This window comes from Prosopis cineraria, unplaced genomic scaffold (genome assembly GCF_029017545.1).
Source record: "Prosopis cineraria cultivar Desert tree isolate PC_DT_omini unplaced genomic scaffold, ASM2901754v1 PC1, whole genome shotgun sequence".
NCBI lineage: Eukaryota > Viridiplantae > Streptophyta > Magnoliopsida > Fabales > Fabaceae > Prosopis > Prosopis cineraria.
Window position 1 is genome coordinate 48,268,077 of NW_026555332.1, and position 143,282 is coordinate 48,411,358.

General features: G+C 34.2%; 14 protein-coding genes, 1 non-coding gene and 3 pseudogenes across 22 annotated transcripts in view; 9 read left to right on the top strand and 9 right to left on the bottom strand.

Annotated features, from left to right (window-relative positions):
- LOC129318807 (CAAX prenyl protease 2) overlaps positions 1–2,241 on the bottom strand; it is a 5,771-nt gene extending 3,530 nt beyond the window's left edge. Inside the window, exons 1-4 of one of the 4 annotated variants that reach the window (XR_008595319.1) lie at positions 1,763–2,240; positions 1,214–1,273; positions 775–987; positions 160–271 (exon numbers count right to left, since the gene is read on the bottom strand). Coding sequence is in view for 3 of the 4 variants with exons in the window: in XM_054963784.1 (XP_054819759.1) it covers positions 160–271; positions 775–987; positions 1,214–1,273; positions 1,763–1,969 (592 nt within the window). In the remaining variant the exon portion in view is untranslated. Of the gene's footprint in view, positions 1–159; positions 272–774; positions 988–1,213; positions 1,274–1,762 lie in introns of all 4 variants that reach the window. The other 3 variants (XM_054963784.1, XM_054963778.1, XM_054963770.1) reach the window with 3 other exon arrangements.
- A 7,820-nt stretch (positions 2,242–10,061) lies between these two features.
- Positions 10,062–11,178, top strand: LOC129318829 (uncharacterized). Its single transcript, XM_054963798.1, has one exon. The coding sequence runs from the start codon at positions 10,260–10,262 to the stop codon at positions 11,010–11,012; it is 753 nt and encodes a 250-aa protein (XP_054819773.1). The 5' UTR covers positions 10,062–10,259; the 3' UTR covers positions 11,013–11,178.
- Positions 11,179–25,798: 14,620 nt separating this feature from the next.
- Positions 25,799–27,875, bottom strand: LOC129286501 (CEN-like protein 2). Of its 2 annotated transcripts, XM_054922464.1 has the most exons (5): positions 27,603–27,875; positions 27,373–27,434; positions 26,899–26,939; positions 26,548–26,794; positions 25,799–26,170 (listed from the first exon to the last, which is right to left on the bottom strand). In XM_054922464.1, the coding sequence occupies exons 1-4, from the start codon at positions 27,804–27,806 to the stop codon at positions 26,577–26,579; spliced, it is 525 nt and encodes a 174-aa protein (XP_054778439.1). In that variant the 5' UTR covers positions 27,807–27,875; the 3' UTR covers positions 25,799–26,170; positions 26,548–26,576. The 2 variants fall into 2 exon arrangements, with proteins under 2 accessions (XP_054778439.1, XP_054778435.1); XM_054922460.1 differs by lacking the exon at positions 25,799–26,170 and having other exon boundaries at positions 26,297–26,794.
- Positions 27,876–40,104: 12,229 nt separating this feature from the next.
- LOC129302160 (autophagy-related protein 9-like) lies at positions 40,105–46,979 on the top strand (annotated as a pseudogene).
- Positions 46,980–48,102: 1,123 nt separating this feature from the next.
- Positions 48,103–51,688, top strand: LOC129307791 (uncharacterized). Of its 2 annotated transcripts, XM_054948812.1 has the most exons (6): positions 48,103–48,293; positions 48,393–48,446; positions 49,233–49,495; positions 49,588–49,799; positions 49,984–50,248; positions 51,143–51,688. In XM_054948812.1, exons 3-6 carry the CDS (start codon positions 49,235–49,237, stop codon positions 51,434–51,436), a joined length of 1,032 nt encoding a protein of 343 aa, XP_054804787.1. In that variant the 5' UTR covers positions 48,103–48,293; positions 48,393–48,446; positions 49,233–49,234; the 3' UTR covers positions 51,437–51,688. The 2 variants fall into 2 exon arrangements, with proteins under 2 accessions (XP_054804787.1, XP_054804708.1); XM_054948733.1 differs by having other exon boundaries at positions 48,103–48,446.
- Positions 51,689–52,466: 778 nt separating this feature from the next.
- Positions 52,467–55,088, top strand: LOC129294469 (protein ABSCISIC ACID-INSENSITIVE 5). The gene is made up of 5 exons (XM_054932873.1): positions 52,467–52,887; positions 53,502–54,340; positions 54,416–54,487; positions 54,575–54,604; positions 54,708–55,088. The coding sequence occupies exons 2-5, from the start codon at positions 53,522–53,524 to the stop codon at positions 54,813–54,815; spliced, it is 1,029 nt and encodes a 342-aa protein (XP_054788848.1). The 5' UTR covers positions 52,467–52,887; positions 53,502–53,521; the 3' UTR covers positions 54,816–55,088.
- Positions 55,089–66,223: 11,135 nt separating this feature from the next.
- LOC129321985 (cytochrome b-c1 complex subunit 9, mitochondrial) lies at positions 66,224–68,721 on the top strand. Its single transcript, XM_054968015.1, has 3 exons — positions 66,224–66,451; positions 67,072–67,119; positions 68,425–68,721. The coding sequence occupies exons 1-3, from the start codon at positions 66,332–66,334 to the stop codon at positions 68,473–68,475; spliced, it is 219 nt and encodes a 72-aa protein (XP_054823990.1). The 5' UTR covers positions 66,224–66,331; the 3' UTR covers positions 68,476–68,721.
- A 553-nt stretch (positions 68,722–69,274) lies between these two features.
- Positions 69,275–71,359, bottom strand: LOC129321976 (pentatricopeptide repeat-containing protein At2g36240). Its single transcript, XM_054968006.1, has one exon. It carries the CDS (start codon positions 71,290–71,292, stop codon positions 69,856–69,858), a length of 1,437 nt encoding a protein of 478 aa, XP_054823981.1. The 5' UTR covers positions 71,293–71,359; the 3' UTR covers positions 69,275–69,855.
- A 1,737-nt stretch (positions 71,360–73,096) lies between these two features.
- Positions 73,097–73,751, bottom strand: LOC129293727 (uncharacterized). The gene has a single exon (XM_054931822.1). It carries the CDS (start codon positions 73,701–73,703, stop codon positions 73,233–73,235), a length of 471 nt encoding a protein of 156 aa, XP_054787797.1. The 5' UTR covers positions 73,704–73,751; the 3' UTR covers positions 73,097–73,232.
- A 7,674-nt stretch (positions 73,752–81,425) lies between these two features.
- Positions 81,426–82,873, bottom strand: LOC129306692 (uncharacterized). The gene is made up of 2 exons (XM_054947402.1): positions 82,555–82,873; positions 81,426–82,516 (listed from the first exon to the last, which is right to left on the bottom strand). The coding sequence occupies exons 1-2, from the start codon at positions 82,847–82,849 to the stop codon at positions 81,771–81,773; spliced, it is 1,041 nt and encodes a 346-aa protein (XP_054803377.1). The 5' UTR covers positions 82,850–82,873; the 3' UTR covers positions 81,426–81,770.
- A 7,766-nt stretch (positions 82,874–90,639) lies between these two features.
- On the top strand, positions 90,640–95,873 carry LOC129309007 (uncharacterized). 3 transcript variants are annotated; one of them, XR_008592753.1, is made up of 4 exons: positions 90,640–91,207; positions 93,290–93,363; positions 94,147–94,741; positions 95,362–95,873. XR_008592753.1 is itself a non-coding variant. In XM_054950358.1 (4 exons), the coding sequence occupies exons 1-4, from the start codon at positions 90,917–90,919 to the stop codon at positions 95,612–95,614; spliced, it is 522 nt and encodes a 173-aa protein (XP_054806333.1). In that variant the 5' UTR covers positions 90,640–90,916; the 3' UTR covers positions 95,615–95,873. The 3 variants fall into 3 exon arrangements, 2 of the variants coding, with proteins under 2 accessions (XP_054806333.1, XP_054806339.1); XM_054950358.1 differs by lacking the exon at positions 94,147–94,741 and having other exon boundaries at positions 95,362–95,421; positions 95,518–95,873; XM_054950364.1 differs by having other exon boundaries at positions 94,147–95,873.
- Positions 95,874–95,981: 108 nt separating this feature from the next.
- LOC129309028 (replication protein A 14 kDa subunit B-like) lies at positions 95,982–98,604 on the bottom strand. Its single transcript, XM_054950376.1, has 3 exons — positions 98,446–98,604; positions 97,140–97,398; positions 95,982–96,320 (listed from the first exon to the last, which is right to left on the bottom strand). The coding sequence occupies exons 2-3, from the start codon at positions 97,393–97,395 to the stop codon at positions 96,256–96,258; spliced, it is 321 nt and encodes a 106-aa protein (XP_054806351.1). The 5' UTR covers positions 97,396–97,398; positions 98,446–98,604; the 3' UTR covers positions 95,982–96,255.
- An 8,280-nt stretch (positions 98,605–106,884) lies between these two features.
- LOC129291575 (ABC transporter B family member 29, chloroplastic) lies at positions 106,885–111,256 on the top strand. The gene is made up of 10 exons (XM_054929031.1): positions 106,885–107,642; positions 108,046–108,132; positions 108,243–108,350; positions 108,508–108,774; positions 109,137–109,220; positions 109,412–109,628; positions 109,801–109,886; positions 110,104–110,291; positions 110,439–110,568; positions 110,812–111,256. The coding sequence occupies exons 1-10, from the start codon at positions 107,019–107,021 to the stop codon at positions 110,956–110,958; spliced, it is 1,938 nt and encodes a 645-aa protein (XP_054785006.1). The 5' UTR covers positions 106,885–107,018; the 3' UTR covers positions 110,959–111,256.
- A 10,516-nt stretch (positions 111,257–121,772) lies between these two features.
- Positions 121,773–122,834, top strand: LOC129293516 (putative pentatricopeptide repeat-containing protein At3g11460, mitochondrial; annotated as a pseudogene).
- A 1,415-nt stretch (positions 122,835–124,249) lies between these two features.
- LOC129302486 (rho GTPase-activating protein 5-like) lies at positions 124,250–128,539 on the bottom strand (annotated as a pseudogene).
- A 1,747-nt stretch (positions 128,540–130,286) lies between these two features.
- Positions 130,287–130,358, bottom strand: TRNAP-CGG (transfer RNA proline (anticodon CGG)). The gene has a single exon. It is a non-coding gene; the product is annotated as a tRNA-Pro (tRNA).
- Positions 130,359–133,058: 2,700 nt separating this feature from the next.
- On the top strand, positions 133,059–134,325 carry LOC129302581 (auxin-responsive protein SAUR21-like). Its single transcript, XM_054941530.1, has 2 exons — positions 133,059–133,901; positions 133,995–134,325. The coding sequence occupies exon 1, from the start codon at positions 133,266–133,268 to the stop codon at positions 133,647–133,649; it is 384 nt and encodes a 127-aa protein (XP_054797505.1). The 5' UTR covers positions 133,059–133,265; the 3' UTR covers positions 133,650–133,901; positions 133,995–134,325.
- A 337-nt stretch (positions 134,326–134,662) lies between these two features.
- Positions 134,663–139,281, bottom strand: LOC129307716 (uncharacterized). The gene is made up of 3 exons (XM_054948620.1): positions 138,220–139,281; positions 136,272–136,440; positions 134,663–135,376 (listed from the first exon to the last, which is right to left on the bottom strand). Exons 1-3 carry the CDS (start codon positions 139,264–139,266, stop codon positions 134,916–134,918), a joined length of 1,677 nt encoding a protein of 558 aa, XP_054804595.1. The 5' UTR covers positions 139,267–139,281; the 3' UTR covers positions 134,663–134,915.
- Positions 139,282–143,282: the final 4,001 nt, after the last annotated feature.

A 143,282-nucleotide genomic window follows, 5' to 3' on the forward strand; every position in this document is an offset into this window, starting at 1 on the left:
AAGATAACATTAATGGGTGCTTAATCCCTTCTTTTGATAACATTTCAACAACTGAATGCCAAAAGGCTACTAATTATGTGTCATACAGAAAATGCTGCTTCATAAAGTGTCCCAAATAAAAGATACATCTTTTCATGTAGAAATGCATTATTCACTTACCCAAGCTGAAGAATACAGGGCAAAGAAGTATAACACTGTATATTTTGAGTCCTCCACAAAGAAGTAATGGTATCATACATGCTCTAAACACCAACTCCTCAGTAAGGGGTGCCTGTTCAACAAATTGTAACTAAGTAATCTCATATTGCATGTATATATGTAAACTCTTTAAATATATGTAAACTCGTCAATATTCTAAAGTTTATAGAGTTCCATCCCTATAAAAATGACAGCATAGTCCCTAGAAACCAACAAAGAAGGTAAAATCAGAAGAGGACATAAATAGTACACTTGCTGCTAAATAATCGATGGGGGATAGTGTGCGCCAAAATTTGCCAGCTGAATCCTAATAAAAATTTTCATTATCTTTCTCGTAAAGGACTTGTCAATCCAGGCAGTTGTTTCACAAATATGTGTATAGCTTAAGGTATATTAGAACTCGCTACATGTTAACAAGTATAAGCTTGGTACAACAAATAGATCAAGCAATAACTGCACTTGGACAAAAGAAGGTAACCGAGATGAGCAAGTTACACTTTTCTGGTTAATGCGATTAAGTTAAGTGGGATGTAAATGACAGAAGGTCAACATGAATCAACATGTAAAGATACTAACCACAATACAAGTTCGCCATACTAAAACATTGGATAAAATGGTAGGAAAACAGCCAAGAAACCTCAGTAGGACATTTCTGCACAAATCAAATGAAAGACTTCCACTGGAACTGCTGTATTGCCTCCAAGAATCAATCAATAAGAGAAGCTTGAGGAATATTGATCCAGCATACATTAGAGAGGTCAGAAAAAGAGGGATGGTCACTGCTTGCCACTGTTTCATACAGAAAAGTGCATTTCAGCAAGCAAATTTAGGAATGGGCGAGTGACCCTGTTTTCCCATCTGCATAGCACACAAGAGTTTAACTTGGAATTACCATGCAGGAAAGTTCACATTCTTTCCTTTCTATATTTCCAAAAGAAAAAAAAAATGCCGTTACATGCAGGAATTCATTAAACCAGGAACAGTTTTAGTTTGAATATACGAAAACGAAACTCACACTATGATCCGCTCTTATACCATAAACAGGAAATAAATATGCTGCTGCCCTGGTTCGTACCTGCAGCATGGTAAAACAAAGGCTGAAAAAAGATTAATATAATTGCACGAGCGGTGCGAAACTAAAAATTGTAGAGTAACTTCAGAGGTTATAAATACACAGTGCGACTCTAAAATCTCAATCAGCTAATTTTACATGACAAATCGATTTTCTTAGATTTTCCAATGATTTGTCATCTACTTCTCGTTACACAAATGAATTACTATAATGTTATCACAACCCTATCCTCCGAGTCCAAAGAAACAACTAAATTATTTATTCTTATCATAATAAGTCGAAGTAATCCGATGTAAAATTTGTCTAAATAATAATAGTTCAGCGCATCAAAAGCTGGGGGGGGGGATATAATCACAGCCCAGGTCCAACCCCCTCTTTCTTAAAACATTGCTAGAAAACAGAGATCAAGATTAAAGAATACTACCCCGCAGGGTGAACAGGATGATCAGGCAGGAAGGTAGTAGAAAAAGAACAAGAAAAGCGCACACTTACAGGAAGGATTAGTGCAGAGACGAAAAGCGACAGGATCGAAGAAATGATGGCACAAATGAAGCGTCGGACCATGTAATTGTTGAAAGAAGGAGGGGGAGGCAACCGAAGGACCAGAGTGGGAGCGTAGAGAATGGCAACGTATAGAAGGGCCATAGCAATGCAAGCTATCATTGCAACTGGCTTCGAAAGGCCGCCTTCTTCCTCCATCGCTAAGAATCCACGAACCCTAGAGAAGGAGGGCGAGAAAGAGATAAAGATCGCGTCTTGACTCTTGTGTGTCGAGTATTGAATACAGCTGAGCTATTGCACTATTTCTTTTCCGGTGGAGCGCCACTTTGCGACTTCGCTCCCCAATATGTTGCAGGCTTGCAGCATAGAAGACAGTCCATTCGAGTTTCGGCTTCCACGGCACCCCCGGAGAAATAAAATTTCAACCTTTCCCTTTGTATTGCAGGGCGAAAAATAAGGCCTTTGTATTGGTAACATTTATATGATCCAGCATTTATGAAAACAGGCAGCTGGTCTTGTGTATAGCAGTAAGTCTGAGAAAAATGACGTAGCTTCTCGTTCGATATTCTAGTACGTATCGATAGATGATTGAGACAATGGCAAAGGATTGATGGTTAATGGTTACTAACTTATAGTAACTAGTACCAACACCGATAAAAATATAAGTTACTAAATTAAATTCGTAATTTCTTTCTCTACAAAATAAATCACTAAATTCAGTCATCTAATTTATAAACATGAGCAATAATTTAAAATTAAAATATGAATGTAAAATCATCACTAATCACTAGTGGTGGTGGTAATTAAATTGTACTCCCTCTATTAAAAAATATAAAACATCATTTTTTAAGGAGTTATATGTTTAAAAATGTAAGAAATTTTTAATTTTTTTGAAGTATAATCATTTTTTTAGTGTCTCTATTAATAATAATTTTATATTTATTGTAAGATATTTAATAGGAATAAATATGAAAAGATAAAGTTAATTTAAAAGCAAGTAACTACTTTATTAAAGTGAGATTCTGTTAAAAATATCTTATATTTTTTAATAGAGAGTTTTTAATTTATCATTTTTAACGTTATTAATTTTATGCAAAAAAATCATACTTATATTGACATCAATATCAAGAAATAATCACAAAAGTTACGCATATGGAGATATATATATTAAATTATGTCCTGTCAAAGACATGATACGGTATTTGGTTTTTAAGAATGAAGAGACGTTTTAATGAATTGATCCATTTCTCACCTTCACCAGGGGTAAAAAGCACCAATTTTATTTTTTAAAAAAAAACAGAGTATCGTGAATATTGTATGATTCACATTAACATTATCAAAACTCACCCCTCAATCACAACAAACAAATATAATTAGAAGCTCCTAAGCTCACATTATAGCTATAAAAGATAAAACTAATATTCTTTTAGAAATAATTGTCAAATATTTAGAATCCTATAAAAATCCTTTAAGTTAATAATTTAAGTTTAAACTTAATGATTTATAAAAGTATTAGAAACATGGAAAAGTTTTGAAAAGTAAAATACTTCAAAATAAGGTCAAAAATGTCATTTTTGAATATTTTGGTCTATGCGCCGCAACTCGTGATCCATACACCGTGGCATGTGGTACAGAAAGGTAAGTTTTCTTGTTGTATCGTGCGCCGCGACTTGCGTGAAATGCGCCGTGGTGCACGTGTCCATGATAGCTTTTTTGAACGAACTTTAAACACGCGTCATTTTCACATTTGATGTCCGATTAGAGTGATTCAAGTGCCCACACGAAGCTTATTCAATAAGCTAACTAATGGTACAAGTTTCGTTACGATCCAACACCTTATGAGAATTTTAAACATTCGAATGTAAAAAGTCAGTTTTTAAAATAATTTTTAAGCATCCAAATATCCAAAACTCATAACTTATACCATTAACCCATTGTGAGATTTGAACCAAATCCAATAGATCAAAATAATCTTGATTGAACATTCAAACACACAAAAACATATCAAATATAAAATTTGACCATTCAATGGCCATTTCACCTAATGTGGCTAAAATACAAAATCAACACTACATGGACTATTTGGTGTTTATTGCCACATAATACACTACATATACATTATCACCACATAGATAAAACATTTCTTGCACTTGTATTAGTATTTTAGCCCATCACCATAAAATTTATCACATATTCACATCATATATAATATTAGGCTAAAATACAAAATAACAAAGTATAAAACAAGTGCAACCAATTAAAATAATATGCATTCCTAGTTGGCAACGTATAATATCATCCATATAAGTTTATGTACACCACTCAAACTAAAATCAAGCATTACTATTCGTGATGTAGCAAATCTAAAAAATTGCCACATATTCACATCATATACAATATTGGGCTAAAATACAAAATAACATAATATAAAACAAGTGCAATCAAATCAAAATGATATACATTCCTGGTTGGCAACATATAGTATCATCCTTATAAGTTTATGTACACCACTCAAACCAAAATCGGGCATTTATATTTGTGATGTAGCAAATCTGCTAATCCTTACTTGATTCCTTCCCTTACTCAGTCTCAGCGATAGAACCTGTAAAATAATAATTACGGAATGAGATAAAAATCTCAGTAACTAAAATAATCTACATTATTGATTAACATGTCAAGTTATAAGCAAGCCTTAAAATAAATAAAATAAACACACCATATAAACTTACTACAAATTACATGCATGATCTCTAACCATCCAGTCCTCCAATACTCTTGACCGAACCGGTAGGCTATTTTATAGAATCAAACCACATGTATGATCTTCAAACCCACCGGTAGGACTACCTAGCCAAGGTGTCCTAACCTCCTTCTGGATTACTGATTTTCCCTATTATAAGTAATTGAGGTGTTATTGCTCTAACACCGCATCCTACAAATGTTAAGGAGTATATTCTCCAACTTCACACCCTTTTGGGTATTAAGGAGAGTAAGTCTCCAACACCACACCCATTTTTGGGCACTAAGAAGAGCGACTACTGCACTTGGCATCCCGAGGTGCCAGTAGTGCCATATGGATTTAGTCTTCCCCACTCTACTAGGGTGACCTTCCACCCTCTAACATGCCACATTTCACTACATATCTCCACTTGACCGTGCATAAACAACTTTCTAAACAAATATAACAAATCTTACCATTTACTTCAAAAATATAGAATTTCACAAACCAACACTCCACTTATTTTCTAAAATAGTTAACCTTTACGAAATTTATACATATATACACAACAAATCATAGAAAAGTAATTTGAGAATAACTTATATAAGGTAAGAAACAATGTAAATTATCTAATTATTTCAACCCTTTTGTTACTAAAAGGGTTACCCGTGGTACTAAATCTCTTCTTGTGTCAAGGTAAATCTTCCCACATCACAATTTACATCAACAAGTACTATATGTAAATTTTCAATTAACACAAGCACTATTAGCTACCAATAACTCTCAATTCTCCCACTTCTCACTTATATTCTCAACAAATAGGCTTGCTAAAATTACAATTTGTTCACACAATCTCTTCAAACCTCCCTTTAAGTCTATCACATCATAACAGTTAATATCTCAAATTATCACACTTCAAAATCCCATGATCAAGTTAAGGCTTAATCCAACTTTTACCAAACAACAAAGTAACTTCATGTTATCACATATCTAAGATCAATAAACTTAAATCAAACCTTTAGAGTCAATAGAAACCTTCAAAATATAGACTTATGGCTTAATTATTCAGAGCAAATTCTTCCACTTTCAAATCCTATGGAAAATGAGATGAAAAAGTAGAAGATAAGGGTAGGAAACTTACTCAAGAGTTTGAAAGCTCAATTTAACTTCAAAATCCTTCTAAAATGATGTCCTAGCAGTGCCCAAAGCTCACCCCTTTGTGTTCTAGGTTTCCCACCATAAAAACCGTCATTTTCTGATAATTTTCAAAAATTTAAGTTGCCTGCTGTGCTGTGCGCCGCGGCTCACGACGCAGTGAGCAAAATGTTGATTTTGCTCCCCCCGGTGCCATTCGACTTGATCCAACTTCCATCTTAACTCAATTTAGAGCCATATATGATCTAAAAATTCAATTAGCAACCCAAAAATATATTTAAATTAATTAATCATATTTTTAACTAATCTATCCCTTAATTAGTCATTTTTTCATATTTGAAGTTTTCGAATGTTATAGATATAGGGGTGTTCACGAGATGGGACGAGTCCCGTCTTCCGTTTTAAAAAAAATCATAATTGAATTTTAGTTTAGTGTTTTGTCCCATTTCGAAAGTCATCCATCCCATTAGGAATTGAGACGAGATCAGAACAAGATCAAGACATCCTATCCTATCATCCTGATAAATCAGACAATGTTGGAGAAAAATTTAGATAATAACATTTATTAAAATTTTAAATCATATACTTTATTAAGTTTAAAATTAAAATAATATAAGTACATAAATCACAAGACTTTAAAGTCAATTATTAAATTATATCAATCACAACTATATATTATGATAGTAATTACAAGTAATTTTTAGGCTATAAGAATATCAATAATAGGCAAGCCAAGCACAATATCAAATCATTATTTTTTTACTTTAGTTGAGGTGTGCTAAGCTATTACTTGTCTGAAAATAAAATAGAAAATACGCTATAAATAAAAGTTATTAAATAGATAAATATATGAATAAATTGTATTAATATAATTAACATGTTATAAAAAAATATCACTCTATTTACTCTATGTCATTAAAATCATTAATATAAAAAACTTTAGTTTGATATGAGAATTGCAAGTAATGAAATTATAATTGATATAATTACTATAAATATAAATTAAATTAATATATTTAATGTATATTTTTAAAATAAAAATAATATATATAATATTCAGGACAGGACATTCCTATGATAATCCCGTGTCCCATCTCGTCCTGAACCCTTTTCTTGTCACGTTCTATAAAGTCTGATTCGGATTGTTTTTGGGCTGAGATGATACCGAGCAAACAGGATGAGTACAAGCTGAACACCTCTATGTGGACGCAAGGATTTGCAAGCATAGTTGTCAAACTCTCGAGTTAACTTTTCGAATTCAACATTTTTATGTTTTTAACTTATAAAATTGTGTCAACTCACTCATAAACTCAGACTAAATATAAACTCGATTAAACTCACGAGTTTACTATTTTTATGTTTGTAACTTATAAAATTATGGCAATTGATTCATAAGCTCGGACTTAAAGTCGAGAATAAGAATCAGGTCTAAAAGGCCGTGCTTAAAAGCCCTGTTTAAATAAGGATTCGGGCTTTAAAAATAAATTTTTTTAAAGTAATCAAACTTGAGGATTTGGCCCTGATAAGCCCTGTAAAAAAAGGCTTAGGAGGCCCTTCAAACTCTGTTATATTATTATTATTATTTTTTTTTTGGTGAAACATGTGTTTGAAACCAATGACCTACTCACCCGACTCTACACGCATTATATTATTATTAATTTTAATTTATTCTAAAATTAATTTAATATAATTTAATAAATATTAGTGTATAGTATACAATTTTTGATATTTTTATATTTATTATATTTGTGTATTTATAAAAAATGAACTATTTTTTAACCAAGATTTAAATTTTATTACTAGACTTCTAAACGTGTATTATTTAATTTTTAAAAAATTATAAGAATTTTAATTTTTCTAATTTCATAATTTTTTATTTAATTTATAATGTTTAATTTTATTTTATTTTTTATTTTTTGAAAAAGAGCTTGCAGGCCCAACTTTAAATCCTTTACATAAGGACTGAACTTGAGAAATAGGATTCAAAATGAAGAACTGAGTTTTAGGGCTCAGGCCCTTATGGGCTAAAGTCCATAAGGGTCGGACCCGCCCATATTTTCAGTTCTACCTGAATTATATGCAAGCTTAGTTAAACTTGTTGAGCTCATTATTTTTTTTAGTTGAGCAAGTTAAGTACTTCCTCTATTTAAAAATGTAATGCATTTTTAACCGAATCTTGCTTCTAATAAAGTATTATCTAATTTTTAACTAATTCTATCTTTTCATATCTACCGCTCTTAAACAACTTACAATAAATATAAAGTCATTATCAATAGGGGCACTTTTAAAAAAAAGGTAATGATTACATCTTAAAAGATTAAAAATGTCTTACATTTTTGAATATCTAACTTTTCAAAAAATACCTTATATTTTTTAACAGAGGGAGTATATATTATAAAAAATTTGATTCATAAAAGTTATAGGATTTTCTTTGAAGAAAAAAAACTTAAAATACAAAAACTAATATGAATAAAAATGAAAACAAAAAATACCAAGAATAATTTCCCTGTTTTAAATTTTATAGGTTTTATATATGATAAATTATCAACATAAATGAGTTTAATTCTAATAATTTATATTTTAAATATATTTCAATTACATTATGATTATATTTTAATAGTTATTTATTAATGAAGGTAAACTCTTACGAGTTTATGATCTGAGTTAATGATATAAGTTTATACTTCCAACATGAATTTATTTAAACTTATGAATTTAACAACTTTGTAAAGGAAAGATGATTTAGTGTTGAAATAAATAAATGTAATAATAAGTTACCTTATTTTTTTTCTGTGTATTTGTGTATATTTAAAAGTAAAGAGATTTTTCTCTACTTCTTTCGTTCTTTTTACTCCAATTTTCTCCCTCGTCCAAACAAACAGTTAGAATGTTACACACACACACACATTCTCCTTGTTGTACGGTGTGTATAATTTTTGTAAAATACATTATATTTATATTATACTGTCTAATTTATTTTAGGTACAAATATTATATCTAATTTTTAGTATCAGTATTATATGGATTACATGTGAATTATGTGATTTATTATATTATATATATACATTCAATATCATAATTAAAAGTTTAAACCATGGCTTCATCTAAAAGTTAAAAAAGGATTGAGGTGAAAAAACACTCATCAAATGTTATGTCACATCCAACAGTTTAAAGTGAGAAAAATGATAAAAATATTCATAACTTCATCAAATTCGGTGTAAAAATAATTAAACCATTAATTTTGTTTTAATTCTATTAGTTTTATGTGTTAAATACTAATCGTGCTTGCTATGTGTTAGTCTTTGTTAACGTGAACTTAAAAAAAATAAAAATACTCGCGAAATTGTTAATCGAAAGCATTTAGTAGTTTAAAGTGAGGAAAAAGATAAAAATATTCATAACATTGTTAAAGTTAGTGTAAGAGTGATTAATCTATTAAATCCTTTAAATGTTAATCATTCAGCTGACACATAAATAAAAGCTGACCATTTTTTTTGCTGACAGACAAAAATATCCTCAGGTAAAATTTTATGGAGGTTGATCGGTTATCATGTGAATATTATGTGAGAAAATGTCATTTTGATCAAACATTAAGTTAAATTGCTTGTTTATTTATAGTAATGGTAAAAATCATTTAAAAACTTTGAACTTATTGTAAATGAAATTACTTAGAATTGTGACAATGTTCTTAAGGCAGGCGGAATAGGAAGTGTGCTTAATCTCAACATTCGATAGTGTACAACTTATTTCATTTGAGAAATTTGAATTCATCGTAAATGAAATTGCTTAAAGGTGAAACAATATTCTCAAGGCAGGCACCGTATGAGGTGTGCTTAATCTCAATATTCAATTGTGTACAGCTTATTTCATTGCATTGAATCTCAAGTTTTGTGGATAAGAAAAATGAGTGAAAAGGGTGGGATATATGTCAACGGCAAAAATGAGATTTGGAGGGACACATTATCAATCAACCTTTGTAGAAATTAATATGGGAATATTTTTTGTTTGCGTTAATGAAAAAATAGTTAACTTTTGCTCAGGTATGAGTTAAATGGTCAACATTTAAAGAATTTGATAAATTAATCATTTTTGTATCAACTTCAACAATGTTATGGGTATTATTATTCCTTTTCTCACTCTAAATATTTGGATGCTTTTGGTTGGTAACTTCGTAAGTATTTTACTTTTTTTTTTAGTCTATGTCAATAAAAATTGACACATGACAAACACATTTAACATTTAATATTAAAAATTAATGACATTTGAGTAAAATTAACAATTTAATTATTTTTCCACTAACTTTAATAATATTATAAATACTTTCGCCTTTTTTTTTTCCGGGCTATTGAATACCTCTACCGATCGCCCGATGGGTATTTGATTAACGCTGGAAAAAAAAAAAAAAAAACCAGAGGCTCAGTCTGAGCAATAAGGTAAAGTACCAAGCATCGAAAACTCACCTCACCCGGTCGCCCCTCACTTGCAAAATTTATTTCTTCTCCCGTCGATCTCGGTTCCTTCTTTATCCAAGAAACCGAAATATAGGCGTTGAGATTATCAAAACCCTAATATTACTCGAAGTCCAGGTATATTTTCTCCCATTCATCAGATCTCATGGCGAAAGATTTCACGGTGCCGCCAGTGGTTTTTCCATCCGGTGGCAACCCCACCACCGGTGGAGCAAACATGCCGCCGAGGCGGGTCCCTACGGCACCGTTTCAACCGCCTCGACCATCCAATTCCAGCATTCCCTTCATGTCCTTTGACATGGGGTCTGCAGCCGCAACTGCCCCCTCCGGAACAATTTATGGAGGCCCCGTCGGTGGTGGTAGCTCTGCGAACTTTGACGATGAGGAGCCTCTGCTTGATGAGCTTGGGATCCACCCGGATCAAATCTGGAAGAAAGTCAGATCGATACTCAATCCATACCGGGTAAATTACGTCGTGCACAAGGACTCTGATCTGTCAGGGCCAATTCTTCTCTACATGTCCTTCTGCCTTTTCCAGTTACTTGCTGGAAAAATTCAATTCGGTGTAATCCTGGGTTGGATTGTGGTATCGTCTATCTTCTTATATGTGGTATTCAACATGTTGGCGGGCCGAACTGGTAATCTAGATCTGCATACTTGCACGAGTGTGGTGGGGTACTGTATGTTGCCTGTAGTAATGCTATCGGCCCTGACTCTTTTTTTGCCGCAAGGTGGGATCGTAAGATTTGTGATTGCTGCGGTGTTTGTGCTGTGGTCAACAAGGTCTTCCACGGGTCTTATAGTTTCGCTTGCTGATGGTGGGGATGAACATCGCGGGTTGATAGCATATGCTTGTTTCTTGATCTACACCCTATTTTCATTGCTTGTCATATTCTAGTTGTGATTCGCACTGAAATTTTGAATGGCAGTGCATAATTTAGTGGACAGTTTTCTAGCTTTTTGGTAATTTTAATTAATGTAGTCTCATACCATAATATGATGGAAATTTGAGATGTAGAAAATGGAAATATTTCTGTAATTGATTTTTTTTTTATCGTGCTTCACTTTTATTGCAGTATTGTTTTGTGAAATTGTGCATATTATATTGGATTCTGTTTTTGTTGAAATTACATCTCTGATGCTTTGCAGCACATCTTCCGGTTGAGCGAATTCAACATTGTGGTTTTATGTCTGTGCAATGGCTTTTTAGAATAATAGGTGTTCCCAAAACATGAAGATTACATTGAATCTCCATCACTTGAGAGGCTGTCAACTTGATTGAATAAGCAATTGGCGTCCTTAAAAAGTATACTATCATTTTAGACTACTTAATCCCTCGTCGTCAGAAATACTATATATGCTAATAAGGTGACTTGAACTGGGGACAGCACGCCAACCTTGATTTTGTGCACGATATTTGAGAGCTATAACTTCAACTTGTGGAACTATGGAAGAGAAAAGAAGTCAAGAAGTGTGAAATAGTATGGGTCATATTCATTTTTGTCTGTATTTCACAGAATATTCATGCTTATGTCAAAGAGCATTCCATCAAATTCTAAAAGCTGTTGAACGTGATTGTGGTTACTATCTCTACTTAGAGGGAAAAGATAATGTCAGTCTTCAACAACATGATTGTTCATTCCGGCCATTGCTCCCGTCACCTGATTTTTTGGGTTTGGTGAATAAAACGCCATTACTCATGGTGCAGAACTTCCTATCTTTGGACAAGATATGGAAATGGAAATAGAAAATTTGTAGTAAAGTTTTCTCGAACTACCACATTTTTTATCTGTTGACTGTAATTTCTTTTTCATACCCATGCTTAGCCCCCTTCCCCCAAACACCCTCCCCCCCCCCCCAAAAAAAAAAAAAAGAAGCCTAGAACTGGTTTAATTTTAACGTTGTGCTTTACGCTTTTACATTTGAACATATACTGTTGCTCTGTAGCTGCACTTGCAAGAAAGTTTGATTTGCTAAAACGATTATTCTTGTTGACTGCCATATAGCCTGGACTGCTTTCCCCTCACATGGATGATCGTTTAGCTCTATTTTGTTTGTTAATTGGAGCAAGTATAAATTTTAATTTTGTCGGGAAACAGAGAGAAGAGGAGAAGAAAATGGTGTGGATGAAAATTGACTAGGAACATTGACATGTTTCACGCATGCATGGTTCGCATATATTTATTCCTCTGTTATCTTTTCCTCATTTGTTGCCTGAGCAACGTATTATTAAATATTGATCCATACTCTTTATTATTGTTAGGTTACACCTCTGTTATACTATAAGATAGTCTGTGCGATCTTGTATGCTAATAATTTACTATAGCTACACTTTATTAATGTTTCTGGAAGAACTGTGTTTTGTCTTTTTGAATCATTTGTTTTGACGGTTTTGAGGATCATGAAGGAAGCATTAGGGATTTCTTGCGTTTCCTTATCCCTATTGCTCCCCAATAGTCGGGTCAGTGGCCAAGACAATAGTGGCTGATGACAATCTGAAGGCATTTGATCTTCGGATGCTCTTTCTATTTGGACCTCTTCAAGTAAGGACACTGTTCAAGGGTTTCCGTTAGATTTAACTTGTGCCTTCTCTGTGGAATTATAAGTCTTGTAATTACTATTTTACTTATTTTTTGAGTTATGGCAACCTTCAGGCACAGTTCATTATTTGCAGGTTTGCTTGTTGATTATGCGGCCAAACACCTAAGCATACTATATATATTATTTATTATTTGAAGATATCATACTGTACTTTTTTTTTGTGTGAATGCAAAGTCTTGACTCATGCGATTGACTTTATGGTTTTGTATATTCGCAGCTTGTTCTATCTGTTGAGGTAGGTAGTCCGACTGACTTCATGTTATGATTTTGGTGAATGTGAATCACCTGCTTCCTATTGACCATCCCCACTTCTCAATTTAGAAATGTATTATTCCTTGGGTTATTGAATGTATTTTTTTTTTTTTTGGGTTGCCCACTTGGTTCACTGGAGCAACTATATTCGGATCCGACTTAGGTTGCGCACCTGGCTTTGGTGGGTGAGTCTCCTAATGTGAATTTTGTACATATGCAAGTTTGAACTTGAGACCTTGCCTAAACAGAACCTAGTTGCTTACCACTCGGACCAACTCTTATCGGTGACTGTTATAATATTATCATTTGTGGGCTTTCTTTCACGAATGCGGTCTAGTGATCATAGAAGCTGGGCTACTTTTACAGGCATAAGCAGAGCTTTACGGGAAGAAATTCTAGAACAGGCTCTGCTTTCTTGAGAATGATTTTTGACGAATGCAAGCAGTCCATTGTTTTTTCAAGAAAGAAATTTGCTGACGTGACTAATTCAAATGAGTGGTGTCCAAAATAGGTGGTAATTAGGTGGTGCACCTTGAAAGTAGCTGCTCAAGTGGTTCTTAGACATTTAAAAATCGTGTCATTACAGATAAAAAGGGCGAATGGGAGCTACACATTGAATTTGGTGGAGAGCAAAGAGGAGTTGCTGCGTTGAAAACCATCCCCACTTACTGTAGATTTGTTGGAGAGCGTTCTACTTACCACCATCCCCATGAACATATATAGACACACACACACACACGGGGCTCTTCCTGTTAATTGTATAGGACAAACAATGACTACATCAGTTGAAGATTCTGCTGTGCGCAAGAAGGCCATCCAAGAGATCGGCATGGAAGAGGACGAGGATCTATTTGAGATTGACCTGGAGGCAGTGAACGCCATTCCACCACCTCATTATTGGGAAAGTTACTATACTTCCACTGGCAACGCACTTCTTGCCAATTGTTTGCTGCCCATTTCTGATATCTCTGTGGCTGTTCCTGCTTGCAGTTCAGTGTGTGTAGCAGCGACAACTGAAGTTCTCGGACATGTTACAGAGCCCGTGTCACTGGGGGAATATCTTAGGTTGCCATTCTTGGGACCTCTTGAACTTGATCACAAAATGCAAGCACAACCACCCTTTGTGATTGAGCATCATTGATCTTGATTTGTCACTGTGTCATGTTATGCCACTCGGCAAACCCTGACAAAATCTCCATCTCTTTCTTTCTCTGATTTTGTTGTATTATTGTCGTCAAAACTTCTCTGTTCTGTTGGGCACGGGAATTGGGTCACCAAACACTGTAAGAGTTTAGGTAAATTCCTCGATCAAATACATACATATACAGCACAGGTTACCATGACGCTTAGTTTAAATTTTGTTGTTCATTTCCCTTCCTCGGTTTGGAAATTCTAGTTTTAATTGAAATAAATCAAATAATGAGCGAGATGCGTTGTCGTGAAGACAATTCTAGAACTCCCAACTTCCAAGACGATATATATAGAACTTTCATATCCGATTGGGCACCTTAAACTCTATGAAAGCTTGCGAGAAACCTTTCCCACCAAGCAGATAAAGGTGAGAATATGAGTTAATTCGATTCATATGGGTTAAGTGAAATATGGGTTGAAAAAATTTTAACTCAACCCTTAAGGGTTAACGGGCTAAATGGGCCAATCTGTTAGTCCATTTTTTTTAATTTTTTAAATTTTTTTCATTATTGTTTAAAAAATACATCTAAATAATAAGTTTAATTTGATATTTTTTCATAATTCATTCTAAATATATTAAAATATTATTTTATAATGTTTGTACAAAATATATAAATTGATACAACTAAATAAATTATACTTGATGTGATTTAAATTCACAAAATTTTTTCCTTTTCTCCTTTTTTTAAATTTTTTTTAACATTAATACACATTAAACGGGCTAACCCTAACCCATTAGGGTTAACCCATATAGTTTATGGGTTATATGGCTTAGACAAAATAAAAACTTATTTTTATTTGGGTCAATTTTTTTCAATCCAACCTGACTCTTATGACTAGTGATTCAAGCTAACTTATATAATTCAACTCATACTTTTGACTCTAGCAGGTCCCACGGAACATATGATACATATGTGTGATATTCATTCTATGTAGATGATCGTAATTCAAATTCAACGATGATCAATTCGCTTCGCATTTAAGACAACCAAGCCAAACCAAGCCGGTCAGGTCAATGGCATTAACGACAATTTGATTTTTAAAAAAAATTAAATTTTGTTACAACGTTAGAGCTGCGCGGAAGAATTTTTATTTTGAGGCCAATAACACAGAAGAAAATTAATTTACCATCTTGTGAATATTGTATTTTTCTTTTGAAAAATGGGTCCTAAAAATTTGGCAAAATTTATAATTAGATATTAGAAATTTTCATTATATTTATTTGTTCAAAAGGCTTAAATTTTATTTTATTTTATTTTTTAAATTCAATCACATTGATCAAGTTTAAAACTGCAAACGCAAGATGAAAATTTTCATTCAATTTTTATTAGGTGGGAAATCTACTATATTTAATACTTCCTCTAAACTACTCTTTTCATCCCAAATTATAAGATACTTTTAGGAGAGATTTGTTATCTCAAAAAATAAGACATTTTGAGAAGATTAATGTTTCATTAAATAGGTTTATTTCAATATTATCATTTCTCTCTCTATTTAATACTAATTAAGTATATATTTAAGATTATTAAATGAAGGATATTTTCAAAAGTTTATATTTTTATTTTTTTAAAAAATAATGTTGTTAAGTATATTTAATGAGGTTTATTATATTAGTATGTAAATTTTTATCTAAAAGTGTATTATAATTTGAGATGGAGGAAGTATAATATAAGTCCTTCTATATAACTTTGCTTGGTTTTTAAATTATATGGCAATGGGCATGAGTTATATATATGTATATATATTTCAATTACACCGTTATTTTATTGAGTAATTAATAAAATATTTTGAATAAATTAAATGTTATATTTATTATTATCTCAATTTTTAAATACAGGAGAATTTTAACCAACTCATGTAGTTTAAAAAAAAATAATTTATCTTGATAATTATGTTTGAAATTGAGATGTTTGGACTACAATGCTCATGTAATCAATGCTTCCTTTTCACCTCTAATTTAAAGATACTATCTATTTATGAGAGAGAATTTAAGAAAAATGTCATTAATGCTTCTTAAAATCTATAGTTTTGTTTATAACAAAATAATAAAGAAATACTACATTCAAAGACATAATTGAAAATATGTGAAAATAAAATAAAAATCAAAATTTAACTATTTTTTGAAGAAGCGTGCTCCCTCCATTTCTATTTGTAAAAAAAAAAAATAGTGTCATACACTTTAAAAAAAGAATTAAACTACAATACCCTTCATTGATTGTGTTAATCAGGTCTTTATTAATTATTTCTTATGATTATGAATGATAAAATTATGAGGGATATTTTAAAAAATTTGCAATAAATGCTTATTGAAAAATATAATTTTGCTTACATAAAAAAAACAAATTAAAAGTAATGGTTTTTCTTATAAATAAAATGAAAGGGAGTAAATTGGTTAAGAATGATTTACATTATGCTCTCGAAAAGTGTAAGTAAAAAGATTCTTTATGTCCAAAAAAAAAAACTCATGGGCTTGACAATTTGAGACAAAATTATGCATACCAATAAAACACAATAATAACATTTTACAAACTTATTTTTGTTGGAATATTATTTATGAATTAGCATTAATTAATAAGCTCAATAAATTGGTCCTTATGATCTTGTGTGGACCGTGATAGGTGGACCACACAAGTGAGCCTAATGGGCAGAGGCCCAACCCACAACCCAGTAGCTGTCAGTTATTTTCTATATTTTAACTGACTGAGTCAGAGATAATAAATAATATAATTATTTAATTATTTAATAAGGCAGTTACCGATTTGATCTATATAAGACGATTAATCGGTAACCGCAAACACACGACTCATTTTTTCTTCTACTTCCATTATCTCTGAACTCTCTGAAAGCTCTGGGGACCTGTGGGTTGTGTACCTGCCTATACTCGATGTAATCGAGATCTCTCTAGCACCCATGGATTCTTCAGGTACGCATACATTACTTTACTTGTCTATATGAATTAAGATATTCAGATTCAACACGTGGCATCAGAGCCTTGGTAACAAATTTTAAATTTATATATCTCAATTTAATATGCTTAAAGAGATGATGATAAACTGAATAGAAATTCTTTGATTTATTTATCATATTCATGTATATTTAGTTCTCATTTACCGTTCTTATTGAATATGATAATGATGATTTTGGATATGTGAATTTTAGTTTAAATCTGTTATATTTATGATGAAACCATTAGCATGATCCTAAAATCCTTTGGCCATACGAATTTATTTTTTTTCCTTTTTTTAATGAATCTCTTTCGTTCTTCCTCTTCTACCTGACTTTACCATCTCAAGTTGGCATCATTTGACCATGGATTCTTAAGTTTTTGCTCATCAAAAATCGTCCTTGTGAGCCGCTACAAAACACGACGCAGTAGTTCTTCCCTTGTTCTACTTCAGCGTGGTTGCTGGTATTGCCTCCACTGTTCAGGTTCACGGCGCTGCTGCAACATCTCTCTCCCATGATTTTGTTCTTCGCAGCGTGGGGACTGCAGATTCACTAGAGATGGCTGCCGACAGAGAGAGCTCCAGGATCGTCGGACATCATGGTCAGCTGCTGTTTCTAGTTTGCCGGCGCCGTGGGTCTGTTCTTGGTCGCTGACTCGCTGCACAGGCCGCAACTTTTGCGGCAGCTGGAAGGGGAGAAGAAACCGAGTCAGACGAAGTGGATCCTGGGTCCTAGGGATCCGGTTCGTCTGACAGGAGCCCATAATTTAGCTTGGGCCCAAAATAAAAAAAGGAGAAAGGGTGGAGGCAGAACCGGATCAGAAACCGAATCCCTGGAGGTAGAACCGGGTCAGAAACCGGATCCTAGGGATCTGGTTTCATGAAGATTTGGGCCTAACTTTTCATTTGGGCCCAGACCAGATTTAAAAAAAAAGATTTCTGTTAATTACGCTTTGACCTCAGGGTAGAATTACCTCATTCGGCCCAAAATTTATGGGATTTCCTCCGTGACCCCAATGAATTTCTTAAAATTATATTTTGGTCCCCTTAACTTCCAGAATTGTAATATTGACCCAAATCTCTTCCAAAATTACCCATTTACCCCTGGACGCCTTTTAAAATTTCACTTAAGTCCCAAAATTTGTTGCTTAATTCCCAAAAGACCCTAAGGACTTTGATAATTTAGTTTTGTCCTAAGGTCATAAAAATTTGTGATTTTGTGAATTATTGATGATGATTAGGATCTTGTAGCATGGATAATGGACATACCCCATAGGTGTGACATTATTAATGTGATTTAAATGGTTGGCTTTAAGATAGGCTAATAGCACTCCTTTAATGTGTTAGATATTTGTTGTACCCTATAGGTATGGAAATGTTTAATACATTATTTTGCACGGACTTTTGTATGAGCTAAATTTTTATGGTATATGAGCCTTCTTGGTGCATGATTATAGTTGCATAATTGATAACCGCTTGTTGGAAATTCTATTTTATAATTATATTGTGCACGCATAATTAATATTTCCTATTTTTTGTTTTACGATTTTAGTTTCTGCTTTTACGTAACTATCCTTTGTGAAGGCTCTCAATGGGACTAATTATGATGACTGGAAAGAGTCCTTGACTATATATCTGACTATTTTTGAGAAAGATTTAGCTCTGAGAGAACCTAAACCTGTGGATCTCTCTTTTGAGTCCAGTGCTTCTGAAATGGCCTTCCATAAATAATGGAGTGAGTCCAACCGGATCTGTCTAGCGATCATCAAGTACATAATTAAAAAGGGGATTAGGGACAATATTCCTGAAAAGGATACTGCAGTGGAGTATTTGAAAGCTATTGGTAACAAATAAAGAAGCTTGACAAGACTCAAAAGAACTACTATTTGTCACTTTTTGACAACACTCGATATGACGGAGTTTCTGGTGTTAGGGAGTACATTCTGAAGCTTGCTCATTATTATAACAAGCTTAAGTCATATGGGATCGATTTGGGTGAAAGTACCTTGGTTTACCGTGTTCTTCAATCATTGCCATCAGAGTAAGCATTCTTGAGGACTTCATACAACTCACAAGAAGCTAAATGGTCTGTTGACCAAATGATATCGATAGTCACTCAAGAAGAGGAAGCTATAAAGAAGAATTTCTCTCACTCAATAAACTATGTTTCTCATGGCTCAAGCAACAAATCTGGAGGGTCATATAAGAAAAAGGGGAAGAAGCATGATGCCCCAAAGCCTAATAATCCAACCTTTAAGAAGGATGGTGATAAGAGTAGAAGTCGAGGAAGAAACCCTTTAAGGGGTTATGCAATTATTGCAAGAAACCGGGTCACATTAAAGCTAATTGCTTTAAATTGAAGAATAAACAAGAAAGTGAAGGTACAACTCTTCAAACTGCCCCTCTAGCTCTAGTTTGTTTTGAATCTAACACCATTGAAACTTCCTTTGACTCATGGTGGCTGGATTCTGGTGCCACTGTACATGTTGTGAATTCTCTACAGGGGCTAAGAAACTAGAAAGTTCCAAGTGAGGCACAGAGGTCAGTCTTTGGCATAGCAGGGAGCAAGGCATCAGTTGAATACATTGGAACTGTTTCTTTGTATTTAAATTCTGGTCATGTTTTGCATTTGAACAATGTTGTTTATGTACCTTCTGCGAAGAGGAATTTAATTTCAACTTCTGCATTAGATATTTGTGGCTATTTATTCTCCCAAGGAAATGGGAAAATTGACATTTGTTTTGATTCCATTAATGTTGGTGTTGCTTCCTTGATATATGGTTTATATCGATTGAATGATTGGTCACTTGAACTTCCTAATCTTCATGTCAATACTGGTATTGGGCATAAACGTCAAAGGCCTAATGATAAATGTCAAAGGCCCAATAATAAATGTCAAAGGCCCAATGATAATTCCTCTATGTTATGGCATCGTCGTTTGGGTCATATCTCTAGAGAGAGATTGGAGCGCATGATCAAGCAAGGTGTCTTACGAGACCTTGATTTCTCAGATTTTGAGACTTGTGTTGACTGTATAAAGAGAAAATTCCCTGCTAGAGTTAAAACCAAAGGGACAAAGAAGTCTGAAAACACTTTAGACTTAATCCATACTGATATCTGTGGACCTATCACGCCTCCGGCTATAGGTGGTTTCAGATATTTTATCACCTTCACGGATGATTACTCTCGTCATGGATGGATTGAACTCTTGCGTGAAAAGGGCGAGTCCCTTAATGCATTCAAGACTTTTAAAGTGTGTGAGATCTGATAGAGGAGGAGAATTTTATGGGAGATATACTGAGACTGGCAGGAACCCTGGGCCATTTGTTTTGTACCTTCAAGAACACGGCATTGAAGCTCAGTATACTATGCCTGATACCCTGCAGCAAAATGGGGTTGCAGAAAGGTGAAATTGTACTCTCATGAATGTGGTTAGGAGCATGATCAGTCACTCCTCACTACCGAAATTCTTGGGGGGTGATGCACTTAAAACTACTGTTTATATTTTGAATCAAGTTCCTAGCAAGTCAGTTCCAAAGACTCCATATGAGTTGTATTTTGGAAGGATTCCTACGCTGAAGCATATGCGAGTTTGAGGTTGTAAAACACAGGTAAAACCTTACAATCCACAACAGATGAAGCTTAATGCTAAAACTGTTGATGGTTTCTTTATTGGCTATTGCATCGGATCTCGTGGGTACAGATTCTATTGTCCAAATCACACTACTAGGGTAATTGAATCTGACCGAGCTTACTTCTTTGAAGATGCCTTAGACAGTGAGAGCTCTGTGCCTAGGCATATTACCTTGCATGACGAAAGTAGCATTTTGCCTATGCCTATCTTGATAACTCCTCATGTTGACAGAAATAATGCCATGGATCAGAATGAAGCTCAAGATGAACCACCTTTAGAGGGTGATAGGGACATGGTTGTTGAACCGAGACGGTCCCAAAGGGTTCGCAGGTCTGCTATTCCAGATGATTACATGGTATATTTGCAGGAATTTGATTCAGATGCTATTGATAGTTTAGACCCAATGTGTTACCAGGAGGCTATTTCTAGCTTGCATTCTTCTGAATAGTTGGAGGCTATGAGTGAAGAAATTGCCTCTATGTACCGCAATTAAGTATGGGAGCTTGTAGAGCTACCAAACGGGTTTAAACCAGTGGGTTGCAAGTGGGTCTTTAAAACAAAACGAGGAGCTAGAGGTGAAATTGATAGATATAAAGCCAGACTTGTAGCTAAAAGCTACAACCAGAAAGAAGGTATTGATTACACAGAAACCTTCTCTCCGGTATCCACCAAAGATGCTTTTAGAGTGGTAATGGCTTTAGTTGCATAGCTTGATCTTGATCTTCACCAGATGGATGTCAAGACTGCGTTCTTGAATGGCGATTTGTATGAAGAAGTCTACATGACACAACCTGATGGTTTTGTTGAATTCGGTAAAGAACATCTAGTGTGCAGATTAAAGAGATCCATCTATAGGCTAAAACAGGCCTCTAAGCAGCGATATCTGAAATTTGATGAAGTTATCACCTCTCTCGGTTTTGTTGAGAATGTCTCAGATCAGTGCATCTATCAGAAGTTTGATGGGAAACAATTTTTCCATTCTTGTTCTCTATGTTGATGATATCTTATTAGCTAGCAATTCAATAAATTTCTTAATGAGATAAAGCACCTATTGTCTTACCATTTTGACATGAAGGATATGGGTAAAGCCTCCTTTGTTCTTGGGATACAAATTCATCGTGATAGATCTTGTGGTATTCTTGGTTTATCACAGGCCACTTATATTGAGCGGGTACTTAAGAAATTTCAAATGGATTCATGTTCTCCTTCACCTGCTCCTGTACAAAAAGGTGAGCTGTTGTCAAAGTTACAGTGTCCCAAGGATGATAAGAAGAGGGCTGAAATGAGAAACATACCATACGCTTCCGCTGTCGGCAACCTTATGTATGTTCAAGTGTGTACTCGACCAGATATAGCCTTTGCCATTGGAGTGCTGGGTCGATACTTAAATGATCCAGGTCCGGATTATTGGAAGGCTGCTAAGAAAGTTATGAGGTATCTTCAAGGTACAAAGGATCATATGTTAACTTACAGAAGGTCAAATTCCCTTGAGGTTGTTGGGTATTCTGATTATGACATTAAGGGATCAGAAGATCTTGAGATTGTTGGTTTTCAGATTCAGATTTTGCCTCTTGTCTGGATGATCGTAAATTCACGACTGTCTATATTTTCATGTTGTCTGGAGGAGCTGTCTCTTGAAAGAGTGTGAAACAGACACTTACGACAGTTTCATCTATGGAAGCTGAGTATGTTGCTTGCTTTAAGACTACACGTCACGCTATATGGTTAAGGAAGTTGATATCTGGCATACACCTAGTTGAGTCAATATCACGTCCTCTAACCATTTATTGTGATAACAAATCTGCAGTATACTATGCTAATAATCACAGAAATTCCAATCGTACAAAGCATTTTGATATCAAACTTATGTTTATGAAAGAGAAAATTACTGAGTCTCAAACCCGTGTGGTACACATTCCTGGCACGCAGATGCTTACAGATCCATTGACTAAGGGCTTATCTGTAGAAGTTTTTCAAAATCATGTAACTTGCATGGGTATTGTGAATTCCTTTGATGCCCTAGTTTGGTGGGAGTTTGAGAACCTTTTATGTTGCAATTTCTCTTTAGGCTTTGTTTTCTTCTGTGAGTTATGTTCAGTTCAGTTAGATGCGTCTATATCATTTGTATCCCTATAGGATTCAATGATTCTGTTGTGGTACGTTATGCATGTCACTTGTTTCCCCATAGGAATCAGTGATTTATATTGTTATCTTACTGAGCTATATTTGAAATAAAATTTCATGTTTTACTCAGATTATGAGATATCATATCACTTGTTTCCCCATAGGATTCAGTGATTTTGTGGAGTTTCATTTTCTGAATTTGTTTGTGACTTGTTTATACAACTTGCTTAATTAATGCAATCCAAGTGGGAGATTGTTGGAATATTATTTATGAATTAGCATTAATTAATAAGCCCAATAAATTGGTCCTTATGATCTTGTGTGGACCGTGATAGGTGGACCACACAAGTGAGCCTAATGGACAGAGGCCCAACCCACAATCCAGTAGCCGTCGGTTATTTTCTATCTCTTAACTGACTGAGTCAGAGATAATAAATAATATAATTATTTAATTATTTAATAAGGCAGTTACCGATCTGATCTATATAAGATGATTAGTCAGTAACCGCAAACACACGACTCATTTTTTCTTCTACTTCCATTATCTCTGAACTCTCTGAAAGCTCTGGGGACTTGTGGGTTGTGTACCTGCCTATACTCGAGGTAATTGAGATCTCTCTAGCACTCATAGATTCTTCAGGTACGCATACATTACTTTACTTGTCTATATGAATTGAGACATTTAGATTCAACAATTTTTTCATAACAAAACTATAAAATTTTAAAGATAACCTTACACACTTAATCATTACTCCTACAGTCCTATCGGTCTTATTTATAGGATAAAAAGAGAATATTTTTGCTCCTATTTACAAGTTACCTAGTTAAATTAAAATTTTTTCTTTTACTCCTCATTGAATGTTGGAGAGAGAAAATATATTGTTAAATTTTAATATAGAGTTAATAAATTTTAAAATTTTTCTTGATTCCGATAAAATATACTATAAGTTACTTATAAATAGGGTTGGAGGAGTAACCTTCATTAAATTCTCTCTTCGGTTGAAGGGTAATATTAGAAAAGTATAATTAATAAAACATTTCCCCCCTTATATTGTCTTATATTTTAGAATAAAAAAATTCTCTAAAGTTATTTTGTAATTTCAGAATGAGTGAGTACTTCATCAATTTTCAAAATGATTGTTGTTTTTTAGTTTTTTTTTCCCATTGTCTTGCTTTAAAACAAGCTTGTATAGTTGTTTGATGATTCTCATGCTTGGTTTATACAGTCCCTTTGAACTAATACCTCCCTCTTAATTTATAAGACATTTTTTATTGGGGTTTTCAACTTATATCCCTCTCGATTAGCTCAATTCTATTCCTATCATATCAGGGTAGGTCTCAATCCAACTTGAAAACAATCAAGATGGAATTTTGTAAGTCAAAACAGGAAAAGAATTTGAGACGGGATATGAGAGTATACTCGAGATCCCATCTCGAATATTATATATGTATATATTATTTTTTATTTTAAAAGTATCTATTATTTTTTTATTAAATCTATCAAATACCCTATTTGTTAGACCAAATACTTATGCTTTCTAGAAAATGTTTTATATTATAGTTGGCGGAGGAAGTATATGTGTGTATTAAACTGCACTCTCACTCAATATATACGTACAATAATACACCTCCTTCACTCTAAACTCCTCCTACACCATAGGTTAAATGACAGCATGCTGTCCATGTGAAGTTTGATATTTTCTGTTAATTGCTGATATCTTAATTTATATGCAAAGCTTCAACGCAAAAGAATTGAAGGGAGGCAGTATTTAGTATTTATCGTCTCTTTTCCCGAACGTATTCTCCTTATCACCAATAACATTATGAAGATTAATTAATATTGACATAGAATATTAAACTTAAAATAAATTGTATATTGTCCTCATATTGTAAACAGTGACCTTTTCCCCTCCAATTCTGCATTAACCCCAGAGGCCAGATATCAAACCTGATACATTGGCACTGTGGGAAATTTGAATAAAAAAAATTAAAGAATAAAAATAGCGTAACTACCCATATTGTTTCAAATTATCAATATTAATATATATACCATTGTGTACATAATTTATATATAGAAAATCACACTGTTCATAAGTTATCAACCTATGAATAGCATGGGTTATTTATCAGACTTCATATAATATATACTAGGCCTACAGCTAGTTTTATAGGATATATTATTGATTTTTTTATATTTTAATATTATATAAAAATCTATATTCTTTTCCTGCATGGAAAAAAATCTATATCCTCTATCACCACAACAAGATAATTTTTTTTTGATAGAATTAGTGATGGAAATTTTTTCGTTGTGAAGTCATCACAAAATCATATATGGAAATTTTGCGAATTCGCCCCAAAAACTTTGCACCGGTTCTCTTGCCTGTGATAGGATGGTTGATTGCAAAATTTGTCATCAAGTCGATTTGTAATGGATTTTTCTTGATTCCTGCAGTAGATTTTCATGGTAAAATTCACTCATTCTTTAGTGTTAAATTTATGTAAATATAATTTGGTCATTTTAGTTTTAGCTAGCTTAAGTTTTTTTTTGCTCTTATTATTTATTTAGTTTTAATTTATTCCCTTGATATTATCATAAATTAGGTGATCTTGGACATTTTACAAGACATGGGAAATTGGGAGTGCATAACATGGCATACAATTGTTTGAATAATACAGCATGTTGTAAACTTCATATTTATTTTTGTGATAATAACAATCATTTTATCTTTCTTTTGCTTCAGTCTATTTATTAATTTGAAAAAAGAAAAAGTAACACTTGTGGTACATGAGAAAAGGGAAAGACAAAAAAGCTTTTGGCAGAAGAATAAGACATTTGGCCAAGAGAATAAGACAGAATCGAACCTCCAAAAAAAAAAAATTATGTATTTCATAGGGCTTTACTCATATCAATAGATGACAAATGAAATATATATATATATATATATATTTGGAATCATACTGTATCTCTACTTCGTAGCTCATGATGCATTGGTGGAGTACACTTCTTGGTTGTGAGAAGTTAAAGAGACATCATCTGTCTATACATACGTACGCTAATTAATTGGTGGTCAAGGATTGCATGACCAATATCATTATTACAGTTCTGCAACAACTACATACGTGTCGATTTCAGAAAGATATAACGTCAATCTTGAAAACCCTTGGTCAATGGTTATTCAGACGCACCATTCCTTCTGGTCCAACTTACTGAAGGTAGAGCGGACGACAAAAGAGCAACTTAATCGAGCATATACCTGATACCAATCTCACGTTTGAAAAAGAGCAGAGACCATGGATATAAAGTACCTGCGCAGGAGCGCTTGCTAGCCGGTTATAAAGTAATATATAATTTTTATGTCTGAACAATAGAATTCATATATTGGAGATAATAAATAACACACACATATATGAATGAGAACAGAACCCTAATGGTGAAAAACTAAAGTAAACCACGCTTCTTATTTCTGAGATCCCCTGATATACCCCCAAGGTAATATGCATACATGAATACAGTACAAGTATCTGATGGAAAGTGAAGCATGGATATATAGCAGAGTACAACAATAAATGATAGTCTCTGCCACGTTTCACAATCTCATATGCTGAAACTACCATATATCCCACCACCACCCAGCATCACAGGAGAATACATAATCACTTTATTCCATACATTAATTGATTACCAGCTATAATTAGTTGATTGATTAATTCATCAGCGTCTTCTGGCAGCGGTTTCTCGTTGCGCATTGAAGTAGACGGCGGCGACTGGAAGGCCAAGCTCATTTTCTGCAGCGAAATTGCGGGTGTTGAAGTGATCTCTGGAGGAAGGTGGAGTTACACACTGCCTGCGTTTCTGCTTGAATAACACAAACACGAACCTGTGGATCCCTATATTAGGCTTCGGAATCTCATAGCTCACCAATTCTTTGCCTGTAAGGTGCATATCAACACCAAAAGTATTACTCTCTTGATTTCTCCGAGTGATTAGTCGTTTTATCAGATGAATTTATAATTTATAATTATCAGCTACGTACCAAATGTGGCATCTGTTGTGCCTGGGATGTCAGTTACCAGCCTGAAAAAAACACCCAATTTCCACAAAATTTGACTGTTAGCTAGATCTCAATAATTGATTTGCTCTGTACCTTGTCAAAACATGTTTTCTTCGCTGTCTGCCCCGCTCTCTCAGATCGTTTTAACTTGATTTTTCAAGTCATGCACGGTTAGAAACATGAAGTTTTTGAGGTCAGATTTAATTACGTTTGGAGGTTAATGATACTGTGTGATGGAAAGTGCATACACACATACATAATCAAGAATTCTCGGACACAATTATGTATTCGAATATATTTATCATTTTGTGTCATCTATCACTATCTAGCTGGGCAGTCTGGCTTTAAAAGTGTCACCTAACGTAGTCAGAATTTAGATATTAAATAAAACAAGTTGTTTTTATTATCAAAAAGAAAAAAAAAATAAAACAAGTTAGTTTTGATGCATTTAAGTACCACTGCAAGTGTTCCCTGAGATAAGGGTCACTAGGGCCAGGAACATCTGGGTCTGTCATAACCTGCATAAAGAGCATTCTAATATATAAGAGGCGATTAAGGAAGATAATGGAAAGAGTTTTTAAAAAATGAACCAGCTATGGAAGGATTTTCCTTTTGCTGTTTTTGAGTTCTAAACATTGAAAAGAAGAATAAGATGGTGGGAAGAGGAAGAAAAGGTTTCGAAATACCAGAGTGAAGAAGGACCTCATATCAGCTCCAGCAATCTCAACCCTAGGCCTGGTCGTCACTGCGGAGGGGAAGAGCTCGTGCCCATTAAACACTTGCTTGTTGTTTGTGTAAGTCACAGTCATTTTCACACTTGGGTTGAACGAATCAAGAACATCTCCTACCACTCTCCCTACAACAAGAGGTTCTGTTGGCATTCTTGCCATTATTAAGTAACAACGAGAGGGGATATGTATACTGGAAAGAGAGGAGACTACCCTAGAATACAACCTCAGTGAGATATTCCTACTGAGAAATGGGAGAATGAGCTTCACATTTATAGTGTTTTAAAGTAACTTGAAAGGTATATTTTTTTCCTTTAATTCTTTATTCTCAGGGGTCAAAAAAAAAAAAAACACGTATTCAGATATCCTTATACAATCATTGTCTGATTTCTTTATTAAGATACGATAAGTATATATATTTTATTAATAACTATATAGGCTTTATAACTCAACATTAATTAGATGGCTGGATTTTTTATTCTTTTGAAAAATTCTTGTAACATGTCTTGTGATAGTTAAATTCATGTATAAATTAAGATTGCATATGGAAGATACGAAATCAAGAAATGGCTCTATCACATGTCCCATCATTACTAAAAAATATGCTATACATGGCCCTCCTATTGGACGGTCATATTGAAAACTGTCCAATATACAAAAACAACATAAAATAATGGACAGTTTTTTTTGTGAATAACCATCTAATATACCTTGACATATTGGACCATTATTTATAAATTTGTCAACTATATGTTTTGAGTTTATAATTTATGTTAATTTTTTTAATGCAAAATTTATATTGGATAGCTATTTTATATAACTGTCCAATACGTACTTTGTATATTGGACAGTTATTTGAATAACCATCCAATATACATTTTGCATCTTCTCTCCTTCTCTCATCATTATTGAGCACCTTTCTCGTCTGTTTGCAGTAGGTTGAGACGCCGTGGAGCTTACCTTCTTTAGTCATTGACATCGTGGGTCTCCTCTTTTCCTCCATTAAGTGTGCGTCAACTCCGTAAGTGTTCTCGCATCATCTTCTCTTCTCCTTTCTTCTAAATCTCGTGTGTGCTAGAAATCATGTAGCTAGGTTTTGTTGTGTTTGATTGTTGTCTATATTTCATAGGTCATGTTTGATTTCTAATTAGGCTTTAGTTTATTGGATTATATTATATGGATTTTTTGTTATTATTATTGCACATAAGGTGTTCAATGAAATGTGTTTGATAAAAAAAATACCTTTAGCCAAAACCCACTTTAAATTTAAGTTATGGACAGCTTTAAAATGTATGTTAGACCAATAGTGAATATTTAGATAGGAGTTATATTTGTGTGCAAAAAAAAAAAGGATAGGAGTTATATTGAATTTTTATTTTTATCCAAATTTATTGTCTATTTTTTGTGTATTTTTGGTTTGAACAATATTCAACTAATTTGATTAAAAAAATTTGTATCATTTAATTCTTTAATTGATGGTTAAGTAATGTATGAAGTTTTATATAGTAATTAAAATTGTGTATGAGTACTTTAATCTTATTTGAAATTATTATTCATGTGTGACTTTTAACTTTAAATATTATATAATAGTGTTATTGATTGTTGATGATGATGATGTTATTGTGATTAATATGATATGTTAGACTGCATATTGGATGCATTTTTCAAATCAATGATTTTTTTTTTTCAACATTCATATTAGACAGTTCATTATAGGTAAAAAGAACTGTCCAATAATATATTCTTTTTTGTAGTAGTGCATCCCAAAAAGAAAATGGGATGTCTCATCCTGATCCCATCTCTAGGATGGTATAAGATCTAGAAATCCTAGTAAAAGAGAAATATAAAATAAAAAATTAATAAGCAATTAACTTCTACAAGGACAATATTCACATCTTCTAATTTTGAGTAATCAATCTTGTGTCTCATCCTGTCTTAGCTTGTATTTAAATTTGTCTAAGTCTACTGTGTCCTATCCTACATTTTTTTTGAGACGGGTTCAACCAATGGACCGGGGATCACGTTCTTCACTCACAGCCCTGATTATAAATAATTAATAATTATAATCTTAAAATTTAATAATAACAAAATTAACAGGCAGAAGACGGAGCATTCATAATGTAATTGAACTGTAAACAATATGAGTTATATCTCGTTTGAAATATATACTATGTAAGGGTCAAATGTCCCCTCTAAGAAATAAGTCCAATAACAATACCAAAACTATAAAATGCTGCCTAGAAGCACCAAAATATATTAGCTAGGATCTTTTGGCACATTGTTTCGCAACGAGCGATTCCGCTGTGGGATTCTGCGGAAATTATAATATAATGGCCATGATTTGACAAAGTTCCTTCTCCATGGGTTTCTCCGAATCGGTTCTTCCTGATTCGCTGTATTCCTATTCAATGAATTTCTCATCAACGAGGCGTTTCATTTTAAACCCCACCTCAGGTCAGAAAGCATCATGTGAAGTAATCCTGTTTTTGCTGGTCCTCTCCATGCAAGCTGTCAGGTCGGCTGTTTTGATGATCTATCAAAAGCCGGGAAAAACTCTGATAATCCGCCTTCACAATCACATTTCAGAGGCTGATCGTAAAGTGAGATTGTCCTAAGTTTTGTAGAATGCTTTATGACTTGCGTGAAGAACCTTCCTTAATTACATGCACAAAACATATGGATATTGCTGTTTCGGGACGTGTGATTCTTCCCCCTTCTTTTTAGTTTTTCGAGAGATTCTTGTGGAACGGTTCAGGGCATAAAGAAGCTCCACCACCAATGATCAAGGCTGGCTAAGAGGGTTTGTTAGTGGGTAGTGTCATTTCAGAATAAAACATGCAGGCTCAGGGTTTCAAATAAGTTCCAAGTTTAGAGAGGGAACAAGTATGAGTTTCTTAAACTAGAAGCTGATCCGTTCTTCTCCTTCATCAATACGAATTTTTAACATGTTCTCCTTCTGTTTTTATTTTTTTTGTTGACGCGCGTCTGCGTTTGCGCATTCTCGGCCTTGCCTTAAAATAAGGGAATTCTTATAAAAACATCACTAACGTTTAGTGGCAATGTGGCATATATAGTTCCATTTATAATTTATTATTAATTAATAGCAAGCATTAGTACTTTCATTTAGTGAGGAATTAGTGAATGGAATAATATGTCCCGCTGGGGTATAAATTGCACTGTTGCAGTTGTCATTTTTATATAGAATATATATATTACTAGCTAACTACAAAAAGTGTAGCTATGTATCTAATGGCCACTTGTTAGGAATGGAGAGCGGCTGCTTGAGATGAGAATGGGGGGAGAGAAGATGTGGGTAAGATTAATGAAAAGACGTCATTTATTAACTCAAAACCTTAAGGTTCAAGTTTATGGGTATTTCTTCTTCTTTTTTTTATATTAGTTATTAAACTCAATTTTATCCTATATGAAACTTTTAACTTGGGCAACCTAACAATATGACACATGCGATTGGTTTATATGAGCAAGAAAAATATGAATATTTTAAATACCAAAGGTCTTTTGTGTGGTCAAAATATTAGTAAATTAGAGTTTTGCAAACGTTGTGTTTTTGAGAAATAAAAAAGAGTTGGTTTTTCTATTGCAACTCATATTACTAAAGGTGTTCTTGATTAAGTATATTCTAATATATGGGGACCTTCAAAATATCTCTCTATTGAAGGACATCATTATATGATGACTATTCTTGCAAGCTTTCAAAAGTGAAAAATTTTAGTTGAGAATCAAATTGAGAGATGTTAAAAAATTGAGAACAAATAATGAGTTAGAGTTATGTGAAAATAATTTTAATGAGTTTTGTATTAATAACGGCATTGCTAAACAAAAGACAGTTGTGGGAAAACTCCAACAAAATGGTGTTGTAGAACATATTAACAGAACTCTGCTTGAGAACGCACATTGTATGCTCTCTAATGCTAGATCATGACATTAGCGCGATTTATGGGCTGGACCTACCTCCACTACATGTTATTTGGTCAATCATTGACTTCACATATCATTTGGACAACTAACACTACCTGATGTATGAGGCATTATCTATTTATCTATCTATCTATCTATCTATCAATGCTAGTGGAACCTAGATGAGCTATGAATTGCAAGTTGACTTGGATTTGAAAATTAATAATTTTAGAAAATAATAATTTAATAATTAAAAATAATTCTAGGTCTAGAAAGATAATAATAACCAATATATAATGAGCATCTTTTTTGGAGATTATGTTTTTTAGGTTGATACGATAATTTCTGTAATTATCTCTTCATATCTCATTCCAGCTATTGTGATAATACGATGGGATTTTAATTTTTTTCTCTCTTGAATGAAATAGCAAATCTTTTAAATTAATTTCAGTTAGTTTGTTGTCATGCTGCTGCTGTTTTGACAATAAGATTTTGATGAAAGATTATTGTTGATTGTTGTAATTAATCTAATGACAATCGCCTCCTCAAAAATATAACCATTTTTATATTTAAAATCTTGGCAACACACAATCACTTAACTAAAATTATCTAAGGATGTCACCCAAAAATCTATATAGATGTTCGCAAATGAAAATGATCATTAGGCTTACTCATTTTTCTCTGGCAATTTCTCAAGCCCTACCCTATATATAAATGGTTGGCAGCGTTTTTCCTTTGGAAACTACCATGCTAAAAGAGTGATTTTGTTGGGATTAGTAAGTTTTATCATAAACTAAACTATTTTTTCAACAAATTGTCTTCATTATTAATGTTTGGGTCAAGTAAGTTTAAATTTTTTGATTTAAAATTATAGAATTTAAGTTATATTATATATATTTGAATACGTATGGATTTGGATTATATTTGAATTTGGGCAAAAAATTTATGAATTTTGATTTTATCCAAATTTAAATTTAAATTTTATCTTAATTCTTTCATAATCATTTGAAATCCTTTTACAATCCTTGTTATTTCAAATCTTCACATGCACAATTGAAATACTAACCAATAGTAATAATTTTTGTTATTTAAACTGCACAAACAAAAAAAATTTAAATATATAAATTTAAAATGTGAGATTTGAAATCCAATCTACTGGTCCAAACATTATCTTAAAGTATTGAATATATATATATATATATATATCTAACAAGTTCTTGAATTTAGATATTTTTTATTTAGTTTAATGGTGCCAAATCTCATGAGTATAGGTCTGAATTTGTACATCCCTACCTGCAGTTTTTTTCAAAAGTAAGGAACGTGGCTCCTCCACTTAGATATGTTTCTATATTTTACTGGCCTAAAAGCACTGATTTTCCTATTTTGGTAACCATTAGCATTTGTTTTATAAATTCAGGAAATGCATATGGAGACTTCATCTCCTAAAAAACCTAGTTTGAGCTTTGGAATTGCAGGCAAATGCCCCGCTGCCCGAATTTCTCCTGGTGCCTTTTTTTTCCCCTGGGTACCGATGCAATCACATGTGATCCAACCAAACGTGAATACTTGTTGCTGGGCTGATATGGAATAATTTGCTGAGTGGACGATGAGCTGCAAAAATAGTAAAAAAATCTCAGGGAATAATTTTTGGAAGCGACATTTTAATCATATTTTTTAAATTTCTGTTTATCCCTTACTTTTTTTTAATCTTCAACTTCCTCCAATCTGCTTTATTCATATTTCCCTAAACAGTAACCTTGTTTCCATTATTTTCTTTTCCGATCCCTCTCACCATCTTACCCTTTCTCCACCGGATTCTCAATATATATATATATATATATATATCAACGTCTCCTTTAACATCTAAATTTCAGGATGGCCGTCTTCTTCAGCGCTATCATCTACATAGAGATACCCACCCTCTTGTATAGAAGCACCATGTAAATATCTTTGAATATTATTTACTACAGGGTCTATGAAGATTGAAGAGGCTCTCCGCCCATCTTCCAAAACTGTTTTATTGTAATTTTATTTGCAGCACGATGATGAGTAATAAGATATTAAGAGCAAAGGTTATGTATGATATCACATAGTCCTGCTAAAGTATATAAAATAAAATCCAATAAAAATGTGAGTGATGGAAAAAAATTTTTTTTAAATGAAAATAACACTATATATCTCTCCCTTTAAAAAGAGAAAATAAATTACTCTCAAGAGTTATAAGTGTTATATATTTTTATTTTCTTAACTAACTAAACATGTTTCGACATTTGTGATTTTGATATTTTGTGTAAATTTATAATCATCTCCAGTACAAGAATGCCCTTTTTCTCTGAGTGATTGCATCTGCATCTTAGCAGCAGACATCCTCCTGACGGGTGGTAAGGTTTAGAAGACGGGAAAGAGTAATTAACGAAAGGGGCAAAGAAAATTTTGAAAGTGCAATGGTAGTCGTCCTGGCATCAGATTTGGTGAATTTAGACGGCGATAGGGAAAGTAGTTGCAATTAAGGTATGATAAACACGGGACCCTGAGAGTACTTTTGATCTTCTAACAGTGCTTTAGGTGCCTGAGAAACCACTGCTCGCTTAATTATTTCTAATATGAGGCTGTTTAGAAAGCAGTCAATACATGCATCATATCTGTCACTATAAAGGACTAGGGGCCTCTAATGTGCCCTTCTCTAATGCCTCTTGTAATGTCTCAACATTCCAATTTCATTTTTTTATTTTTAAAAAATCATAAAAAATTCAAATCTTAAACTATTTTAAAACATCAAAATATCCAAATGTCTCCTATTTTATGTTGAAGCTAATGATAAAAAAAAATGAAATTAAGACGTTGGGACATTATAAAGGGCATTAAAAAAGGGTACATTAAAATCCCTAGCCCCACTACAAGCCCCTTAATTCTAATAACATGGTGATTTCTTGATGATATGTGCCCGCAGACCTAGTTTGATTCAGCTTAGCTCAAGTTATTGAGCTTCGACGTACTTAAGCAAGCTGTGACAGTCCAAATTGAGCTTAAGTAAGCCGCCCAATGAGGCATAAGATTTTGACTGTATTATAGATCTGAATCCCCGAATCCCACTGATACTGGCATGACCATATGCATGGCCGCGACGGTCAAGCGCAGCGTTGATATCAGCGGGCATCAGCAAATTGAAAATGCTTGAATACCATGGTAAACCTTCAGTTTAGTGCCATCGAATTTAAAAAAATATAATAAATAACGTTTAATAATGCGAGCCTGAAAATGCCGATAATATTTAGCGATGGCCTTGGCCTCTTTTCACCTGGTTCGATCCACTGGAGGAAGGAGGATACGCAAAGGCGTATGGCCCGAATCACTTGCGGTATTCACCGATTGCACCAATTTATGAAGACCATAATTGCTAGCAGCTTCTTTCGATCGGTTTTCGACAATTGGTTTAACCTGAGCAGCCAAATCTCTTAAGTGAGCATTTTCAGCCATAAGCGGATCATGAAAGCACCAAAGTTGCGAAGTAGCTTAACGATACGATTTGATGGAAGAGTGAGAAAAATACTGCACAAGCGAGGGATTATATTGTCCAAATGACTAATAAAATTAAATCCTTCAGATCGAGATATTATATATACATATTGGAACGGAAACGTTGACTGCAGGTTAAAAGTAAAAATAAAAATAAAAAATCCAGTGCATGAACTCATGAGTGAAAGAATTCAGTGCAGACGAAAAAGGCAATCCAGGAAGGGAGAGAGCCAGCAGCGGAGGCGAGATAATCATTTCACTCTCATTCTCTTGCACCGTCACGTGGCAACTTATTCAATGTGACTCCAAATTTCATGACCTTCCACTTTTTAACTTGTTGCATCAGCTGGCGCCACGTGTCCCATGTTTCTAACTAATTACTTCTCATCACCAGAGTCCAGAGACACTGGATTCATAAAACACGTTCTCCCATCAAATATGCGCTTGTCCAAGCGTCGATCGTTGTCTTCTTCTTTTTATATAATAAGGTGTCTAAGCATCTTTTAAATATAAAGATTTGGATTCAGTGATTGTAATTAATATAGACATTGAGTGTCTGTATTATTTAAACTGTTAAAATTTAAATCGATGATTATGAATTCATATTTCACTTAAAATTAATGAATGAGTAAGTTTATCTGAAATATTGATCTATATTTCAATGACTTATATGATATAGACATTGAATACTTGTAATAAGTACAGCTATTGAATCCAAATCCCTTAAGTATAATTAACAAGTGCCTGCATCTTCTTAAATCTTAAGACAATTTTACTAGAGCCATGGTCACACATTAAATGTGGACAGCTTTTTCAGTAGAGATTTAGTCTATGTTTGGTTTTCAATTTGTTAAAAGTTTTTCTGATAGAAGTTAATTTAGTGAAAGTCGGTTATTGTAATGAAATTTGTGTTTGGATATATTTTTTCAAAAGTCAGTTTGGTACACTGAAAGTTGTTTGGTTTGTGATAGTGAAATGTATTTTTAAATGTACAATTACTAAAAAAGATATTGATTGATGATGTTTTATAATTTTTATTATACAAATATAATATATTTAAAATATTTAAAACATGTGATAAAAATTTTAAATAACATAAATTTTGATCTATAATGCTAAAAATTTAATTTCTAGTTATTTCTATTTTTTAATTTGTAATTTTAGAAAATGTGATAAAAATTTATAATTTTTATTATACATTAATGCAAAAAATTAACATGATTAATTATTTATTTTATAATGATAAAAACTTGATACATAATTACTATTATTGAAATAATAATTATATTTTTAATGAATTAACTATTTTTTAAATAAAAGAATAAGAGATTAAATTTGAGGTAGTATGATCAAATAACATCCTGCTTTTTAAATTCACTTTTCAAAAGTTTCAAATAGTTACATTTCAAAAATTCACTTTCAACTACTATTTGAATGTACTTTCAGGATGCGCTTTCCTGTAAAATATTTCATCCAAACAACTAGCTTCCTGAAAGTAAAATTTTACTTTTTAAATGTGAAAAATAAAACAACCAAACGGACCCTTAAACTTGTTTTGTCATGTTGCGCGGAACTACCTAGATTTTGTTCATAGTTTTATTTGTCTCTTGAATAATAGTTTAATGACACAATTTTCGGGTCAACATGTGAAAAGAACTGTGTAATGATAATAGAATTTTTATGGAAATTTAGCTCGGTAATGTGCCTTGCATGCCATCTATAATCTTTTTATGAGTAAAGGGGCAAAAATACCCATAAAATAGTCAGCCATGGGCATGCAGTATTCTAAAGTGATGAAAGGGGTAAAAATACCCATAATGTTACATGGATGGGTGCAAAAATAATTAGACCATTAATTTTGACTTAACATTCTTAATTTTGATTATTAAATGCTAATTGTACATGTTACTTATCAATCTTTACTAACGTGGACTAACAAAGAGGCAAAAATACTCACGAATTCATTGGTCATGAGCAAAAATACTCATAACGTTATTAGAGTTAGTGCAAAAGTGATCAATACATTCAATTCCTTAAATGTTAATCGTTTAGTTGACACCTAAGCAAAAGTTGACTATTTTTTCGTTGATGTAGACAACAAGTATTTCAAAATGAATTTTTATAGATATTGATCGATCATTATATGAGTACCTATAATGTTACTTTAGTAAGTACAATGGTGACCAATCCATCAAAATTAATGCCATATGATTTCTTTCCATTACCACATATCTTACCCCCTTTCTTTTTTCGTCTTGACTCATTTTTCTTGTCTATAAAACCTGAGATTTAATATAGAAAGATAGGTTGTTTAAAATCAAAGATTGAGACTGAGCACATCTAACTTAAGAACATTGTCACAACCTTAAGCAATTGCATTCATGATAGATTCAAAATTTGCAAATGATTTTCGCCACTGTTGCAAAGAAACAAGCAATTTGATTTGATATTTAATCTAAATGATATTTTCTCACATAATATTCATATAATAACCTATTAATTTTCAGATAATTTTATCTAGGAATATTTTTTGTCTACATCAATAAAAAATAGTCAACTTTTGCTTAGGTGTCAGCTAAATAATCAACATTTCAGGATTGGATGGATTGATCACTTTTGCACCAACTTTGATAATGTATGGGTATTTTTGCTCCTGGTCTACGACTTTGTGGATATTTTTGCCCTCTTTTTTAGTCCATGTCAATAAAGATTAACACATTGCATATACAATCAGCATTTAACGGTCAAATTTTACGGTCTGGTTACTTTTGCACCCATCCATGTAACGTTATAAGTATTTTTACCCTTTTTGTCACTTTAGAATATTGGGTGCCTGTGGCTAACTACTTTGTGGATATTTTTGCCTCTTTACCCTCTTTTCATTCAAAGGATAAACTAAAATTGACAATTATATGGATTTACAAAACATTATTTTTTATCAACGATTTACAAAACAATATGACTACTAAGAATAATGTGGCTATATTAAATCTTAATCTAAATTGATATCTTGCATTCTTTCTACATAAATAAAAACGTTAAATATCATTTTAGAAAATAGTAAATCATGATCTTAAAAATTGACAGGATAATTAATATTTGCTAATTGATATCTGAAATGATTGAATTTAATCAAGAGCATTATCTTCCATATAAATATATAGATAACAGATTCCACACAAATTATACAAAAAAAAAAAGAAATTCTACACAGATAGAAATAGCTAGGTAGTTCATAACCTTATATTAGAAAAACAGACACAACAATATCTTCTCGTTTATATTAGTTAAATTTCATATCTATCTAAACTTAAATATACTTAAATTATAACTTTTTAAACACACTAGAATGTGGTGTTATGTGCATGAAATGTGAAATAAGTCACATTGTTTATGTCCCATGAATATCATAATTTTTATAAATATATTTATTTATATGCATATGAAAAATAAAAGTATTCCAACGAGATCCTTAAAACTTTCCCTCTAAAAAATTTTGCCTAGTAAACTTTGATTGGATCAACATTCACCAAACATCAATAAATTTAACAAAAATGTTAAAATTATCCCACCGTTGCATTATGTAATGCCAAATAAGAGGAAAAATTTATTTATTTTTAACACCTTTTTCCTTTCTTGGAATTTACCCTCTAATGTATCCTCATAAATCATAACACTATCAGGACACTCCCAACCGAAGGTGGCGGGAGAGAGACGTTGAAACTCAATATTCCTCAACATGCCTGTGCCTTTGGAAGTGATAAAATATGTGTTCCCTCTAATTTCATCTTCCCCTACGTAACCAAACCCGCTTCTTCTTTTGCCTTCTTCCTCTTTGATGTCTTCTCCTCTTTGCTTAACTTCATTCATTCATTCCGTGGGTTAATCTCATTATCCTAATTGGTTTACGCTTGAATTATTCAGCTTTCAGTGGCTTTGTCCTAATTAAGTTCGTTACTGGGTATTTATTTCTTCTATTTCTGCCCGTAGTGCCCCATTACCCAGCTCCTTCCATGTGTTTTGCTTAGTTTCCATACTTCCAGTTAACTCTTTTTCCTTAGATAAGTTGGTTAGTTAGTTTTATTGTCTTATGTTTTTATAAATCCCACCTTAAGGGTAAACTTCTGTATTTTTGGGTAATTTTCTTGATGCTTAACAATGGCTCAGGATTGTTCCAATTGGTTTTTGTTTGTTTGTTTATTTTTGTCTTTTTTATTTTTTGCCTTTTCTGAAGGCGCTTAATTCCAATAGTGAAATCGTGCTTGCCACTATAGTTCTTTTGCTTAAGAAGGTAAATCGGCTATCAATCAGTAGCATCTTTCTTGTTTCGGACTAGCCTATTTTGCAGTTTAGTCATACATTAACGGCTTTGTGGGTTAGATTATCACGCAGTTTATCTCGCGTTCTGCTTCTCCGCAGTCGCTGTACATTACAGTGCAGCGATGAGAGAGGCAGCCACATGGGCTTTGGTGGGCTCACCATGCCAAACGGCTAACGCCGTCTATTGTAGGTTTAGTTTATGTTTGTGCCCAGGCAAAGTTCATGAACAACCCCCTTCTATAAGAGAGAATTTTTTTCATGCCATATAGATCGAAATTATGATTCGTTGGATATATTGTCAACAGGGATGCTAGGTTCAAACGATAAGTCTCTATAAAATCAACTGCAACCAAAAAATCTCCATTCTTATGCTGATACATTAAGTCGGATAAAGATTAGTGCATATAATTTGAAGTTGACATGAGTTCCTTTCATCCTGTAATTCACTTAATGTTATCTTGCTATAACTTTTTTTTATTTCTGCCGTTTGGAAGATTCTAATCTTAACTCTGTACCCTGTCATAACTAATCAGGTCTTTGGGGTGTGGACTGGACGTTTATACCTGCTATCAGTGTCTTTGAAAAATGATTTGCTGGCCAAAGTGTTCTAGTGTTTTTAATATATTCAAATGGGAACGTCAAGATGAATCATCTTTGACAATGGGTTTACTTCAGGATGTTCCACCAGAGATCGAATTGTCCGACTATGGAACTTAATGGTGACAGCTCGAATGTGGAGCCAATTTCCTATTTGGACCTCTTCTTGGAGAGGCTCTGCAGCTACTACTGTGGGAAAGGGCTTTGCTGCATCCTGATTAAGTGGATTGCCAAACTTCTTGGTCTTGGATTTACCATGTGTTTCTCAGTATTTTACTTGTTATATGTTGATTGAAATGCTTTTCATAAGTGTGGGATGGATGCAGTTGAATCTGGAATTAGCTCTTGTGATCTTGGTAAAGCTATTCATTAACACCCTTTAACCCCAATGACGCTTACAAAAGCTATTGTAGTTGGTTACTTAGCAATATTTTCCATCTACTGGATATTTTGTTTCTCAAGGTTTTTTGCTCAACCAAAGGATACACTGGAAATCCATCAATTTTACTACAATAGGTAAGCACAAATGATAATCCCTTAAGTATATTGACAGAAACTGCAACTTTTGCGTGACATGTATGATTTTTTTGTCATTTGCCATGATGTTCTTGCAGTCTCCAGGTTTCTGACAAAGAAATTCAAACTTTGCCCTAGGCAACAGTTTTTGAAAAGGTTGTTTTGGTGCAGAGTTCAAGACAGCTCTGTGTGGTGAAGGATCTCTCTACTCATGACATTGTGATAAGATTGATGCGGAAGGAAAACTACTTGATTGGAATGCTTAACAAGGGAGTGCTTGCTTTTCCCATTGCTCAGTGGGTCCCAGGTGCTGGTCTTACTGTGAAATGTGGTGCTAATGGAACACAGTATCATCTAATACTAACTAAGACCCTTGAGTGGACTTTGAACTGGTGCATTATGGAAAGCATGTTTGATCGGTGTGTTGCCTCTTCATGTATTGTAACTGTGGGCATATCATTATCCCATGTGACTGCGGATATTATGCTTGAAACTTATTGTCTAGTTTGTTGTCCTAAACAATTAAAATTCATAATTCTAACTCTTTTGTTTGCTCCCAAACTATAAATTGCCATACAACGCTGTGAAAAAATCATTTCTGTACCTTACATTCAGCTTTTTGTATGTGTGTGTGTGTGTGTGTGTGTGTGATTTTTCAATCTCGTATTTTTAATCTCCATGTGACTTATGGTGAGTTTTTCTACTTCCACAGGTAATGAGGATTACCTTTTGGGGGTAACGCTTATTTTGTGCAGGCCACATTACAATTTGAGTTAACATGTTTCAGGATTTTCTATAAAAAAATTTATTCATTACTGCAGAAATTGAGATTGGCTCAATGCTCTGTAGTGTTTGAGGTCAATTAATTAGAGAATAGTATGGCATTGCTCCACCCCCGCCCCCCCAAAAAAAAAAGAAAAAGAAAAGGAAAAAGTGAATGTCCTTGCCTCCTTAATAATGAGCTTCTTGATGGTTGCATGCAAATTGGGTGTCATGTCTTTAAACTAATGGAGACTTTACGACTGTTTTCATTGTATTTGCATATGAAATAAAAGGCTTTGTGGCTATGCTTCCGCTCCCCATCTAAGGAGAAAGTGGGTGAATTGTTGAAGTATTGTTGGAACCTAGCTAGAATTCAGTACATTCTCCTCTATCCAGGGTAAAATTGAGAGTGTCTACAACTGAAACATCTGTTGCAAGTGTGGCCTCTATTTATTTAGTTGTTAGGTTCAACGAATCATTTAAGGTCATCAAGGATCCACTCAACCATGTTTCCTTCAGAGATTCCTGCGTGTCAAAGCTGCAAGAGTGCCTCAGCAACCTTGTTGGTCCTTATAACACACCTATATGCTTCACTATTTGGTTCAACTACTCTAGCATTCGAGGGGCTAACAAACTCTCTTGTTCACACGCTAATTCTTTGATCCCTCACTGAACCCTCTTTTACAACATATGGCCAACCATCATCCAATTCTCTCCCTCTCTTTCCTACAACACCTTGCTACCTTTGCAAGGTAATGGCCATTATTTTTTTTGCCCCTACCCTTTTGGACAGTTCACTAACTATTATAATAACTCTGGACCCTTCCATGTTATGTATCTTTGCCCCTAGTCCAACAAGTACTAAAAAGTAGGGTCCCAAATACTAAAAGAGTTTGTGCTTGCTTTCTGGCAAGGTTTTTATAGATTTTCTTTTTGTTTATAGGTTGGGAGGAAGGGGGGCAGGGTTTCTTCAAGTCTAAAGCTGTATGACCAGAAGAAGAAGTTATGATGAAATTGGGTTTGGATTGGAAGTTGTCAAACCCATATTAATGTAATTAAGCTTAGCAAGTAACTAGAATCTTGACCAACACTTCTCTCTTTCAAGTTAACTGTCGGCAATTATTATAGATGGCATTACATAAAGAGACATGGATATTAAGTAAATCATATAAATATGAAGAAAGAATTTTCCTTTTCACATTTTGTATTTGAATTCTGATACAACCCCATCTCCTGTCACTATCAAAACTCACAAAAATGAGACATAAAAAGAATGGCAAAGGGCAAAAAATATGGGACTACATGTTTATAAGAAAATACAGTAGGTAACGACCAGATGAGATAGAAAAATAGGGGGGGAGTAAAGCTAGTGTTTTGGTAGGGGCAATCTACTTTTTGGCTCTTTAAATCTGTATGTTCGTGCAAAAGGAGGGTGTAGAGTATTTTGAATTTTGAGATTGGTGAGGAGAGTGCTGGCCTCTGGAAAGTCCAGTGTATTGGGGTGGAGGAAGTCATCTTTCTTCATCATTTTATCTTCTGCTTAGTGTGTGTTTGTGAGTGGCTTGTGGCTTGTGGCTTATGCTTATGTTACTGTTCGCTAGTGTATTTTGTGCTGTCTTTGTAACTATAGTTTAAGTATATGAGTGTATGAGGGATATGAGTTTGGCTTGAATCATCATTATCCTTGTAATCAAAGATTATTATTCAGCAATAGCATTTTCAGTCCCCTTTGTAGTGTATTTTTTTGGTTTCTACTTGTTTTAAATTTGTTAGAGGAGAGGGTTCCATCAAATTCCACTTGAATAACTTTAGGCCAGCATTTGTAGTGTTTTGATTAAGTAATTTGTTGGCGTTCATTATGCTGTGCTCTTTTATGTTACACGTGATTTTGTATCCAACACATATAACATGAGTATGACATGCTTTATCTGCAGAAACTTTTGTATTAAAAGGGATTTTGTGTCCGATCCACAGGCATTAAAGAAAAGGCTTATGGTGGTTGGGCTTGCAATGCTTGTACTTTCTCCATGTCTTATCATCTTTATGCTATATCTCTTTGTGAGTTATACTAAACAATTTTATAAGCATCCAAGCTTAGCAATAGCTCGAAGATGGTCAAATCTGTCAAGGTGAATCTTCAGGGAATTCAATGAGGTGTTGCTTTCTTTTTGTTCTTTTATTAATAGAGACTTCAGTTCTTCTCTTTTGTTCCATCCATTCATTTTTTTTAATCATTTTGATTTTCTTTTTCTTTTTTTAAATTTTAAAGCAAACAAACGCTGGATGAAGACAATCTTAAAATTTTCCTACATTTGTCTAATGGAAGTTGGAAGATTGTCTTCTTCCTAGGTTTAGCTTCTTTCAAAATAATAAATATATGATTGAGATTTAAAAAAATAAAAATTAGAAACTTGAATGGCTGTTTAGACGTGAATAGTCCAGATTTGCTCTGGCCTCTAGGGGACAATAGAGGATTTCCATCTAGAAGAGCATATACACTATTAAAGAAATGTATGGAAATTATAACTTGTGGAGAATATTTTACAACTAATACTTATCAGAGAAATTGAGAAAAGACAATATTAATCCAATCTCTAGCCTACTTTGTCCTAGGAAATTTTATAAATTATTAACTAATTCTCTATTGAATCATAATGAATAGGATAAAGTCCTTGTTTTTGATTTTCTGCATTATAATCACCATACTTGTTCAATGCAAGCTATCTTATTTGAAGGTTATTGGCAACCACATTTATAGAGTATGATGATTTAATGAGTTATTTGGATTAGATTTTGCGCTCTAATGATTTCTTGCTCATATTTTCTCCTATATTTTACATTTGGAAAGGTGTTAATAGTTTGAGCATGGCATATGTAGTTGTCATTATTAGCATGGTAAAACTTGTATTTTTTTTTTTGCTTTTGTGATTAAGCTGACTTATGGCCTCTGTTGTAGGTGGACCATTTCTTTAAGCATCAGATTGATAGCAGTTCAGTACATGCTTCTGATTATCTCAAACTATTTCGTTCACCTATTTTATGTACCTATGCAAAGCTTATATCTTTTATATTTGGTGGACTTACTGCAATTTTGATCGTCTTTGCTTTTGTTTACGAACCTTTGCTTGAGGCACAGGTATTGGATTTTAATTGATTTTGCCTAAAAGATGTTGGACCTACGCATATCACAATAATTATCTTAAAATTGTAGATATATAGTCAAAAGTTGTTATGGTATACTGCTGTTTTTGGAGCAATAACAGCCATTAGCCGGGCTGCTGTGACAATTGAGCTTCTGGTCTTAGATCCAGAAGGAGTAATTTCTATGGTGGTGCATCATACACATTATATGCCAAAGAGATGGCATGGTAAAGAATGTACTGAAATAGTCCGTATTGAGTTTAGAACCCTATTTCAGGTATTTGTTTCGATTATTGGTTCAATTCACTAGTACTAATTTTGATATGCTGTTATGAGTTATTTGTTGTCTATCTGATAGCATTTTCAATGAATCAATACTATTTTGTTTCATGTCACAATATTTGTTTGGTGCAGTATACTATGATGTTGTTACTTGAGGAGATGGCATCGATTTTCCTCACTCCGTATTTACTTTTGCTAGTTGTCCCAAAGGTCATTGCTTTATTTAGACTTAAACTTTGTTCATGCATCATATATTATAATGTTCTAACTTTGTTCATGTAGCGGGTTGATGATATTTTGCAATTCATTGCCGATTTCACAGTGGATGTTGAAGGTGTTGGTCATGTTTGTAGGTTAGTATGGACGTAACAATTTTTTCCTTTCTTCAATTTTCATCCCATTTCTCAATGGCCATTCCTAGGGGCTTCTTAAAATGTTTTAATTTTTTTTGGTTGAGCAAATGATGTATGATATTAATAATTTTTTATTGTATCCTCAATATTGTCACAGTTTTAGTGTCTTTGATTTTCAAGCTCGTGGAAACAGCAATTATGGTTCCCCGTGCAATGTACCTCGCATCTGAAGGAGTTCCCAGGGAAAGATGGAGAAATCATTTTTGAGGTATTGTCTTAGGCAGTTATTTTTTATGTGCAAGACTACTTTGATTGAAGTCATGTTTCGTGTTTCTTTAGGTTGAACTTTTGATAGACATTAGGAAATGTGTTTTCATTTGGATTTCTTTCCTAGTTTGCATCTTTCAAACTGTGATGACAATTGCAATGGGATGGGTATATGCAATGCTGTTTTGTCGAGGTCCATGCAATGCTTGTGCTTGTAGGGAAGAGAGGAAAATTCCTTTTAGTTGAATTCCTCCAATCTCTATCCAGGATGGTGAATTTTTTGTCTGTTCCCATCGATCTATTCTCTGACTTGGATAATTATTTTCATTTTTATCATTATACACAGTTCCAATAATTTATGGAAACCCTCATTTGTCTATTCCAACTACTTGTCTTGCAGACTACTTGAAAAATTATGAATTTACATATTATCTGGAAAAGCAAAACTTCGTGAAATCTATTCATAATTGGCTCAATCTAAATGAAAGTTTTTTTGTTCTTGCACTTATTGTTTGGTTTTGATGGAAGAAATAAGCATCTTCAAATAACTCATTAGTTACTTTGCTATGTTGAAAAATATGTTGAAAGGCATGTGAAGAAAACAAGATGTTATTTATTTATTTATTTATTTTAGTAACAAAAACTAGATGTTAATAATTTTTCTGCTACTGCTCCAATTTCTAATATTGGTAACTCCTGTTATGGTTACAGCTTTCAGAGCAGCTACATGTCAAGGGAACCAAATACTCTGGGTAAGCAGTTTTTGCTTAATCTCAAAACCTTGAAAGAGAAAAATTTACAGGGACATGCAGGGAGATGCACATTTCCCCCACCTAGAATGTGGAGCAATGGATTTAGGGACATACTGCACAGTACCTGTGGAATTTGCAATCACTTGGATCTCTTATGGCCGAGAGATGCCAATCGAAACAATAATCCCTATCTTCTTGATTGGTACTACACTTCTCGAACTCGTCATATGACTTTGAGGGATGTTCCAATGGAACCATTTGAGAATACTCAGCGTTATTCTGGAGATCATTGGATGTCCTCCAATTTAACACAGAATGAACCTGGTTTTGCAGAAGAGTCGGGAGAATATTGCAAGGATCGAGCTTCGTCTCACTTTACGGCATCCACAGCAGCTCCCATCTTCCGGGAGATTCCATGTGCAGGTCGAAATTGCAATGATGTGCCAGAATCCATCAGGAGTTGTTGGTGGGCTAGGAGTCGCCCACAAGGTGGACAAGTTCAGACAAGCTTTCTTGAGCCTCCAGATTTCAATCACCAAACATGTAACTATCACGATGAGCCATCTGGAGGCTCAGATGATGAACAGCAACACTTGGACCGGAGAGATTGTCAGAGATTATCAGAAACAGCACACACATTTGACTCAGAGTCAGGGGAATTGAATCTTCATTTTGATGATATTTATGACAAACCTTCAGAAACCACTGCTATGAACCAAGCGCGACACGTGGGCTGGAGAGATTATAACAGATTATCAAGAATAACTCACGCATATGACTTGGAAGCAAGGGATCTTCAAGCCGATAATATTTATAACAGACCTCTTGAAACATTTGCTGCTAAACTAAGAGCTGAAAGCCTCTGAGTGATGGTGTCATCTTTCATTAATTGATTGACATACAAGTGTCCGCTTCCTAAGTTGTGGCCGCTTCTTCTATGTTATTCATGGAAATTCATATTCTTTGCTGTATATAACTCCACTGACTAGTTATGGGCGCCTTCCGAATGCTGGAGTAAGAGGGAAAGTTGAACAGCCATCACGTCAGGCGTCCTAATTCATTAACCTGCTTTTAGTTTCTGCTTGGGCTTTTGTAATTTTTTCATTAGACTCTGGCTAGTCGTTGTCCTAGTTGATAAGAAAAATGTTATTTATTTATTTTTATGAAAAGTGTGAGCAAAGACCTGTAAACAATGGAGGAAAAAGCAAATTAAGTCTAACAAAACAATAGGCTGATGGAACTACCATTGACAAAAATGGAATAACCCACTTCATTAATGAGTTGGTGATTGGGTGTATTTAATTGATTTGTAAAATCAAGTTGCGAAAAAACATCAGTCAAATTCAAAAAAATTAATTAAATGCAGTTCTTGTCAGATACGAAAAAATAAATGAAAATAGAAAATTAAGAAAAGAGTTGAGGCCAAAACAGAAAAAAGGCAGATGTAGGGTTATATTTATATTGATGATGGCGATGGGCTGTCGACAAGACTGGGATGTTAATAACTATATTATGATTATAACTGAACAAACATTTATTTGATGACTTTACAAAATGATAACAACAGCCAATTATTGATTAAATAGTAATGGTATTGCAAATTATGGTTGTTTGAGATTTAACATCAGTTTATGCAATAAAACACACAAAAGCTCTGGTGCTGCCGATACCTCAGAGAAAACACGCAAAAGCTTACCGATGTTATATGGTCCAAAGTTCTTGTTTAACATAAATATAAAATATGGTGATATAAAAAGTTTGTGCAATAACGCTATCGTGAATTTATAATATCTTTTACATAAAAATAAAATGTTCAGATTAAAATCTCACGTTAGTAAATAATCCAGATTGATTCAATTGATAAATAAGTTGAGATATAATTTATAAGACTGTGTAATCAAATCTTACTGAAAAAACGATTTATAACTAATTTTGTAAAACTTGGAAACATATGTTTGTTTTGGTGACGCCAAACTCCTCTAAAATTTTATTGATAAAAAAGAAATAATAAAATCTCATGTTGGGATATCCAAATCCAATTGCAAGTGCGGCGAGAGAACGCTTTGGTGATGTATGAAGTGGAGATCCTAGACAATTTTAAATCAGTGATTGTTGACCTCAACCACGAATTGATCACAAAGGGCTTCTCGTTCCTTGCCAGTGTGGCCAACGCATCCCGCTCCAGACGGGTCACAGTCTGATCTCTCCGTTTTCTGTGTTCATATCTTCGGATAAATCTGCGAAACTTTGGCGATCCCCTCGGCCGGTATAGCAGTGGCAAAAAATGGCTGCCGGAGTGAGCCGAAAAATATCTGCGGCTTCAGCCAGGGCTCACACCAGAAGACTCAACAAAAGCACCTCATCTCTGCTTCCTCCAGGTGCCCATTCTCTCTCTTCTTTTCATTTGATCTTTCTAGCTCAAGTTCTCGATTCGCCTCGTTTGAATCGAAACACTTCACTGTGATTTCTGTGATTATCTGTATCAACGCTCTAGGTTTTATTTTAGTTGTTCTGGTTGTAGAATAAGCATATACAATGATTCAATTTCTAAACTCGGGCCGTAAATTTGAATCTTAGAGACATAAGAACTTCACTTGACTAAGGCTTCTTTATGGCTGCCTTGCTGGAAAGCCTGAAGAATTTATCCCGCTCATATTGGAAATTGATGTTTTCTGCTCCAGATGCTGTTGGTTAAATAAGTTTTTATGTGAATCCCACCACAAGGAAGCCTTCGTGTCACGTTATGTGCGTGTTTTCCCTTTTTTTAAACCGTTGCTGATTAGAGTCAGTAATGGAATTTTGGACAAGAAAACCATGAACAAGAACTTCCCTGGTCTTCCCTTATTAGCAGTAACCAGTCAAAGGTCCTGTACTTGTAAGCACTGGGATAGATTGGTGTTTTTAATTTCATAAGTTGAACTGTCTTCCATTTTACATCAAGAAACTAGGAAGGTTAGAAATGTTCTGGACGTGGCTATTGCCCAATTCCGTTGTATCCCCTTTGGGATCATTTATTGTCTCTGAATCATCTCACACTTTTTCAGTGGCTGTATAGCATATCCTAAGCTTTATTTGATAGAAACTTGGAACTTATGAGACACGTGGCATTTTTTCTTTTGAATTGCTATTTTCCAGCTCTAAATTCTAACACTACGATATCTCAGGAATGCTTAAGGCAGCTCTTGCAGTGTCGTTTATTGGATTTCTAGCATGGGCATTTCAGGCTATTCAGCCTCCTCCTCCCAAAACATGTGGCTCTTCTAATGGACCACCTGTGACATCACCCAGAATCAAACTTAGAGATGGAAGGCATTTGGCTTACCGTGAGTATGGTACCCCAAAAGATGCAGCCAATTATAAAATTATCTATGTCCATGGTTTTGACTCATGCAGGCATGATGCTGTTATTGCTGAAAGGTTATCACCGGTAATTATTTATTTTACAATTTGAGTGTGTTGTTTTTGTAGCACTATGTTTTTATGGCACTCTAATATTTTGTCAATGTTGGTTTTTCCCAGAAAATTACTGAAGAAGTGGGGGTCTATATTGTATCTTTCGACAGACCTGGTTATGGAGAAAGTGATCCTGATCCAAATCGAACTTGGAAGAGCCTAGCCTTAGATATAGAAGAGTTAGCTGATCAGTTGGGATTAGGGTCCAAATTTTATGTAATTGGTTTTTCAATGGGAGGACAGGTTATTTGGAGCTGCCTTAAGTACATACCTCATAGGTATGTTTAAATCTAATTTTATGTTATTGTGATGGCATTAAAGGTCCTAAATAAATGTGACTATTTCCATTTAGCATTTTTTTCTGTCATGTTTGCATCTACATGCTTGCCTGTATATGCTATTGGTATGATATTTTGTTGTCAGCCCCTCATACATTAATAATTTTTTTGCAAATGTTGACAGGCTGGCAGGTGCGGTGCTCATTGCCCCAGTTGTCAACTACTGGTGGTCTGGTCTCCCTGCAAACTTGACTAAGGAAGCCTATTACCAACAAAAACCACAAGACCAATGGACACAACGTGTTTCTCACTACATCCCTTGGCTAACTTATTGGTGGAACACCCAAACATGGTTTCCATCAAGTAGTGTAATTGCTCATAGTCAAGATGTTCTTTCCCGTCAAGACAAAGAACTTATGCCTAAGATGCAACATAGAATGAGTTATATGGTACGTATCCAATCTTAAATGGTTACCATAACTGTGGCTTTGTTGGGAATGCTATTGAATAAAAGGAGGTTACAGACCAGTGAGTCGTAGCTCATAATGGATGTTGTATAGATTGAGGCAACTCTTGAAATTTGTGGGCAACTGTTTTGCTAAATATCACAACGGGTACCAACTGGTCCAACTCTACAAAGTCAGTGTAAAATACACGCTATGATGTTTAGCCATTGAAAATCCCTTTCTCCAACTATTGAGTGCTGCATGAGGTTAACTGGGAACAATTCTCACTGGTTGTGTTCACTAATTAAACTGGAGAAGTGCTGTGGAGGATTTGGCATAGCATGCATGTGAATCTGTTTACGTAATATTATTGTCTTGTATTATATTAATTTTCCCTTCCCTTCCCTTCTATAGATTTCCTACTATTGATAAATTTCATGAATCCTTTGCCTTGATAGTTGTGTTTCCAAATTTAAGTTGACCTCTATGTAATATGTTGGAATTTTAAAGCAAGATGACCTGGCAATTATGTGCGAATGATAATGCTTGATTATGCCTATTTATTGGTTTTACCATCTGACATGTAATTGCAGTTTTAACTTCAATAGCTTTGCTTTTGGAGGGTACCATCTTTTGGAGTGTCATTCTGTCGGAAAGAAACTATTAGTGAGACTTTGTTCGTTCAGGATTTGTTTAATTAATTGGAACTGACTTTCTGATCTAACCTCATTATATTTGTTTTTTGCGTAGATTTTTCTTTTGGTTGTTTAAGCTTCAACTTAAATGTTTTATTTTGTGACATCTAGCAAGATTTCTTTGCTCTAGAAATATTGACATCAACCCCAACCTCTCCTCAAGAGAGATTCATAATGCTTCTTACAATGTTGCTTCGCACAGGCGCAAGTGAGGCAGCAGGGAGAATATGAATCCCTACATCGCGACCTGAATATTGGATTTGGGACATGGGAATTTAGTCCTCTGGATCTGGAAAACCCATTCCAGACTGGTAAGGGTTCTGTCCATCTATGGCAAGGAGATGAAGATTTGCTGGTGCCTGTTACTCTGCAACGTTACATTGCACAAAACCTTCCGTGGATTCACTATCACGAGCTTCCAGGTGCTGGTCATATGTTCCCCCATGCTGACGGGATGAGCGACACTATCATTCAGTCACTGCTACAGGGGAATTAGGCTGTAACTCCGCGAGACGATATTGGATCAGCTCCCTATGTATTTGCTGTCTCTATTATGGAGATTTTGAACTTTCTGATCAATTTGATCTGTATCATTAATTGTTCCTGTTTTGAGAGATGTTCGGGCAGCATTTGTTTATCTTAAATTTTTACGTCCTTACCCCGCATATATTTAGAGGCATTCTTAGACATCCACACCTCGGAATCACTTTTGAATCAGGTTGTCTCACAAAATTGATCAATTTTTTCACTTTAAACTTGTAATTTTTTTTTCACTCTTAATTATGAATTTAGAATGTGACACAATATGAACTGCCTGGAAAGTAAGCATGTTACAATATCCTAACTCATGTGTGACCAAGCATTCCATTCTTTGCTCAACTGCATTAAAAAGGCGTGAAAACACTTCAAAGGAACGTGTTGATGAATTTCTTTTTTCTTTTTATATCAGAGAAAGGCTAGGCCCTAAATACATAATTAAAAAGGCAGAGGGGATTGAGATCCAAAACGCTCATTGTGCACTAAATTCCTACAGGAAAAGGGAGTTGAATCAAAACAGCTAGTAGATTAAAGTCCCTTTTTTGCAAACATATCAGCTACACTGTTCTAGTCGCATGGAATTTTCCTAATGTGAACATTCCAATTAAGTTGGAGCAATCTGTTGGTTTCAACAAAAGCCAAGCAGCACTTGTTCATATCCCTTGTTGTTTCATGTATCAGATCCACTAGAAGTTTAGAATCTGATTCAGGATAATTTTCTGAAACCTTTTTTCCAAGTTAGTCTGAGTGATTCGAGCACAGCCCATTCTTCTGCCTCAAAGGGATTACAGTAACCAATTTCTTTTTTCTTTTTGATGTTGAAATGTTGATGAATTTCGAGTCACAAAGTATACGTTGTGAGCTTATGAACAAAGCCCAATACTAGGCGATCCCGTCTCGAAGATGGAGGCGGGCGTTTCGGCTTGAAGACGGAGAAAGTAAAGGAGTACGTGTTGAGCACGAAACAGAGGATACCCCAAACGATGTTGCGACGGGGACACCTGTCCTATACGTGGCAAGCTCGCCATGCTGGCGTTTGAATTTTGCTTTGTACAGAAGACGCTCTCTAGTCTGTGTTTCGGCATTTTGGCATTTTTAAAAAATAAATATTTGTTAAATTGTGAGCGAATGACAGAGGAAGGTGGTCACAAATCTGCAGAGCTTAGCAGATTAGCCAACTCTTCCATTTGTGTGTATTTGTTCCAACATGCGCTGAATAGTATGTGTGAATTCTCAGTTTAAACTGGGACACAACCTTCCTTTTTCTTCTCCTCTTCTCTTGCCTCTTGGTCTCGTTTTCGATGCTGCAGCTTGTAGGTCGACCTTATCTTAAAAACTTGTACAAGGGCTTAGTTTGATCGAGATTAACGTTTTAGCAATTTAGCATTTGAGCAGAACTTGAGTTCCCAGGTATACATCCTTTTCTCTGCTGCTTAGGTTTTTAGTGTTGGCATTTGATCCCATATCTTGGGATGTTTTTTGCGGGTGGCCACAAGGTTTTGTTTTTGGGCTTGGTGCTTGACGTAAACAGCATAGGCTTTCGAAATATTTCGGCTTCTTTCTTTTTAAATCTGAATGAGAATTAGAATTTTAGGGTGGTTGTGTGAGGGAACTTAGGGGCGAATTTGGGAGTTGGATAAAGAATCCTTTTTCTTGGCTGCTTTTTGATATTTCAGATCAATCAAATTTCTTTCACCTTATTAGAGAAATGCACCTTACTCGTATATATTTATATTTCTTCTCTTAGGTCGTCCACAGAAAGAACAATCATTTCCTTGCAATGGTGTCGAATTAAGCAAATAAGCTATAGAATACTTATAACCAGGGATCAAACGGGGGATCCATGTGACTAAATCAGGAATTAATTAAAGAGATCAACTGTATATCTTTAACTTGTCATCAACCGTAGCAGATGGTATCATTCTCAAAAAAATAATCTAAGAGAGGCTATATAGCTGTTAAAAGAAATGAAACAGAAGTAAGCATAGCCTAGGTGTTAAACTTGTTCCATCTTGGTTGAGCAGGACCAAGCAAGAAGAAAGAAATGGTGGTGGCAGAGGGGGAAGTGGACTCGTCATTAAAGTCAGACCAAACACTAAAAAACCAAGCAATGTCATCTCTTGGAAGACAGTCTTCAATATATGCTCTCACACTTGACGAGTTCCAGCACAGGCTATGCGAAGAAGGCAAGAATTTCGGGTCCATGAACATGGACGAGTTTCTCAGTAGCATCTGGAACGTGGAAGAAAACCAAACCATCAACAACAGCAATTCCGATGACAAAGGCGCAAGAAAGCAGCCAAGCCTGTCTCGCCAGGGCTCTCTCACCATTCCAACTCCACTCTCTAGAAAAACAGTCGACCAAGTCTGGTCTGAGATACACAACCAGACCACCTACAACAATGGTGATGCTAACAACAACGTTCGGAATTCCGAGTCTGCCCCACGCCAGCCCACTTACGGGGAGATGACTCTGGAGGATTTCTTGATTAAAGCAGGGGTAGTTCGGGAACCAAATCCTATGCCCGCTCAGTACGGGCTGTACCCTCATAACAAACCCGCAACGGGACCGACTTTCATCGGATACGCCGGAAATGGCAAGAGGGATGCTTCCGGGTATCCTCCTCCTGGGGTCTGCTACGGTGGCGGTGGGTACGGTGTGGCGCCGGTGAGCCCTGTGTCATCATCGGATGGGATGGCGGCGAGGGAGAACGCCGGCGGAGGACAGTACGGGATGGAGATGGGGATGGTGAGAGGAAGAAAGAGGATCATGGAGGGACCAGTGGAGAAGTTAGTGGAGAGGAGACAGAGAAGGATGATTAAGAACAGAGAATCAGCAGCAAGGTCCAGAGCCAGAAAACAGGTGTCCTTCATTTCTGAATCAATACATTGGTTGAAGAAATATTTTGATGGCATGTTGATAATTTTGTTTTTGCAGGCATACACCGTCGAGTTGGAAGCAGAACTGAACCAGCTAAGGAATGAGAATGCCCAGCTCAAACTTGCTCTGGTAATTTTAAATATTCATTTCAATTTTTCTTTTTTGTTTCCGGTGACTGAAAGCGACGACTGGTTTTATTTACGTCTTCTTCTTCAGGTTGAGCTCGAGAGGAGAAGAAAGCGGCAGGTAATTAATGAATGGATGGTGATTAAAATGGAGAAGAAAAGTAAACTAATGTTTTATTTGATGAGCGTAAATTAACAAATGATCATTTGGTGTCCTGATGCAGTGTCTGGAGGAACTGAAGAATAACGACTCGAGGAAGGGTCAGACCAAATCTCAAAAGGCACAACACAAATTGAGAGCTCTGAGAAGGAACCAAAGTTGTCATTTGTGATCGCCAGCTCTCGCACCCTCTTAGGTGCTTGACCATGGGCGAATCTAGACTAGCCTGAATCATTGTTGTACCTGAAAGATGATCTGTCTAAGATACCGGATGCGTAAGATAAAAAAAAGTTGTCATTTGTGAAGAAGCTGCATGGCAACCATTAATTATATATATACACACACACACACACATGTATATATATTCGATATCAGTATTCAGGTCAACCGTGGACAAGTATTGTATGATAAACATATAATGGTGAATGACATATTTTCAATGCTTTGATCTAGTCATCAATATATGTCATGAAATAATTAATTAAAAAATTCTAGTGCCCTCAATTCACGGATTTTTATTGTTCAATTATTATACTTTTGACAAAGAACATAACATTTTAGAAATTGTAATGGAATTCGGCCTTAATTATAAATGAAGGAACCAATTCTTTTGTCCGATGGGGTTCCAAAAATAAGTTCCGAAAATGTTGCTTTTAACGTGTTTGATTTTGATCTTGTGTTAGAAGTCATTAAAATGATGATTTTTTTTTAATTAAAGCTGATAGGAAGTATGAAATTCAAACTAAAGAGAAGATGGCAACGATTAACGGAGAGGTTAGCGGCATTTATAATAATTCATTTTTCTGAGGCACTTGTTGGCTTGCGCCTGTCTCTTTTCTGCCATATATATTTTTTAGGATAGTAATCAGTCTTAAATTATAAAATATTTTTTAAAAAAATTTAACATCTTAAAATATATGATATTTTAATAAAAATAAAATTTTATTAATAATACTTTTCAACTCTTCCCACATAATTTCTTTTTTTAATATTCTTTTATTAATAAAATATTAAATGAAAAATATTTTTAAAAGTTTATATTTTTAAAGTAAAAAAATAAAGTTATAAAATATATTTAATAAATTTTGTTAATATGTGAGATTTTACTTAAAAATATATTTTAATTTAAAATAGAGGGAGTATAATTTATTCTTCAAGTGAAGCATATGGGGCTTATTTCATTGCATAACATAGGTCTAATCAGCTTCCTCATTTTCATTGCATAATGATGATTACTCTATTGATTAGTGTCCCATCCCATGCATGTTTCCAACTCTCTCATTCTCGTGGGAGGGCAAAAGGAAGGAAGGAAAGGAAGGAGAAATATAGAAGCTTTTCGCAACCGTTAAAAAAAAAAAAAAAAGGCAAGAAAGAAACTTTTCGCAGGATCTGCCGCCGGCCAAGTCTAGAGTACACAGTGGCGATAGAAAACGCGCTCATCACCCACAACTAATTCAGGAAAGGGCAAAATCCACCTCCAGCCTTAAGTTGCTAGGGGTTTTCACAAAATGAAATCAAGACACTCTTGTCCTATATCTCATCTTAAAAAAAAATTAGAATTAAATTTTGGTCTCGTATTCTATCCCATTCTGAAAGTCATCCCGTCCCATTAGGAGTTAGGACGAGACCGGGACAGGATCAGGATGTCCCGCCATTCTGATAAATCGGATAATATCGAAGAAAGATATAGATAATAACGTTTATTAACATTTTAAATCATATAATTTATTAAGTTTAAAATCAAAACAACACAAGTATATAAATCACAACAATTTAAAGTCAATTATTGAATTGCATTAATCACAACTTCACATTATAATAGCAAATACAAGTGATTTTTAGGCTATAAGAGTAGCAATAACAGGTAAGTCAAGCACAACATCAAATTATTGTTCTTCTATTTTAGTGAAGATGTACTAAGCTAATTATTTTTCTAAAAATAAAGCAAGAAATACGTTATAAATAAAAATTATTAAATAAATAGATATATAAATAAATTATATTAATATAATTAATATATTATAAATAAAGATATTGTCATGTTTACTCAATGTCATTAAAATTATCAATATAAAAAATTTTAGTTTTAAATAAGAATTGTAAATATTAAAATTATAATTGATATAATTAATATAAATATAAATTATATTAATATAATTAATATATTTAAAATAAAAAATAATGTATATATAATATTTGGGATGGGACGAGACGTCCCAATAGTAATCACATGTCCCATCCCATCCGAAATTCTTTTCCTGTCCCATCCCGCAAAATCCCGTCCTAATTATTTTCGGGCCAGGACAAGCATATCGAGATGATACAGACCAATAGGGATGGATCCAAGCTAAATACCCCTATAAGTTGCTATCCAACAACGTCATGTGAGAGAGAGAAAAGATATGTTATAAATATATATTTTCTTAATATCTTTATTTCCAATTTTGTTTTGGATTGAAAATTACAAATTTAATTTACTTTACTTTCAATAGTTTATCAGCTTTTGGCCAACCTGGCTTTAAAAATTTAAATATTTTTATATTGTGAAATGCATACTTTATATTTTAAATTATATAGATATGACGTGTGAGAGTATTTTAGTTAGATTTGCAAAAATTTGTAATTCATCCATTTGAGAGCATTGTATAAATCTCCAAGGCCTCATTTAATATATAAGAAATCTAATCCTGGAAATGGACTCTACATTTGAGCATGTTTGGTAGCCTAAATCAAGATTCTCAAACAATCTAATTCCATGGGAAATGCCAAAATCAGATTCCATCGCTAATGATTTCTTTGGAATTAGCTGCTTGATACACCTCTATCCTTGTTTGCTTGAAACTAATCATCACATAACCAATTAACACTGGCAAGCTATGAGACCACGAGGCCAGTGCAGACATCGTAGAGAATCGGTTTCAAGAGATCAATGTCGATGATCTGTTAAAGAACCTGGAATTCTTGGTTGTGTTGGAAGCTAACAAGAATGAGGTGCTGCTGCTAGCAAAGAATACAATGGTACGTTGTTCGATTTGTGCATGATAAAGTTACCTACTGATTTTTGTTCAATATGTGCATGGTTTTATCTTGAATTTGTGTGATTTTTTTTTTGACTTGTTTTTAATTTTTGCTTCAATTATGCTATTTTCTAGTTTTGATGTGTGGTGATTGCTATTTTCTACTTATGGTGTTTATCGATGGCTTTGAGATATCATTATTTACCTTACAACATGGCCAGTTTCATTTTCATTTCATTTTTCCTTCACCAATGGCCTCTTGATTTCTCCAACCTAATCCAGTTGACTATGGTCTCATGTATCTCTAACTTGAAATCTATATGAAATGAAATAGCTAAAACAGTACCATCTAAAGTTTTAAATGAATTATACTCACTTGTTTGTTGTGTTTTCGTGATGATCAACGAATAACGAGTGGTCATTATTGCTCATCAAGTGTTTCTATTGCTCCATTCATGGAATATGGCAACCAACCAAATGCCTTCGAATGCCATGGGAGAAAGATACTTCAATACTTCTTGCCAGGAGTAGATTTTACAAGACATAACCAGCACGGACATTTTCTCCTCTTTCCAATAGCAAAGTAAACAATCAAAGGAAGTGTATTCCTAATTGTTAGCATCACATCCCTCACAAGCCATCCATCAAGCCTTCAGGCATAACCAGTAGTCCCCAAAGGAGCACGAACCATTCGAGAAATGAGTTCCACTACTGTCCTTCCTTAGCATAAATATTTGGCAGCAACCTGAGTTCCACTATTTTTGGGTTCAAGCTTCATCACTTTTTCTGCTCCAAGTTTGCCCCTTTCCTTATCACCATGCAAGCCCCAAGAAAAGAACACCATCCAAAAGCATTTGGCCCAACAACATGTTATTTGTAAAATCTTCAGCTTCTTTAAGCTTTCCAACTCGACTAAGTAGATCAATAACACGATTATAATGTTCTTCTCTAGGCATCACCCCATAAATCTTGTCCATGGAACAAAAGATGTTCAATCATTCTTCTACCATTATTGTATAACTACATCCTGTTAAAAGACTCTCAAATGTTATTGCATTTGGTTTAACCCCTTTGTCGATCATTCGGTTAAAAGTTTCAATGGCATTTCTTCCCAAACCATGTTGTGCAAAAGCTCCCAACAATGAATTCTATGCTATATTACTTAGGTTCTCGATCTGTGCTTGAGCTGAGTGATCAAACAACCCACATTTTCCATACATGTCAACAAGAGTTAAAGCAACATATAAAGGTCTCTATCAAAGTTAAATTTGACAACTTGCCCATGAAGCTGGATTCCTTGTTCTAGTGCTGCTTAGTTAGCATAGGCCTTCACTAAGTTAGAGAAAATAAATTCATTAGGTTCAATTCCCTGCCTCCGCAAGTCAACAAAAGTACTTAAAGCATCTTCGATTTGGTCCATCTCAACGTATCCATCAATTAGAGCAGTACATGACACTATATTCCAATAATGTGAATCAGTTTGGAAGATATTCAAAGCACTTTCCATGTCTCGAGACTTTGATTTCATATCTATGAGACCATTTACTAGAATAGTATCCAATTCAAATCCCAACTTCACAATCGTTGAGTGGAGGGACTTCCCAAGATCAAAAAACTTTAGTGCACTGCAATCACTCAAAGTGCTACAAAGCACATGATCAATCACAATATCATTGATGACCATTTTCTCATAAGCTATTAAAGCTTCCTCGCAATTCCATTTTTCACATACCCATCAATCAAAGAAGTCCACAGCACCTAATCCTTGCAAGGCATCTCATGAAAAACCTCACAAGCCTCGTGCATTGAAGTGCACGTCTGCCAAATTACTCCCCACAAATAGTTTGTCACTAAAACTACATTTCCTAGCGAGACTATGCAATTCTGTCCGAAGCTTAATCGACTCATGAGAGATATAAGCCTGAAGGACACTCAAAAAAGCAAACTGTGTCGGCGCTTCTTCAGAATTTCTCATCATTAGACAAAAAGTATTAAGAGCCTCTCCAAACCTTTGATTTTTGGCCGTCCAAGAAACCATTCACATTTCTTTGTGGCATTTTATCGAACAGTTTCATGGTGTAACCAAGTTCTCCACTTCTCAAGTACATGTTGCTAAGTGATTTGTAAGGAACGTGTATGGTGGATGAGCACTAAGCTGAGCATGCAACTATTTCCCTTTGTTTAACTCCCTAGTTTGTGCATAGCTTTGAATAAGGTGAGCCAGTTTTGTTGTGTCCAACTTATTCCTCCCCATAAAAGCGTACCAACTATGACTATTCATGAATTCGTTTCACTTGGACCATCAAGTCCGTAATATGTAATGGAATTTGAGAACAAGTGGTTCGTCGCTGTTATTAACAAATATCTTGATGCATCATCTGAAAGAGGGAAAACGCTCGGAGAGCTCCTGGGGCATCATTTCTGGGCATGTCGCTTGATGTAGAGGAACCCCTAGAGTAGATGCAGCGTCCGATAATATAATTCTGAGATTAGTGCTTCTTTTAAGTGAAAGCGATAATCTTTTATTTTGATGAAATTTTATCACACTTAACCCTTCAAGAAGTCAAGAACAACGTTATTTAAGGGATCCATTGCACCGAGATTTTTTTTTTTTATAATTGCAAATTACAATTATGCGTTCATATGTTCAAAAAATTTACTATAGACATTAATCATCTAAACTTGTTCATCGAGGAAAAAATCATCTAAAATTAAAGGCGGGTGAAATCCAAATTAAAAAAAAAAATTACTCCATTTCACAGTCTACATCCAATATCCATATGACCCATATCTAATTTATCGAATAAAAAATGATGTAAGATAAAAATAAAAAAGCGAAAATAATTTATGAATTATCAGTGTCTATATGCATCCAAAAACTTAAAATTAACAAAAAAAAAAAAACAAATGTACCCAGATGATGCCATATTTATATACGCTTTCCTGGTAAGTCGAGGAATATGAGTTTTCATATTAGTATGGTAAATAGTTTATCAAATAAAATAACATTATTTGCGTCAAATTATCATTAGAATTTAGCTCACAAGTGTGTTGTAACTGCATTTTTGGAAATCTAAATGTGACGTTGAATTGTAGTTATAACTGATTATTTGGAAAGCCAAAGATTCATCTGGTAGATTTTTGAAGGAATGAGAGGTGGATGTTGATGTAGAAAATTATATCTGAATAATGAGGATGATGAATTTGATTTGTGTAGGGAATCGCCAGCCGCTATTTATCGCTGTCCACTTGAATATAAACAGTGACTTAAAAGGATTGGAATCTCTAAAATCATAGAAATGAGATGATAGAGGAGACAAGTCAGTCGCTAAGCCACCCTAGGAACAAACGTACCCCCCTCACTTTAAAAAGTACCAAGGTTGTGTAAATTTCACAACTTTATATCTCCTACTTTTAATATTTTACACCTTTTAAATTAAATAAAGAATATTTAAGTTCAAAAGCTTATTAAATATATAATATTTTAATAATTAAAATAAAATATGAAAAAGAACTTATATAAAAGATCATATTAACATGTTTAATATATTTTTAAAAAAATGATAATTAATCTACTTATGTTGTTATAATTTTAATTCTATTATTATTATTATTTTAAAAAAATATTAACTTTTAAATTAAATTATCTTGCATATTTAATTTTAGATCTTGACTCTGCCATTAAGACTAGTCACTACCCTGTGGAGAGGACTACTGCAGCGGAATGGCTAATTGCATGGCCAAGCAGGCAGTTTCATCAAAGCTTGGCCCTACCACACCCTCCGGCTCCGACTGTACTTTTGTAATGAAGAGAATGAGCTGAAGGCCACTGTGTAATAATTCAACATCATATTTACATTTTTAGATAATGCAGTTGCAAGACCATCCGCCTCTCATGTCTCATATTTTTGTCAAGGCGTCGCCAACATATTTATACCTACAAATAAAATTAATGACCCTTCTAAAGTAACTATGCCACATGCTTTTTCCTTCTATATCTCATGGAAATGGGATGATTATTTATAAACATCAAGTAAACAATTGGGAGGTAGACATCGTGATTACAACAAGGATCGTCAAGAGGTTGGGACTAAGCCATACATTGAAACCCCATCTCCGACTAGACACATAATTTTCTCATTTACCACACAAAAAAGAATCTTTGCAGGCGATGTGTAAATAAATTGCCCTCCATTCTTCGCCGTCAATTCCATGCCCAGTACACAACCATCAATTCATCAAAGGATACAACATCAACACCACTTGTAGATTCTTACTTCTTCCCCTGCTCTGCTCTGAATGGAATGAAAAACCTCTCTGCCACCCCCCAAAAAAAAAAACTAACTTTAATAACCAGATAACCCATCAACCATTGAAATTGAAGAAACCCCATCTAACAGAGGACGATAATATTGAGCAAAAAGGCTCCTTTAGGAGCACCTGCAGCTTGGATGACAATGATGAAGGTGATACACAAAACCCATATGCTTCAAAAACCTGTCTCTTCAGTGAAGAGGATATTGAAATTCAGAAGCCGGACTCACCAGCTCTAAATAAATCGAGGCAGAGGACAGTATACGCGAGAGGCTGAAGCGTCACAGAGGTGAAGTGGCAGGAAAGGTTTGGATTCCTAAGATGTGGGGTCAAGAAGAGCTGTCGAAGGATTGGATAAATTGCTCTGCTTTTGATGCTCCTTTTGTGCCCAGTGGGATTATGACGGCACGAGCAGCTCTGGTACAAGAGGCAAAAAGAGCACTGCTCGTGTATTGACAGTGCAAGACACGTATTGATTTTCCATTTTTCAAGAGCATTTAGCTGTGCCTATTCCTGTGGAGGATTGGATAATTAATCTTGACCTCGTGTGAAAACCATTCTGTTACTTTTTGTATTTTCTCAAGTATATGATTTGATGAACAAGTCCTTGATTTGCCAGCCAACAACTTACTCGCCACTGCGGTGATTCCATTTCCTTCCCAAAGAGCTCGCTAAATTAAGCAATCTTATGTTAAACTATATGATTTTTTTTCCCCCTAAATTGTGAAGCAACTACTGAGCCAGAATGCTTTAGTCACGAGAACTACAAAATAATAACCAAGAGCATATAGTTTTAACAGTGATTACATATTAGAGTCACACTTTCCTGAAGAATGCCTGTTAGTAATAGAATAACTTGATTGAGTTCAAAACTTCACTATTAATCTAAGATTTGTTGCTGATTACCCCTCGTCTACGACCGACGCATTTATTTTCTTGTGTGAAATTTGAGGTGTCATTTTTTAGGCTATGGCACTGTTAACTAAGAGCATTATTATCTAATAGTGGCACTGAAGTGAAATCCACCAACATGACATTTTTAGAAACTGGAAAGGGAAGCCTTTTATTGTCACCGCCAAGCCAATGCTTGAAGTGTCTGGCTTCCAAAAAAAAAAAAAATTAGTATTCAGGTTGGGAATCTCGGCCCTAGGCTCCGTTGCACTAAATATACGTCTCTGTCCAGAGCCTTCTTCATCAGCACCAATTTATTCAGACTTGATTGGACGACCAGCCTACATGAAAATTGGAGAAGATGGTCAAATTTAATTTAGGTAAAATGACAATAAAAATTTTTGAATTATATAAATGATAATTTAATTTTTTAAAATGTCATAATTTTATTAAATCTCTAAGAATTTTTATATCAATAAATTTTAAAGTGAAAAATTATTTTATCCTCATTAAAAATAACAAGCTCCAATCACAATTTTTGTTTAAGGAATAACAATTTTTATTATGTTAATTACAAAAATTAGATAAGAAATTAAAACTTATCAAGTGTAATTTCTGTTATTGAAAAGCAAGCCATAGTCACAACTTTTGTTAAGCAATATCAACTTTTATTATATGAATTGTAAGAGTTAAATAAAAAATCACAACTTGTCAAATATAATTTTAGTTAAAGAAAAACAAATTCTCAAAATGATAAGCAATGATCACAATTTTTATTTAAAGAATGATAACTTTTATTTAAAAAATAGCAAGAATTAAATAAGAAATCATAACTTATCAATAAACATAAAATGATCTTTTCAAATTAAAAATTTATTGATATAAAAATCTCTAAAAACTTTAATAAAATTATGACATTGAAAAAGACCATATTATTATTTATATTGTTTAAAAAAATTTATTATCATTTTCCCTTTAATTTACCCCACCTCAACAAAAGCGAGCTGCACGCATATGGCGTCCGAGAGTACAAATTCAGTCATTTGAAATACATCCATTAGCCAGACAAATTCAATTAACATTCAGCAACGTTCATAATAGGACGCCTGAACTACTAACGCTAGGAGATAACTTCAGTAACTCAAACCTCTGAATCATTATATTGTTTGTTGTAATTTTTAAAATAAAAAATTATATAAATATTTATGGTTGAACAATAAATATTAAACGTGTCAAAGACGTTGAATCTAAATAGATAACAAAAAGGGTCCCGAGTTCCCTTGCCATAGTTCACTCAAATATAAAAAGATATAAGGCTTTGATAGAACAAGTGTATGATTTTATTGAAGTGTAAGAAATTACAGACTAAAAATTAAGAATTGAAAAGGGCAACGAATGTAAAATGTGTGAGTCTTGATAAAATATTGACTAGCCTCTTTTGTATTTTTTTTCTTTCTATTTATAATATCAGAATAGTGGAAGCCTTTTTCTTGGAACTTAGCATGTTTTGCCGAAGAATCAAAAATCTTATAAAATTTATGGCACGATCTCTCCATTTTGATAACCAGCCCATTTCACCGAATTATTTGGGCATAAATTTCGACATTACTTAGGATCGTGCCTTCGTGCCAATAGTCTAATATTTATAACTGACAGGATTTCAACATGTTTACTTGTTATGGCCTTTATAGATTTTTGGGGCCAATCTTTTTTATTTATATTGAGTCTGACGCTTTAATTACTTAGCTCAATTAATCTTATAATTTATTTAAACAATGTTTTATATTTAGTCCAAACAATAAAGAATTCACGTACAACATCTTTGCTGTTCTCCACACAAAAAATGTAATCCAGTTATCAGCTGATTTCACAGGCATGATAATATCTCGTGTGGATCAAAATTAAAGGAAAGCATGGTTCAAAAACAAATGAGAAGTATTTGCAAAATTACAATAACGGCTTCTCTTTTGTGACCCCAAAATAATTCAACCAGAGCAAGAGCACATTCCGAAAGAGCATGGTGGTTGAATTGGTCCTAAAACATATTTAGTCAACTTTCTATTTTACCGTGTATCTTGTTATTTATAAATTTGGTAAATTGGCCAAACGAAAAACAAAGTTAGAGTAACATTTAAAATTTCATATATATATATAGTTTAGTTTAGAGGTGTTCACGAGACGGGATGGGACTGAGACACCCTTGTCTCGTGTCATGTCCCAAAAAAAAAGATCGGGACTAAATTTTAATCCTATGTCTCGTCCCGTTTCGAAAGTTATCCCATCCCATTAGGTAGGACGGGACCAAGACAAGATCGGGACGTCCCGTTGTCTCGATAAATGAGATAATATTAGAAAAAGATTTAGATAATAAATTTTAAATCATATAATTTATTAAATTTAAAATCAAAATAATACAAGTACATAAAACACAACAATTTAAAGTCAATTATTGAATTATATTAATCACAACTACACATTATAATAGCAAATATAAGTTATCTTTATGCTATAAAAGTAGCAACAATAGACAAGTCAAGCACAATATCAAATCATTGTTCTTCTATTTTAGTGGAGATGTACTAAACTAATTACTCTTCTGAAAATAGAGTAAGAAATACGTTGTAAATAAAAGCTATTAAATAGATAAATATAAGAATAAATTATATTAATATAATTAGTATATTATAAAGAAAGATATCGTCATGTTTACTCCATGTCATTAAAATTATCAATATAAAAAAATTTAGTTTTAAATAAGAATTACAAGTATTAAAATTATAATTGTTATAATTAATATAAGTATAAATTATATTAATATAATTAATATATTTAAAATGAGAGATAATATATATAATATTCGGGACAGGACGGGACGGGACGTCTCGATAGTAATCCTGTGTCCCGTCTCATTTCAAACTCCTTTTTCATCCCGTCCCATACTAATTATTTTTAAGTTGGGACAAGACCCATCTCGATATAATCGAGAGATACCGAGTCAATCTGATCAAACCTATCAATTTAACCAATATTATCTTATTACTATGAATTTAACGATACTTTTCATGTAATTGGCGAGATTTGAGGGAGAAGGTATCTAAAAGTTAAGGTTATCGATCAAATATTTTTCATTAATGATTCAAGACATGTAACAACGTTTGGCCAAGAAAAAAGACATGTAAAAAAGTTACCCTGTGGCATGATCAATTTAAAATTGTTAAAAATTTAAAGAAAGAAAACATTACCCGGGGGAAAAAAAAACCGGAACATCATTCGCGATGATTCGCTGACCACCACCATTGTCCGGTTCGAGCGAACCGGATGGTTAGCCTACGGTCCGCTAGCGTTTGCAGCCTACCCCACAACATTGGGGCAGAGCGGAGAAGCGGGCGAGATCTGTAACCCTGGGGAGAGCGCAGACACGATCAGTGGTTAACCAGAAAAATTCAACGAAGCTAATCAATCATCCATGGATTCAGCGGCTAGAAGGAGTAGAGGAGGCCTTCTTGAAGGCCTTTACAAAGTCGTCATGCGCCGCAACTCCGTTTATGTTACCTTCATTATCGCTGGTGCCTTCCTCGGAGAACGGGTGTGTCCCCAGTTTTTATTTAACGCTCTTGCTCGTCGAATGCAATCGGAGCGTCTTTAGTTGTGTTGCAGTTTTCTTTGTTTTGTATCTTCAAGGAATTTTTTAAGCATTAGGTGCATTTTTTTGTATAGTGGCAAGCTGAGATTGGAATTATTTTGTTCCTTCCCGGAAACCGATTAATTCTTCAGCTGTTAGGATTCTTTATACGAATGATCCGATTCCTGTTTGTTTGAAGAAACTTCGAAGAATGCGGGTTCGGAAAAGATACGTTTTTATTATCATGTTTCGATCGCGGTTGATTATGGACACAGTTTCAAATATGCTACCGATGTGTTTCGATAGGAAGTACGCATAAGTAATACCCCAACTCTCATAATCGAGGTGTTGGGGGAGGTTGGTGTGGTTTAGTATGGATGTAAGAATATTCAACTGTGTTTTGTGATCTTAACTAGTCCTCTTGGAGAGCATGCTTATTAGGTCTGTTGTGCCTCTCGGTTATCAGGAGTGCAATGTTTTGAAATCCATCACTCTGTTCCAAAGAGGGCTTAATACTTTTCACGATATTTGTTACTTTGTTTATTCACGATAAGAATAATTATGAGATCTGTTACTGGGTGCAGGCTGTGGATTATGGGGTTCACAAGCTATGGGAGTACAATAATGTTGGGGTAACAAATTTGCTTCACTCTTAATATTAGATATTAAATCTTTTGACTTTGAGTATCAATTTGACAGTGCTTACCTTGTGAGAATGATTTGTTTATTTTTTTGCGAAATGTCATTTGATTTCTTTGATCAAAATGATGCTCAATTGCTCATATTGAATCCATTCTTGTTGGTCTTTATGTGCTAGGACTAGGAATGCGATGTTTTCATTCATATCTGCCTTTTCTGTTTGTGTTATGAATTCTTTTCCCATTGAAACTTCTTAATTACTACGTTGTTGAGTTTCCTGGATTGTGTGGCCAATAGGATCCATGATACTGCCTCTTTTTAACTTGCCTACATGCCTAGATCATGATGCTAGTCAACAACTTAATGATGTTTGCAAGTAGCCATTTTTCTCACTGGATTTTGGAACGGGCTCCAATGTCTCACAGTTTACGAATACTTGTTAATACATATAATTTTGAAATTGATGCAAATTTGACACATGCCCTGGTGGCCTTACTTTCCAAAAGAAAAAAAAAACAAAGAGAAAAGGATTTTCATGTGAAGAGCTCGATCTCTTGGGCAGTTGTGACCCTCCATCTATGAATCAACCAAGTTTTATTTTTGTGGTAATTAAAAAAAATTAATTTACATGTATTTTACTTAAATCCATTACTAGGAGGAGAGTTGGGCCACTTTGGAGGTTGAGCTCTCCATTGCTCTACCTGAGGGGAGAAAAATGAGTACCTTTTCTCTGACATGCACAAAATTTGAGACAGCTGACAGAGTGACAGCTATCTTTCCTTAATTCTTCAATTGTCCTGATTGTTCAGAAAATTCCATGGGAGCAAGTTGTGAATCATCACTTCAGTTTCCCTCTGTTTCATGCATATTGCCATGTTGGTGGCTTTTCACGTTTCTTTTTGGGGCCTAAATACATAGCCAATTTCCTCTTTTCCCTATTTACTATAACCAAATATAGCCTAAAGGAGAGAATAACTTGAGATGAGGACAAAAGAGGATCTGGTGATCAGTAAGCACTATTTGATGAGACTTCCGATGTTTGATAGGGAAGGAGGAAATTGGAATGGTTAGACTGACGAAATTTGTTCTGTGCTGCACTTATTACATGGCTTTCTCATCATAAATAGAGTTCCATGTATATGCCCCTTTTAAATTTCCATTGCCCATCTAATGTGTTAGCAGGACAAATTAGTGTTCCCCATTTACCACGCATAAATTTTAAGATTTCTAATACTGTTGTGCTGTTGATTTTTCTGACGGCGACCATCCAAAGTTAATTCTATTTTATTCTTGTCCAGAAACGATATGAAGACATTCCTGTGTTGGGGCAAAGGCAATCGGAAGAGTAACTCGTTGGATTTGTTTGCTGTCTTTAAGGTTCATACTTTTGGACATTTGGAGTGAACCTGATGGACTAGATGCCGATTTCACCATTTTTGTAATAAGTGTCAGATGATACTCACAAGCATAATTGCATTGATTGTTGGATATACAAGATGAGGAACAAGCATCATTTGCTTAAACGATTTGCTCGGAAGCGTTGATGTAGTTTATCCTAACTGTTATTTTCCTTAACACTGGCACTCCGTTTTTGACGCTCGCGAGTTCCAAATGGTGCGAGAAAAGCGGCATTGAAAAGTGAAAAGCGTATGGAATGCCTAGTGAGATGCGTGCCGGACAAGATTCCTCATTCGAGTTTGGGGGAGTGTCGAAATTGAAAGCTTTGTTTTATTTTTTCTCACCACAAATTTGATTCGTAAAACTTGGAAGACAAGCTCGCACAGATTAAAATTTAACCGGCTGTAATAGAGAGAAACAGTTCTCTCGTTTGCAATGCGCAGCTTAAGTTGCTATAGTTTTTTCAATAAAAATCAGAAAACAGCATTGATAACATGTCACCATCATTTCAAAGCTTCGAGCAATGTTAAAAAAAGGTTCACCTATACCTATTCATAGAAAACTTGTAACAGTAATGATATCTTTGACTCTCACTGGAAAAATAGAACATAATAAAATGCGAAATAGAGAAGAAATAAATTTTTCCATCAATCACCCCCTTCTTTTTATTCTATCTCAAACTCACTTTCTGGTTCTCAGGACTCTCATTCTCTGAAGCTCCTACAAGGATTAAAAAACTCACCATGAAACTACTGACAACGCTACATATGGACAGTCATCTGAGTGCAATTGACCCACACAGTCTCAAAAAATTATACATGAGATATAGAAAACTTCTTAACAGAGAAGAAAAAATGAATTTAAAAACTTCTGGTTTAGTAGAAGAGTGGACATATGCCCAGCAGAAACAACAAAACAACACTACTCATAATCTTGCAGCTTCAAAGCAGCTGACTATGATTCTTGAAGGTTAAACGAAATGGCATCTGGTAGTAACCCATAAAGAGGAAGTGGAAACCAGAATTAATCCCAATTTATCCCCACGGGTTTTGCATAAATTAGGAAAATTCACCATTCATAAAGCGGGAAAAAGTCACAGAATTTAGGAGAATTGTCATCTTCCATGGCAATTTCCACATTATCTTTGTGCAAAACTAGATCCTCCACCTGTCTTCAATATATGACAATTCTTATGTCCAGCTAGAGAGTTTCTCAGTCATCTTCGCATCAAGTTTAAATAAGTCTTAATTGACGACCAATTAAATGTTACATTGTCTGTATAATTTCACTAATCAATTTTGTAAACCTTCCCGGGTTTAGAACATATCCAATTAGAGAAAACCATACATCAATTTATTATATGTAGCAAGATCAGATATAAATCCCCTATCCAACATTTCATTTAACACTGACTCTCCCTCCTTTTGATTTCCCTCTCGTGCATACCCTGAAACTAAAATTCTATAGGTCATGCCATCTGGTTTTAAACCCTTTGTTGAAGCCAGCAATCTCAACTTATTTGCATCAGCTGTTCTTCGCATATTACAAGTATCCCGAAGAACAGAATTGAAAGTCACAATATCGAGAACTATATCCTCTTTAAGCATCTTTTCTGACAATCTAAATACTTCTTCAGTCTTCCCCAAGCTCCTTAAACCGTCAATTAATGTAGTGCAAGCAATCAAGCCCGGGGCATTTCCTTGGTTCCACAGTTCATAAATAAGCTCCAATGCCCGAACGACATTCCCTTTGCCGCAAAGAGTTTCCACCAAAACAAAATAATCGTATCCATTGGGCAAAAGTCTCTTGCTAGACAAGTCTGCCAATATTTCACATGCTCGCAAAACCTGACCTTCCTTACAAAGTCCATCAACCAAAATCTCACATGTTACACTTGAAAGCTGACACCCCAATTCAATCATCTCGTAGGCCATCTCAATCCCTTCTTCAATCTTCCGCTCCCTGAAGAGCCCCTTAATCAAAGTATTAAAAGTAACCACATTGGGATTGCACCCCTTTTCTCTCATCTCCTTAAACAACTCCAAAGCCAATCCAAACTGTGAAATTCGACAATAACTACTGATCAAAATATTAAAAGTAAACACATCAGGCTTGACCCTATCTCTAAGCATTTTATCATAAAATTCCAACGCTCTATCGTGCCTTCCGCATTTTACAAATCCATGGATCAAGCAATTACAAATAACCACATTAGGCTTCCCATCAATCAATCTCCGCATACAATCAAAAGCGAAAACAGCATCCTCCAGTTTCCGAGCTTTACAAAACGCGTTAATCACAAACTGGAATATGGATTCGGTTCGAGAGCAAGAGAAAATACCGTCGGAGCAGGGGCAAGGATTGGAAGCCATGAATTGGAGAAGAGCTCGGAGTTCAACCAGACGGTTGGTAACAGCGAGAGTACGAGCCATCCATTCGAAAGTGGAGTGGTTGTGGCGATAGGAGTCAATCGTGGATGCCCAATTGAAGATATGAAAGTCATAGATGGTGAAGCTAGGATGGTGATGGAGCTTGGATTTGAGGAAGTGGAGAAGGCTGTCGGCTGTGAAAGGAGGAGCAAGATGGGTCTTAACGAAGTGAAGGAGGTGATGATAGTGGGGATCGGGAGAGAGAGTTAGAGTAGGAAGTGGGGGGAGAGAAGTATCAGGTGGGGCCGGAGGCGGAGGGTTGGGGATCGGAGAAAGGGGCAGTGATGACGATGAGGGGGATGGTTTAGCAATGGGCCTCAGGAACCGCTTCAAGGCCATTTTTGGTCAGGTTTTCTGTTAGCCTGAACGTCAAGATCAGGTTTTTGCTTGCCCTCCTTTTGCTTTTCTTTTTCTTTTTTCTTTTTGGGTAAAAACCTTCTCACCTTCTCCCTTCGCTTTCATGTCCCGCGCCGAAAAAATGAAACACAATTTGAGAAGATAATCTCGTTGTGAAAATCAAAGGAAAACACATCTGTAGAAAGGGACAGGGGATAATGAAATTAAACGGGCCAAAAAAAAAAAAAGCTTCTCAAGTTGAGGGAAAAACTGTTGATACATGATACGGTCAAAAAAAAAAACCAATACATAATACATGCTGCAAACTCTACACTCCTAAACATTGGAAATAAACTACTTAAAAGATGAGAAAATACACCAAAAGCCAAATGCGTCGCAGAGCATAACAATCCAAGGAATATCTTACCCCAAGAAAATTAAGATTGAATCCGATTGGATGGTGTTTAATAATTATTGTGATTCAATTTTTCAATGCACATGATCAACAAAGCAATCTGTTATACTGACTCAGCCCAACGCTTAAACAATTTTAGTCCTTAACCTGAGTGACATCACAGTCTTGAAAGGCGCTATCAAAACCGCTTTCATGAGATGATACATTCAAAACCAATATCTGGTTTGTAAATGAGGTATAAGAAAGGTTCTAACAAATACAACGATGAAAGAGTCCTAAAATTGTAGCTACATATGCATGCATTGAAATGCACCTGATGTTTATTCACCAGTAGGCATTGTTTTTCGAATCCTGTCGCCTTTTCCCACCCTATTTTTTGTGTGCGTGGCGAACTGCATAAAGGTAACTAATTGGCCTACATATTGTAAAATGATAAAATGATTCCTGAAATATCATGTCCTGGCGTCTGAAAATGCGACTGGACAGCATGCTCAAATCGCAACTGTTAATATCTTCAGAGACACGCATATTTTGATCTTTTTTTTTTTTTTTTTGAGAGAAGTGATAAAATCCGAGTTAAATAAATGCTTCTGTTCATTTCTGACGGTTGAATGACATGAATGACAATACAGATTTCTTATATGAAATACATTCTGTCAAAACCTCATCTGGTTGAAACTTGATACGTAGGTATAGAAAGCAAAACTAAAACTTGTTCGGAGTTACATAGGCAAATTATGATGATTTGCTTCTTATGACGGTGACTGATAGCTTCCCAGAATTATCGCGTATGAGCACTAAGTCGCTGAGACGTATCTAATAGTGCAAACCATTATATTTATTTTCGAAAGTCCAGCAGTGAAAGCCCCGATTTCCTTATGAATAGAAATCGCGGCTTCTAAGAGTTGAATATTGACCTGATAGTCGTTGACTTGTGTCACAATTTTTCTCTTTCTATGCATATTGGTAATAATGGGAAAATGCACTACTGCCATGAGTGAGAATAATAGCAACACCATTATAAATTAAGTAAGGAATGGCAAACACAATCATGGTTTCTCCATTAATTTCTCTTAATTATGGGTTAAGTGGCTTTTGCATTTGTAAAAATTATAATCGATGTATAATATTTGCATGCCTCATCTTGTCTGTCTCTCCGTCCCTGTTCCTTTTTCATGCTAAGATTGACGATGTTGGAGAAGAAGAAGAAGGAATCCACGGTCAGTTCATTTCACTTTCTTACATGAAGCGCCATTGTTGGTATTTTCGCTGCATGCAACAGGACATGTGGTACTTCTATGTTCATTGATCGTTATGTGAACTTGCAGATATATTTAATCTGGTTCCAAGAGAATTGGACGTCAACTTATAACACCAAATGAGATGCTCAAGTTTCAAAATTTTGTTCCTTCTATATATATGTGTGTATGAATATAAATCTGTGACCCTGTTCTAAGTATCTTAAACAGAGGATATCAAGAGGGGGAAGAAAGAAACTGGAACAGATGATGAAATATACATTATAAGGCTAAACTAGTTCAGGTATGCTTTCAAGCGCTGGCTTCCACCCATGAAAACCATTGTGACACTTATCTTCACTCTCCGTCACTTGCTCGCCATGAAGTAGAGATAACATGTTGACGTTGTTAACGGAAATTCCTCCCTTGCGAAGCAGAGCCTGCAGTTCTTGCTTACTAATGACCACCTTAATTCTTACGACGCCGCTACTCTCCTGTGAACCTTGTACCTCAGGATCCTGGAACCTCACCTTCTTCTTAACGGCTTTTGGGGTCGGCAATACGAGGTAGTATAAGTGGCCGGCGAGCAGTTTGGTGTTTGGCTGAAGGTGGCGAAGGGCTGGTACGGAGTCTGAGATTGAATGGCCGGAAAATTCATCCAAAACCTGATGCACTAGAATGGGTGACTTGTATTCAAGAATTTCGCCATCGGGCTTCATGACCTGGACGACGTTGTCTTGCAGAACCAAGCAATTCCCCATGGATTTTATTTAAGATCCCTGTTTTTCGCCGCCCTGAATTGGAGAAAAGTGACCAGAGAATTGCGCTGTATTTATAGCGAGGGGTTATGAAAAAATACCCTCCTAGTGCCTCAAATATTACAGAACTACCCTTTTTGCATTTTTTGTAGCCTGGACGGTTGGTTGGGTCGACAAAAAAAAGATCGGTCCTGTGATCATGAAAGGGATCTTCCATTAGAGATGGACCAAAAAAGAGACTTATTTCTATCTTGATAGGTAGATAGAAATAAATTTTATTTTGATTTATGCTTAAAGGAAGCATTATTAAAAAACTAAATATGGTGTACGATTTAATTGAGAAAAACATAGCATTTTGCTTGATTTTGTTATAAGTGCCTCTACTTTAAATATTAAATAATTATTAACATCAATACGCATAATTAATTAACGAAAAAATATAATTTTAAGTCCTTACACTTTATTCAAATTTTGTTATATATCCTTATATATTTTTTTATATTTTATATTTTTAAATTTTTATTTTTTGATGTTTTGAGTCCCAATAATTTGGTTGAGTTTGCTAGAACACTGAAAACCAAAAATGTAAGGATGTATAACACCAAAAAAAAATGTACAAGGGACCTGTAGCAAAATTTGAATAAAGTGTAAGGATTTAAAATTATATTTTTTCTTTAATTAATTTTGCAGGTTGATGTTAGTAATTAAGTAATATTTAGATAATAAGCTGGCAGGCTAAATAGGTAAAAGGGAATTTAGCGAGGTGGAAACGTACGGGTGTTTGGAAGGTAGAATTGGTTGACCACATAGTAATAATTCTCCGATGGGTTGACTTAAATTGGAGAACGCATTCACATTGACTCTGTGTGTGTGTGTTCCGCGTCACCTGAACACTCAACATCATAAAAGGATGTGGATCACAAGTTGGAAGTTGCAATTTGCAATTTTTCCTTCTCCACTTTCCTCTGTTTTGTGCCTTGTGAATCATCTCTTACGACGCACCCTCCTATGCTGATCTAGATGGATGTCCATGCAACAAAAGCAAAACGACAGTAACAAAACAAGCACAACACGTGAGTTTTGTTTGCCTTACAACATAGTTATATAGGCCTTTGTTTTGTCACGTTTATTTGTCATAGGACTGTTGCCAGTGCTGTATATATTCCCAAAGGGCACGACGGTAATACCAAAACCAAAACTTAAAGATATGTTTCATCCCTTAACGTTTTCTAATCATGGTATATATCAAACAGAGGGAGATTTATCATTCTTGTTAATGGAGTCTTATCTTTACATGGCACTGCCTCATGGGGCCTCGCGTATACGTAGCTTTACAGATAAAAATGAGAAGGGAATGCTACATTAAGATTGTGCTGTCTTAAAGGAGTCTAATTTTAAGAAAAGATGTTCAAATAAAGTCCCTTTTTTTCAGGGTGGAAAATAAAGTGTCTTTAAATTTGTCTCCCTCGTTGCCTCGTTCGTGTGGTGCAGATTTTCTGCTTTTATCGGAAAGCAAAGACAACTTGGGGTGTGATCCCATCATTTTAATATCATATCAAAGATCAGGGTCATGGCTGCTTCATTATTGAGAGCTTGGATGTGTTTTTGCAGGAGATTACCGAGCTCCAGCCAATTTGCAGCTAAGTGAACCAGAGTGAGATTCAAAAAGTTAAAGAGGATGATGACGACGACGACAAATATGTTGGTGGAGTGCTTTCTGAAAACAAGAGATTAGTGGCGTGTGATGTTGTCAACACGCGTGCTTCTAATCACGAAACTTCTCGCAGGTTGCTCTGATATTTATGCTTCCAATGGAATTTTAGTACATTTAATATTAAGTATCCAAATTCGCTTGATCATTAAAATGAAAGAAATTAATTAAATATATAATTTATTAAAAATAAATATGCAAAGTCATAATATAATAATGGAAGCCCAATTGTATTCTGGGCTTATAATTAAACGACATTCCTTTTGGATTATGATATGAGGCATTTTTTAGAAACTATACTTGATTTATTTTTTTTAAATATATTCCTTCTTTATTTATTATTTCTTTTTAAAAAATGATTCATTGAAATTTCAATTATTATTATTAAAATATTTATATAAAGTATTTAATGAAAGTATAATTAGAAATATGTTTACTAGGTACATGCAAAAAATTATCAACCTTAGATCATACACCGGATACCGTATAACGTGGTGTGTGTGGTGTGAGACAGTGTGTGTGGAAAGGGTCGTTGAGGATGTAGATTCCCTTGGAGCAATTTGCTTCCGAGTAGTACGTTACCAGCCAAACCTTGCCTCACTGCGCTATTGTTACCTGAAACTTGCGCAACTTGGCTCCCAATTGTTGCATTACTTAAATGTGTCATCGATCACCTCTTAAAGTGGAACTTCATTATCATGACATGCCAAAATTGCTACACAGGCTTTGCTATATCAAATTGAATAGACACTTTGCCAGTGAAAGTGTCTTTCACTGAAAGCAACCACAGACATTTCTGCTTCTGAAGGAAAATATCATCAATACTATCATTATAGTCTGGGGAAGAAGACAAATCCACTCTCATTTATTTAACCACCATTTGCCAGTTGTTCAAAATGCATCACCCTTGAGACCGTTCAACAGATACATATGAGATCAGAGATCCTATCATCTCAGGATTAAGATTTTTTTTTTTTTTGGTTTGGTCATAGACAGAGCAGTGTTTCTAATATCCACTATCTCACAAAATAACATATTGTTGGTGAGAATTTAACAAAGTGTTAACCGATAGGATCGAGAGAGATGGTGTAAATAGTTGTGTCAGCCTGACGAAGGCAAATCCTTGTGCGCAATGAATCACGATTAATGACCCACTTTCATTCTCTTTTTAGATTGGTGACTATTTTAGACAGACCATTTTCAAGAATGTGATGATTTCGTTGCAGGGTACAGAGTCGGATACCATTAGAACAACTATTCATCGCACGTCTTATAATTATAGCTTCGATATGAGCTGCTGCTGAACACGCCGGTATCTATTAGCAAACAAATTGAGACAAGCAACACAACTATAGACGTTAGTGTCCAAGAAGGAATATGAGGTGCACTCTATAGTGGATAAACCATGTAATAGCACAAGTTTATATGATTCTTGACATACCAAATACTGTTGTAAACAGGAATTATAGCGAAGTTATCCAATAGGAGTAGGACCTAATAGCCCAAAAAAAAGTGGAAAAGGACAATGGACGCCCCGTATGATAAAGAAATAGAAGTTAGGCAGTGAAGCAAGTAGTAGAAATGGATTTGTTTGCGGGTCTGTATCATGCCTGGCTCGTTGCTTTTTAGCGTTGTGTCTTCCTCAAGGAAGAAAGATTTTGTTGTGTGCGTTTAGGAATAAGAAAATTAGACTCCAAGAAGGCAGCAACTCAAGAGGAGTTAATGACAACCAACCAAGCACAAGTGATAGCTTTCTCTCAGTTCACACGCTCCAAGTCAGAAAAACACTCTTTGCTTTGACACGCACAGGAAACCAAACCATTTTGTCCAGCCCTTCCCCTCCCCTTTATGTTACTTTCAGGTGCTCACGTTTTCCTCTTCATGCTTGGGCGGCACCGCAACAGTTCTTTTCAATCTTTTTGTACTTTTGCGGTTTTTCTCTCCTTCGACATTTCAAGATGATTTAGATCTTCTTTTCTTTTTCTTTTTTTTTCCCTTTTAAAGTGAGAGTATCTATTGAATAAATTGAACGAACATAATAGTATTCCGTAATTACTTGTAAAAACTGAAACAGAACTACTGCGGATAATCACATCATATTGCAGCTACCCTGGATTGATTGTGTTTGTGAATTTCAAGAAGTAACCGAGTTTCTCATGTACGTAGATATGGCCACAAAAACATGGTTTGTGCAAAACTAATTTGAACAAGTGAACCTTATTCGCCTTAACAAAATATTATTCCAGAAAGAGACGGAAACGGGGGAGTTTTAAGTGTTGCACCAGAGTGTGCAAAACGGAAATATGGAGAAGTTCTGATCACGAATTTCCTTCATTCTGTACTGTTGATGCTAGCAGTTTAGCTGCAGGATCTTCAATAAGTCGATTATTCAAAGTCGAGGATTCAGTAGGTTAAATATTTTAATTCAAAAGTCTGGCTGAAAGTGGCTGCACTTGATTCAGTATCATTAGAATTTGACTGGAAAGGTTAAATGAACTTGGACCATAGCCACAGCCGCACTGCATCAATATAAAATGAGTAAAAATAACTTGGGAGAATTTTATTAAAAGCTATTGAGTGCGATATAATTTCAATTGAGGCTTAAAAAATTTTGAAATTTCATTGCAATTTCATAGCATTGAAATGAAACAAATTTTTTTGATTAAATGGCCAAAATGTCCTTCAATTATAATTAACATTCTTAAAATAATGTGTCATGTTATGATTTTTATGAGTAATATTACTAAAATAACAAGTTAAATTATAGTTTTTAAAGCAACATTATTATAATAATTAGTTAGGTTAACTGTTTTCACAAATAATATAATTAAAATAATAAATCAAATTATAATTTCTACAAGTAACATTAGTAAAACATTAAGTTAAATTATAATGTTTACAAATAGTATTACTATAATAACAAATCAAGTTATAATTTTTACAAATAAATTATAATTTTTACAAATAAATTGTTAGAATAACAAATCATGTTATAATTTTTACAAGGAATATTATGAGAATAATAAAAAGTTATATTTATTATGATAATGTTACTTATAAAGCTTGTAACTTGACTTTCAATTATGCTAATTACAATTAAATGATATTTTTGTCACTTAAGTAAAAAAATTTATTATGCAATGAAATTTTAAAATTTTTTGAACCTCAATTAAAATTACATTACATTCAAGACTCCTTAATGAAATTCTACCAAAAAAAAATGCTTTCCATATTGGAAATGGTCTTTGTTCAAAACGAGGCTTGGGACAGAGTAAAAAAAATGGATCTATCCTGCCTATCACTCACTCGAATTTCCAACCGTACCCCAATATTATAATCTATTAATCTAATAATGTAAGACTGAATTTTTTTTTTTTCCTTTGACCAACAATGTAAGAATATAGTTGAGGTGGCCTACGATTCAAATCCCAACTTAAAAAAATGTTTTTTATTATCGAAATTAATTAACATATTTTTAACAATATACATAGTCCCGATATGTTGGCATCATTTTGAACAGGGGAAAATAGTTTTCTAGATAAACAAAAAATAATAGTTTTTTTTTTTTTACAAATACGGTCACATGATTCAATTGCCGAATAGTGGTTGGTAAATTTAAAAGGGAGAATTACACAAGAGGACCCAAACCAACATTATTGCATTAAAGCTCCAACACACAAATGCCTCTCTTGCAATTAATTTTTTGTTGTTGTAAAAAGACATAATTTTTCTTTTGTGAAATGCATAACAAAATATTTATAAATAACATTTAAAGTTTATTTATTGATAATAAAATGTTCATTTATTTTACATAATTCACATGGACATGATTTACATTGGTTGAATAAAAGAAAATTTAAAAGTTATCTAGATAAAATATATAACAAAACATTCATAAATAATGTTTAAAATTTATTTATTTTCAATAAAGTGTCCATTTATTTCACAAAGTGGCAATTCCTTCTTTTTACCAAAAAACTTAATTACGAAAGAGACATTTGTTCTTGAGAGATTACTTCATATTCTATTAGGTCTTCAATAGAAATATATTAGTTATGAGAGCCTGCAGCGCAATTCTCCCAATTTAAAATCTTAAAACCAATGAGGATTTCTTTTTTTTTTTTAATGAAAACTGAAATGCATTCAACTAAATGAATAAAGATACAAACAAGAACCTAAAGAGAGAGCCAAATTATTCATCATTTACTTCTTTAATATAACTAAAATCAAGAATGATCAAAGATTGGGGGAAAAAAACTGTTGAGAGTATGTGCCTTTCTAACTAAGGAATCAGTGTGGAAACTACATCCCTATAAACAAGTTAATATTAACTAACCTGTCCCTATTAATTACATTACAGACATTGTAAATAATACCATGAAAAGCATGCTCCAGATGTAGTGATGAGGTTGATTGCTTCAGTGCAATTAGAGTAAACTTCAATCTTCTTAAATCCCTTTGCCAAACAGAGCCCGACCCAAGCCCAGCGCCGAGTTTTGTGGTCTTTCAGCAGTTTCACACATCGACCATTCTGTTCCGCCAGAAAACCAACCGAGTCCGACCGACTGAGATTAAAGTGGAGGCTTATTGATGAACCGGAGTCAGTGAGTTGTATGTTAGTAACAGTTAACCTGGTTGGGTGTTGTAGTGTGGTTGAGGGTGGAATGGAATCCAAGATCAAACTAGACAGACACTGCAGGTATGCAGGCACGCCGCATATGATAGGCAGCTAGTTTGGAGTTGTGTTGTATATTTGCTCTGTTTCTATAAGCATAACAGAAACCGGGATTCTCTCCATGTGCCGTGTGCTTCGTTTGCAGGCTTTTCGCTTTTCATATGCAGTTGCCTTCTTATTGAAAATAACTGACGAGAGCTGCTTCGAGCTCACACCAGCGTCTTGTGTTTAGCCTCAAGTTTCCTCTTGAAACTTGGCTGTATGAAGAAGCCACAAGACAAGCAAGCCCTTGTCCATAGCGGCAGCGTCAATAACCCCCCAACTCCACCCATTCCCTTTAAAAAAAAAAAAAAAATTGCGCTTTTGATTTAGACCTTTCAAATATTAATCTGGCCCTTCCTAATATTTTATTCTAACCCCGCAAATATCCTGATTGCATTTACAACTGCGAGGTTCAACTCGATAATGAAAGGAACTATACAAAATTAAATAGTAATTTGGTAGTTGGGGGAGTGGATGTGTCTAGCGACCTCCTTTTTTGAGACTTATAATTTCAATCGTACAAGCAATAGGAATGATGGTGCTTAGTTGCACATAAGCGATGCAGTCATTCTGCTTGACATGGGACATGATAATTGGCACCCATGTCAAAATGGTATAAGCCATCCAGCGCCTTTGAATCCATTTTACAATACGACTTTCCATTCTACCTGCTCAGATGTTCAAATCCTCCGGCTTCTTGGTGAGACTCAGCTTCGTCATACAGCTATACCTTTCCGAAGTTGAATGGAATATATAACCAAATCCCAGGACCGTGAAGACAGCTTTGACTCCTATTTTTTCATTTTTCAAATAGAAGCAAAGTTATCACATAGTTTCCTTTTTCTAAGCACAAAAATAATTTTCCAAGGAATATTTATGACATCTTTTTCAAATTGTCCTTCATCCATTAATATAAGCTCAAAATTTTTAATTCCAAATATAATTATTAACATATTAATAAATTTTATTAATTAAATTGTGTGAGTTAGTTAAAATTTACTTGATTAATTTGAAGATGAGGGATGTCCAATTTCTATGCCTTATTTTTGACCCACCAAAAATATATCAAAAGTAGAAAAAAAAAATCTCCCTCCCAGGAAATTATTTGATTTAGTCCCCATGTCAAATATATCTAGACCTCAAATTCAAATTGCCTCAAGTTGGTAACATGAATAGGAACACTAGTTGGAAATTGTGTGAAGGAAATGACTTATTTCATATTCATGGCATGGTACTTTATAACGCTATCCCTGACCACCACTGCTTGGAAAAGGAAACAAATACAAGCAAGCACGGGTATGAAGAGTAGTCATTATCAATGAAACTGCCAACAGAAAATTTACAACTGCCCACCTCAAAAACACTCGTATGTATTTACAAAAACTTTATCGCAAAACGAGGGGAGTGAAATAAGGAGCACTATTTGGCCTGGCCATAGACAAAAATAACATGCAGACTGCAAGACAGTAGAAAGCTTAACATTCACCTTGTGGGGGGAAATGGAAAACAGTTGATACCGTTATTCATTGTGCCACGTCACCCCAACGACTGTTTAAAATGAGTTGGGCCCCGCGAAATGTACAAACCACTTGCTCCAACGGGCCCACCCATAGGGTTCGCCGGAGTGGTTACCGTGGCCAATCTATGATGTAGCGTGGATTTCAGAACCACCTAATCCCCACGACTCAGACCGCCTCCCTGACGCGAACCGCATCATCCCATCCAAACCGGGGGGTTCGCTCTCCGATACGCTATTTCTTGGCATCAACTCCGACAATGATGCCTCTTTACCGCTTGCCCATTTATCGTGCGGATGTGTGTTCTTGCTCTCACTTCTTGGAGCCGAACCCACCGGTTCAAGATCGGACTTCTGGACCGAATTTTCTTTGCGATTGGACCGGAACATAGCCCGGAAACTTTCCAAGAAACCGTATTTCCGCCTTCCGCTCCTGGCCGATTTTTCTGGTGTTGTGGCAGATTCAGAGGAAGGCCTTTGGCGATTTCTTAACCTGCGGTTCCGATCCCTCTTGGATTTCACTCTTCCCATACAGGATACCTTAGGCGAAGACGGTTCGATCACCGCTGATTCGGATTTTCCAACCGACGTGCTCCGTTTCGGAAACAATCGCGCGTTGCCCGGCTTGTGGCTTCGGCGGTTCTTGGCGTCCACGAAGAAGGAGGTTTTCTGAGGCTTGGGCAATCCAATGATGGAAGCCTTGGACGTAAAATTCGAAGAGAAGCGCTGAGAATTGGAGTTTGAATTGGGGTTCAAGTTGGTGGAGTTGGAATTGCCCTTGGTGGATTCCTTGCGCTCGTACACAGCGTTGCGATCCCACCAGTCGTACTCCTCGTCCCTAGAGAGCCAGATTGCTTCGGGTGGCGAATCAGGTTTGAGCTGAGGCTGATCCACTTCGGATGAGGGTTATCGTGGTCGGCGAGGGTCTCGCAGGCAATTTTGCGGTCGCAGCTGGATCCGCCAGCACATGCCGAAACGAGTGTTTCTAAATCCACCTGTGGCATCGTAGCTCGGGAACACCAGAATGGAAAGTTGGGAATCGTAAAGAAGCGAGGAAGGAAAAATATCTGGAGAGGCTTTTGCGTGAGTAGTAAAAGAAGGGAAAAACTGATTGTGAGGGGAAGACTTGGAATGCGCGAGTGAGAGGATGAGAAAGATATATTGTAATTTGGAGGGAGGGATTTCAACTGGTTTGACTCGCGCATTCGCGGTGGTTTTGTTTCTTATGCCTTCCCATCCATCTCCTCCCACTCTCTGACTCGTGTTCTAGAATGTGTAAAAGGGCAATTGTTAAACAAATAGAGTGCCATGATTTGTCAGAATATTTCTTTTGTTTCCTCAACACAGAGACGATAGAAAAGACAATTTGCTTTTTCTCTCTTTTTTTTAAAAAACAGAAAGTAACAGCGGCAAAAGGCATGGTATTATATACTTCTTCGATTTTTAATATTTGAAAATGTATTATAATTATTAATTATAAAAAATGACAAAATTAGAGAGTTGCGTATTTTTTGTTTACAATTTTTAAGATATACTATTCATTTTTAATAAACACAAAATTAATTAAATTTGTCTTTGTATTACACACTCACTAACCGGCATGAGTATATACTTTATAGTAAGTTCAAAGACGCAATCGTAAATTCGTACTAGTTAACTACCACGCAGCAACCTCTTAGTCTCTTGCTTCAATAATTATTTGGTGTCTTCGTGGCACGGCCAGCTGTTTGGCTTTTCTTTCTCTTGACAAAAAGTAATGCTTCTCCGAGGACTACTTGAACGCTGCGCATAAGGGAAGCTGATAAAATTAAGGCACACAAGCTCATATCGTGATCACTGGTTAAGTGTCCTGCTCTGGCTAAGCATCCTTGAAAATTAGAAACACGCAAGTTTATTGCACCAGAATTTATTAAATTAATAAATTATGATTGTGATTTTATGAGGTTATCTGGTCAGAGTCAATGTCACGGGGTTCTGTTGCTTTACATTGCAGGCACGCACATTTCTTCCGCCTTTGAAAAAAAGGCTTTGATTTTATCAAGACAACTAGCACGTTTGACATTTATGGGATCTGGATTCCACAGTAAGTTCCAATATTTATTTATTAGCGTGTTCCATTTTTATTTTTTTGACCACCATGCGTTTCAAAAGAAAATAAGAGGAAAACTTGCTACAGTGGACTCTTGCTATGTTCGCTTTTCCCTAATCTGGTTAATACTGCTGGTACAAAACTTCAAACATGCAACATAAACCAACTCTGTGACTTGTGAAGATCTCATTCATCATAATTAACAAAGTTGGATTAAAGACTTTTCTAGATATTTGTTGTTATTATCCCAAAAAATTTGCTAATTTTATGGATATCCTTGAAGTTCATGACCTTTATTGGAGTAATAATTTAACCAAGGTAAACACCTACTCTGAGCTTCTGACTCAATTGAAACTTTGATGCTCATTTAGTGTAATTGCACCCAGAATTATCTTCTCTCAAATATTATCAATAAACTTAGAGATTTGGTTATAAGCAACTGAATTATTATTTTCGACAATATTTTTCGTGAAGCAAATGGATGCGTAAACTAGTTTGCTCTATGTATCTCATGACAATCTTATCACTGCAGTTTTTGTAAAACCATCTTTAAGATTTAGAAGTTTTATATGCTCTGATATCAATTAATCATAACCCCTACATTGTTTTGCCTCATATTAAAAAAAAAAAAAACTTCAATTTGTAGTATCGCCTACTAGTTGTTGTTGCTTTTTCCTTGCTGTATCACAGCCCGGGGGGGAATTAGCTCAATAATCTCAAAAAATACAACTTTTATAAATTATGGATGAAGTTTTTAAATATTTTAAAATACGGCCCATTCATAAAATTAATTATATGTATTTTTTTTTATCCTCAGAATAAATTATTATTAAAACAAAATATATTTGATTTAATTAATCTTTAGTTGATTGGATCTTTAATTTTTATCATCAAAAATCATATTGTGCGTGCTCCTTCTTTAATTTATCATCTTTAAATATTTTCTTCATCATATTTTTGGATCTAATTTTTCTTGATCATCATATTCATCTTTTATACAGTGCTTTTTCTTCATTAAATTTTTTTTCTAATTTTCTTGGATCACACCATCATCATCACAGAGCTTTTTCTCTTTCTCCTTTTTTGTTTTTCCCAAATATTACAGAGAGGACATTAGACATTAAAAAAAAATTTATTACTGATCTGCGATACTATATCAATGATATAAAACAGTATATCAATGATAAACAAATTGGTAAGTTAAAATCACTGATATGGCTTATATATTAGTGATATATAATTTTATATCACTGATATACTATCGTGGATCAACACAACCGGACAATCAAACATAAATTTGTTTATAATTGATATACAGTCGTATATCAATGATGTAATATCGCAAATTAATAACACAAAAAACACATAATCATTTTTTCAAAACAGATCAAACAAAGAACTTTATTTTTGTAATAGAGTCTAACCAACTTCCTCACCTTGGATCTGCAGCTTTAGTGTGGCTTTGTGTAGAAGCTGCAGTTTCAGACTTTTTCACCTTGCATTCTTGATTTTTCAACCTGAATCTGTAGCTTCCATTCTATCTTGCCTTGCATTCTTGTAGTCTCCTACCTGAATCTCTAACTCCGTTTATCTATTGGTGTGAGTTGTTCCATTGTCTACTATCAATTTCTTCATCGTTATGACCGAGAGTGCAGTGTCGTCTCCACATCTTCAGATGAGTGAAAGTAAAACTAATGTGAAAAGGAAGAATCAGGGTATTGTGATGTTAAAGGATAGTTTTATCTTTTGTATTAAAAGTAAATTAAAAAACGATCATTATTTTAATTTAAAAAAAGGTAAATTATTAATTTTATTTAATCATATAATATTGACTAAATTTGTTAAAGTCCAAAAAAAAAAGGCTTCAAACACACTTGAAATATACAAATAAAAACTTATTGGAATGATAAGAAAAATAATTATAAGCAGACGAAGAAGAGAGAGATTGTGGGGAGCCGTAATTGACTTTAAGAGAGACCATGGAAGGAAATGGAATAGATAATTGAAAATTATCCAAATGAGAGGGAATGTTATTATTACTCACAACCTCCGTTCTAAATTAGAAAATGCTTTTAGGGACATTAGGCATTTTAAAATAATATAAAATACTTTAATAAAAATAAAATTTTATTAATAATATTTTTTTAATATTTTTCTTTCCATATATTTTATTTTTTAATATTATTTCATAAATGAAGTATTAAATGATGATATTTTTAAAAGTTTATATTTTTACCTTAAAAAGTAAAGGTGTAAAAAATATTTAATAAATTTTATTAATATATATTATTTTATTTAAAAATGTCTTATACTTTAAGATACAAGGAATATTATTGATTACTTTTCTTTTCTTTGTTTTTTCTTTTTAATTCCCATTCCATGCCGTTTTTATCTGTGAATGGCTTTCATACCAATTGTTGGAGTAGCCAGGTGACTGTTAACATGAGCTGGTTCAGTCTTAATTTTCCAGGTGTAAATCAAAGAAGTTCCATTAAAAAACTAATGAGTTCAAATTTTTGAGTCCAAGCTGACCTTAACACAACGGCATGGGATGAATTCCAGAAACTTGAACATAACGACAATTATAATGGCGGCATAATATTAGTTAAATGCTATAATTAGTGCAGCTCAGCCTGGGAGACGCTAGCTAACGAATATTATGAAATGCTCCTGGTAACCAACAAATTAATGATTATGAAATATGCTTTTCCATTTAAGTTTGTGCATTGCGTAATACGTTCTGATCAACTTAATTGCGTGCGCGCAAATCCAGCACAATTTTCCATCAATCTTGAGTATAGTCCTAGTGTACCATCTTCGTCCAACCTGTCCGACGTTGTATATCGTATGTCAACAAAATTAATTGATCAGATCACTACGGAACCCTCTAATTTAATACCCACTCTATTTAAAATTATAAAATATTTTTAAATAAATCTGATATTTTAAAATATAAGATACTTTGAGAATATTAAAGTTTTATTAAATTAATTATTTTAACATTACTCTTTCTCTCTTTATTTAATTTATGTCCCTATTTCTTTTTGATATATCAAGTGAATGTTGTTTTTAAAAGTTTATATTTTTATTTTGTAAAAATAAAATTGTTGAATGTAATCAATGAGATTTATTGATATGTAATATTTTATTTAAAAAATATTTTATAATTTGAGATAGAGGTAATATGTTATATCCACAAACTATGTATTCCCAAGTTATTGGACTTGTTTGGCTAGTCTTTAAAAGTACATTCAAACCACATTTAAAATACATTTTTGCCAAATTCAATAAATAGTTGGGTCACTTGAACGAATTTTTGTTAGATGTAAATTGAAAACCAAACACACAATTTATTACGCAGTCAAAATGTTATGTACTACTCTGTTTCTATTTATAAAATAAACTTTCACTTTTTACTTTTTTATATAAATAAGATCACGCATTTTAATAAGCATTTATTACATTTCTTAAATTATCTTTTATAATTTATATTAATAAAAAATAATTAATGCATGTTTATATTGATTAACATAAAATATTTTAGTCTAATTTATTTATTTTTAGATATAATTATTATAGTTAAATAACTTTTTTAAATTATATGATATGCCTTTTTTCTCTTTTATATATATATATATAGAAATGGAAGGAGGGTGTACAATCACTGACAAAATTAAGAAGAGAAAATTTTTCTATATTGTTCTATATTTATCTGATGCTGTGTGTTTAATATATAATCCTTGAGTTTTTTTAAAAAAATATATAACTCTCATTTAAAAATGTAAAGTATTTTTTGAGAAGTTAAATGTTAAAAAATATATGATATTTTTATTTTTAATATTTTAAAGTGTAATTAGTATTTTTTTTAAAGAGTGCTCATACTAAATAAACCATTTCAGATTTACTTTAAAGTAAAATACGTTATCAAATAAAAATAAATATAAAAAATAATATTAATTTGAAAATATTTAATTGATACTTAACATACTCTCTTTGTTTTTTATTGTTAGAGAAACTATCACTTTTTAAATTTTTTTTATATAAGTAAAATTGTATATTTTAATAAGCATTTATTATACATTTCTTAAATCACCCCTCATAATTTACATTAATAAAAAATAATTAATGTATATTTATGGTGATTGATATGGACATTTTAGTCTCATCATTTTTAAACATAATTATTATAATTGATTAATTTTTTTAAATTATATGATATAATATTTATATACATGCATACATAAAAGAAGGGGGGGCTTTAACCATGAAACATGCAAGCTAGTTTCGTGTTGGAAAATATACTCAAAATGCATCTGTCATGTCTCATAATGAGGCCTATAATTTGGAGACATCCGGCGCGCTCACGGAATTATTGCTTATAATAATTACTATAATAACAGACATCATATTTCGAGTTTGAGACACACATGACATTGCACAGAATTACATGAATGCAAGCCTAGTTTTTGTTCTTTGTTTTTAATGATTATCTCAATTTCTTGTTGGAAAATGCATTTATATTCGTATTATCAATAATAAAATCATTATTATTCATATTAAATTAATTATTTCTCTCTCCTTTCAATTTTTTTCTGTTCAGCCAAGAACAATGAGAGAAAATTATATCCCTCATATTTTTTTTATTCATTTTTTCTCCTTTCATTTTTTTTTGCAAGCCAATCACAGCACAAATGTTGATTTTAAGTAAATGTGAAAGATAAGTTATAAAACAATATTTTTATTATTTTATCACATTATTTGACAAAGTATTCCGTCCATTTCGTAACATTGTAAGATATTTTTACCTGAATTACATTTTAATTAATTAATTAATTATTTTTAAATTATATATTAATATTATTTCCGTATTTATTACTGCTTCATGAGTGTTTTAATTAGGAAACCTTACTAATTACACTTCATATTGAGGACATGATACCTTATTTTAAAAAAAATTCCAAAAAGAAAAAAAGAACCAAGATTCCTTATTTTTTTAACATAATATTTTAAAAAATACCTTATTATATTAAATGAAATGAGTATACAAGTAATAAACAGAATATATTAAGTATTTCTCTGCTTCTATTTATATGACAGAAAGAAAAAAAAACTTGATTCTATCTATAGGGCACTTGTCAATTTTTAATATCATTTTTTATATTTTTATCATTATTAAATACTTTAAATAAAAATATCAATAATAAATTTAAGAATATTTATCAGGAGTAAAAGTAAAAACTTATTAAATTTTAAGATAAAATTAATAAATTTAATACTTTTTTAATTATAATAAAATATATTAGAAGTGATTTATAAATATGATAAAAGTGAGTACAAATAAGTAAAAGTTTAGTTGATATGACTCTTTTAAAAATCCAAATTAACTAGACTAATTTCAGTTTAGCTAGCTTTAAAGCTAACTTCAACAGCTAGCCAAAAGAAGATAACTTCAAGATTAGTGCTTGCCTTGCCTGGCTTGCCATGCTTGATTAAATAGCTTAATTAATGAATAATCTGAATTTTCGACTTCGAGATCAAAGGAGTCCGAATCGAACTTGTATTTGGTTGGTGCAGGGTAAATCCTAAATAACGGACCTGGATATTCGATTTATTTAAACTCGTCTGATAAGCTTTGTCTCGTTGCCCCAAAATTTTAATTAAATTACCAGTTCTTGAGCAAATTATCTGGGAAGCCATGTCACTTTCGTTTTGTTTTTGTTTTTGTTTTTTGTTTTTCGGGCGACCAACAAGAAGCCATGACCCTTGAATCCATCGCGGCCAAACAGAGCTTTTGTTTCTAGAAGGTTGAGCAAGAGGAGTTGTTGGCACAGTGATCGCGTGTTTCTGTATTTAATTAGTTCTGTGAAGGCAAAGTTGAAAGAATCGGATGCGTCGTTGGGGTCAAAATCCACTTGAACTAAACCCTGGGGTTGGGGGAAGAGTTCAGCCTAACATAAGTATTTAAGTTTATATTTTTGTGAGCTAAAAATATAAAATATTTTAAGATATTTGTTTTTATTTTTTATTTTAATATTCCATGAACATATTTGGAGTTACGTGGAGAGATTGAGGCGTGAATATAATGAAGATCGAGGATGGGTTAGATCCGTCTTTATATATAAATTTTTTTTAATTTTTTTTCTAAGTATAAGATATTATTAACATTTTTTTAATAAATGAACCATTATATCCTTATTAAATTACGAAGAGAAAAAAATAAATACTCTTATTAATTTATTTTAAAAAAATTATTTTTTATTTATAATAATTAAAAATAAAATTAAAATGTTGTTATAATTTTAATTAGATAATTAAATTGTATTGATTGTATAATTTAATTAAAAATATCTTGTATACAGCAACAGAGGGATTAAAAGTTAAAAGCCACAACCGTGAGGATAAGGTGGATGGCGGGCCGGGAGTCGCAAGCTCAGGGGAAAAGCTTCGTTGAATTCTATCCATTCATAAATGACGAGCTTCTAGAATTGTTTCTCATTGATTTAAGTTTCTTCGTTGAATTCCATTCATTCACTCTCACTTATCTAATTCTTGATAGCTGGTATTTCTGCTGAATTTCATGTTACAACACTGTATGCGGACACACTATACTTTATACACACTATACTTTCTCTTGGCAATAACTGCAAATTTACATTATCTAAATTTAAAAAAAATAAATTTATTAACACTGTCTAACCTTTACAGTTTTAGTTTAGCCCTCGCTTAACCTTTATAAATATTTAATAAATTGTATTATTTTATATATTAATCCAAAACTTAAAATAAACTATACAAATAAAGTTACTAATACACACACACAAGGATTTAAAGATTAGCTTGAGTTTTTAAGAACAAGGCCTAAAATATCAGCCTTGGTCATTGAATTGCATTTGATTTTTAGGACTTTTCACTCCTTCTCACCAATTTTTTCAAGATTTTATGACAAAAAACTTTTGATATGCATTAATTGAAATATCCTTATTTGATTTTTTTTTTTTAAAAAAAAAAGCTTTGGTGGCCCCTCTTCGTCTTCCTTCATCTTTTGAACCTTCGACGGAACTGGTGCCCTTGCCACCACGGGTGCATGTGACGCCATCGGAGCATAAATCCTAGGAGGCGGCACAGACTTACTTGACGCCGCATAGGCAATGCTTGATGGAGGAAGCGGCGCGTGCTCTTGACTATGCGGTGGCAGTTGCTCGTCGTTGCAGCCACGCACAGACCACCTCGCTTCACGCTGTCTCTGCCTTGCTCGCCTTGCCGTCATCCAAGCTTCGGGAAGCTTGCACGCGCACGAGAGCTCCTCCTACTTGCGGCGTCTGCATTTACGAGCTCTAGAACTTTCCGTCGGAGTCTCCCTGGACCGATTTCCTTCTTCCAAGGCGCTCAAGGGAGATCGTCCTGTGTAGAATTCTCTCGTGGCCGCCATCAAACGATCCCAAGCTACCCAGAGGAGGCATTCGGAGGTCTTCAAGTACGTAAAAATCACGGCTTTAGTAGGTTACTTTCCTAGACCCTAGTTTATTTTAAGTTTTTTTTCCCTGTTCTATCTTTCAAGTTTTGTTCTTGCCTGTGCTATTCAAAAATACAAAAAAAGAATCAACAATAGCCAATGGCCTCATTCTTGAAATCACCACCGGAGCTGTCCGAGAATCGCAATTGTTGTTCTGTATCAAGTGGCTTGGCCTCCTTGTCTGCAATCGAAAGTTTTTTCCACAAACCCAAAATTTCGGGCTTTTAGATTGATATAATCCTAAAAATTATTGCTCTGTTTTTTAAGCTTTGAAGCTTGATGCTAAGAGGAAGATGAAGAGGGAAATGAAGAGCAATCGAAACTCTTTTTTTTTTTTTAATAAGGACATTTCAATAAATGCATGTCGAAACTTGTTCATGAGGAAAGTCTCTGGCACTTTAAAATTATTTTTATATTTTATGAAACTTTTTGATAATTAAAATTTTTCTGTGGAACCTTGATATGATCTCTGTTTTCATATATGGGTTAAGTGAGTAATACAAGTATACTTACTTAATAAATGTTATAAGTAACACAATAATAATTGTTAATTTAATTGAATAGTTTTTAAAAATTTTGTCAAACGATATTACAAAAATATCAAATCTTAAATTTTTTTAATGGATAAAGTATTAAAAAAGTGTTTTGATTATGAAAATTATTTTAAATTTTTAAAGAAAAATATATTATGATAAATTTTAAGCAAATGATATGATATGATTATAATTGAGATGTTCATTAAGTAAATTGATAATCATTTAGATCCGTCGCTCTATTCAAATCTTACCATGAACTTTTGGCCTTGACTCTTGTGTTGTAGTTGGCTTGTAAGGGAAAATAAGAAAGAGGAAAAGAGAGGAGAAATGTGAGGGATGTAATTTTCTCTCCTTATACTTGATTGATCAAGAGAAAATAGAAATAAAAAAATTATTAATTTTATATAAACAATAATAATCTTATTATTTACAAAAATGTTTATGTATAATTTAATTTAATTTAATGATGTATTATATATTTAATAATTTATATCATATACTATTGATTAAATAAAAACATAATTATAAATTATTTTATCCAATACTGACCAAAAATCATTTTATTCAATTTATAATTTTATTTATTAAATTATTAAAATATAATAATTTTAAAATTTTAAAACTACAACCAAATATAAGAAATTTAACTAAAAAATTATAATTATCATTTATCTGATTAATCTTAAAATTAAATATATTGCTTGTTTAACAAAAATCCATGATCAAAATATAATTATATTATAAATATAAAATTCAAAAATTGGTAGGTTAATTTAAAAACAATTTTTTCTATTTATTTTTTTATATTTAGAGAGAAAATTTAAAAATAAAAATATACGAGTCCTCCATCTACTTTGGCTCGAATTACGTTTCTTAATAAGATTAAAGTGTTGAATATTGATGATGGTAATAGGAATGCATGTTTTGTAAAGAAAGGTATTGATTGATGACTTTGATTATGTTTTGTATTTCTGTTGGTTTTTGTTGTTATTGGCTTTTTATTTTTGTTAAACTGATTATTGTATTTTTTTTTTTTATGTGCCTAGGTGTGTTGGGTTGCATGTGTAGATTTTTTTGAATTTTTTTTTTTTGGATTTCGGCTATTAGTATTTGTAATTGTTTTTTTTTTTTTATGATCAATAAAAGTGACTCTTTTTCTGACTCTTTTTTTCTTCCCCTCACTCTTCTCTTTAAATCCAAGAGCGGGGAATATGTTGTTGACCCTCCTCACTTTTCTTCCCCTTACCTTTCTCTCTTGACAAGCATAACATTGAGGCCGTGGACTCTAAATGATAAAGCCCTGTCGGTGGTCCGGGCCTTAGCTAAAGCTTCCACACGTTTTCTATAGCCCCACTCCCACCAGCACACATGCCGCTGCCGCCAGTTAACTTCATAGTTGACATGTCATTTGTTTCTGGCATTTACTTCACAATTCACATGCACTCTTTGATTTCTTTCACTATTTCTCTACGCTCTCAATTTTTTGTTGGGGTTCATACCTCTGCAGACAGTTACGCTCAGAAAGCAACTTTACTGGATAGCATTATGTTGGGGGAAAAGGAGGACAATGTTGATGAAATCGTAAGTTCCCTTCTGCTCAAGTTAAACACGAATCTCGCGTAACATACTGTTTAAAGTAGGGGATCACTGTTGACATTGAGGGCACACCCTTGACTCTCCCTGTTTAGTTCTTGTTATTGTGTCTGAACTTTGAAGAAACTAATTTTTGGCTAATTCCATATTGGCTGTTATATGTCTTGTGGTTGTAAATGCTATAGGGTTTTCTTGCTGATATCATCCTCGGCTTCTAAAAATTTCGACTGAAGAATGAGTTGCTTTGATTTGGTACTTTTAGAATTGGACTAACTATAATCATGTCCCGTGTCTCTAATTATCCACTACTGTGCATTTCTCTAAGACATTGAGAAGGATGGGTTTAGCTCAGAATGTGTACTACCGCGTGTTCATCAATAACTTTCCTTTTAGTTTCATTATGCCTAGTTTAATTCCAGATTTCGCATATTTGGATGATGCTAGGCCATGACCAGTACTAATATCAATCGCTTGGTTTGTCTAGTTTTCCTGTAGACCCATGTAATCGGTTATGGTTGCGTTCTGGATGGCGTTAATATTGGATACCTACCATTACAAGTTCTGATAAATAAGTGATATCATGTAATTCGTTTAAAAGTCTGGCCTTTTTTTTTTTTTTTCCTCTTCCTTGTTCTTTTCCCTACGTGATAAAACTAATCCTCTATATATCTCTGTTCTGATTAATAACTGTTTTGAGTCACAAGGTTCTTATTCATAGTTATCTCAAATATCTTAATCTTGAACTCATAATTATTATTTTTTTTAATTTAGGTTAACTGATACAGTCACAAACAATAGAAGAATAGAAATTAAGGTGAAAAATAAAGCATTGCAGTTAAAAACCTGGTCTGATCTTCCTGCATAGCTCTTGGAATTGATTTTGTCCCATTTGACCTTAGTAGAAAATGTTCGCGCTTCTGTCGTTTACAAGAGATGGCATTCTGCTGCCTCTGCAGTATTGTAAACCAATCACCATGGCTTATGTACTTTCCAAAATTGAGCAACTGATATGAATTCTATGACCCGGTGCACCGCAAGACCTATTCCCTGGAGTTTACAGAGTTAAGTGGCGCCAGACTGTGTTATGCTAAAGATGGTTGGTTACTGCTATACCGTCCCAGATCTCACCGGCTGTTCTTCTTTAATCCCCTTACTCGGGAGGTGATTGAACTTGCCAAAATTTGAGTTGACATACCAGATAGTAGCCTTCTCTTGTGCGCCTACATCTCCCGGCTGTGTTCTGTTTACTGTCAAACATGTCACTCCCCTTATTGTGGCTATTAGCACACGTCATCCTTCGGCCTCAGAACGGACAACTGTTAACTACCAAAACCGCTTGCCCTTTGCCAGTAGCATATGGAATAAGGTAGTATTTTGTGATGGGCTGTTTCACTGTCTGAGCTTCACAGGAGGGCTAGGGGTGTTTGACTCAGTTGAATGTTCTAGCGGTGCCCCCACCCAAATGCCCAGAGAATTTTTTTTGCCAACAATTGGGGGAAGGGAAAATTCACGACGGAGCATGAAGGAGATATGTTAGTAATTTATACGTGTTCCAGTGAATAACCCATTATTTTCAAATGTGGATCAAATAGAGATGGAAGGGGAAAAGATGGTTATACTTGAGGGAGCAGTTGTTTGTGCTAGTTTCTTGTCATCTCATTTAGGGCTTGTTTAGTTGAAAGAAAGGGAAAAAAAATTTTTAACACCTTATCCCATTGTCCCATCTAAACAAGAGAAGGGGAGGGGGTTTGGTAAGGTGGAGAGGAAAGAAAATTTTTTAAATTATTCAAAAATATATACGAATTTTATTCACGTCCATTTTTATTATTATGCATCTTATTTTTGAATTAAATTATTCAAATAAATTTCATTTTGTTCAACTCATTTTTACAGAAAAAAATATTTAAATATAATTCACGTTAAAATTATAAATTTTTATCCTAGACTCAATTTGTTAACCTAAATTGATCCTAACCTTACTTACAGATTGCCCCCCAAACCCAATGGTAGAAGCTGTGCACCAAGAGATTCCATGCTCCGAAGGGGGTTAGTTTAACACTGCGAACAACATTTCCATTATTGGCCAATGACTAAGCAATTGATACTTTGAATTCATCCCAAGAACCTCGAACCTTATTGTAGATTGGGTCATCTGTGCAGCAAGGGTGATGTGCTCTTCAGATTGGGCTTCTCAGCCCCCACCCCGCCTAGCTCTATCTTCGGTTTGGGATTTTGCTGATTATAGGAGTTTTTGCTGTGAACTTGGTTAAGTTTGGACACTAGTTTGTTTGTTTGTTTGTTTTTTTTTGTTTATCTTGCTTTTGTTATTTTCGTTTGGTTTCTGTTCTGACAAGTCTCTCAGTTATTGCTTGTTTGGAATGAAAGTACTATTTTCTTTGGCCCAAAAAAAGGCATGGATTCAATCAGTCCAACAGGAGTCGCACGCGTTACTAGATGGATTCTTAACTCTGCCTTCTAAGCCTAACGGCCACATACTCTTCCTTTGTTTTGTTTTTCGTTTTACCTATCGATGATATGTTCTTTCTCTGTCTAACGAATATTGTCTTTTCTTTTATACTCGTTTTTAACATTGATGCAATCACAAATTTGTACCAAAATATCTAATCCGTAACATAGCTTGCGAAAGAAAGACACAAGTCCATGGACCCACTTGAAACATGACAAACAATTATATGAAAAAAAAACGGAAGATGAGCTCAAGCTAGTATAATCGGTGATTTTATGTACCAAGATAACCGAAACCAACTTCGACAGCGTAGCTACCATACACTGTCGCTGACTCAACTCTAATGTCTCCCCTCTTTGCTGTTTTACAAAAGATACAGAGGGCCTTGCAGCACCAGAAAATCTTATCCTACCTCATAGGAACAAGTGCTTGAATTCTCCATTTGCAAGATGGCAAAGCTTATTGTAACTGAAGGTATCTGTTAACAGACCCAAATAAATGATGGTTTGATAAGTAGAACAAGGAAAATTTTAAGAGGAAAGAAGAGAAACACAGCAAAATGCACAATTGCTCACCCATAAACTCAAAAGACGAGATTAAGTTTGCAACTATAGTAACTAAGGGAAACTGTCATCGTTGACTGAAGATACAGATACACATGGTTTCTCGCTACGAATAAAACATGAACTACAAATACCAAACACTTTCAAGCTCCACTTTGAATCATGAGTAATCTTCTTTTCCGCCATTTAAACCTCTAAATTAAAGCCTAATGATTAGATCAAGCAGAAATACACTTATAGTCCATGAATGAAATGGAATTAAAAAAAAAAAGGAATTTTGTAATGTAAAACATCCCTTATGCCATTTGATGAGAGATTAAAAAAAGATAATTATTATTAAATAATGATATAGATATTATATTATTTCCATTTGTGTATTAAACAAAGATTACATTTATGATTTACCATGTGTTCACCAAACAAGGGTGTTAATCTGGTCTTTAGGGCTTTTGGTTTTAGTTGTTTCCATCTAGGTTGATTTGCCATTGTCCATGCTTCTTATGGTCCCGAGTTAACTAAGTAAAAGATATCAAGGCCATGGCATATTGCAACTACCAGCATCAATATATCAACAAAGGTTATCAAATCGATAATAAGCTGCACTATTCATAAACTATAAGCTCATCCTTCAAATTTCATACGAAGCGTCAGGAAAAAAATTGTACAAGGCATGAGAAAACACAGCCTAATTATCACCAAAAATGTGTAGAATAGCCGTGGGAAGAAAATAGTACCAATTGAATCACCAAAGTTGGTCCATATCTCAGCACGAATGGATCTATCGCTGTCAACTATGCCAATAACTTCAACAAAATTCGTGAGAGCACTCGGGGGGATGCCCTTTACAACTATCTGCTTCTCATCAGTTGATTTTCCAATTATAGCTCCTGCATCAGATCGAACAACTTGCACAACAGCCCTCACCCTCCGTCCAACATAAAACCGTAGCAGCTCTCCATTGACAAAGACGGCAGGATTTGAAGTATCCATATTCTACAGAAGACACGACATGTCACCAAAAAAAAAAAACACCGAAGACATGACAAAATGAATTGTTTTACTAAATTGACCTGTGCTATAAATATGTAAAGAGATCACGTTTAGCTATAAAATTTAGCAGGTCCCGGATGCATGGCCATTACTTAGAGCCATAATATTTAGAATATGAACACTCAACCTGGAACATCCTTTGCAAGAAAGATGGATGATTTGTTCATTATTTTCATTCACTTACATGGCAAATCGTGATGAAATGGCTCTCGCTTTTTTCCCCCCAAACGATATGCACAATCAAATTGAGCACAATAGAAAGCAAAATGACAATACAGAGCCATTGTTAAAGGCATTCATAACTGACGATTATCACCATGGGAACCCAAAGTTTCTTTCAGAAACGCAAAAAATCTTCAACCACTAGGAACTTTCAGAAGGAATCTCTGAGACCGAAAACAAGCAGACAATAATTTCCAGGCCTGAGAAACATTACTTGACAAAAGTGACTACTCAAAAGAATCGCTAGCTCCATTCTTCAAGTTCAAGTTAAGACTCTGAATCCATCCCCACAGGAAATTTCATTAAAATTCCCCGTCATCCGACAGGATCATATACTTGCAAGGACAAGGTTATGAACTCCTTCAATTGAGAAGAAGCTAAAGCAATGAAAAGGCCAGGGAAATGGAAATGAAGGTCCCATAGAGCAGTTATATTCCCTTTTTTATTCGAACATAACAGATAATTCACATAATGTTCCGTAATCACAAAGTCAAAAACACGACCACATTTCTCTTCATCAAATTCAACAAGCACAAAGCGAACGCTACTTGCGATAAGGCATTTCATAGCTGTAACCATAAAACTCAAGAAAATCTCCCAAGAAAACTTGTAACAGATAGGAAGTGGACATCCATTTTCAAAGAACGGATGAAGAAATGCGACGAAATGTGAAGATAGAGAGGGAAAATAGACTTTAAATAGAGTTTATTTGTAGCTTATAATCAAGTGACAGAAAATGCATCGAAGACGAACAAGAATTGTTCTCACCCGATTCAGAAGCCAGTCGCAGTGACGAAACAAAGCGCCAGGGTAGAGGGAATAAGCTCCCTGGAGGGCTTTAATATGTAGGGAGGGAGCGCGGTTTCTCGAAGGCGGCGTTTCGCGTACCCCGAGCCCCAAGGGCGTGGTGGTTACTACGCGGATGCTGTATCGAATTTAATTTTTTTTATTAACATTTTACTCCTTTTCATTTAAAATATACTCCATTTATTTAAAAATATAAAATATTTTTAAAAAATTAAATATTAAAAAATATAAAATATTTTTAATTTTTTAAAGTGTAATCATTATTCTTTAAAAAAATATCTTTATTAATAATAATTTAATATTTATTATAAAGTATTTAATAGAGATAAATATGAAAAGATATGTTTAATTGAAAAGTAAGTAATTACTTTATTAAGAGGTGAGATTCAATTAAAAATGCCTTACATTTTTTAATAAAAAAGTAAGTATTTTTAAAATTAATTTTAATTTAAAATATAAGTAAGTTAGTATATATAATTTTTTTTCATTTTACCTTTTATATTTATTAACTTGAATCTTTATATAAATGTATTTCTTGCTCATCATAAAATGAATTTATAATTGGGACTGGAAATAAAAAGGAACAACTAATATATATTTTCCTGGTAATGACTAATGAGATTTTTATTGATATAAGAATTAAAAAAAATTACTTATATTTTAAACTCAAATGTTAATATTCAAAGATAGAGGTTAAATTTGAAAAGGAAGTTTTACAAATTTAGTCCATATCATAGGACTAAATAAAAATAATAGCCCAACTTTTCTTAAATTTAAATAATGGCCTTTTAATATTCATCTAAATTTTAATTAACAAAATTACCCTTGTAAAATTATAATGCTTTAGTTTTTGCAAATGCTCGAAGACCCTAAATGTAAGAGAACATAGTAGACAAACGAAGACTTAAATTGTTCATAATTTTTTATTTTATTAGTTTAGGTATTTGATTATTTGTGATAAGAGTTTAAAAAAAATTTACAGACTGTGTTTGATCCATTTTAAGCAAATAATTATGTGTTTTTCATATTATTGATATGTGATACTATATCATTGATATAGTACTATATATTAATTATATACTACCATAGATTAACATATCTAAATAATTAGTTATAAACTTATTTATCATTTATATATAGCCGTATATTAATGAAATAATGTAAGATCTTTCTTACTAATCCACAATTAACCCCCTAAATCAAGGTAATTACTGGAATAACCAAATGAATTACCAAGTTTGTAAAATTTTTATAAATGAGATTCTAAATTTTCAAAATTTAAAATGCTATAAAATCATTTTAAAAAATAAAATCCGAGCAAAACATGCATACAGAAGTATAGACATCATATAATATAAGATAACATCAAATTGGGGTCAAAATAACACAAAACTAATTCTAGCATAATTACATTGCAACATAAAATTATTGCAACATAAAATTTTATGCTGCAGCATAAACAACAAAATGCATGACAGCAGCAAAAAGCTGTTATGACAGACTTCTTACTTGAACTTCCGACACACATCAAATTTTTAACCGACGTTTGATTAAGGTGATCTAGGTGTTCATAAAAAGTACAATCAGTGAACTAGTTAATGACACTAGTCTTATTTACAAATTCTATCATATTAAAAAGTTGAACACTCAAAACTAAAACTATTACTTTCTCACACTTCTCAACTTCCAAATTGTCTAAAACCTAACTCAAGTGCCATTAGCCTACACAATCACCTAGATCATACTTAAAAAATTTAAGATAACTTGTGCAACACACTACAATACACATATATACCACAGATCATATTTTTACTTATCAATCCTAAATTCATCAAAAGCAAAAGAAGGAGGTCATTATCATTCAAATTATCCAATTACACAATTACAATTCTCAAAATAGCCCTAAACATACTCGCACAATATTTTGGCCTCGAAGAAGCATATTTAACTCATAAAAACTGACCAAGAGCATTAAAACACCAACTAATAATCACATATGAATGTAATAGTATAAGTGATTAACGTAATTATCTTAGTTGGCAATATCATGATGATTGCATATTAATCAAAAGTATTTGAGGCATTACAGTAGGAAATCCAATTTCTAAACCTCATATGTCTTTCCCTTGTCTTGATCAAAGCTAGCCCTGTAAAATGTTAAATGAAGGGTGAGTACAATCACTCAATAACCAAGTTTCATCTAAGTTATACAGTTTTATATTAATTACAAGTAGATGAAATTGGCAATAAACACACACATAAAGCATGTATGACAATATATAGCCTCAGCTACAATAATAACAACCATATGATCGGGCTTCACACACATAATCATATATATAACAATAATACACAACTTGAGGTTACAATAATACCAACCATACACCCTTAAACTACATTGAACCATAATACTAACAATTATATGGTCAAGACTAAATGTATGATCATATGCCAACCTTATACCCTTTTTGTTACCCCCGATATGAAACCAATTGCTAATACGTGGCTATATTTTTTACGGACTAACTTAGCCTTTCACTTGTGAGGAGCTACTGTAACATCCTAAGTTTTAATCCCCTGATTAATTAAACCTAATTAGGCTAATTAAGTAAGTTGAAGTGGTGTGTTTTCAAGGAGGTCTAACAATCATATTTGATTATATTTTAGCCTTAATTGTGGGTTTGATATTAAGGTGAGCCACTCAGGCATCAAAAGTTGAAGAAAAATAAAGAGTGATATTGTTGTGCCACATGCCGTAACATGGAGATCGTTCACCACGCACGGACATTTCAGATGCGAGGAGGACCTCTTTGTGTCATGTACCACGGCGCATTATGCGTCTGCCGCAACGCATGGCCATTTTTTACAATTTATCAAATGTGAACCTGAGACAAAAAAGAGATAAGAGAAAAGAGAAAATGGAGAAACTCACATTTGCTCTACTAAGGCATGACTTAGGTGAAAATTTGAGAAGGTTTGAAGCTCTAAATCATCCAAGGTAAGATTCCTAAACCCTTTTTCTCCTTTCCTCTTCCATTTTCTCAAGGATTTAAGTTAGGGATTAGATGAGAATGGTGATTTTGATCCATATGGGGTATAGATCCAAACTCATTGACTCAAATAGAGTTAAAGAAAGTTGTTTAGAGTATTTAAACCTAGTATAAATGATTTTGGTGATTGTTGGATGTTGGGCTTCATTAATGTCCGAAAATAGATATCAATTTGTTACTATTGTAGTTGTTGAGGTATTAATAATAATGTGACTGTTCAATAAAGTTATACGATGTTACAGATAGATAATGAACCCTATGAATAGGCTCTAACTCATGTAGAATGAACATTTGATAACTTAAAAGTAAAGATTGAGGGTTTAAATGCTTAAGTTGGTCATGTTGATGAAATTCAACTTGATTAGTTGTAGCGTTTGGCTCTTGATCACCTATTTGGCTAGAGAATTCAAGCTTGGAAGCTACTAGATTGAGGGGTAAACCTTTGACCACTCAAAGGTTTGAAATAACTGGGAGAACCTTACTTTAAGTAGTTATATGTTAATTAATTGTTAAATGTGAATTGTGAATGTTACATACATGGGTTTAATTTTCAATGCGAAGTCATGTATTAGTTTCAATGAATGTATGAAAATTTAATTTGTGCATAATGCTATTTTGGCTTAAAATGCAAAATGCAAAGTTAGAAGGATTTTTTAACTATGAACATGCTTATGCCTTTGGAAAATGAATGTGATGATTAGGTGAGATAGATGTGTATTAATGAGAAATGAATTTTTGAGATAAGTGAGAATAATGTCAAGAAAATAATGAGAATACATACTTATGTAGCGCATGGTTGTAAGCCAACGTGATTGTTGTGATAATGAGTAAATAAAAATAAAAATGTAAAAATAAGTGAGTATTGATTATGGCATAATCAGCGGTGGGAGTTCGCCTAGTAACTGAGATTAAAGAAAAATTCATATGGTATTTAGGCTGCCCTTTGGTGCACGAGGGTATAGCCTTGTCCCACAGTTTGTCGAAGAACTAGAACCTAGCTATCTCCATTAGTTCAATGAGAGGAATAGTCTACAGTATGAGACACCCCGGAGATTCACCCATTATTTATGTGATCTTTAGCCTAGTCATACCTTATGATTGGTGAGTTTAGGTAGTCCAGTCACATGAATGGAACCTTAATCAGTGTCATAGCCCATGATTTCAGTCTAAGAAAATAAAGAGGATATAAAGTTAGTTGATCATTGCCTATATAAATATATGACATGTCACATATGCTAAGTTGTGACAAGTCATATGAATAATGGGTGAAAGTCACACATTTGAGAATATAGTGACAATGTACCTAGTACATGTGAGATAAAAAAGTTATTTAAAAAAATAAAATGATGAGTTATAATATGTGTGAATATATTTTACATACTTGATTTCTTATACATGTACTTGGTTTATGATTGATATATAACTGCATAAGATGGGTTTTACCTTAGTTACTGAGTAGCTAGACTCACCCGTTTCATTTAACATTTTTCAGGCTCTAACTCCGGTGTTGAGAGGGAGAAGGCTAAAGAGGCTAGGAATTAGCATATTTCTTTCTATATGCCTCTAGCTTAGTTTATTTTGTGTAATAGAATATGTTTGCTAATTTTAGGATGCATGTTATCATACTTGCACTATTTTGTCATGAGGAATGTTAGATTTGTATTTTGAACCCCGAGTCATTGTGTATATTGATATATATTTGTTAATAGGGCTAAAATACTAGTGTAACTATAGAAATAGATATTTGAGCATGTTTTAATTGTTTTGGGTATAAAGTAATGACAATTTACCTCCCCCTCTATTTTTAGTAAAATGGGGTTGAGGAGTGAATTTTTATTATATTAATATTTTAGTGCTTGTGACGTGTTGTACTGGTAGTCCTAGTCCATTGGACATGGTCCAGGTGTTAGGAAAGGCTTTTGGCACATGTTAAAGGTTTTGGACACCTATTTTATGTTAAGGTTGTGAAAAGTGGTTAAAATGGATTTGAATGTCCAACTTCCCAGTGTAACTTATTTTGAAAGTAAAACCTACATCATTAACTAATTCATATAAAGAGTTTTCTGTAGACACCTAGATTACATCATTTGGACATCGGATAAAGAATTAGGGCGATTTAGAATTTCCTCAATTTTACTGTCAAATGATAGCAAATCTGCTAATTTTTTGTGTAACATGCCGCGATGCATGGTGCCTGAGTCACGACGTGTGGATAGAGAGCAACACACCGTGGCGTAGCATGCGTGAGCCGCGACGCATTGCCCTGTATCACAGCACATGTTTTGTTTTTCAACTGTTTTTGACTTCTTTTACTCTTCTGAGGTATCCCATGCTTTCAAAATTTATCTTTGATATAAAGGATTTTGATTGATTTAAACTCATTATTATTTAGAAATCTTAAGATCTCTTGCTTTTGAATTAAACCTTAGTAATCACTCTTTGGATTAATCCTTTGATTACCATGAGTTTTATTTGTTAATTGTATTTAGTGGATTGAAATTTTACAGTTACCTTGCCAGGGTCAACTCACTCACCTATATAATTTAATTTTCTTCAATACTAATGACCATAGGGTATTATACCCCTAATCTAGCCTCTTCATGAACTGGTGGAGACTAGTTAGGTTCGAGTCCCTCATAAAACAAGTGGAAATAGTCTCGAATCAATCATAAAACAAGGGCTACCTCATGATTCTAATGGTTGTTTCCAAGGCAAGATCCTGATTCCAACGGTCGCCGCTAATACCATGTGGGTTAATCAACTACTCCTCTCCTTAGGCGAACTCTCGCTAATGATCATACATACTGTATAGCTTGACACTTTATGTCATTTTAACACAATTATGCATATCTCGACACTAAATGTCATTTCAACACAGTTTATGCACACATTCTTACTCATATAATCATCGCACTCCACTCATCAAAATAGCATATTATTCTTAATTTCACAATAATATACCATCCATTATAATCTTAAATCTCAATATGTATCATACATGGTTTTCCTTTTTCACAACTCATCATATTGCCAATTTGTATCAAATAATATTCACATATCAATGAGTTCAAACATAAAGTTCAACAACTATCTAATTAACATAAAACAATATAAAATAGGTTTTTTTCAGTTACCTCAAACATTTGAGAGCTCAAAGGTTTATCCCTCAATCACAACTCATTTTTCGAGTTAAATTCAAGCTCACCGGTGTTTTGTGAGCTTAGTTTTCAATTACATTAACACACATCACTGTTAATCATTGAAATCATCACTTTCAACATTTAATTTCATACTTTAATAACAAAATTTCCCAATTATAACATCAATTTCACATCTAATGAGCTCCTTTACTCCCATTAATTTCATCTAGCTCTCCACAACTCAATTAATCACCAATATATCATCTAACAACCCAAGATCATCATCAATATCACAAATTACTAACTTTCAACTCTTAAATTCCAACACTTTATTAACCCAAAACTCTCAACTATTAAGTTTAATCACCACACTAGGTTTAGTAGCTCTCATTAATTCCAACCAACATAACACAATTCTTAATCAATATCAATAGCACCCATCTACCTTAAGCACCACTATTTATGGGACTTTAGGGCATAATTTCGTCTATAATTGAGAACCCATGTCATTGATGCATAAAATACTATATTTAAGCTTAAATAACTCAAACAACTCCTATTAGTTTCATTTAGACTAATAGATTCGGATCCATCTAAGTCCAAAATTATCATCTCTTAACTTCAAATCTCACTTTAAAAATGTGTAGAGAGAAGAAGAAGAGGTAAGAAAAACATACCTAGGTGAAATCAAGCTTCAGTCTCCTCTAAAACACCTAAAAGTTAATGCCCTAATAGAGGAACAACTCTCTTCGTCGCCCTCCCTTTGTTTTTTTCCTTTTCTCCCTATTTCAAACCCTTTTTGGCATTTAAAAAAAAACTGATTTTGTAATTTATGCTGCAATGTAAATTTTTAGGCTGTAGCATAACGCATTGGGCCAAAATCCAATTTTTTTTTCTCTTCAATTTCAGCCCAGATGACCCAAGTCATTTCCTAAACCTATTCAAAAGCTAAAACCAAATTCAATAGTTGTCTCTAACTATTTTTAAATTCATTTATATTTAAATTTATAAATTTATCCTTCATTAGTTTAATTAATCAACGAATAATTTTTGGGATGCTACAAGTAATTTCATAGATCAACAACATAAAAAACACATAATCATTTGCCCAAAATTGATTAAATACAGTCTAAAAAATTATAGACTTTTAGTTTATCACAAAGAATTAAATACCTAAATTAATAAAATAAAAAATCATGAACATTGAGAGAATAACATGCATTTTTTTGGTAATAATTTAAACAAAGTTTCATAATCAATGACAACAAATCATAAATTGTGAAGAAATGAACAACTATATGATGAACACATTACTAAAAAAATATGAAGATGGTGAACAATAGATAATAGATCTCAGTCTACTGTTCAACTTCAAGAAACTAAAATTTGATGATTAGTCCTACAAGTATAGGATAATGCTATTGAGAAATATTTAATGGCGAACCTCATAAGGCAAGAAAGAAACGGAAAGATTGTAAAAGGGGGATAAATAAGATGGTCGTGCGTATAGGAAGTTTTTATGTTTGTGCTAAAAGTTAAAGTATTTAGTTAAATGTTAAAATCATTTAGTTATATGAGATATATTTCTAACTAAGTTCATGTAAAAGTTATTATTACATGTTTTATATGTTTGTTCCTATGGATAAAAAAGGAAAATAACTTTCAATTGATTTTGTAAATGAGTCATATTTTAAAATATTTAAAAACTTCATTCATAATTTCTAAAAACTATATTTTTCATGGCCATTGGGTGAATATTCTCTTTAAACAAGTTAAAAAATATTATGAAAAAGAATTCAGGACAAAATAAACAATGTATATACAAAATTCAACTGCACTAATCTAATTAAAAGTTATTAGCATAGTGTATTTTTATATGTATTTAAGCACTTAAGTTTGAGTTAAAAATTAATATTTGTTTTTAAAAAATATTAAAAATTTTCATGCAAATTATTTGTTATAGGACAACATGATTGAGTTAAATTTAAACATCATTATACCTAATCAAAAGTAATTTTTTTCAAAAAAGTTTATACATTCACACGAATTCAATCAGGAGATCTCATGTTTACAATTCCCCTAAATTATGTTACGTACATATAAAAAGTATTGACCTTTTATCTGAAAATTGTTAAAATTTAAGACTATACCTATATTATGAATATGAATATGAATATGGATGTTGTCTAGAAGAATTGCCATGCCACGAATATTCTCGCAAGAGAAGCCTGCCTGTGCGGCTGTGCCAGCATTTCTTTCTGTCTCCCACAAACCTGAAACTGGGCGTCCGAACCCCCAACTGCAACGGAAGCATCGCGCGCTTTTTTCTTCTGAACGCAAAAGAATGTCCTTGGTTCTTAAAAAACCTCCATCGTTAAAAGCGTCCCCATCCCATTCTTCAACTCATCACCTAAAACTGAGACCCATATCCCTCTCTTTCCCCGTTCAACGATTCCCTAGACACCCCCAATTTCGAGTTCCCCTTACAATCCTTAACGCCGCTATCCACCCTTCCATTATTCCTCCAAAGGCCAAAGCTTCCAATACTCTCTCGCTTTCTCAGACTCTTCGCTTCCTCAAACCCTGTCTTGTCTCCGAGCAAAAAATCGTTTTCTTGGGCTGGCTCTGTAGCGTCATATCTGTTTACTCCCTATCCAAAATCATCTCTTTAGTCGGGAAAGTTTCTGCTACTATCAGCGACATTGACGTTATCAAGTTGCGAGACAAAGGTTTAGTATTGGGGGGTTTGGTGATTGTCCGGTTGATTGCAAGTTATGGGCAGCAAGCCTTTTTATGGAAAGCTGCACTAAATGCGGTATATAAGCTTAGGGTTCACGCTTTCGACAGGGTTTTGCAGAGAGAATTGGGATATTTTGAAGGCAAGGATGGCGTTTCCGCCGGGGACATTGCGTATCGGATCACTGCGGAAGCTTCGGACATTGCTGATACTTTATATGCTCTGCTCAACGTGGGTAACTGTCTTTCTGAAGATCTCTTTGGGCTTTCAATGTACATCCGTGGTGTTTGAAATTACAAGTCATCAAGATTCTTCAGAACTTTTCCACGGTCAAACAAGACCTATTTAGTAGTCAGACTCGTGCCTTTTAATCTAAAGTTTGCAATGTATCAACGACTGGGCACAGAATATCTCTTTCTCGTAGAGGAAGAATTCTCTTCCACGTAGGCATCATCAACCTATTTCATTGCATTCGCATTTTCATGAAAGTTGCAGTAGCTAATATTTAGCCGATATGTGCCTATGAAACTTTGGCCGCTTTAGGCATCCTTTGCATGTAGCCGCAAGTATGCTATTCATTCGCATGCTCACATTTCTCATTTATTCACTTATGATAAGCTCTTGTTTGTGGCAGACCATAATTCCCAGCACTCTTCAGTTATCAGCTATGATGACGCGAATGCTGGTGATCAGTCCTGTCCTTTCTTTGATTTCAGCTTTGGTGAGTTAAGAGCTATTCTGTTAGTTCATATAACTTGACTGGCAGCGGAAATCTTGTTCTTTTACTGCCGAGGGAAAATTTAATCTGGGTATTTTATTTTCAAATTGCAGGTTATTCCTTGTATGGCACTTGTTGTTGCCTTTCTTGGTCAGAAACTACGTTCAGTATCTAGAAAAGCACATCTTAGCATTGCCACTCTCTCGGCATATCTAAATGAGGTAGATTTGTGTGACGGTTCATCTTCACTTTACCATCAGAGAAGGCTTAAATACTATCTCTTGTTTGTGAATCCTGTTGTTCCATTTGAATACACTATGATGGGGCACCTCATTCCACAGTTATTGCTTGTTAACTGATATGTTAATGTTGCCTCAGGTCCTTCCTGCAATTCTTTTTGTGAAAGCAAACAATGCAGAGCTGTCTGAGAGTGGCCGGTTTAAGAGGCTGGCTAGGATTGACTTTTTTGAATGCCTGAACAAGAAGAGGATGAAAGCAGTTATTCCTCAGATTATACAGGCTATTTATTTCGGCGTGCTATTTATACTTTGTGCTGTTTCAATTGTGATTTCAAGAGGATCATTCAGCAGCTGTAACTTAGTTTCGTTTGTGACATCATTGCTCTTTTTGATTGAACCAATCCAGGTAGCGTTATCTGTGGAGACCTAGTTGCTTTTTCTCTCCATCGTGTTTGTTTGCTCCAACCATCCTCTATTTTTTTTCCTTTCTCCTCCATAGATTTAGGATTCATTTTTCCCATCAACGCGAAAACCTTTTTGGTTTACGTTAGACATTTATGTGATTACAACCATGTTCTGCTCATCTTATCATTAAATTTCATTTGCAACCTCCTTTCTTTTGCTTTTGAAAGGTCATAATAGTTTAACAATGTTTTTCTCTGTTTGCTTTTTTTTTTTTTTTGGCTAATTGTCATTTGCATTTTTATCATGGTTCAGTCTTTGAGGAGCTGTCTTAAGTTATCATTCTGAAAATAAAGAATCACGCAGGATGTGGGAAAAGCGTACAATGAATTGAGGCAGGGAGAACCAGCTATTGAACGCTTGTTTGATCTGATCAAGTTCACAGATAAGGTACCTTTGTCCTTTTATGACATCTGACCAAGACACTTCTAAATTTGGAACAGCATTCTGCTGAAAGTTTATAGCAGTCTTGATAATGAAAAAGGGGGTATCTTGAAGAAAAGAGGATATTCTGTGATGTAATTTTCAGTTAGGATAATCCATTTCACTTTGGTAACAAATGCATTTATTCTGCATTTTAGGTAGTTGAGAAACCAGATGCTGTGGATTTAGACTCTGTTAGAGGGGAGATAAACTTTTGTAACGTCTCATTCAAGTATGGTGAAGAAATGTCGCTGGTTCTAAATGGACTGAATCTTCACATTGAAGCTGGAGAGATAGTTGCTCTTGTTGGTCCCTCTGGTGGAGGGAAAACAACACTCATAAAACTGTTGCTTCGTCTTTATGATCCCCTGGCTGGTTAGTCATTTGAAGATATTTACTTATTTATATTTATATTTCTACTAAAGCCCTGCATTAGTTTATATACTCCCATGTGGGCTCACAATTTTTGTTGTATATACCAGAAGATTCTACAATCATTAGTTATTATTCTGTCCAATGGCATTTGGTTGTATTTTTATGCTTGCAGGCTGCATACTTATTGATAATCATAACATCCAAAGCATTCGGTTGCAAAGTTTGAGAAGACATGTTAGTCTTGTTTCTCAAGATATAGTAAGTGACTCAAGTTCTTGTATTCATTTACTGTCTGTTTCTCTTATGAAAGTAGTGCGTTTGGTACCTGCGTTGCTGAACCATTATTTGTAAATTGACAACGCCATGTTAACTTCTTATCAATGTTATTCTTTACTGGTTCATAGCTTACATTTGAGTGGCAGTATTTCTTTGACATCTATATGGTTTTCTCTACTAATACATGTGTATGCTTTAGACACTTTTTTCGGGAACAGTTGCTGAAAACATTGGTTATAGGGATCTGACAACAGAAATTGACATGGAGAGGGTAAAACATGCAGCACAAATTGCTAATGCTGATGAATTTGTAAGAGAACTTCCAGAAGGATATGAAACCAATATTGGACCGAGGGGCTCAACTCTAAGTGGAGGACAAAGGCAAAGGTTTGTTATTGGATTCTTTTATGTTCTATTTTCAAACACCACGTCTTGTCTTCTTCTTGAAAGGTTTCTGATTAACACAGATTGGGTATGTTGGCTGTTTGTGAAACTTCAGCTCTGATTTACTGCCAAGTTTACTGAAATTTACAGGCTAGCCATTGCCAGGGCACTATATCAGAATTCTTCTATCTTGATACTGGATGAGGCAACGTCTGCTTTAGATAGCAAATCTGAGTTATTGGTGAGGCAAGCTGTAAAGCGTTTGATGAAAAATCACACTGTAAGAAAACTAGCTCTGATCTAGCGGAACATGTGTGATGTGTATGGTTGTGTCTTGAGGATTTTGTTAGATGGGATGTATTTTTGAACTCATCAGGATTGCCTTGCTGAGACCTTGACTACTTGGGCGGATATTTTTTGTTTAAAGTTTTCCACTCTGTTGATGATTTTTGTACTTTTTTCACGCCCTGAATAAAAATTCAAATATTTAGCGTTGAGATATTATTTCTTCCCTTGTTGATAGGTGCTGATAATTGCCCATCGCATGGAAACGGTTCGGATGGCTAAAAGAGTATTCCTCTTGGATAGGGGGAAGCTAGAAGAGTTGCCTCATTCTGCTATATGGGTTGGTCGCAAGGACTCGTTGTTATCATCTGGTTTGGTGATTTAAATATTTCTTGTATAGGAGACTTTCACATCCTAGTCTGGTGCTTTATGTCAATTGAATCTCTAACGTTCCTTTATATCTGGAGAAGGTGGAGCAGCGTAGACTTTGTACATTCTTTTTTTTCCCCCAAGGCATTTATCTCCAATAAAAGAACATTTCTGGCTCGAAAAACTTAACATGCCAGTCAATGCTATTAGTTTACTATGTCACCAAGAGAGTCAAAACAATTTTACATGGAGGACCTGGTAAATGCGTCCCGAAATGTTATGAACTCTGCTAATTGAAAGTGGATCTACACCCTTGCAATTTTCTTTCAGGGGTCAATCATCAGAGCTCGCCCAGAAAAATATCAGAGATGATCATTATGCATGAGGATTTAGTTGGGAACAGAGAGTTTGCGAGCAGCTAATCTATCAATGAGAAACAGAGGTGACAGTAAAGCCAATCCCTGAGCAAGTTGTTTCCTATGATTCTTCCATAGTGTTTTGGGGATGGCTATTTCTCTCATAATTTCTTGGTTACGGCCAAGACAGCTCCTGCCACTGCCACAATTATGCCTGAAACTACAATGGCCGTTTTTATTTTGCGCAAGGTGTCTTCCTTGTCTTATTGCTTTTCCTTCTCCCCGATCTCAGCGTGTTCCTCTACAGCACAACAGAGAAGGGAACGTCTGATCAATATATTTATAAAATTAAAACCATTCATGCCATTTCATTTCATGGCTTATCATCAACTCCTCTCATATATTGCTGTTCATATGAACAGTATCGGCTCAATTATTAGACTTTGTTCCTTCTTTTTTCGATTTTATTTTTCAAGTTTCGAAGTTTTGTATTAAAAAAAGGTGGTTAAAGAAGTCATTTTCACTAAAGGGGCTTGGGATTAATACTGCTCTCCCACCGCCAGTGTTTTAGTTGACAGTTGGTTTGATGTTATATTCCATATGGCTAGCCACATGGCATTGTTTTTTTTTATTAAAAAAAAAAGTGATTCAGGTGGCCATTTCTCCTCTTCTTCCTCTATGCATCTCTTTCATTCGCAGTTGTCTCTCCCCACAAGCCAAGCCCTTCTTCTTCATCGCGGCGGCTCCTTCACTCTCTGTCTCAACCTCCTTCGCTGCCTCTTCCTGGACGGGTCCTTCTACTATCTTTGCTCCGTCAATTGCCTTCTTTCGCACCTGTTCCTAATCTTCTTCGCAAACCTGATTTATTAATATTGTGAGGGTGCTCACCGTATGGTTATTAAGATGGCTGTGGGCGGCCTAAATATCTAAGGCACATTATATGAGAGTGTAAAGTTGTTATTCTTAGCGAAGTTTAAGTGAAGAGAATTTCACGGCCTTCGTCATCTGTGACTGAAGTGTTGGCTGTAATTTTCTTCCAAGAGAGTTTCACGGAAGAGAAAAGAGTTAGCCTGGGTCTCTCAATTTGTGGGGTCTGTGTCCTACTTCTAAACGCAGATTGTGAAACGAGAGTACCCAGTGAGGACTTGAGGTTCTACGAGTAAATCCCATACGGGTCTTGAAATTTCTGATCTGCACAGCCCTTGTAAACCAAGCTTGTGTTGTCCGCAGATGAAATACGACAAAGAAGGAGCGCGATAACAGTGAAGAGAAACACATGGTGGAGGGAGGAAGGTTTTCTGATCATACCCATTTATGGATTTCTGTCGAGAACGAAGACTTCCTTCAGAGTTTTAGTCCATGAAAGCTTTTGGAGAGGGTTATTAGAGCGATGGGAGGTTCTGGAATCTGGACAGAAGCATATAAAGAGTTTTGAATTTTTGGCGATTTGCTCTGAAAACAGAAAGCAAAATTCTGTTTCGCTATATTTGTGTGAGATTTGGACTTTATTTTGGATTTTTTTTTTGAACAGGACCAGTTTAAAAATTATAAATGACTGCGTTATCTCGAGTCGGCGAGCTTTTCTCCTCCAGAACGGTGGAAGTCGGCGAACTCGTTGAGATCAATGCGGCTTTCGCCATTCTTGTCGAGCTCGGCCATGATGCGCTTGATCTCCGTCGACATCGTTTTAGAGTCGAGTGTATGCAACATCGTCTTGAGCTCGGAGTTGGAGATCATATCGTCGCCTTTAACGTCAAACTTGTTGAAGATCCAGCGAGTTTCGTCGTCCATCGGGGAGGCCAGGGAACAGAGAGACAGAGCAGTGGGCTTCCGTGGCTGCGGAGTGTTGAGAAATGGGGGCAGGGCAATGTTGCATTCTTTTAGAAGTTCCACCAATCATTAAATGCAAAATATTAAAGCCCAAAGACAATACAGTGAGAGAGTTTAAGCTATTCCGATTTCCGACTTGATACTGGTATGTAAAAAAAAAAATCTTTAACAATCTGTACGTACGAAATAAACGATGATCAATTTGACAAGAAAATTTCACCTTTGGCAAGTAATTAAATCACGTTACAAGCAAAGAGCCTCAATTCGGCCATGCGTCAATGTAATAATCTGACGTACTTCCATTCGAGTCAAGAACAGTAAACATGCCATGTTTAAAGTGATTTGGAGAAGATCTTATCACCATAACACTGTCCTGATGTGAAATTTGCGGGGAGAAAAAAAACTACCGTAGCTAAATCCAATAAAAAATAAATATATTTTGCAAGAGTTGAAAAAACGGACGGGTTCAATTCTTAATTCTTATAAACTTGATCCTTATAGATCTAGTTCATAAGGGCTTGAGTCTTTAAGTTTGATTTTTCATTTTTCACTTTTTTTTTAAGCTCGGCCTTTATTGAAAGGACTCAGGGCCCGACCTATAAGCTCTGTTCTAAAAAAATTAAATTAAAATTAATTACTATAAATTAATTAGAATATTTTAAAATTAAAAAATTAAAAATTCTCATAATCTTTTAGAATTTAAACAGCACACATTTAAAAATTTAGTAAAAATTCAAATCTTAGTTTAAAAAAGTTCATTTTTTATAAATACACAAATATAATAATTATAGACAAATAAAAAATATTAACAACTTTATATTGTAAACTGATATTATTAAACTATATTAAATTAATTTTAAAATAAATTAAAATTAATAATAATATAATACGTGTAGGATCAAGGCTTCAGGCTAGCAAGTCCTTCTTGATAGAGTTGAAAAAATGGGTGGGTTCAGCCTTTACAGGCTTAGCCCTTAAGGGCCTAAACCCTTAAGCTCAGTTTCCTATTTTTAACCCCATTTCTAAGACCCAATTCTTATTTGAAGGGCTCAGGGATAGACCCTTAAGTCCTATTTTAAAAAATTAAAAAAATTAAAATAAATTAACCACTCTAAATTAATTAAAATATTTAAAATAAAAAAATTAAAATCCTCATAATATTTTAGAAATTAAACAATATATATTTAGAAATCTAAATTAATTATAACATTCATCATTCAAAATTTAAATCCTTCTCATCATCATCATTTACAAATAAAATATTAAAATCCTCAGAAATAGGTCCACTTATTAAAGGTGAAGGAGCTTCAATATCAATATATTATTCAATCACTTTTTCCTCATCGAATGACAAATGCAAGGGGGGGCAAGGGGGAGTTCCCCCCATTTCAATATTCCTTCATTTTTTTATATTTTTAAAATTTTCTTTATAAAAAGTGTGAAAATTAGTTTTTGCCCTCATATTTTTTATGGTTTTAAATTTTGGCCCCAATGTTGGCAAGTCTAGATTCGTCATCACAATTCTCATCTACAATAAATATTAACAAAATTGTATTATTATTAAATATACACATTCATATATATCACAAGACAAAATATTTAGATATATCACAAGAATAAGAGGTGTGAGGCAGAGGGAGAAGCAATCACAAGTTCAAGGTGAGGAGTGATTAGGGTTCATGCACAATTTAGGAATTAAGATTAGGAAGGGTTTCAAGCGACAAGTCCACAACTTCAAAGTTTAAACTTGTGTTTGGTGTTTCACTAAAAAAATATATTTAACAAGACTCAAGGCCCGCCTGAACTTGAGCTCTTTTTTACAGGGCTTATTAGGGCCAGACCCTTAAACTCAGTTACTTTAAAAAAATAATTTTTAAAGCATGAACCTTATTTAAATAGGGCCTCAAGCCCAACTTTTATTCCTGGTTCTACTTCTTGGCTTCAAAAGTGTATACCACCAAAGAAAAACAATTAATAATAATCTAATAGGGTTTGAAGGGCCACTTGAGTTAGCATCCTTTTTTACAGGACTTATCAGGGTCAGGCCTTCATGCTCAATCACTTTAAAAAAATTTAATTTTTAAGGCTCGAACCCTTATTTAAACATACTTCTAAGCTTAACCCTCTAAGCCCAACCTTTATTTTTAGCTATAATAAAGTGTGTGGAGGTAAACAAGAGTAGTGTTCGAGAAAACAAAGCATGATCTTTTTGTGTCCAAAAAATAAGAGCTTATTCCCTCCATTGAAAAATGTAAGATATTTTTTAACCGAATCTCACTCTCAATAAAGTATTTATTTACTTTCAAATTAACCCTATATTTTTATATTTACCCCAATTAAACACCTTATAATAAATATAAAATAATTCATTAATAAGGACACTTTTAAAAAAAAGGAAATCATTACACCTCAAAAGACTAAAAATACATTACATTTTTAAACATCTAATTCCTCAAAAAATATTTTACATTTTTGAATGGGGGAAGTATTTCGTAATGTATTCTATGACTAGTTTTCTATTTTTAGAATAAAAAAAGATAAAAAAAATTTACTTGACAATATATTTTTAGAAAATGTTTCGAAGAATAATAAAAGAAATTAAATATTATTGTAAAAAGTAGGAAGACAAAATATATCTTAGATGTTTTTGGTATTATTGTTTTGAAAAACAAGTAAAAATACAAACAGAACATGTTTTTATAATTATTTTTATTCTCAAAATATGTTCTAATAAAATATTAATTCTTAAAATAATAAAATAAAAATAATTTTAAACAAATCTTAAACTTTAAAAGTTCATCATCCATTAGGAAGGGAAGGGAAGAGAGAGACAAAGCAGTAGCCTTATGTGAGTGTGGACTGTGGAGAGTTGAGAAATGATGGCAGGGCAATGTTGTACCTTTTTTAAAGTTTTGAAAAAAATGGCTCCAAAAAAAATTAAAATGGCATGCATTCCTTATAAAAAAATTTTAATATATTTTTGCTCTTAAAAAAAAAAAGGTTTTAAAGTTTCAGACGGAAGGAAAAAGAATGTGATGGGAGGTTTTATCAAATGGTCAGTTTCTTTTCACAGCTGAATGTAGAAAGTAAAGTTTCTTTTCACAGCTGAATGTAGAAAGTAAAGTTCATTGTGGGTCACATCGATCTGTCAGGATGGTTCTTAAGGATTGGTTTCCTTGCTCATTCACATGTTCATTCTTGAAATAAGATATGAATGATCTAAATTTTAATCTGAAATTTAAGATATTATTTTATATTATATTTATTAAAATAAAAATTTATAAAATTATAAAATAATTTTAATAAATTTTTTATTTTTAATTTGGTCTTAATTTAATTTAGAGAGTTTAATTTAATATTAAATTTTTTTTATAATTGATGCATATTGATTATTCAAATGCATTCTGCATTAATTATAAAATTTTTAATATTCAATTAAACCCTCTAAATTAAATTTAGACTAAATTAAAAATAAAAAATTTATTAACATTATTTTGTAATTTTGTTAATCTTTATTTTAATAAATATAATATAAAAATATATAATAACATTTTAAATTTAAACTGTTCAGATTTCATTATCCTTGAAATGAGCAGGAAACAGTTTTGTGGTTAGGGTTGTGAGTTAGTGTGCACATGGCCTTTGCCTCTCACGCATGTCTAGAGCTGAAGTTTGAGTTTGACCATATCACAAGCAAATATAAGCCTTAAAAGACGTGTCCAAAAGGCCAAAAAGAAATCTTAAAACCCAACCAAAATAGGTGAACACTACTTAAACAGTTTATTTTGCTCCCTGCCTTAAACAGTTTATTTTGCTCCCTGCCAGTTCTAAAAATTTTAGATAAGGAAATGGATCACGAAACGAGGGATGTTGATTTGAAGGCGCATTAGATTATAAATGCCTTCATCAACTATGATTTTTGTAGGAAGAATGCTATAAAGTGTGTACTTTGAGCACAACGCAAGTTATCGACAAATGTTAAAACCTTTGATATCGATGTTTGTATTTCAGAGTATGCTTGGGTTGATCTAAGTAGTGGTTTGTAAGGTATATATGGTTTCTTTTTGGGTTTGATTAATTTGCTGGGAAGACAACCCTGCAAAACTTCTCATGGGAATGACTTGGGATAAAAACTTGTCTTGGGCCCAATCAAGGAGGACAACTTTGTTTGAAGCTGCATGAAGGATTAAGATTGTCTCCCTGTTGGGAATATGTTTGCATGTTTTTTGAGGATTTTCTTTTACTTTTTCTTAAATTTCTGTTGTAATCAAATGCAAGTGACTTGCATTGTGGCTTGTACCTGTAATCGCAATGCTGCATTGTTGTAATGGTTTGTGGATGGTTTCTGTCACTAATGAAATCATAGCTCTTTCATAGTTGTCAATGTTTGATTTCATATTTTTAAAAGTTTCCATATTTAGTGTTACAAAATATTTTAGTGTTGTGACAAAGTAGTATCTTTTTAATCTAAGTTGTGCTGAATATAATCTGGTTCAGAGTCTGTGTGTGTGTAGTTTGGTTCATTTTGACCAAAAATCGTAACGGGTTTGGCAAATTTTGTGACTTCCAAGAGTTGGTTTTGCACAATACACTTAACAGAACCAGGAAATATTAGTTATATTCGTTGACATGTATTTATAACGTGCACTACAATTTGTATGCTAAACTTTGCATGTAACACACGCACACACACAACATACAATTTTGACATTTTTTTCAGATTCAAGATGAGCATATGTAGTTTGGTATATTTTCTGTTAGGAACCATATGTTTTCATTTTCAGTGAGTTTAAACAATTAATGCCGTGCTCAAATAAATGAACCACGTGAGAAAAAGAGGGAGGACAACAAGTGTATTTCTTTCTAAACTTACAGAATGTTTTACAAGTGTATTTCTTTTATTGATAGTCAAACAAGTGTATATAACATACCTAGTTTGTAAAAAACACACTATCCCATCCATTGAGTAGGAAGAGGTGTGAGGTCAAAAATAAGTCTGAAAAAGTGAGCAGCATAAAATATATAAAAAAGGCGTTAAAGGTTTTGAAGAAAATTAATATGATTGGAAGAGATTTTTTACGGGAAAGCCGTATCATTGTGCTATAGAAAATCTCACCAGGAAAATTGGGTAATTACCTTGCTCCTCTTTTATACCCTTTTTTCTCTACTCTCTATGGAGTAATATTATTTTATCATATTAGAGTCGGATGTTCCTTTTCTTTTGTATGAGTAGTTGATTAGAACCAAAGTTGGAAAAAAAATCATATATATATATATATATATATAGAGCTAACGAGCTTCCTTATTATCAGATTGTGTTACTTTAAAAAGCTCATAGTAGTTTTGGGGCACAAATGAAATTATGTGTACAAGCCTATGAACATAAATTATAAAGCTTATGGTAGTTGGGCAGAAAACAAACATATGATTATACAAAAGTTGTTTTTTGATTAGCAGGGGGCACAGTTAAAATTTTCTTTGGTGATGTGATGGGGTAATTTTTAAGATAAATGGGCAAAAATATTTAATAAGTTGTTGGCTAAAAATATTCAATCACCTAAAATGAGAAAAGTATACAAGTAGCAATGAAATTATTTTTTTGGTACATCTGTAACCAAACTATTAAAAGTTAATGACATTAACTGTTAAGTTGTGGATATGAAATTTAATAATTTGATTATAGATGCACTGAAAAAATAATTTTATGGACACTTGTGCATTTTTCTTCATTTTAGGCTATTAAATGTTTATAACTGGCAATTTTTTTGAATATTTTTGCCCATTTCCCCTAATTTTTATAGGATAGTTTTGTTCTTATTTTCATTGCTTGAAATAATGACATATAGGATGTACATGTAATACTTCCCTCTTTGTTTTAATTTTGGCCTGGGAGAGGGAATGAATAAACATGATTTTAAAATTCAGTAACGTGGTATGAAAATTAAAGGTACAATAAATTTTGAACTAACTTGATTATATTTTCTAGAATCCAATTTCAAGAGCCAGTAATTTCAATCAACATAATACTTAGAACAGGCTTTTCACCAAATATCTTGCGCTTTTGTTTATTTGTGGTTGATTATATTTTGTCAAATGATTTGCAATTTTGATGATAAGGATATATTTTCAAAGTTTTTTTTTTAATGTTTCGATTTGTTTATACTAAACTAAATGTGGTCGTTCTATTTCGCGTTTTTAAATTTAAATTATGTTAGGAGTATTTATTTTCTTATTTAAATTTTGTAATAAGATTTAATTGATTCAATTATCTCAGGAAATAAAAATGCAGTTTTACTTTAATATTGTTAATTATTTTCTTATTTTCACATTCACAAACATTTTAACACTTACATCATCATAATAAAAAAAATATTTCGGTACCCCTCAAATGCTCAAATAATTATCACAATATTATTTCTCCCATATCATTTGTACAAGCATATAGGTGAATATAATGTAATAATTCACATTTTAATTCATGTAAGTAAGTTGTTGTGAAATTATTGCTTTATTGTAATAATTATAAAGTATTGGCACGGGAGTATATGATAGTTTATTGAAACAGGTAGAAATTATGTGTTCAGATTTTTCTTTTTTAAAAAAGCAAGATATAGACTGAACCACCTGGTATTTCTAGCGGCATGTATGTTCAATTTTATTCACAGAATAATTGATAGTTGAAGGTACCTTATTTTCTTTAGAGATGGCAACCTCTGAGGATGTGGGATGAAGTTGAACCCTGATTGTTACTCCCACGATTCAATGTCCCTTCAACGTCTGCATGTAAAAATTTTGACTCTTCTCGAACCTCATCAATGCTGTTTGTGGTTGCCATCTTCTTGTGACCTTGAAGTTGTCAGCTTCAATCGTGTTGGGCAGGGAAGATGAGAGAAGGAGAGGAGAGGAAAAACGAGGAGGGGGAAACAAGAAAGAAAACTCGGAATCTTCATCCTTTGGGTTGGATATTCTCCTCACATGTGGTCACAAACAATTTTAAATCCATCGATTTGTTAAATGAAAATTTTCTTTACATGAATTTTGAATATTTAAACGTAATTTATATATCAGTAATATCAAAATTATAGTCCTACTTTGTAATGACCTTGAAATTGAAATGGGCTAAATAGTTTATATTGATTCAGCGTGTGAGGATTCAACAAAATCTATCACATTTTTTTTTTATCTGAGTAATTATTACTCCTTTTATTTTATGTATAAGATTTTGGAAGAGGATTTTTGTGATGCTTTGATAAGTCATTGCAGTAACTACTCATTATAATATATTTTTTCTTTTTCCCTACTTAGTTTTAATATATAAAAGTAGAAAAATTTTAAAAAATATATTTAATATAAAAAATATAAAATTGATTTAATTTTTAAACAGAGTTAAGTAAATTCAATTAACTTTTCTATAAGTGACTTATATTTTAGGGTTAATGAACATTTTAAATTATAAGTTATTGTATGAATAGCATTTTAAAACTTTGAACTCTTAAAAATGTAAAAATTCTTCTTAACTTTTAAATTTAAGTGTTTGAAATTCTATCGTTTCAATGACTATTTTATTTAGGGCCTGTTTGGTTCGAGGGAGGGAAGGGAAGGGAAGGGAGAGGAGGTGAGGGGAACTCCCCCCAATTTGGAGGAGAGGCTTTGGAGGAGAGGGGAGGGAAAATTTTAAAAATTTCCCCTCCCCTCTTCCTAACCAAATGAGGGGAGGGGAGGGGAGGGAAGAGGCTCTCCTTTCCTAACCAAATGAGGGGAGGGCAGGGGAGCCTCTCCCCTCCCCTCCCCCCCAACCAAATGGGGTCTTAAAGAATCTAAACGAGTGTCACATGCATGCAAGTGGCCCTTCAACTATAAAAGTAATAATTATTTTTTTTTTTTTAATTAATAATAAAATTTTAAAGTTTGAAATTTAAAAATTGAGAGAAGTTTTTTTTACAATTTAAAATTTAATTATCACACAATAATTAAAAATTTATGATGGTTGCCGCATAATTTACAAATTACATGCTAGAGCCTTATAATTTCACGCTATATTGTCACGTGTAGTAATGCAAAGGAATTCGTCTTCTCACCAAACCTCATGCCCGAAGAACACCGCGGAAGCATAATTCACATGAAACAAGATGAGTTATCTGTCGATCTGTGGAGAGTGTAGTGATGCGAGCCCAGGAGATGAGGCATTATGAGCATCCACGACACTGCTTGGAAGGTGAAGCAAAGGAGCCTCAACCCCCGAGTCTCCCAACCTCATCAACGATATGGAACTATCGCTTGAGAGAGTTAGCGAACCAACGACAGTTCCTCCAAGCTCTCACTCTCTACCGCCACATGCTTCGATCTGGTTGTTTCCCCAACACCTTCACTTTTCCCTTCGCTTTCAAGTGCTGCGCCGTCCTCTTTTTCCCTCTTATGGGTTCCCAACTTCACACCATGTCATCAGAACCGGGTGCCAACCCGACCCTTTTTATACGAAACTTCTCCATTTCTATGTATTGTAAATGTTCCTTCGTTCAAAACGCACGCAAAGTGTTCGAGGAAGTGGCCCCTGGAGGAACTTCACTAGGTTCCTTAACTTATCGTCTATAATACTCGGGTTACACTACAACTCCAAAATTTTGGATGCACCGAGTTCTTTGCCGAATGAGGAAGGAGGAATTATTGTTGACTCGGTTACGATTTTGGGCTTGGTTCAGGGTGTACGGTCCCTGCCCATATGGGCATCGGGATGTGCCTTCACGGTTGTTGCGTGAAGTTTGGGTTGGACCGTGACGTATCTGTGGCAAATTGTTTGCTCACCATGTATGTCAAGTGTGGGGAGGTTGGACATGCCCGACAACTGTTTCGATGAAATGACGGAGAAGAATTTGATTACTTGGAATGCCATGATTTCTGGGTATGCGCAAAATGGGCTTGCCAGACATGTTTTGGAACTTTACCGTGAGATGAAGTCGATCAATATACGTCCAGACCATGTGACGCTTCTTGGGGTTCTATCTTCTTGTGCCAATCTTGGTGCACAGAGCATTGGTTCTGAAGTAGAACGACAGATAGAGTACTGTGGGTTTGGTTCCAATCCGTTTTTAACAAACGCCTTAATCAATATGTATGCTAGGTGTGGAAATTTGATAAAGGCTCGAGCAATATTTGATCGCATGGCTGAGAAAAGTATCATTACGTGGACAGCTATGATTGTGGATATGGAATTCATGGACACGGAGAAATTGCACTTAATTTTTGATGAGAGGTCAAGCGTGGGATTAGACCTGATGGAACTGCTTTGTGTCTGTTCTTTCTTCTGCGTGTAGCCACGCAGGATTGACTGATGAAGGCTTAAAATACTTTGATGCAATGGAGATGAAGTACGGTTTGAGGCCAGGTCCGGAGCATTATCTTGCTTGGTGGATCTTTTAGGCCGGGCGGGTCGATTGAAGGAAGCTATGGACCTTATAAATTCAATGAAAGTGAAACCTGATGGTGCAGTTTGGGTGCCCTTTTGGGTGCATGTAAGATTCACAAAAACGTTGAGCTGGCAGCGTTTGCCTTTGAACGAATCATTGAGCTGGAACCCACAAATATAGGTTATTATGTCTTATTATCAAAATTTATATTCTGATGCCAAGAACATCGAGGGGGTTTTGAAAGTCCGAGTCATGATGAGGGAGCGAAAATTGAAAAGGAGCCAGGATGTAGCTATGTTGAATATAGAAAGGAAAAGTGCACTTTTTCTTTCCGGTGACATGAGCCATCTTCAAAGTGATGATATATATAAATGTTGGATAAAACTGGAAGCCTTGTGAAGGAGATTCATCCATCAGCAGAGAATGAAGGCAGAACGAATGAAGAACTCTTAACCGGCATGGGGGTGCACAGTGAAAAGTTGGCCATTGTATTCGGCCTGTAAAACTCTAGGCCTGGAACAGAGATTACTGTGATGAAGAATCTGAGAGTGTGTGTAGATTGCCACATATTTATTAAGTTGGTGAGCAAGATTGTCAACCGCAGAATTGTTGTTAGAGATGCCACTCGGTTCCATCATTTTAGTGATGGAGTCTGTTCTTGCAGAGGACTACTGGTAACACAAGTGCATCGGTGTCGATTGTGATTGCATAGAATGATGTCCCATTGCTGAAGCTAACTGTTGAAGGAGCAATCACGTCGGAATGAAAAAGAGAGCCTAAGCGTCAGTGGGGGCGTTAAATTTGAAAACTGAAGGGGGAGGCGTGCCTAGCGACTTGATGATCAATTACCGAGAGGCTGGAAGCAAAAAATGTATACATGACAAGAAATCCGAGTTACAGGATTTTATGATACGTAAGCTTTGCGAGGTACAAAAGTGCCAACGACTTAAAAATATAAGAGCAAAGATACAGGATCAAATTTTAACACTATCTATTGACGTCAACATTTTTTTTCCTGGATGATTTAAGGGATAAATGCAAAACCAGATCATCAATATCTTATGCTGAGATTAGGGATTAACCAAAATACTCGCTGATGACTTGATTAAAGGAACATTATGCATAACAACCTCAGGTTGGATAATCATGCTTTTCTCTCGTAGTTCTTAGTCAGCCACAAGCTAGATAAACATTACCGTTGCCGTCTTCTTCAAAAAGTTATTTTTTTCTTTTTGCCCCGGTGGCCTATCAGCCCCGCTGGCACTAAGATGCCCTGTTGTGGCCCTTTCTTTTCCCTTTTTTTTTTTGGGGGGGGGTGGGGGTGGTTTTCAGATTACCGAGGCATGGCAAAAACCAAATTTTACAACAGTAACTAATAACTAAATAGAGTAAGTAATGGCACTGGATTTTTAAAAGGAGGAGGGGTGGGGGGGGGGGAGGGGGGGGGGGATGGCGCTGGAATCCGAGCTGAGAACATTCATTCCAGGCATAGCTCAAACGTAAAAGACATGAGGCCTTCCCTTGGGTCCCAAAAAGTTTTTGGAGCTAGAAGGACTAGCAATTCTGAACTCAGTATAACAGTTCAGAACTAAAACAGCTATTGGTTAATGATGTGAAATCCGATGACGATACATGGTTAGGAATTTCACAGACGAAACAGAACAGAAACACATGAAACTGGTACTAATTACATTCGAACGTGGTGTAGCCGGGAGAAACCTCTTTAGAAGTTGCTACCCATCATTCCCTTAAAAAAATGGAGTTTCCTTGTGCTAACTAGAATTGGAATACTCATTTATGACATCTGAAGTGAACAATTCTCAAAGGGTCCATAGTTCTTGCGGTATCAACGCCAAGCTTCAACTAACTCTGTTCTAGAATTTTATGCGCCCAGCAATGCAGTTCCACGGTTCTTTTCTAAAGTTCCTGCAACTGGCACGTCAACTTACCTTTCTGGAACACTCCAATGTATTTGTCAAGGCAGTGAAGCTACTGTCTTGAAGTCCATTCTCAAGGAGCAGACTTGAGAAACAACATTGCAGGCACAACAGTCAACCAGTAACTTGTTTCTGACAGCCGGAACCATTATTTCAGCAGAAGTTGACAACTTTTTGGATCCACTTACAGTTTCAGAGTCATCATTCAGTAAGATTATTAGGGCTTTCCATCAAAGGTCTTCAGCATCAGAAGCTACCTCCTCTTGGCGCCTATCATTTCTATTTTCACAGCCATTATTTAAATCAGTCCTGAAGAGCTCGGGTTCTCATCATCATCAAATGAATTTAAATTTGAAACAGGATTCCATTCCTCATTGACTCCTCTCTTTCTCTGAGTGTCTTTATAACAAGAGTTTTGAGCAAATTCATCACCTGCACTGCGTACATCAAGGCAATCAAAGGATCTGCCATCTGTATAGAAAGGGGTCAGAAATGCTGTCATGTTCGGTGGATTAACCAAAACCTCCACCAAATACTACATTTTTACCAGATATTGCATAAACACGTTAAAAACAAAATTCAAGAAAGAAATGCAAACCAAACATATAGCTGAAGGAAAAGTAACCCACTAAAACTTTCAGAGAAGCTTTAAAATTAAAAGTTAAACAAAATCTATGCTTAAAATTATTTCCTACCAAAAAGTTATATATTACCTACAATGCCAAACTGTTAAGTTAGCCAGCTGAGATAATAATCATAAAACACACAGTATTGGTTTACACAAAAAGCAGTAGCCAAACCCCAACAACACAATTATCACAAAAGCTGAATAAAAGGATTTGGATTCAATGATAAGTGGATTCAGTAAGAAGCCATGAGAAAAGTTCATTTCCTACCATCTCTTCATAATTAAACGGGCACCCCAGAACACAAATCAAAACCACAATGTTTCATTGAAGTTTCATTAATTCCTGTGAGCTGCAAATAGATGATTGGGTTTGAACGGTTGGAACTCTTGCTACTACTTAATGATTCCACATCTTTTACTGAATCCAATCTGGAATAGAAGTACAATTATCCAAGAATGACGAGGCATTTTACTTACTTGAGTCATATTTGGTGCAAATACCATTGCAACATTACGTGCATTCATCTTGTTCAAGTTTTTCTCGTTGACGCACATCAGCCATTAAGTTTATTGCCCAATCTAGTAGAGCAGCCTCTGTTGGAGGAAGCACGCAGCCTAACAAGTTGGGTACATTCCTCTTCTGACTGGGATTGCATCACTTGCTCTGGTGAAAGAGGGTCCAAAACTCCATTTGGAAGTCTCTTGAACCAGGCCTAAAAGAGAGAACCGGGAAATCAATGCTAGTGCATTAACCTAGTTTACTTGTTTGGTTACCTTACAAGTTAATGGGCACTGTTATGGGGGAGACTGATTCATGCATTAACCTAGTTTACTTGTTTGGTTACCTTAACAAGTTAATGGGCACTGTTATGGGGGAGACTGATTCAATTAACTGCTTTCACTGAGTTCCACCAAATTTATGACCAGACCCCTACAATCTAAACTGAATTCAAAAAAAAAAAATGTAAATGATTCAGATTAAAAGATGCTGGAGAAATAGGCCTGGCAAAAACCTTTATAAGACCTGCCAAGCAGTGCACATCAACGCCACCAGGTACCACTCCTCTATTTAATTGTTCCCTTACATACTCTTCTTGACTATTCCCGGCAGTAATTCTGAAGATTCCTTCAGCCTGCATATATAAAAATTCAAGATTTCAAGCCTATGGTATAAAACAGGAGGCAGCATAACAGCTCCAAAGCAGAGCCACATGGGGGACTAGCTTACCTGCAGGCCTCCTTGTGCATACAAATGTCTTTGCATTAGCAGGAGTATTGTAGGCACACTATTGCCTCGAGCATCAAAGGAAAGCTGCATAGATTCTGTTGAAACCCCAAAAACAGTTGCGCTGCAGAAAAAACAAAAATATATCAGCATTCAAATGGGTGATATGGGTTAGGAATTGGGGGACATTCAATAAGGTAAACAAGATTGCCATGAGAACATACATGTTTACCAATGACAAAGCTGACAAATTGAAAATACCATCACCATGACTTCTTTCTATCTAAGCCACCTGAGTTGCAAGAATTGATCTTTTGCTTTCCTTTTTTCAATAATCTTGACACCATTGACGAAGTATACACTACTATTTTACATCCTCTTAGATCAAAGGGAATTGAGAAAAGAACTGACACAGAAAAAGGATGTATGGGCAAAATCACCATAGATGGAAGAAATCACTTATATCAATGACCTTTATCAGTTTCACATCTCTGTTGTATGTTAAATTGCCACAACTAACCAAACCCACTTCAGAAGACTGATATGCAAGATAAGCATCATTTCATAAATGTGTTGTGTCTGCCACAGAGAGAATTCAGTGGTACCAAGAATTCATTGTCAAGCTTGACATGGACAGGAAATGAGGAAGCATAGATTAACAAAACATGTGAGCATAGCTACAAATTGGGAAATGAGGAGGGAGGATTACTTCTTCCAAGTCTTGCACCCCCCATAATGCCCAATTCAATCAGATATTTACAGCTAGGATCAGCAGGGGTTTATTTCTCCATATGCAACTATTAAGATTAATTTCTTGGTTCACTACACAATAGATTCAGACAATTAGTATTTAAATAAAATAAAAAAACATAGCCAATGCATATGCAAACAACGTGATTAGATTTTGCTTTCTTTTCTGTATCAAAAAGAAAAAGAAAAAAAAAAGAATTCGAAGGTAAGTTTGGTTAGGGAAAGGGAAGTTCATTGAATATTTATCTTGTCCTGAAGATTCTATAACGAAGGCCAGGGGAAAAAAAGGTTATCTTTTATCTTTTACTGCCCCTTTCAAAAGCTCCCTAGCGCATCCTAAATTCCTCACATAGAACAAGGAGACTTGATAAATTTTGCAGATGGGGGGAAAAAACTATTAAAATGAGTTTCCAAGAAATGCACATTGCGCAGTTTTGCTTCTAATTCCCTCTTACAATCCAACAGTTGCAAAGTCATAGAAATCATCGCTTCAATTGCTCGAGTTTGTTTGCAATCATATCTGCACTAAAAGACTCAGGAAAAAAAAGAAAAGAAAAAACCTTCAAAAAGATAATGCCGCTGGCGCTAAATAGTTACGTAAATTTAAGTTACATATTAAAAAAGACGCAGAAAGACACATCAAATCCCGTATCCGGCAACACTTCTATCAAACAGATTTTAAGTAACGATTACAAAATAAACTGACCTGGCGCTGGGGGCCCTCCTGGGAACTTCAGGTTCGAATTCAACTGGCAACCCAAGAAACCCATTAAAGCGGTCGAAGGTGACATGCGCAACGTGCCTGACATTGCAGGGCCACCCAATCTCCATTGAAGAGAGTTTACTTCTCGTACTAGAACTGCAACCAATCAAAGATTTTCTGAAAACGGCAATTAAAAGTGTCAAGATAGACAGCTGATCCCCCTCTCTGTCTCTTTCCTTCCTTTTCCTGTCTGGTACTCTTTCTTCCTCTTCTTGCGCCTCCTCCGCACCCAAAGGGTCCTCCACGTCTTCCTCAACCACGGAACTGTTAACAAGGGCATTTGGTTGCGAACCATCATTGGGGTTGAGTCGCCCACACGGACTGGAAGAGCTTGAGACTGAAGGGAAGTGAGGTGGGGATTGGAGTACTTGGGTCATATTTGAGCAATTATTTTGCAGGAAGACGTAGACTTCGATCTTGCCCCACTATTATTGAATCTATATCTTCACGGAAAGCAAAGGTTTCGATATGAACATTTTGGAGTTTGGATCAAGAAAGGGTTCTGGAAGGTTAGGCCTGGCTATCGTCACCGCGCCTTCACATGTTTGATATTCCCTTAAGGTTAGAGATACATTGGGAAAGATGAAAAGGAAGAGGGCCCGGATTTCCACGGGGCCATTGAGAAAGAGGGCGTCCGTGGGGAATTGTAAGTTGGGAACCGGGATGATGAAGAGAGAGAGAGAGAGAGGGAAAGGACGTGTACTGTAGAAGTGACTTGGTTTACGTTTTGTGCGTAACGTAGTGTGATGATTTCAGTTTTCACCGTCGTCCGGGCTTCGAATTGCATGTTTTTCTGCAAGAAAACTAATAATTCAATCTTAGAAAGCTTTTTTTTTAAAAAATCTTTTAAATAAAAAAATTAAAAATTATTTTTTATCTCCAAACTTTATTTAAAAATTATTAATTATTTAATTTAGTCCTTTAATATTAGAAATTCTCTCTTTTATTATTTGATGTCAATGAACCCACATTTATTTTTTTAATATTTTTTATTATAAATCATTAGATTATTAGTTATTTACACCTCTCAATTTTACTCTAAATAATTAGTAATTCACCGAACACTTTAAATTCAAATATTTTATAAAAAATACTTAAAAATTAAATATGAGACTTAATTAACAGTGAACAGATAATGAGTTAATAATAAGGTGATAAGAAAGAGAATATTTAATTTTTAGAGATAAAATTAATCTATAATTAAATTTAAGATACGTAATAATATTTCAAGTAAAGTTAAAGATAAAATTATCTTTAACTTTTTTATGAATACTTCAATTATATAATAAATGTTGTATTCTTATTTTGGCCACTCATTACAATACATTATTAATATTGATTTTTCTTACACTTTCATGAGTATGAATCCTGGTAAAAATATGTTTAGATTATTTTATTTTTAACTAAAACTTATTTATATGGGGTGGATAATTTCATCCTTAAATAATAAGTTACGAGTATTTAGAATTATAAATTTATTTTTAAAACAATTTTGCTACTCAACTTTTGAAAAATGCACAATGTCATCCTTACTGTTAGTAAAAATTAATTTTAATTATTAATTAAATAAAAAAATTTATAAAAAAAGAACTGTGAAAATTGTAGGAAAATGATCTAAAATTTACATACAACGATCCAAAGAGAAACATAAAAAGACATGAAAACTTTTTAATACTTTTTTTATAATTTTTAATTAACTAATAATTAAAGTTATTATTTATTAACAGCAAGATATTATTGCATCACTTTGAAAAATTAGATAGAAAAATTGCATTAAAATTAAGTATAGAATTTTAAATACTATTAAATCTATAGTTTAATGATAAATTTGTCATTTTACGCTTTTATATAATGCTCATATCATAGACATAGGATTTTCAAATATCATTGCGTATTGTTGTGTGATGCTTGTAAAAAAGGGGAAAAAAAAAAGAGCAAAGAAAGAAAAGATTAGGAAAAGAAAGTTATGTTGAAAGAAGAGAAATCAAAGGGTTTTTTTTTATCTAACAAAAAAATCACAGTCTTTCTGTCTGCTTGCACGGCAAAATCTCACCCGGTCATCTAGTTGGAAGTGCAGGAGAAATAGAAGACACCAAAAAAATCCCACCCTCTCTCTCTCTCTATACATGCACGGCAATTATTTTCAACGTATATAATGCCCAATGTAACGCAACCAATGTGCTCTGAAGGTCCTCTATCTTTTGGAACCAGAGCAAGATTCTAATTTTGCATTTGCTCTTTAGTGGGCAAAAATCTCGCTTCAAGGAATCAAACCGCTGTGTTTTATCACAATATTGTTAAGTTAACAATCATCATGTCCATTTTTCGTAGTATTTCCGGAAAAAGGTTGGGAGGGATAGCAGCCTCAGAAATGAAGTGAAACAAGTTCGAGTTTTTTGGGAGGTAGTCGGATGAGAGAGGGAAAAAGCATGATGTAACAGGTAGCTAAAAGGGGTGTTGCGAGAATCGAACTCGCGACCTCTCGCACCCGAAGCGAGAATCATACCACTAGACCAAACACCCAGTTTGATGTGAGGCATTCAGAATTATTTAATTCACTATTCAATACATATACACAATCTACTCCAAATCCCAGCCATTTTCCCCTCTGGCTCTGCGTATTGCAAAATTTAAGTTAAACCAAGACATATCGAAGCAAATTGCAGTATATTTCCGATGCAGTACGCGTTCAAGGCAAGATGCTCGTTGATGAGAGTATTGAATGAGTTTCAGTTCCACCATGTATAAAGTGAAAATGAGGTATGCCGATCTCGGAGAAGAAATTAACTAAAACACAAGTCATGAATGATGTCTTCCTCCGAAGCTCCGAGTTGTTTTTTCCATCTGAAGGTCTCTCAGCCAAACAGTGCACCATATTTTTCAAAGAATCGTACTTCCTTTTAAATAAAGTGTAGAGACTTTAAAGCGACTTAAAATATTAAAAAATGAAACTGTAAGGATTTAGAATATCAAAAAAAAAGTATAAGAACTAATAGCAAAATATAAATAAAGTGCAAGAATCGAAAGTTATATTTTTTTAAAATTATTCTATATTTATTTTTAATGAAAATATCATATTACATAAAGGTAAGTATAAAAATATGATGTTAGTTTGAACACAAATAATTAATTTATCAGGGGGGTGAAAAATTCAATTAAAAATATAAGATATTTTTAAATGAAGGGAGTATAATTTTTCAATAAACTAATAATATCTATTATTTTTTTAATATGTTAATAGTGAATAAATAAAATATCAAATAATATGTTAATAGTCTAGTATTAAATTATATGTGAAAAATGTAAAAAAGGGTTGCTAAAAAAAATATGATGGTATGATTCATTAAATCTTCTCATGTTTATTTTTTTGAAAAAAAAAAAGCTTTTCATATATGAAAATATATGTTAAAAGAATCCACGGGTTGAGTAGGTCGCGGCCCTCCCCACCATACACCAGGATCCTCCCATGCTCGTAGTCGTAGAGCTGTCCTACTTCGCGACGCTTGTTTTCCAATTGTACCCACACATTAAAACTGTCCTAATAATTCTCGGCGTTCCACTTGGCCAGATGAGAGGCACGGATTGAGTTTGAGGAGTACAACAAGCTTGTGTCAATCTACTCTGAACATACAAATAATATGCGACGAGAGGGAATGTTGGCCAGATAACATATATTTATTTAGGGTCAACGGTCAAGTAGTGTGAAATGGTTTCAATAGGAGGAACGAGTCAGCACGTTGATGAGCCAGGCTCTGTCAATGTCAGAAGAGTTTTCAAGGGTCCTGTCACAATCACAAGCTATTTAAATATAACTCATCCCCAACAAACATCTCATAAAGGAAGAATGTTTAACTGACTTATAAATTATATTTTATTAATGTGGCCTCTTGATATGAAACTCGTGACATAATCCATTTCTTAAGAGCTGACGTCCGCAACGGCTCACACTTCACAACATTCACTCAGCCTTCGGTCAGTCAACCCCTCCATGGACAGCCCTTTTTGCAAACAGCGACTCTCAAAAAGAGTACCAATATCACAACCACAAACTATTTGGGTAGAACTCACCTTCAAAATACACCTCATAAAGGAAAGGTGTCCAACTGATTTATAAATTATATTCTGTTAATGTGACCTCTTAACGTGAGACTCGTGACAAGCCTAACCCTCTTCAGCCTTCAAACTCGGGTTCTAGGGTGGACGGTTTTGTTCATATTCCAAGTCAACCCTTTTTGTTTGCCGTGTTCTAAAAGTGAATAAGTGCATGATTGATTGAGGGAGGCTACTTATTTTCTCGTCTTATCCCTCCCTCCACGTTCCACGTTCATGAGTTTGAAAGACTTAAGTGACATGGTGTTAAGGTTGGTTGTCGTAGCTTGTTGGTGTTTACTTTATCAAATACCCAGTACTTGATCTTGTGGATTCCCGGGATATTCCTTCTATAAAATAGCTTCAGATTAACTCTTAATTAATAAAATAATTAATATTAAATGGCTTTTGTAATAAAAGCACTCGTGATTAGTTGTCTCATGAGTTCAGATGTCACTGTTTTGAAGCACTGAGCCAAGTGAGGAGAGATAGAGGGGTAAAAGTGGTGATTGGTGAGGGAATCATCAGAACTAAACCCATAAAATTATAAGCCGTCTCATAGTTTCAAACAATGATGGGATGAAGCGTGAACAATGGACCACTTCATAATTAGTTAAAAAAATTATAAGTCATAGTAAAAAAAAAATTATAAACCCATAAAATTATAAGCCGTCTCGCAGTTTCAAACAACAATGGTGGGATGAAGCATGAAAATGGACCACTCTATAATTAGTTAAAAAAAAAATACATAAAGTGGAGAGCCTTCATTTTTTTATGGACAAGATGTATTTATCGTTGAATTAGAAAGTAGGTGTCAACAAACATATCAAAACTTAAGCGTGTGGCCAAACTTATAGTTTTTGCGCCACTTGATGCACCCTCATTATTTGGACATGGAATAATTTAGAACCAATGCGGGCGTACAGACCTCCCCAACCGTACGTTATAAGTGTATATGTTGGCTATTTAAAAACAAAGTAATGGCGTGCCACGCATTACATATGCCTACTTTCTTAATCTTCACTAAAATGGGGCTGCCTTTGTTTTATCTCTTTAACTATTCAAAGGTCAGGGGTGGCCAAGAGCCACCACTAATTTGAAGCTGCGATAAAAAAACCCGAAACAAAATTCAACCGTCATAGGTTCCAAATTATTAAAAAGTCAAGCGACGACTATGTCCCAGACATTCCACCAAGAATCCCTCCTCTCAAATTTCCATTCATTCATCTGGCAAAACCCATCCATCTTCCTCCCAAACTTTCTCCTCCATCTGACCATCTCCCTCCCTCCCTCCCTCCCTCTCTTTCTGTGTCTCCGTCTCTTCCCTGTTGTGAAACGAAAATGCTGGGGAAGAGGATGGTATCGATCAAGAAGCTGGCGAGGAAGGTGAAGGGAGTTGGAATTGGAGCAGACCATGATCCTGATCCTGCCCACCACGAGTGTTTGCTCAAGGAATATGCGCAAGAATCTTCCAACGCCATACCGATTGGTTATTTTCCGCTCTACGTGGGGGAGGAACGTCAGAGATATGTGGTTCCCACCGCATATCTGTCTCATCCTTTGATCAAGATCTTGTTGGACAAGGCTTACCATGAGTTTGGGTTTCAGCAGAGGAATGGCCTCGTGCTTCCCTGCAGCGTGGCCACGTTTCAGGAGGTATTAGCTGCTATACAATGCAGCAATGGCACGTTTGACTTGGCCAAGATTTTTGAGGATCTTATTTGAGCTGCATTAAACCACAAAAGCATCCTGTTTTTCTTTGTTTTTATTGGGGTTAGTGTTCAAATGCATCCCATCGATGTGTAGCCTCTTCTTGTGGGGGGTTGTATTTGAAGGATGCAATATTAGGTAAAAGCAGAAGATAGACACGAGTAGGGGCATGTATATCCTAGATCGCCGATCCAGCTTGAACTTCAAATTGCAATGGAAAAGCCATTGTTAGTTCAGGGAGTTTTACGAACAGAATTCACCTTACATGTAAATTAGTTTATGCAATTAGAGCGCTTCAAATTTTGATTTGTCCTTTTGCGCCTTGATTTTTACCTTTTGTTTTTGGAATTTGTTTAATAGTTACAACTGTCATCCGCGAAGCAGACTCAGTGATCAGTGGCAACAATTGCGCAGGTGGGACGGAACTAGCTAGTCAACTGCCTGGGTTAACGGGGGCTTTAATTTGGTCATGAACAGTATATGATTAGATTTCTGAGAAGGACCATCTGAATTAATTTTCCACTTTTACATTTAAGCAATCCTTGAAGCAGATAGTGAAATTCAAAAAAGAAGAAAGAAGAAAGAGGGAAAGGGGTGACCAATAGGCATAGTTTCATTTCTTGATGCTTCAAAGTGCATGCCACATTGTTTTCAATTCTCATCCTGAGTGAAAAGAAAATATGTTGGGTTCCACTTTCCCCAGATTTTTGTTGAACTTAGTTAAAGCGCAGGTAAATTTTCAATTCCAAAGTCTCCACTGAAAGGATGTTGATTGAGTAATTATGTAAGCAAGTTCTAAATAAAATAAAGGTAAAATACAGTTTAATGCATTGTTATTTGATTCAATTTGTATAATTGATTTTAAAAGGTTAACCATAAGATTCAAACCATTTATTAGCACTTTGGTATTCTTGCCACCACAGGCCAAGTGACTTGAGGTTTTTCCAATTATCTACGTTTTATTCCAAAATATCCTAGTTTAGTTGAATTTAATTTAATTTAATTTTATAAAATGCAAATCACAAACGTTCTGAACGAAACCAGATTTTCTGAAGGCCAAGATTTCCATTGTCCTTACTCACAGTTACAATTGTTTCCCATAGTCCATGCAATAAATAGATTGCATTTTTATTTTCTGTGACCAGTGCACACTCTGAACAGACGGTGGTGAGCCTAATCGATACACTGAATTACAAACAGCCAGAAAGAGATGACCCATGAATGGATCAATATTCAATAATATAACCATCACTAACACAGAAAGCGTACAATAGCTCCATCTCACTGATCTTCATCGTTACAACCATCCACGAGAAGTCTCTTCATATGATCGACCAAGTCTTGCATCTGCTCCCTGGAATGCAGGGGCGATGGATATACACACACACAGTTCAAGCTTCCATCTCGTATAGTGTCGAATATGGCAATGGATGGACTCACTCCATGCACAGAAGGGCAACATACATAATCTTCCAATCCAAGGGGTTGATGCATTAATTCATTTGAATCATCGATGACAGGTTCTTCAAACACTGACATCAATGCCGTTCTTAGAGAAGATGATGGTGTCAAACCAGGGTTTTCGATGGCCTTGTTCATGAGGAAATTCAGGTCAGACATGTCCGTAAAATGCTTCTTTTTGTTCTTGGCGTTCTCAAAGGCTGTGTAGCTTCTCTTCGCCAATTCCCATAGCCGTTCTCCACACACATCGTGTGTGTTTAAGATTCCAGAATGATAAAATCCTGAGCCAAACAAGGGAACAACCCAACTACTTTTTTAAAGGAAAAATAAAAACGTTCTTATATGAAAGACTCTAAAACATTCAAGTCCAACCGTTTAGAAGCTAAAAAAAATTTTGAGCAATGTCATGGTCGCATGAGAGGTGAAAGTCTAGACTAATTTTGAGGGAAATTCAAAGAAGAATATCCCTAAAATAATACGACTTTTGCAGATATAACTCATATTATAAAAACAAACCAAACAAAAAGCCCAATATTGAGTATATTTTGTATTATGACCTATTTATTATATCTATCAATCATATATTGTTGTATATCAATGATAAACTCTATATAAATTTTTAAATTTTTAATGATAAATCTTTGTATATCAATCATAAATCCTTTACATATTAATATGAATCGGCCATACTCCAAAATGTATTTTTTGGTCACAAGATTTTTTTTTTTACCAGTAGGCCAATTTATAAAAAAAAATTAATATTTAGGGGAAAAAAATCCTGTCCACGCGGAGGCTCGAATGGAGCTAAATCTTAAGGGAGGACTTACCAATAAGGTTTTGGTGTGACTGTGTTGTGGTCCAATTATAGGGTGGACTTGGGCTTAAATAGCTCTGTTTTCATCAGGTCTGACGTTAAAAATTAGTAAACAAGTAAGAGACTGATGTGCACCTGAAGTACTTATAAATAAATAAATGAAGAATCACATCTTTCAAATTCATTAAACAGTTTGGCCCCCAAAAAAAAATATCATTATACAGAGTATAAAAGTTGGAAAAATTGAAGAAAAAGAGTTTTGTTGTTTTCTTTTTTGGAAGCAGACAAGCAGTCTAGTAGCGTATGGCGCAAGTAGGAGCAGACCAAAAACGACAAAAAGGTCGCTAGGAATTGTGGCTTACCAAGGTGGTTGCTGGTGAGAACAGGGTCAAGGTCGGAACGACAATCAATGAGAGTTACGACAGCATACTTCTCTCTTTGGTCATCAGGAAGGTGTTTGGAGATCCAAACGGCGCTCATTCCAGCAGCTGCAATTGCCCCACAAAGCTTTATTCCTCTTGATTTGCATCCCTTCACAATTGTTTAAACTCGTAAAAATTCAAGATTCGACTGCTACATACATCCTTAAACAATTGGTTAACCTCTTATATGTCTCATGCTCACTTAAAGGGTGTAGGTAGACTCTGACATTTAAAGATGCACAGGAAACCAGGAACACACACACACACACATGAAGTCATATGATACACTGCTATGAGTATGACAGCATTTTCCTAGGGAGAGAATCGTGCATAAACCCAGACCCGTGGTATAGTTCCTGGTAGAGGGCTAGAGGCTATGACCAGCAAATCTAAAAAATCAATTGAAGTTTAGATTAAACTAAAGCTTAAACTTTTGTATCTTTACCACCACACAAGACATGTGTTTCTGTTTTTGGTACACTTTTAAACTAATTCTCTTTCTTCGTTTCCGCATCTCTGATTCTGCGCTCTATTCTGCTACTCTGGCACAGCACCACAGGTCCACAATAATGTCTTGATCTTGAGCCAAACGGAGTGGAGTTTTCATTTTATATAGCGGATCAAACTTTCCATCACAAGTAAGGGATCACACATCACAGGATCTCACTATCACTTCCTTTTTGTTAATCATTTGGTACACAGGATTGAAAGGAACTCACAATCGCAACATAACAGCATTTTTTTTTTTTTTAACCGCAGCTATCCTTCTTATGGAAACAATCATGTTGGAGCACCATTAGCCACTAAGCACTAGAGCTATTAATTAGGGTTGACCCTTGAAGGGCCAGAATCTAAATAGGTTAGTCCTTTTAAGCTCATTTTACTTTAAGGTTTTATTTTGGTCAGCCTAGCCTTAACCCTCAGGGTTAAAGGGTTGGCCTTCAAAGCCTCGATCCTATATATTTTTTCCTCCATTTTTCAATTTAAAATTTTAACAAAGTTATTACACATAACATTAAGTCTAGTATAATAAATTTAAACCTTTAAAAGTAAACACATCACAAAATCAACACCGATGATAATTAAATTTTACTAGTATCATCAGCTAACTCTTGATTATTTTATTATTATCAATATCAATATAATTTAAAACTTTTTCTTGTGAAGCTTCATCAGTTATTACACATAATATTTAGTTTTGCAAGTGTTTATTTTTTATATTAAATTTAAAAGAAATATATAATAGGACTTAATGGGGCCGGCTCTTTTATTTTAAAATCCTTTTAAACTCGATTTATCATTTTATACTTCAAAAAAGTGGCTCGACCTTAAATTTTTTTAAGTTTAAAAAAGCTGACCCAACAAATACAACCCTAATTGACGGCTTTGCTAGGCACCTCTCCTAACTGAACGCAGGATTCAAATTTTGGTTTGATGTATTGTCAAAGCCTAGCCCCTAACACAAGGGCATTTAAAGGTGTGATGACATATATTTCCTTTGCTGGGCCTGGCCTAGCCATTTGACCTTAGGGCCCATGCCCATCTCCAAACCCATGGGAAAATGTAGTCCATGATTAATCCCAGTTTATCCATGAAGATGAAGTCTGTTTAGCATTCCAAGGAAAATAAATCTTATCTCCGTATTCTGGTAAATCTTTTTCTCATAGAAATCTCCGTATTCTGGTGGGGACAAAAAAACTAAATAATTATAATTACACAAGTTATTGTTGTTTTTATAAAAGGACGAAAGTGATTTTTTAAATATGAACTTACTGCCGTTTTATAGTTCAAACCGCTATAGCTATAGATTTATCAGATTTAAAAACAAACAAACAAGATTTTAGAGAATCAAAATAGTATCAATGCGTTAGAAAAGGAAGTGACTCACGGCAATTAGCCTCCCTGTTTCGTCCTTGTTCAGCTGAAACTTCACGAACTTGGTGCATTTAGGTGGATTTGCTTCGACGAAACTCAAATTCGCGACCCTCAGCGCGTTCAAGGAGTAACCAAGCACGTCCACTCCACGCGCCCAAAAGGGTTTGTTGGCCTTCCCTTTAGGGACAAGATCCTCAATCGGCATCCCGATATGATCTTCATTCCCCAACACCGCTGCCGTCCGTTTCCCTTCCAATAGCGCCAGCAGTTCCCTGAGCACAGCCATCGCTGCCGTACGGTCGCATGCCGCCGTGTGTAACCGGAGGAAAACGGCCCAGTAGCGGTCATTTATCGTGTAGGTACTCGCAAAGAAGACGTCGGTGTCTGCCGGCGTCAATGAGTCACTAGGGTCATGCCAAGGGTTCTGACTGAGCTCGTGCTCGACGATTAAGTGTAGGGCACTGTTGATATTGTGGTCGTCAGAATCGTTTGCGATTATGCGGGACGTGGATTGGAGATCAAATGATGTGATTTCGATGTGAGGATTTGTGGGGATTAGGAAATGATAGGTATTATCGGAGGGATCTTGGTGGATCCTGGATCGGAGGATAGGGTGGGAATTTTGGAGGTTCCGAAGTGCAGTTTGAAGAAATGGGATATTTGGGGGTTTGGAGAAGAGGAGACCCAGGACGGTGACTCCGGTGCCACCAGGAACGGCTTTGCACCAGGTTAACTCGGTGTTGCCGACGGGTCGGGTAATGGAATCGGACATGGGTGGGTGAAGGGTCTCGCTCTCCACAGCCTTGCTTATGTTGCTGGCTAGCCCACACAAGAAGGGGTACATTGAAGAACACCTTTGATGAGATGATCCAATCCAGTCAGCCGATAGGTAATAACGACAAGTAAGAAAGCAGCAAAAATAGGACAGCTCTCTGCAGATCGGCAGGCACCAGGACCTAATTTCACTTTTGAAATTATTAACACTTGTTTGATTTCGCACTTGCGCTTGTTTTAAGTCAAATATTAGTCTCTTGTTTTCCTGCCACACGACGTCAACCATGACTCCATGAGTCTCTCTTAGTCTCTTAGTGTAAATATTAAGTCATATTATTATATGTGACATTTGCTCACACTTTAGTTTGCAAATAATGGTTCATGGAAACTTTTAAGTTTTGCAAACACTAATCCAAATACGTACTAAACATGGCATCTTCAGAATCATCTGAACCACTGAGTTTAATTAAATTATTTGATATTTGGTATGCGATATGATTTTTTTTTAATTCGATTATCCAGTATTTTAAAAAACTTGAAAATATTATCACCATTTTCTTAAACTAATCCAAACACACTCTCTCTCATGGTTACTTCAGGAATATCTTTAATATTTTTATTTAAAGTCACTATATATTTTAAAACTCAAACTTAATATCTTAATCTAAGTTGATTCAACAGCGTATTAATTAATAGTTAATATTAACAATAATATTATTTCTCCTCTCGCGCGTGCAAGAAAGACTTGCGGGCCCTTGTAGGGACATTATTGGTGTCTTCATCGGTGACACTGTTAGTTTATTTTCCATGTTAAAAATATATATTTGATTCTCTAATTATATATAAAACTTTAATTTAACTCTTTAACTTTAAAAATATTTTTTCAGTTTTTTAATCTTAACACAGTTGATTTTAAATAATTATTTTTTGGCGACAATTATTGCTATTTTATCATCAGTAGCATCACATATATTATTCCCTCTTTATACTTGAATTTGAATGATTGATAGGAGTGAAAATATGACTAAGAGAAAACAGGTTTTTTTTAAGCAATATGAGATTGTGTGTGTTAGCGTGACATGGGATAATATTAACTATTTTACTAAATTTAATATATTCATTTTAGATTTAGAATATTCCTTCGTTGGTGGATAAATCCATTTGTTGTTTCTAAAATACTCATACTTCTTAAAAGTTGCGTGCATGTGATAATTAGGGCATTTTCGTTACTATTTGTAAAAAAATTGTTTTTAAAGACAAAAAAAATTAAAGAACTTGTTTGGAGGTGTGTTTTAAATCTAATTATTTTGAAAATGTTCTATTTTCATTTTTAAAACAAAAAATAAAAATATCCTAAAGTTGTTCCATTTTATTTTATTTTTCAAAATTCATTGCATTTGATTATTGAAAACTATAGTTATCTTGATTAAGAATTATCACAAGAAACTATTATTAATTGCCAGTGCCTATTAATAGGCTTGTACAGGATGCCCACAAGCCCATGTTGTTTGACCCAATTCGAGCAAAATATGCTTAACTTGGACCTTAAAACACTCGCTTGACATTATTTAGGCACTGCATCTGATCTTTAGGTTGTGCAAGATTTAGGGCTAGATTATCTAACCAATTAACCATACTTGACTTGAGGTATAATTTTTTTAAATAAAAATATTAATATAGGATGAAGTGTGTTAGATTGGTAGGGGTATAAATGAAAAAAATTAAAATATTAAAATCCTAAAAGCTCAAACTCGCATCTAATATACATGCTCATAGTCTCACATTTTCGATTCGAAAGAGCATGACTTCGCATGGGCGCACCGCGCACACCTCTCCTCTGCTGCTTTATGTCTCTCTTTCTTGATCGCATCTTTGACTACCACTCTTTGTCCCTTGAGCTTTCTTCTAGTCTTCAAGGAGGGTTGATCTTTTCAAGCTTTCTTCGTCTCGTTTTAGCAACTCCAGAGTTCAGAACTTCGTCTGTCTCACTCAAGTTCGTCAACTCATCTCTTCGAAGCTTAGGTAAGTAGTCTCCTATCTCCATATCTCTTCTTCTCTTTCACTCTCTCCATTTGAAGCTTAAGCAATGTTGTTGCTGGCTTGTTTCTTTCATTTGTTAGATCTATGTTTTTATTTTGTTTTGTTTAAATTTGAAATGATTTGCATTTTGCTACTAGTTTGTTTAACGTCGAAGTGGTTTGCACTTTGCTGCTGGTTTGCTAATGTTTATTCATGGCTGTTGGTTGGGTTGTTTTAACACTTATTTTTCTTAAATTAATAGTTTGATAAATTATTTTATAAATTTTAAACTTTTATCATGGTAGAAAAAAAATTATAAAAACATTTCACAAATAATATATCATGATAAAAAAGGTCTATCGTGGTAGAAAAATTCAAACATAATAAATTTACTTTACGATAATAATTAAGAAAAGCAATCATTAAATGCTTCAAGTGTACACTCCTATTATAATTTCAAAGTGATGGTCAAATAAGCAACATTTCAAACCATGCTTTTTATTTTGTTTTGTTTAAATTTGAAATGATTTGCATTTTGCTGCTAGTTTGTTTAATATCAAAGTGGTTTGCACTCTGCTGCCAGTTTACTAATGTTTATCCATGGCTATTGGCTGGGTTATTTCAACGCTTATTTTTCTTAAATTAATAGTTTGATAAACTATTTTATAAATTTTAAAGTTTTACTATGGACAAAAAAGAATTATAAAAACATTTCACAAATAGTCTACAATGATAAAAAAAGATCCATCGTGGTAGAAAAATTTAAACATAATAAATTTACTTTATGATAATAATAAAGAAAAGTAATCATTAAATGCTTCAAGTGTACACCCCTGTTATAATTTCAAAGCGATGTTCAAATAAGCAACATTTTCAAACCACTCAACTTGGACCCCAAATTATACTTTTCCAAACACTGGTTACCATAAAAAACTATCATATAGGACATACTTGATCGAAATTTTACTTCACAAATACCCAAGGCCATAAGAGACAAACAGAATTCTCTTGGCATATAAAGTATAATAATAAATAAAGTCTACATGCTTAATATATATATACACACACAATATATCTATTTTAGGTTGGTATAATATACATCATTAATGAAAATAAAAAGGCTGAATTAAAAAACAGTGTCTCATACACTGAATTATGCCTCAGGTACTTCTCTAACCAAACTTATCCTCAAAAAATTAATAACCACAGGAGATAAAACCTAAAGTCCCAATAACCAAATATCAATATATAATAATATGCATGAGATAGTTAATCATATGATTGTTAAGTGGGCAAACAAAACAACAAACCAAACAATTATTTAATTAGTATAATTATATCTTATATCTCTCCTTATGTCATGTTCAAACACCAAGTTACCCAGTCAAAGGTGAGTTAGACCAAGCTACAAGCCACATATTAGTTCCAATGAGAGCCTACCATGTAGTAATTTAACCAAACAAAAATGTTTACTAAATAATTTTTAATATACTCCTACTAGTCATGCATTTATAGCAACCAAACAAAAATTATTTGGCATATTTTTATATCAACCAGACAATTTATCTCATCTTTTCAGTAGTGCCAATATTCACCAAATATTCATAATATAAATTTAACCCACTTGGCAATTATTTTTAAATAAAAATATAAATATGTTATTTCTCAACAAAAATGAATATTTTTTAAATAAAAAAGCAAACACACAATCAATCACACACACTACCACACATTAACAATGATTATCTCATGTCTTCAATAACACATTCCCTTGTACCACAACTCTTTCACCACTTCCTTTGACAATATAATCTACATAGTCATTTAATAATATATGTATAATATTAATTTCACAATGTTAAATATTATTTTTTATTGAAATAAATAAATAATTCTAACTTAAATAGTTAGGAAGTTTAGGCCTAATTTTGATATTAATTTAAAATTAGTGCCTCATTTAATTTTCTAAATTCCTTTTTGAATTTCTCATACCTCAAAAGACTATACCTAGGTCTTAAATCAATCACAATATTAAAATTTCATCAATTTATTTTCCAAAATTAGTTTAAAAATAGGTTTAAAATTTAAAAATTTTTCTCAAGCCTCAAATCATCATTTCATAGCCTCAGAAATATTTATTTATACTCAAATAAATATCTAATGATTAAAAACCTATCCCAACATCTCAAATATAACATAAACTCAATTATATAGGTCTAGAAATTAATTAAAAATTCTCAAATCTAAGTTTCAACCTCAAAGAAATACTCTATAGTATTTATT

Bases quoted from the DNA above. Each gene is read 5' to 3' on its own strand.
- LOC129309028 (XM_054950376.1), bottom strand. From the start codon at position 97,395: ATGGATACTTCAAATCCTGCCGTCTTTGTCAATGGAGAGCTGCTACGG. The intron at 96,321-97,139 runs GTACTATTTTCT...GTCTGTTAACAG, and splicing joins CAACTTTGGTGATTCAATTG to ATACCTTCAGTTACAATAAG.
- LOC129321976 (XM_054968006.1), bottom strand. From the start codon at position 71,292: ATGGCCTTGAAGCGGTTCCTGAGGCCCATTGCTAAACCATCCCCCTCA.
- LOC129294469 (XM_054932873.1), top strand. From the start codon at position 53,522: ATGGTGGTGGCAGAGGGGGAAGTGGACTCGTCATTAAAGTCAGACCAA. The intron at 54,488-54,574 runs GTAATTTTAAAT...CTTCTTCTTCAG, and splicing joins CCCAGCTCAAACTTGCTCTG to GTTGAGCTCGAGAGGAGAAG. The intron at 54,605-54,707 runs GTAATTAATGAA...GTCCTGATGCAG, and splicing joins AGAGGAGAAGAAAGCGGCAG to TGTCTGGAGGAACTGAAGAA.
- LOC129306692 (XM_054947402.1), bottom strand. From the start codon at position 82,849: ATGCGCGAGTCAAACCAGTTGAAATCCCTCCCTCCAAATTACAATATA. The intron at 82,517-82,554 runs ATAACCCTCATC...CTCAGCTCAAAC, and splicing joins CGAGACCCTCGCCGACCACG to CTGATTCGCCACCCGAAGCA.
- LOC129321985 (XM_054968015.1), top strand. From the start codon at position 66,332: ATGGATTCAGCGGCTAGAAGGAGTAGAGGAGGCCTTCTTGAAGGCCTT. The intron at 66,452-67,071 runs GTGTGTCCCCAG...TACTGGGTGCAG, and splicing joins GTGCCTTCCTCGGAGAACGG to GCTGTGGATTATGGGGTTCA. The intron at 67,120-68,424 runs GTAACAAATTTG...ATTCTTGTCCAG, and splicing joins GGGAGTACAATAATGTTGGG to AAACGATATGAAGACATTCC.
- LOC129318829 (XM_054963798.1), top strand. From the start codon at position 10,260: ATGGCGAAAGATTTCACGGTGCCGCCAGTGGTTTTTCCATCCGGTGGC.
- LOC129302581 (XM_054941530.1), top strand. From the start codon at position 133,266: ATGCTGGGGAAGAGGATGGTATCGATCAAGAAGCTGGCGAGGAAGGTG.
- LOC129307791 (XM_054948733.1), top strand. From the start codon at position 48,353: ATGGCTGCCGGAGTGAGCCGAAAAATATCTGCGGCTTCAGCCAGGGCT. The intron at 49,496-49,587 runs GTAATTATTTAT...GGTTTTTCCCAG, and splicing joins TTGCTGAAAGGTTATCACCG to AAAATTACTGAAGAAGTGGG. The intron at 49,800-49,983 runs GTATGTTTAAAT...AAATGTTGACAG, and splicing joins CTTAAGTACATACCTCATAG to GCTGGCAGGTGCGGTGCTCA.
- LOC129293727 (XM_054931822.1), bottom strand. From the start codon at position 73,703: ATGGGGAATTGCTTGGTTCTGCAAGACAACGTCGTCCAGGTCATGAAG.
- LOC129307716 (XM_054948620.1), bottom strand. From the start codon at position 139,266: ATGGTTGACGTCGTGTGGCAGGAAAACAAGAGACTAATATTTGACTTA. The intron at 136,441-138,219 runs GTGAGTCACTTC...ACAATTGTGAAG, and splicing joins AAACAGGGAGGCTAATTGCC to GGATGCAAATCAAGAGGAAT. The intron at 135,377-136,271 runs GTAAGCCACAAT...TGTTTGGCTCAG, and splicing joins TCTCACCAGCAACCACCTTG to GATTTTATCATTCTGGAATC.
- LOC129291575 (XM_054929031.1), top strand. From the start codon at position 107,019: ATGTCCTTGGTTCTTAAAAAACCTCCATCGTTAAAAGCGTCCCCATCC. The intron at 109,629-109,800 runs GTTAGTCATTTG...TTATGCTTGCAG, and splicing joins TCTTTATGATCCCCTGGCTG to GCTGCATACTTATTGATAAT. The intron at 109,887-110,103 runs GTAAGTGACTCA...TGTATGCTTTAG, and splicing joins GTCTTGTTTCTCAAGATATA to ACACTTTTTTCGGGAACAGT.
- LOC129309007 (XM_054950358.1), top strand. From the start codon at position 90,917: ATGCGGTGGCAGTTGCTCGTCGTTGCAGCCACGCACAGACCACCTCGC. The intron at 91,208-93,289 runs GTACGTAAAAAT...ATACCTCTGCAG, and splicing joins AGGCATTCGGAGGTCTTCAA to ACAGTTACGCTCAGAAAGCA. The intron at 95,422-95,517 runs GTTAGTTTAACA...ACCTTATTGTAG, and splicing joins GATTCCATGCTCCGAAGGGG to ATTGGGTCATCTGTGCAGCA.
- LOC129286501 (XM_054922464.1), bottom strand. From the start codon at position 27,806: ATGGCAAGAATGCCAACAGAACCTCTTGTTGTAGGGAGAGTGGTAGGA. The intron at 26,940-27,372 runs GTACTTAAATGC...TGTTTTTTTCAG, and splicing joins CTCAGGGAACACTTGCAGTG to GCTGGTAACTGACATCCCAG. The intron at 26,795-26,898 runs GTACGTAGCTGA...TGCACCTTACAG, and splicing joins CACAACAGATGCCACATTTG to GCAAAGAATTGGTGAGCTAT.